The sequence below is a fragment of the Theropithecus gelada genome, chromosome 14, assembly GCF_003255815.1.
Source record: "Theropithecus gelada isolate Dixy chromosome 14, Tgel_1.0, whole genome shotgun sequence".
Lineage (NCBI taxonomy): Eukaryota > Metazoa > Chordata > Mammalia > Primates > Cercopithecidae > Theropithecus > Theropithecus gelada.
Genome location: NC_037682.1, coordinates 99,166,778 through 99,276,731, shown reverse-complemented (window position 1 = coordinate 99,276,731; position 109,954 = coordinate 99,166,778). Strand labels below are relative to the sequence as shown.

The window sequence follows — 109,954 nt, the reverse complement described above, 5'->3', positions numbered from 1 at the left end:
GCTGTAGGCCAAACAAATGACATGGACATGGATCTCTGCCAGTTTGTTGCTGAACCCATGACTTTTACTCCTTTCAGTTGATTCCCTCAGCTAAAACTTTCCTAAACTCAAGCCACTCAAGGTAGGTAGCTGCAATCCCGTATGATGAATGGAAAATGGTCGGGGAGGGCCAGAGAGTTTAACCTCCACAATAAATTATATCCTTTATCTAACCTTTAGGAATGGCATTTCTAAAATGTCCAGAATCAACCTGGATCTCCAGATCTCCTGCATCCCAAACATCTCTTCCAGGGTCTTGCATACCACTCCCAACCTCTCACTTTTTCACCATCTTTGGCCTCTATTTATGTCAATAGTTATTCTCTGTCATACATCATCTGTTTGAATCTACCTACCGTCTGAATGACAAGCTTTTCTCTCTGATTCTCTTGCTGTCTGAGTGTGAGGCAGCCTTGGTATCACTTAGAACTGACTTCTTCAAAGTGCGTTTGTACACATGTATTCCATAGCAGTTAGAGACAATCTTGCCACTGTTTAATGCGAGCAATTCAAGGGGAGGGTCTCATTCATCTTTGTATTACAGAACTTAGCAGATGACCAACATGTAATAGATCCTCAATGAAAAGTGTGAAAGGAATGAATGAATGTAAGCAGGTTCTTAACTCTCTGTGTCTCCTTAGACTATAGTTCTTTTCTAATTGGTTATCCTGCTAACCCTGGACTTGCTTCACCAGGATTTGGCCCAGTTTTTCTTTTCATAATTTCTCTTCCATCACAAATCCACAGATTTCTCCACTTCTGGGTCCTGCACATGAGGATTATACTATTTGACTTAATCTTTTGGCTATTTATCTCACAATAAACATAAACACTAAGGCTTATTTGTGTCTGTGAAACAGAAGTTTATTTTTATTTCAAAACTGAAGAATTCTGTCACTTTGTCACCCAGGCTGGAGTGCAATGGCACAATCTTGGCTCACTGCAACTTTTGCCTCCTGGGTTCAAGTGATTCTTGTGCCTCAACCTCCCAAGTAGCTGGGATTACAGGCATGCACCACCACGCCCAGCTGATTTTGTATTTTTCAGTAGAGACGGTTTTGCCATGTTGTCCAAGCTGGTCTTGAACTCCTGATCTCAAATGATCTCCCCACCTTGCCCTCCCAAAGTGCTGGGATTACAGGACTGAGCCACTGTGGCCAGCCCTCTTCAGAATCTGCCAGCTTGTGGTAAAAATATTTTAAAAAGTAAAAAAATGTGTTCTTTTCCTTGACAGTTATGCAGTAGAGAAGAATTTGATTTAGGTTTTTGTTTAAATTTTGAAAAAAGGTTTAAAATATTTTTACCAATTTTTATAAAATCCTATATTATATGGGCTGTTAGCAACACATTCTGTACTAAAGCAAAGAAAGGTAATCTTGCCACTTTGCAGTTACTTTAGTAAGTCTAAAGCAACACATTTCCTCCCTATTTTTGAAAATGTGAGTTGGTGGTGTCCTTTAAATAGGTCATGGATGAATGGATGGACGGATGGATGATGAGGGACAGATAGGAAAGTGAATGACTGGATAGATGGAGAGAGAAAGGGAAAAATAAGTGAGTAATGTAACTCGCACATGGATAGGGCATTCATCTGTTCAGAATTTTCTGAGACCATCTAGATTTCAAATATTTTCTCTCACTGTCAGATTGTGTTTCAGATGATGGGTCTTAATTTTTGGTTTGTAAAATATAATATACAAAATATATATGGAGACATTTCTCCTGCTTATTTACTATGGAAACTGAAAAAGATGAAGATTACTGTGACATCCTGTCTTCAAAAATGAACATTTGTTGAGTGCTGTGTGCTAGGTTCTGGTGAGCACTGGAGATATGAAGATAAATAACGTGAAGACTACCCTCAAGAAGCTCACAGCTTGACAGTAGAAGAAAGTGATGGAAGCAGATAAACAATGCAAAGGATTACATGGTGGACTGGAGATATGAACAGCTTTCTGACGGGAACCCATTGGAAGGAGTGTTTATGATCTATTTTTCTTTAGTAGGTCCCAGAATTTCCTACGCACAATAAAAATATTCCACCAAGGAGCATGCCTACTCTTAGCTCGGTGACACATCATGACAGTGCCCTGTTACTCATGCAGTACAGGTATGTAGGTCACATAAAAGTCTGTGGCTTTACATTTCATGGCATCATGTATTGAAGTGTATTAATCACAATATAGAGCAGCCTGGAGCGATGTGCCCATGAAAGTTTTGACTTTTCAGCTCTTGAAATTCCACATAAGAGCTGTGCTTAGAGCACCTGTTCTTTCCTTTGTTACTCTCAAAAGGACATTTCTTCTATGAAGCATCTCTGAAACTCGAAAACGTTATTTATGTATTCACCAGGATTATTTTCCTTTACTTCAATTCAATAAGATTTCTTGAGTGCCTACTATAAATAAGACACATATCTAGAGAGATTCCACATGTTTAGGTCCTAAAATTTGGTTGTAGCCCAAATATAATAATAAAATTACCTGAAGTTAATAAAAAGGGATAAAAATAACTAACATACATGCGCTTACTATGTGTCAGGCACCATCCTAAGCACTTTACATATTAACTCAATGGAAGTGACATAGGGGGCTCCCACAAGCCTCTGACTTGATTGTTCTTGATGGTCCCAGGAATAAAGGAGATGAGAGATTATGTTGAATGTACAGAGAAATAAAGTCCCCTTTTAAAATCCCTTTTTTACTTGCCAGATCACTTTACCTGGTAGTTCCTTAGAGCCAGTATAGAAGGGACTACTGTATATGGTAGAATTATCAATAATTTTTAAAGGCAGAGAAGCAGCCAGTGATAATAGGGAGAAGTTTGGAGGCTCAGGAGGCACCAGTAGGTGAACAAATATACCTTTTTTTTTTTTTTTTTTTACTTATAATGTCTATCCTTTTATGAAAATAAGAAGTGTGCTTTAGTTAAATATAATTCAATTATATTTTTCCTGTTCTCTATTTCACTCTTATCTCTAGATCAAAGTTCTGAGTTACTTGAGTCTCTTATATGTGAAAGTAGACAGGTATCCTAAAATAAGAAAGTAAGGGGATGAATACCCAAGAGAAAAACAGACATTGCAACAGCAATGCCATCATACTCTCAATATCCCAGTGCAGAGTCAGCTTCAAGTTAGAGAAGTAAGTTGCAAAATTATCCACAAAGGCTTTTGTTGTTGTTGTTGTTGTCATAAAAATGGCGGAAAAACTCACTGAACAGTGTCTAGTAGCTCAATCTTAATGAAACATAATTCATAATTCCATGGAATATTAGGGACATGAACTAAAGATATTTTCTTCTGTGAGTGGAGAATTTGGTAGAAAATTTCTAGCACACCTCGTTATGTGAGTGCTGTCAAAACTGTAGATAGTCTTTACATTCTAGTTGAAGCTGGTTTTTGCTGAATGGGAAGAAAAGGGCCAGAAATACTTGGAACAGTAGTTCTGTCTCAGAATCCCTTGGGTGAATGTTTTCCAAATAAACATGCCAGAACATCACCTAGACCTTGTGAATCAGAATCCCTGGGGAATGGGGCCCATACCTGTATGGGGGGGGGGGGGTTGAAAACTTCCCCAGGTGATTCTAATGCACAGAGCTGATTAAGAACCACACACTTAGCAGATGAGCCAAGTAAAAGCAACAATTGGAGTTCACTTGTTTTTTTCTTATTTTATTATAGTCTTGCAATAAAATAATAAAACATATATGTTGCCCCAGGCTGAATCTTCTCAACAGGCCTGTTGTGAATAGACTACAATGTGGTTAGTTCCTTTCTTTGACTAACTGAAATTACTGCATTACTAGCACAATAGAGCGTTTAATAAGCTCTCCACAGAGAGAAGCAAGAGCACTGAGTGCCCCAAAGCTTGCCATCCTTTACCATCAACATTTATTAGGCTGTGACAGGCATGGTAAGGCCAAACGGGACTGGGCCAGTTCATTTGCAAGGGAACATAATGTTGCACTCAAGGATGGAGGAAGAGACTTAAAGCAAACCGTTTTTTGTTTTTGTGGTTTTTTTTTTTAGAATAACAGCCAACATGTATAGCGCCTAGTGCCTTACTTTGTACCAGGTCTTATTCAGAACACTGTACCCATATCATCTAATTTCATCCTCATAATGACCTTAAAATATTATTACCCCCACTTTTCCTACAGATGAAGAACCTGAGGCATAACAAGGTCAAGGTCACAAAGTTAGCAATGACGGTGGCTGCCAAGATTCCAGGCAGTCTAACCAAGAGCCCACACTTTAACTTCGTGTGATATTATCTTGCAAAATCATACTAGTTGACGGCTATTTGATGAGAAGGAATGGAGAGTGCAAGTTTTATTCTGTTTTTGTTCTTTACTAGATTGTTAGTCATAAGCAGCCTCACACATAGCGGAAATTGGGATGTATTTTGGAGAAGGAGTGAGGAAGAGCGCATATCACCCATGCCAAGAGACACACACCTTCTTTCATTCCTCTTGCCTTCCTTATCTCCTTTTATCTTTTCTTTTTTTGTCTTTTTTTCTTCTCCATTGGTTAGGCTGTTAGTCTATAGATATCACCTACAACATTTTTTTAGTGTTCATGGGAATCCTTTTCAGCGATTACAGGCCAGGGCTGGAGTTTGGGTTGGGGAAGCCAAATACTATGCCAGGCAAAAGAGAAATACTAAGAAGCACAAGGTAAGAATGCAATGGAGAGCAATCGCGGAAAGAACAAGGAACGCAATCAAGCTGAGGGAAGGGAGGGAGGTGTCCCAGGTGGCTCTCCCAACAATTAGGACACCAATTAAGTTCACACGAAGGTTGGAGGGAAGGGAGGAGGTTACATGTTTGAGATGACTAAGATTAGGAGCACAAAAGAGGAATGCAGTTAGACACAAACAACATCCATGCAAAAGTGGGAGATGTCCCCAGAGGAAGGTGAGGGTATGGGGAAGCACAGTTCTTAGATTGGGATGGACCAATACCGGTTAAGACCACTATCATTTAAATGTCAATGAAACAACAAAATCAAAGGTTACAGTCAAAGGGACCTTTGAAATAATCAATTCGGGTTAAGATTTTACAATTTTAGCAACTGAACCCTTATAAATGACTTTCTACTGTGAACCCCAAAATGTTAAACTGACGAAAGCAGATCCACTCTCAATAAAGTTGGGGTGGACCAGTGCCCCAGTCCTCTGTGCTTGGTGGCTACTGAGGCATCTCTAAGAAGCTCTAATAAGGCTCAAAGGAGCAGAGTTTGAAAATCAATGGTTTCGTCCAACTACCCCATTTTACAGAGACACAATTGAGATGTGGGAAGGTGGCAGGACTTCCACCCCCATGCAGTGTGCTCTGTCCTATGACTCTGCTTTTAAACCAGCACACAAATACATATTGAGCACCACCTGTGTGCAGCACTGGGTCCTGGATGCTACAGTAGGATACAAAGGTCCTACTGTAAAGAAGGCCATTGTTTCTAGCTGGGTGCAGTGCTCACACCTGTAATCCCAGCACTTTGGGAGGCTGAGGCAGGTGGATCATGAGGTCAGGAGTTGGAGACCAGCCTGACCAATATGGTGAAACCCTGTCTCTACTAAAAATACAAAAATTAGCTGGGTGTGGTGGCGTGCACCTTGCACCTGTAATCCCAGCTACTCGGGAAGCTGAGGCAGAGGAATTGCTTGAACTTGGGAGGCGGAGGTTGCAGTGAGCCGAGATCATGCCACTGCACTCCAGCCTGGATGACAGAGCGGGACTCCATCTCAAAAAAATAAAAAATAAAAAAAATAAAAAATAAAGAATTTCTAGCCTAATTAGGGAAAACTGAATAATAATGTCAAAGTTAAATGGTTGTGAATAATAACGTAAAACTTAAATGGTTGAAAGAGCCCAGCTGGGTGCCGGAACTCATTCCTATAATCTCAGCACTGTGGAAGGCTGAGGTGGGAGGATCTCTTGAGCAGAGTTCGAGGCCAGCCTGGGCAACACAGGGAGACCCTGTGTCTACAAAAACATAAAAGATTAGCTGGGCATGGTGGTGCGCACCTATGGTCCCAGCTACTCGGGAGGCTGAGGTGGGAGGATTTTTTTTTTAATTTTTAATTTTTGTGGGTACATAGTAAGTGTATGTATTTATGGTTACATGAGATATTTTGACACAAGGGTGCAATGAGAAATAATCACATCATGGTAAATAGGGTACCTATCACCTCAAACATTTATGTTTTTATGTTTCAAACAACCCAATTATATGCTCTTTTATTTTAACATGAACACTTAATTTTTTTTTTTTTTTTTTTTTTTTACTATAGTCACCCTGTTTTGCTAGCAAATACTAGGTCTTATTTATTCCTTCTAATTATTTTTTTGTGCCCATTAACCACCTGCTCCCTACTACTCTTCCCTCTAACTCCATGAATTCAATTGTTTTAATTTTTAACTCCCACAAATAAGTGAGAACAGGTGATGTTTGTCTGTCTGTGCCTGACTTATTTCACTTAATATAATGACCTCCAGTTCCATCTATGTTGTTGCAAATGACAGAATCTCACCCTTTTTTATGGCTGCATAGTACTCCATAGTGTATATGTACCACATTTTCTTTGTTCCTTCATGTCTTGATCACACTTAGGTTGTTTCCAAATCTTGGCTATTGTAAACAGTACTGTAACAAACACGGGAGTGCAGATATCTCTTCGATATACTGATTGGAGTTTTGGAGTTTCGGTCTCCAGGTCTGCATAGGAACCTCGCCTGTAGGCACTTGCTTCTTGAATGTGCACACTTCTCTTAGTACTTCTTATTTGGTGTGGCATAGCCCAACTCTAACCTGGTACACCTGAGAGTTGGGCCTTCCTTTGAAGCCTGTCACCTCCATGGACTGTGGCTTTTCTATGTCCTTTGAAGGCTATTACTTCTATGGCTTTCAGTTTGGCAATCCGTCCCCGCTTCAGTGTTTTGAGAGCAAAAGGTGTTCTCATCATGTATTCCATGGCTGTAGGGCCTTCTGGGTGATCAAAGTCTGAAGCCCAAATCCTTCAGGAATTTCCATATATCAGACTTCCTTGGAGGCTTTCTTGTCCCATTTGTATAAGAAACAGAACTGGAGTACCCTGGTGTTGCTTGCCTATCATCCTCTACCTCAGGACCATCTCTGCTAAGCATTTGTTCCAAATCTTACCTCAACAGGAGAGTATGAGCTTGGATCCTGATATAAAAGAGGACTGTCTGGACCTAGCAGGGCTGCCCTGAGGCACTGCTGTGTATCTCATGCTGACCACCATCTCCCATAACTTAAAAGAAGGATGACTGAGTCTCGCTTGATCCTGGACTCTGGCCTAGATGGACAACCCAATACATTCTGATCTTAACCCTGCTTATGAAATCCAAAAAGTACAGCTAATGGAAGTAATGCTCCTGGAGCACATTTCCCCTCAGAAAATGCAAATAGATCTCTCAAATCTAAGTGTTTTTGTTTAGAAATGCAAACAAAAGTTCTCAGCTTTTTCTTCCACGAGTACAGTTTGACCTCATTTCTCCACTTTCACTATTCCTAGGTACTTAGGGCTCCAACCCCCATCCCTGGTATAGATTTGTCTAGAAGAACTACAGGCAGTTCTAGATAGTCTTGAGATCAAGCCATGTTTTTTTTTTTTTTTTTAAAAAAAAAAAAACACAACCAAGAGTGTAAGGCATCATATTAGAAGTGAATCTCTTACTGCAGTATCTCTCCCTCTTGTGGTGATGAAGTCTTTCCCAACTCTTCAAGATACTGGGAAGATCATTCTTGGGCCTAACTGACACCCCTGTTTCAGTCCTCATTACTATTTACTTAAACAGCTAATTGGCAAGGAAGGGGACATTTGCGAACAATACCATTAGATTTAAACTACTCCACAGACACCTTCGTATGGCCCAGGAAAGTAGACTACCCTCCAAATACCTGATGGTTTTCCATTGCTAGACCACTGGCACTACCCTTTGTATCAACACCTTTGGTTCCCAGTTAGATTTGCTTTTTTATCTGTTCTGTGACTTGTGGCTTAAATCCTAGTTCATCTTTCAGTTGTTATTATGGTGGTTCAGTGTCTCTGTTAGTTCTTGTTGATTTTTTTTTTGGTATCAACTGGGCTGACTTTTGAGAGATTCTTTGTTACTAAGGCTTAGTAACATCTGCTTAAAACTCCTAACCTTTGATTTTGGTACTTGGACTCCTCTTTTTGATGCTGAATGGGAGGAGCCTGGCATCACTTCAGGGAAGTGGCACCTTCTAAAGGCCTCCTTATCAGCCAAAAGCCTTTGGTGATTCAGGAGCTTTTGAGACAGTGTAACTATCCAATGGGTTCAACTTTTCCTCTGCCTAGGCAGAGCCGATTTACTAAGATAGGGGAATTGCAATGGAGAAAGAGTAATTCACCAGAGCCGGCTGTGCCGGAGACCAGAGTTTTATTACTACTCAAATCAGTCTCCATGAGCATTCAGGGATCAGAGTTTTTAAAGATAATTTGGTGGGTAAGGGCTTGGGAAGTGGGGAGTGCTGACTGGTCAAGGTGGAGATGGAATCACAGGGGGTTGAAGTGAGTTTTTCTTACTGTCTTCTGCTCTTGGGTGTGATGGCAGAACTGGTTGAGACAGATTACCAGTCTGGGTGGTGTCAGCTGATCCATCGAGTGCAGGGTCTGCAAAATGTCTCAAGCACTGAACTTAGGTTTTATAATAGTGATGTTACCCCCAGAAGCAATTTGGGGAGGTTCAGACGCTTGGAACCAGAGATTGTATGACCCCTAAACTGCAATTTCTAATCTTGTAGCTAAGTTAGTCCAGCAAAGGCCGACTGGTCTGCAGGCAAGAAGGCGGTCGAGTCAAACCTGAACTGAAATCCTTCTCAAAGTTAGTTTGGCTTGTGCCCAGGAATGAATACGGACAGCTTAAAGGTTAGAAGAAAGATAGAGATATTTAGGTCTGATTTCTTTCACTGTCATCATTTCCTCAGTTATAATTTTGCAAAGGTGGTTTCAGCAGTGTTGTTATTTGCCCCAAGATACTTTGTTTCTAGAAGTTCTTGCTTCCACTGCTGCCACCTCCTGGTCAAAGGTGCCTGCTACACTGAAAAGAACTTGTATTTATTTTGGGTCCTAGATTTTCGTCTTTAACAATTTGTCCCTAATTTTTTGTTTCCTGAATTCTTCGCCACGGCTTGTCTAACCACCTCACCTCACCTCACCCCAATTTCCTTGGGTTAGATTAAAACCAATTAATGTGAAATCACTGCTAACCACCTCACCTCACCTCATAATATTTATTTATATTCATTTGCCTGAAAGACTATCTAAAACTATGGAGGAATGGGTAACATGAGGGATAACATAAGAAATAAGTCATAAACTCACAAGCCCCAAATAACAATGACAGGCATGAAAAACATTTGTTAATATGAGATCATGGTCCACCTATATTACCAGGTCAAACAGTCAACTTCACTAAACTTTTTGTTTCAAGTAATCTTTTCAAAGCTTTTCTCGATGTGATATGTTTCTTAGTCCATTCCTGCTATTATGTCAAAATGCCTTATAAATTACCTAGTCTAAGCAACAGAAATGTATTTGAAACAGCTCTGGAGACTGGGAAGTCCTAGATCAGGGCAGAAGCAGATTCAGCATCTGGTAAAGATCTGTTCCTCATAGATGGCACCTTCTTGCTATATCTTTGCATGGCAGAAGGACAGAAGGAGCAAACATACTTCTTTCTCTCCTTCATAAGGGTACTAGTCCCATTCATGAGGGTGGAGACCTCGTGACTTAATCACTTCCAAAAGACCAACCTCCGTTTTTTTTTTTTGAGACAAAATATCTCTCTTGTCCCCCAGGCTAGAGTGCGATGGCGCGATCTTGGCTTACTGCAACCTCTGCCTCCCAGGTTCAAGCGATTCTCCTGCCTCAGCCTCCCAAGTAGCTGGCACTACAGGCGCCTGCCACCATGCCCGGCTGATTTTTGTACTTTTAGTAGAGACGGGGTTTCACCATGTTGGCCAGGCTGGTCTCGAATTTCTGACCTCAGGTGATCCGCCCGCCTTGGCCTCTCAAAGTGTTGGGATTACAGGCGTGAGCCACCAAGCCCAGTCAGACCCACCTCTTAATACTATTGCACTGGGAACTAAATTTAAGCTTATGAATTTTGTGGGGGAGTTGAGGACTCCAACATTCAGGACATAGCAATGTGTTGTTTTGTGAAGAGGGCCATAATCAATGCTAATTAATTACTAATTCATCATCCTGATTATGTCAACAGGCCTCCTAGAGATATTGAAAAGTAAATTCTAGGTCTGGTTAACTTTCCGTTGACCACATGGTCCCCTAAGCCATATTTTAAATAGGTGAGAAAATAATGATACGCAATCTTATTTCTGACTTTGAAAGCAGGGGCAAGAGAAGAAAACAAGACAATTAATGCTGTTTGTCCTTTAGAAATATTATCACATCTAAACTTTCAATTAAGACTCTGTATACACTATCGTTCTTAAAGATTTTAAAAGTTATACTATGTAAACTACCCTGTATGTGTTTGCGTAACAGATGCACCCACTTTAACAAAACATTTTTCACCTTTTTATGTCTATATTTTTGTCTCATTATACTTGGAATACTTCAAAATATAAAAAAGGACACGTCCTCTTTGCAATGGTGTCCTTCAGCAATAATGCATGCAGTTGGTAAGAAGAAACCTTTGGGTTAGACTCCTGGCTTCATCACTAACTATGTCATCTTGGGAAAGTTGCTTAAACTCTCTGAGCCTCAGAGCCCATTTGTAAAATTGGGAGAATAAAACTTGTACAGTTATTGAAGAATTCAGGAATAGTGTATGTTAAGCACTTTGTGCTTGTAAGTGTGCTTGTAATAAAAGGTGGATGTAAAGAGGTACATGTTTTAACATATAAAAGTTGGCCCTAGGCTGTGCATGGTGGCTCACACCTGTAATCCCAGTACTTTGGGAAGCCAAAGCGGGAGGATCACTTGAGGCCAGGAGTTAGAGACCAGCCTGGCCAACATGGTGAAACTCTGTCTCTACTAAAAATACAAAAATTAGCCTGGTATGGTGGCCGGCACCTGTAATCACAACTGCTTGGGAGACTGAGGCAGGAGAATTGCTTGAACCTGGGAGGCTGAGGTTGCAGTGAACTGAGATTGCGCCACTGCACCCCAGCCTGGGTGACAGAGTGAGACTCTGTCTCAAAAAATAAAAAGTAAAATAAAATAAAAGCTAGCTCTTTTACTAATGTGATAACAGACATGGATGTAAATCGCTCTTTAAAATATTTTATATTTAAATCCTAGCACTTCGGGAGGCCGAGGCAGGTGGATCATGAGGCCAGGAGATCAAGACCACCCTGGCCAATATGGTGAAACCCCGTCTCTACTAAAAATTACAAAAAAATTAGTTGGACGTGGTGGCGCACGCCTGTAGTCCCAGCTACTCGGGAGGCTGAGGTAGGAGAATCACTTGAACCTGGGAGGCAGAGGTTACAGTAAGCTGAGATCGCATCACTGCACTCCAGCCTGGCGACAGAGCAAGACTCCATCTCAAAAAAATAAAAATAAAATAAAAAATTTATATTTAAACAGCTCATAAATTTTGTCTTTAAGTCTCAGTTGTTACATTTGTAAAATGGGATATAAGAGATGCCAATCATTAGAGTTTTTATTTTTTATTAAAAAACTTTTTAAAAACTTTTGTCAAATTATAAAACATAATCTATTATTCTTTAATAATTTATTAATCTGAACTTTGAATCATCTGCTTCTTGGTCCTTTGTACCTTATAAAATTAAAATACTTCCCTTAAAATGAGAATTGCAAATATACGAAATCTGGCAGCTTCTCACTCTGGGGATGATTTTTAAAGAGGTCTATGTTGACAAATAAATACAATCTTTTTCCTCAGTGGTTGAACCGTTGCAAAAGTAGCAAAATTGCTTGTTAAACATGCAGGTTACTGGGTCCTGGCTCCAGAGATTTTGGAGCACACACTGTAACCCACTGGGGTTCAGAGAATTAAAATTTATATTTGCTTTTAGTTGACTCGTTATGTCTAGCGGGGTTGGAGACCACTTAACCAAGCACTTCAGTGATTCTGATGCGTGTAGTCTAAGAACCAGCCTTTGAGAAACATGCCCTGGTGCAGTGACCTCTAAGGTGAAATGTGTATGGCTTGTGGGATTTAGACGAATATTCTAGAAATTCCATTTATATATTTATCTAAAACAAATTAATCTCTATTCACATTTAATATCCTGGAAGCTTCATTAGGTGTGAATGTTTGATGTTACATGTCACAGACTTTATGAGAGGTACTTTAGAAGAGGAGAGGAGTGAGAGCTCACAGGCAGGGGAGCTGCCTCTGGCATCTTCCCTCTTTTAATTTAAGCGAGACATTGCTTTTTGGAATATATAATCCAAAAACTATTTTTTGCAAAATGGACAAGTGGGTTAGAAAACTAAATTTCCTACAGGGAAGATGAATAAAGACAAGAATTCAAGCACGAATAACCAACAGAAAATAGCAACATTAATGCTTCTAGTATGAGATCTCGGTCCCAACCTAACAGCTAAGACCATCTAACCAGATCTGACAAGAAGTCTACTCTCCAAATTAAAAGCAATCACAAATATAGTTAATAATGAAGCTTGCCCTCTCTGGGCAAATTATTTGGGTCTTTGAGAAATTAATGGTAGAATGAAGCCATCAAAGTGACAAGACATTTTTAAATGAAATGTTTATACATTTTTAAAAGATATTTTTCTCTTGTAGATTTAAGGAAAACATTTTTAAAAGATTCTGTTTTATTTTATCATAACCTTTTAAAATCCACAAATCCCACACCTCTTAGCTACCCCAAAGATTTTCCTGCACCCTGAGTTGCCTGCTAGTTCTTTATTCTCATCTATTTAAAAAATCTATGTAGAAAAGAAAATTATTCTGCAAAGGAAGCAGGCCTTTAGCCTCAAGAATAAATAGACCATTTGGGGGAGGTTAATGCTTCGTAGCTAAAGTCGTATGCTTTGCAAATGACCAAATAATAATAATAATAACAATAATAATAATAAGTGAATTCTCCAAATTGAGTTTTATGTTTTGTATTATAAATTAAAGGCTGACCCTTTTCCTTCTCCTCTGGTTTTTTTTTTTTTTTTCTTGGTTACCTTTTGCCTCTAATTATTGTACAGGGAATACTTTCACCATATGACTCATAAAACTGCAAACTTTTCATTGAATTTTTATCACCATAGCATGAATAATTTATTCAGTCCTGAAATGTCACAGTGAACATCAAATGGTTTTACATAATGCATTCTTGCTGAAGTTTCAAGAAGCCAGCAATCAGGGAAGCAGCAGAGAAGATACAAGTTTGGAAAGAAAACTTGATACAAATTTGTCATTTTTCCAAGAGGGATAAAATAAGTAGCAGAAGAGTAAATGAGAGGAAAGACTGAGAAATAAAAGGTTTTTTTAAAAAAACCATAAATAGAAAAACAAGCAAAAACTAGTAGTTGCCACTGGGGACAAGTGGAAGAAAAACTAGAAAGTAGCCAGAAACAGATGGTGGGGAAAGGGGGTGTAGGGAGAAGGGGAAGTTAGAAACCTCATAACCATAGGAATTGAGTTTGAAACTGCAGTAAAACAGTATCATGGTTGGGAACTACAGTAAAAATGTAATAATTTTCGAGGACCGTTGGGGCCTCTTTCAATTTTCTTCTGATTGAAGACTCTTGAAGTAGAATACAATAGCTGTAAGAATTCTACTTTCAGATGCTTTATTAGCTGGTGAGATTTCTCATTACTGTGTCTCCCAGGCTGGAGTTCAGTGGTGCAATCATAGCTCACTGTCACCTTGAACTCCTGGGCTCAAATGATCCTCCCATGTTAGCCTGTTGAGTAGCTAGGACTGTAGGTGCAGGTCACCATGCCTGGCTAATTGAAGAGTGGCCATCCTTTTAGCATCTTTTTCTCCTAGATTTGGGGAAAGCTCGTAATGTGACAATCTGGCCCAAAATAAGTGCTCCATCCCTTATGGAACACACTGTTAGTGGTCTACCCAATGAATGTCTCCCCTTTCTTTTGCTAATAGAAACATATTCCCCCCATTCCCTGCCCATAGTCTCTCGAGGTCTCGATCTCAGGGAGGACACACTCCACCCAAGCCCCACAGAGTGAATCATGATTGGCCTTATAGCAGTCATGGTAATTCTACTTCCATTAGCTACTGGTTAGTGTGGGGGTAACCGTCTGTAGTAGGTTTCTATTGCTGCTGTAACAAATTACCACAAATTTAGCAGTTCACAACAATGCAAATTTATTATTTCACAGTTCTGTAGGTCATAAGTTTGGGTTGGTTCAGTTGACTTCTCTGCTCTGAACTTCGTAAAGACAAAATCCCAAGAAACCAACTGGATGGGCTCTTATCAAGATACCCATGGAAGGATCTGCTTCCAAACTTATTCAGGTTGTTGGCAGAAGCCAGTTCCTTGTGGTTGCAGGATGAAGTCCCCACTTCCTTGTTGATTATCAGATGGGATGGTCCCTAGCTCATTAGAGGCCTCTCTCCATGTCCTTGCACATAGACCCTTACATCTCAGAGCCTGCTAGTGTTGGAGTCCACACTTGGAACCATTCTGACTTCCCCAGTTGGAATAGCTATAGTAAATGCTTAGCCTTTAAGGAATTGTGTGATTAGACTGGGCCCTTGGCAAATCTAGGATTATCTATTTTAAAGTCTGCAAACTTAACTACACCCATATATTCATAAATTCCAGGGATCAGAGTGTGAATGTTCATGAGGGTCCATTGTTCTGCCTACAATAGTATGAAACCTATGTGTGCTCAAAACAAAAACAAAAACAAAGAGAAGTCCACTGGGAGCTGTACTTCCTGGAAGAAAATACAGAGAAACTGCTTTTTCTTTTTTTTTTTTTTTTTTCCCAATTAGAGATGCCAGTATGGGGACAAGATGTCTGGAACTATGACAGCTACTTTGTAACAAGGAAACATCAGGAATGAGGATAACAAGTCAGTACATCAAGGATGGCAGAGCAGAAGAACAGAAGGCACCTGGGTTCTTTATAACATTTTTCAGCAGCAGAAACAGTACCAGTGATTGCCTTGTCTGGCTGGCTTGTCATTTGAGGATAGATAACTATTTGTTTAAGGAACAAGCTCAGTTTTCTGTTACTGGCAACTAAAAGCAATTCTAAATGACACTGATATGGAAGGGAGGCAGGGTAGGAGAAGGGCGGGTCCCTGGCGAGGGCTCCACCCCCAGGCCTGTGTCCAGGGAATCCACTCCTGCCTTCGCATCCAAATGTTTCATTTCCCAAGACCACCCTGGCCTGCCATCCTATGTCTATAAAAAACCCGAGACCCTAGCAGGCAGACACACAAGCGACTGGACGTCCAAAGGACACCGAGGAGAGCACGCCAGCAGAAGGGCACACCAACAGATACAGGCAGGTTGTCAGGCCTTCAACGGACAGAACAATGCGGGGTTTGGCCGGGGCGGTTGCAGGAGAGCCTGAGCCACTGAGCGCCTGACTCCAGGGGAATACCATCTCCCTCTGGCTCCCCCATCTGCTGAGAGCTACTTCCACTCAATAAAACCTTGCACTCATTCTCCAAGCTCAGTGTGATCTGATTCTTCTGGTACATACACCAAGGCAAGAAACCCTGGGATGCAGAAAGCCCTCCATCCTCGTAATAAGGAACGGGGTCTAACTGAGCTGACTAACACAAGCCACCGAATGGCCAGCTAAGCTGTAAGAACACCCTGTAACACAAACCCGCTGGGGCTTCAGGAGCTGTAAACGTTCACCCCTAGACACGGCCGTGGGGTCAGAGCCCCAGAGCCTGCCCGTCTGCATGCTCCCCTAGAGGCTGGAGCAGCAGGGCACCGAAGAAGCGAATCAGTCCTCCATTGCACGCCCTGCGAGGGGGACAAGGGAAGTTTTCCCATTTCAATGTGTTACTCCTAGCCTTAATTTCTGGAATTTTATTTTTCAAAGCTTTAAAATGCAGTGTTGGTTAATTGGATTAAATTCACTTGTATTTCATTTCTATCCTATTATAATTCATAATAAATGTCTTAAATGGTGGGCTGATCTCACCTTTACTTTGAGATGGTGCTCTCAATTCAGGGAGGATCCAGAGGGTAGAAAACTATAGCCCATGGCCAAATCCTGCCAGCATAAGCAGGGGGAACTGAGAAAGGTGTTTTTTTTTCTTTCTTTCTTTTTTTAAGGATTTTTAAAGAATTGTTAAAAATGAAAACAGGCTGGACGCGGTGACTCACGCCTATAATCCCAGCATTTTGGAAGGCCAAGGTGGGTGGATCACTTGAGGTGAGGAGTTCAAGATCCGCCTGGCCAACTTGGTGAAATCCTGTCTCTATTAAAAACACAAAAAATTATCTGGGCATGGTGGTGGGTGCCTGTAATTCCATCTACTCAGGAGGCTGAGTTAGGAGAATCGCTTGAATCCAGTGGGTGGAGGTTGAAGTGAGCTGAGATTGTGCCACTATACTCCAGCCTAGGCAACAGAGACTCCATCCCAAAAAATTAAAACAAAACAAAATAAAAAAATAAAAACAAAGAATATTTGGCCACAGAGCTGAAAATATTTATTATCTGGTCCTTTATAGTAAAATCTTGCTGACCCCAGTACTAGTCACAAAGAGGACCCACCTCTCATGAAGTTGAGACTAAGGTTTTACTAAGGAAACAGGTCAGCATTTCACACCTTTGAAAAATTATTATAGATCACCATGAAAGAGTTTGGCACAGGTGAAGATGAATTATATCTTCAAATAAAAATTCCTTTTCAGCTCAACATTTATTAAATTTCTAGTATTACAAGACTATGGAAGACATTATGGTTACATAAATAAAACAAGGTCTCAGTGTACCTGAAAATCTTTTGGGGAATCATCTTCCTTAGAAGAAATGGTCTATGCAATATTCCAAGAAAAGATAAGGGTCTGTATACAAAGGATGGCACACAAAATTTTATATGTATTCACCTTTTTCTGGAGATATTGAGACAGGGATGGACAGCAGGTAGTGGGAAATGTAGGCTTGTAAATCAGGAGCAGAAGATAAATGAATAATCGCTTAACAGCTCATCTCTGTTCAGTGTTTTATTAATTATCACATAAATCCCAACAAAATAAATGCTCTTGTTGTTTTGATTTCAGGTCATACTTCAATGCCCCCACATTCTTTTCACTAAACCACTCTAGTTTCTAAAGGGAAGTGTTAATCAAGTTTAGCCTAAAGCTGCCTCCTTACACATTTAAGTTCAGCCTAAAGGTTTTTCTGTACATTGTGAACAAGTGGAGGAGTAAACTGATCATAGCCCACACCTGTGCCAATCACTGAGTTTTGGCCAACCAAATGTAGCCAACTGTTTGAACAGTGTTCAAATAAGGCAAATGCCAACCTGTAACCAATGACAGCTATTTCTGTACCTCACTTCCGATTTCTGTACGTCATTTCCTCTTTTTTTTTTTTGGTCTATAAATCTTCTTCCACCACATGGCTGTGCTGGAGTCTCTCCAAATCTGCTGTGATTCTGGGGGCTGCCCAATTTGCAAATTGTTCATTGCTCAATTAAACTCCTTTAAATTTAATTTGGCTTCAGTCTTTCTTTTAACAGAAGCCAGTGCTGAAGATAAAGATTAGGGAATGATTCACAAATCTCTTTATAACTCTGGGGAGGGCAGACAGGAAGAGACTAGAATAACAGAAAAGAGTCAAACACAAAATCTGAGGGATTGCCTATATTTAATTACGGACAGAGGGAGAGAAGCTAGTGGAAAATTCTGAAAGTAAGTGATTAGATTGTATAAAGAGAATTAAAAGAGAGGCATAGAAAAAAAGCTTTAAAAGCTTCACCACCTTAAGGCATGACAAATACTGAGATGAAGTAACTGAATTTGACCAGTAAGAGATAAGAGGATATTTTACACTGTTATCTAGTTTGGTAAACACCAGCCACTTGTGGCTACTGAAGTTCAATTGAAACTAAAATTTAAACATTCAAAATTCCTTAGTCATACTAGCCACATTTGAAATGCTCAAAAGCCACACGTTAACTAGTGTCTATTATGTTGGACAGCTCAAACTATAAACTATTTCCATCATTGCAGAAAGCTCTCTGGGGATGTGTTTTTGAAAGCATCCAGTAATGCAGAAGCAGAACTGCAATGGGAAGATTTCCTGTGTGTCCTCTAACACCCATGTAGCTTGCAATGTCTGGTGGATTTGACCTCTCCAGCTTGCATTTGCCTCCTCATTTTTACTATTAAGTTTTAGTCTCACCCTTTCTTTCTTAGGCTATTGCCATGCTTGCCTATCTGCCTCTTCTGTTCTTTCATCCTTGTAACCTATTATCCACACAAATCATTCTGCCACTCAACAACACTCTTTTTTCACTGCCATTTTTCCTGGCCAGCCAGTTATTTCCTTGATAGTCCACTGTGGTGCCCTGCAGATAGGAGGCATTGTATCAACAACATGGCAAGGTGATTCCTCTCCCCCTACACCTTTCCCTTCCTGCACTCACATAGCTCATAAGCCAATGCAGGCACAATGATTATGGTATATTTATATAACAAATAACAGAGCAGGAACAACTGCTAATCATCACCCTCTCCTTCGTCTTTTACTTCTAATCTGTTACCAACTCTTTTTTCTTTCCCTCTGCCACTACTGGGCTTGTTAATATTTCGTTACTTTTCACTTCAACAGTCATCTTCTAGTCTCTCCTCCCACTTACCACAAGAAGGTCTGGTCATATCACTTCATTTCTCTAACCTTCCTCCCCGCAACTCCCACTCTGTAGGCCTACAGAATTCTGTCTTGCTTCCTTCATCATTTTTCCACACATCTTTCTATTACTCCGTGGCACTCACCATCACCCTGGCACATTCATGCATATTCACCTCCTTCCCTCCTGCCCATGCAATGTCATCTTTCAGACCCCAGAATCCTCTCCCATATCTCTGTGAACCCTGAATATCTGAGACAGGTCTCAGTCAATTTAGGAAGTTTATTTTGCCAAAGTTAAGGACGCCCTCCGTGACACAGCCTCGGGAAGTCCTGACGACATGTGTCCAAGGAGGTTGGAGCACAGCTTGGCCTTATTTTTTTAGGGAGACATGAGGCATCAATCAATATATGTAAGATGAAAGTTGGTTCGGTCCAGAAAGGAGGGACAAATCGAAGCAAAGGTGGGCCAACTTGAAGTGGGGAGGGGGCTTCCAGGTCATAGGTATTATAGCTAAGAGACAAATGGTTGCATTCTTTTGAGTTTCTGATGAGCCTTTCCAAAGGAGGCAATCAGATATGCATTTATCTCAGTGAGCAAAGGGATAAATCAGAGGGATGACTTTAAATAGAACGGGAGGCAGGTTTGCCCAAGCAGTTCCTAGCTTGACTTTTCCCTTTAGCTTAGTTATTTTGTGGAATCAAGATTTATTTTCCTTTCACACCTCTAATAAGATTCAGGAGGAAACACACACGAAGAATCCAAGGTGCCAGGGGTCATTATTGAAGGACCGAAGGGCCCAAACCTGTATGACCTTGTCCATTTGGAGAGCAACAGATATAAATATAGCTGCACTACCAATTATTACTAATCCCCCCAAAAAGACAACTGAATTTTCAGTGTAACAGAGAGCACTTTACAAACACACTTGGTCGAGAAACAGTCACTCCCCGGCTCTGGGAGGCGAAGAGGACTGTGGGAGCCTGTTCGTTGTCCCGCTGGCTCATGGGAAACGTAGTGCAGTTTTCTCCAACATGGCCGCGCCCAGGGGAGGTGGCGTGCAAATATCCGCTGCGGCGTTCTGGTGCTAGAGTGGAGGCTGGCAAAGAAGAAGGCACCCGCATGGTGAGAATCCGGCCTGAGCCGAAGCGGAGGTGTGTGGCACTTCTTGCTGGCGGGCATACGGGCTGCAAATCCTCGCTTCCTCTTTTCGGCCTCTTCCGGTCTTCTCTAGCTGCCTTGCCAGCTAGGGCTGAGAACCTAGGGAAAGGGGATGGATCCCAGAGGCGCCCTTGGTGCAGTGTGAGCAGTAGGGTATCTGCGTTGGGTGACTCTGTCAGTGTTTAGGGTGCACGTGTTTGTGTTTGGTTCGGGTGCTCACGTGGTGTCTGTGTCAATCTTCTGTTTTCTTTGGGGTTGGAGAGGACGGTTGCAACATGGGGCTTGTTAGTTTAGCGCTCTACGGCTTTTCTGACCCGTGACAATCTAGTGATGCAAAGGCAGTGCTGATGATCTGATCTTTTGCGCAGCTGAGTCTTCCCGTGCTCTTATTTGAGCAATCCCCGCGACTCCTGGGCCTCTGGTAGCGTCAGCCTGTTATTTTGATTGATTTCATTGAATATTTATTGTCAGTTGTATGTCAGGCACCAAGTCTGTACCCTCAAATAGATGACAGTTTTGTGGCAGAAGCCCAACACAAATAGGCAGTTATAATACAATGTGAGAACTCTAGAAATAGAGATCCATGCTAGGTGTTAATGAAAACGTTGAAGAAGGCCACCAAACTCGGAATTCTGGAGGAGGGGAGGTTTAGGAGCTAAGAGAGCAAAGTCGATTTAGGTTTATTTGACAAATGTTTATTGAGTGACTGCTAGGTGCTAAATCCTATTTAAGTGCTGGGTGCTACAGGGTGAACAATAGAGACAAAATCTCTACTTCATGGAGTGAGTGTGCTTTGTTAAGTTATGGGGAAAGACAGAATAAAATTAATGAGAGTGTAAGAAAATATGTAGTAAGTGTTAAAGAGTTAGAACGGGGTGCTGTGACAAGTGATGGGGTGAATTTTTTTCTAATCATTTTAAATCTTTATTTTCTTTTTAAACAGGTAATGCAGTTTAAATAGCTATTAACTTCAAAAGTCATGAAAGAAGAAAGCTCCCTTTCATTCCATTACTCATGGATCCATTTTCCTTCCCTGGAGGCAACCCATATCACCAATTTCTTGTGTGTTCTAAAGATTTATATGTAGACTGTGTATACCGGTGCCGTACTTTAAAATTGGGCCTCATTTGATAGGAAGTTAGATTCTAATCTTTGCTATTAATTATTAGGTTGGCGCAAAAGTAATCGCGGTTTTTGCATTTTTTTGTTTTTAACATACAAGTATAGGAACATTTGTCTATACTGCTTGGTTCATAATAGGCTCTCTATTATTCAAGGAGGGTATGATGTACATACTACTATTACCACGTAGGGCAATATCTAGTAGGATATATTGGCTTTAAACTCACTAACAAGCAAGTAGCAGAGCATGCATTATCTCCAAACTTTCATTATCCCACAGAGAGTACGCTTAGGCTGGAGCTGGCTGGACTGGACTCAGCATGGCTAGTATCATAGTTAATAGTAACTTCACTCCAATAACATCACAAGGAGCATCCAAGTTATCTGTGCATTAGTGGAAACTGGCCAGGGAAGTAGCTTTGTCAGAAGGCGGCACCTCCAGACCTCAGCAGCTGGTATCAGCCTATTCTTGTTGAGATGACTCAGATATGCTGGGCCAGCACATTGCCTAGCCACTGGAATAGAGGAAAACAGCCTCAAAGGCCATTTAGTGACTTTCTTCACGTGCAATAATATTGCATGACTGAGGGAGAGAGAAAGGAAAGGGGATGACAAAAATGTGGTTATGAGGCTCCACCTGCTGGTGCTGGACTCTTAGTGGCAGACATTTTAAAAAGATGTATTTAGCATCGTTTCTTTCTCATTCCTTCCACTTTGCAGTGTTTGCTCATGTGAAATATTAAAAATAATTCTGTAGTGCAGTCATCCCTTGTTCTCCATGACATACTGCAAAGTTGCTGTTCTACAGATGAAGATCTTGAAATGGAATGGCTCTAAAATAGCTCCTTTGAAGGCCCTCAGATTTTCTTTGTTGTGTTAAGCCATTTTGATCTGCTTCTTCTGAAAATCAATGGTAATAAATAAATAATAAATTAATTTAATTCTAAAAAAGCTATGGGATAGGCACTATTATTTTTATCCCTATTCCTAGATAAAGAAACTGGAACACAGAGGTATATAACCAACTCATCTAGGATTATACAGCTAATAATCAGTGGTTGAGCTGAGATTTGAACCTGGAACATGAACTCCTGAACACTGTATTATATTACCTCAGAGCACTGAATGAGGCTCTGTGGTAACTCAGAAAATTATTATTTAATCTCTGCCTTCAGAAAGCTCGCAGTTCAGTGGAAGGGGACAGATATTAAAACAAATAATTATAATTAATGCAATGTTAGAAATGTCCATTCACTTGTCCCCTTCCTGTCTTAATGATGACTGACTCCTAAACATTTTTAACCCCAGTTCCTTTCCTAGGAGCCACTTTATATTGTCACTTACCAGTCAGACATTCCAACGCTATATCTCACAATACCTTAAACATATTATATCCTAAATCTGACTCATTATCTCCTATACTGAGCAGCTCTTCCTGAACCTCCTCTTGACTTTCCAGTTTTGAAGTGGTAGCACTCATCTCTTAGTCACTCAGCCTCTAACTGGTTATTAAGTGATCTTTGATTCCTGTCTCCCTCATGTCTGGGGAGTCATCGAGGCCTCTCGATTCTGCCTGAACTTTTCTCTCACTGTTTCTCTTTCCCCTCTCCCCCTATTTCTCTTCTTTCTGTTGCCCCCAGCCTAGATCAGGCCAGCATTTCTGATTAACAAGGTGGATTGTTTTCTTACCTCTCATCCCTCTGCTATGGTGTCAGCCAACCTGCCTGCCTCACTGGCCTTACCTCCTGGTATGTACTCCCTATGCTAGGAAGCTGGACTGCTGGCATTTTAATAGACTTGGCATTTGTCTTCTATACTAAAGATTAGTAATTAGAATTTTGACTGTTTATGATTTTATGTGAAATAAGATAAATAAGATTTTATTTAACCCCCAAATTTATTTATTTGGTTGACTTTGAAGACTTTAAAGTCTGCAGAGAGTGGGACTGGAGGATCAGCAAACTCTCTCTGCTCTAAAAAAATTATGCGTACATCTTGGTGTCTTGACCAAATATGTCCATTTTGGTTTTAGCTTCTATTCTTTACTGCCTTACTGAATACCTTCCTTTTTGTTTGATTCTATAGTATTCCTATCCTTCAGTACATGGCACAAATCTCCTGTTTTGAGGCCTTTCCAGCTTTTCCAGTTTACATCCATCTTTTTTTTTTTTTTTGAGATGGAGTCTCACTCTGTTGTCCAGGCTGGAGTGTAGTGGCATGATCTTGGCTCACTACAGCCTCTGCCTCCCGGGTTCAAGTGATTCTCCTGCTTCAGCCTCCCAAGTAGCTGAAACTACAGGTGCCCACCACCACACCTGGCTAATTTTTTGTACTTTTAGTAGAGACAGAGTTTCACCATGTTGACCAGGCTGGTCTTGAACTCCTGAGCTCAAGTGATCTGCCTGCCTTGGCCTCCCAGATATTACAGGTGTGAGTCACTGCTCCCAGCCCACATCCATCTTATTTTTGTCTCTAATTCATGTCACACCTAAAGACTGTACTATCAGCATTAAATTATGTAAAGATGTGTCATAGTCTTATTGTTTAGTGTTTGTTTTCCACAACTAAGTTACAAACTTGTTGAAAGCATAAACTATGTACTTTATTATGGTTGCATGCTGCAGGGTGCTGAGACTGTGTATTCACTCATTTATTATTCATTTAGTCCTACCATCAAATATTTATTGAGCAACTACTATATGCTGGCATTCCTGCTCTCTTGGGATTTATATCATGATGGAGGAGTTACACTAACAGATGAATCTTCACAAATTACGTTACATTTTGTGAACAAAATAAAAGACTACTGTGATAAAGTGTGATAAAGCATGATACTGGGTGCTGATTTGGATGGTGTGATTATAGAGACCTCTTTGGGATTCTGTTATTTAAAAAATTATAGATATAAATATATGACACATAGTTTTTAAAATAGTAAAACAAACACCTACACCTACCATGTAGCTGAAGAAATACCTTTGATGCTCCTATGTGTCACTTTCATGTTAATTTCCTTTCCTCTCTCCCACAGAAATAGCCTCTCTCCTGAATTTTGTGTTTATAATTTCCTTGCTTTTCTTTTAGCTCTGCTATGTATGTATTTCTAAATAATATATGGCTTGCTTTTTGATTTTGACCTTTATGTAAATGGAATCATACTGTATATTCTGCTAATTTTTTTGTGTTATTTCTCCCCCCATTGCTCCCGTGCCTGCTCCTTGCCTTGCTTTACATTATAGTTGTGAAATTTGTGTATGGCCCATTTTACTTAGGGCTTCATAAGTAAAGGATTCATCACCCATGAGTAAAATAGCACACTTCATGGAGCTACCACATTGGAACGTTTTTTAGAACCATCAGAGATATCCTATTAGATGTTCTTAGATACTCCTCCATTTTTTGTGTATCTGTTTGTTCTCAATTCTCTTAGTTGGTACAAGGTAAAGAAAGCATTTTAAAAAATGATCACATAGAAATATTGATAAACTATGGAATGTATGAATAACATCATTATAATTGTTCCTTCAGGACTCTTGAGGTTGACATTTTTTACTGTTTATTTATTTATTTTTTACAGTTTGCTATGGACAGCAGCCATCAAAGTAATTACAAACTCAGTAAAACTGAGAAGAAGTTCTTAAGGAAACAGATTAAAGCCAGGCATACTTTGCTGAGACATGAAGGCATTGAGACAGTATCCTATGCCACTCAGGTGACCTAAAACTATTATTATTATTTGAATGTAAATGTATTGACATGTTAATGTATTATATTAATATTTGCTAATAATTGCCTAAGGCTGTAATTGTTACATCCATATTAGATGTACATATGATAGGACCTGCTAACTTTCTGGGTCCATAGCCTATAGTTTGCTTTTCTATTTGTTTTGTTGTTTGAACTAGAAGAGGTTGTGGTTATATATTAATAATAATACTGTACAAGTTTCTCAGTTTCCTAAGCATACTTATATTCATCATTATATTTAATTCCCTAGAAGTCCTTGTGAGATAGGTAAGAAAACTAAAGTTCTGAGAGGTTATGATATGTCTCCATTGATATAAGCTAGTAAGTAGCTAATAGAAACTTAAAGCTAGATCTTCCATATCCTACTACAGCTCTTGTTCTTCTCTTCTCAACCTTACCTCTTTTATAAAGCATTTTGATTATGTGCTATTAAACATTTTTATTTTTATTAGACCTTATTGACAAAGTCTTTTCATTATCTGTTGACAATAATTAAATGAGATGATAAACGTGAGGATCATGAGATTTCCCGGGTTATGAATTAGGAGAACTCAGTTTAACTCTTAGCTTTTCTGGACATGAGCAGTAGTATCCTCTGACGTTAGCTTTTCTGGACATGAGCAGTAGTATCCTCTGACGTCGGCTTTCTTCATTTTTAAGCAGGGCATAGTATTGCATACCTTTTTAACCCCATTAGATTGTTAGACTCTAGAGAATCTAGTTGTACTTACTGGGCATTAAACTACTACATGAATATCAGGAGTTCTTATCTTTTTGGCTCATAAAGTTATAGAATAAAAGTAGAAAGTAAGCTTTAGATATCATTTAATTGAGGGGCAGACATACAATTGAGAAGGTGAAGCTGGGATTAAAACTTAGGCCTCTTGACTCTGAGACCAATACTCTTGCCTTATGCTTACCATGCTGTCTTCTGTACATCATAGCTTAAGAATGAGCAGTCTGTTGAGGCACATTTGAATTTAGGAGGCAAAAGGCCCATACTTGGAATTAAATATTAATGTCTTCAGAGAATTTAAGCCACATTCCTATAGCAAGGATTAACTAGATAATAGATAATTAGAATTAATATGTTTACATACATACACTTTACTGTTTCAGTCAAGAGCCACTGAGGCTGTGAGACATTCAGAAGATTAAACTGACATACACCGCTCTCATCTCTTTCCAAGAGTGACTTGTGTTCCTTTCCTTACAGGGTTCATGAAGAGAAGTAGCAAGAAAAAAAAAAATAGGCTCCATTTCTTTGACCCCTTTGAAGCTTGTTTCTGGTTGGGTCTGCCTTTTCTTTAGGATCTCTAGAAGCTTTGATGTCCTTCATGGCTTCCCAAGTAGCATTTTATTAGGCTTTCTTTTTTCTCCATATTCTTAAAGGAAAAGAATAAAATTGTAGATGGACCTCTAATTATATTTTGTCTTTCCAGGGGGGAGCAAATATTGTTCTAATGATATTGTATTAGTCTATTCTCATGCTGCTGATAAAGACATACCCGAACTGGGTATGTTACACGTGGCTGGGGAGGCCTCACAATCATGGCAGAAGGTGAAAGGCCTGGCTTACATGGCGGCAGGCAAGAGAGAATGAGAGCCAAATGAAAGGGGAAACCCCTTATAAAACCGTCAGATCTCGTGAGACTTATTCACTACCACGAGAACGTTATAGGGGAAATGGCCCCCATGATTCAATTATTTCTCACCGGGGCCCTCCCACAAAATGTGGGAATTATGGGAGCTAAAATTCAAGATGAGATTTGGGTGGGGGCGCAGCCAAACCATATCAGATGTATTATAATTATAGGCTGCTTTGTACAAATTTATAGCATTATAGATTCTTCTAGAGCAGTGAACCTCAAATTATCAGGACCAAAGATAACGTAAAAAAATTCACATTCTCTACTTCGTACCATACTCCTCCTTATTTAGAAAATTGCTTGGATGAGCAATTATAAATAAAATAATGGTTCCATTTAATTATATTTAACTATTACATTTAATTATATTAATTATGTTACATTTAGTTATGACATTTAATTATATGCATCTCGTATTTAATGGGAAATAAGTTCCTCTCCTCTTCTACTGCACTTGTTTTTGTGTGGTTTACCTTTAGAGTTGCCCACAAAACACTCGGATGGCATCTTTGAGGACTTCTAGTATTCCTGAAGTCATACTTTATCATCTTCCATGCCTAGATGGGGTAGTGGACCCTCAACACCAATGAAACCTTTGTTCTTCCATAGATTTAGGAATATGGAAATGTTATTGCAACTATCACCACATATAACCAAGTTATTTTGGTATTTTAATTAATAAACCTCATTAAGTGAGGTCCAGGGCAAGCCACCTGAGACTCCGTTTTACTCCATATTATATAGTATTGTGTTAGTGGGCTTGTTTATTATGTGTGTTGTATATGCTTGCATACATACAAAGTAGTGACTGTCCCGTGACAAAACAGTTTTACTTTCCTTATTATCCAATTTCATAGTAATTCTTTTATATCCTTTTCAAACAAAGTTCTAGGTATTCTTATTTTGTGTAATAAACCAATACGCTATGTACTTTCATAAATAAATGTACTATCATAAATGAGCTTTATGTATGATCTTTTAGGCTTAATAAATAAATGTACTATACATAAATAAATGTACTACATAAATGATCTTTATGTGTGATAGTACATTATGTACTATCATAAATGAGCTTAGTATAAATTAGGGGTTGGCAAACTACTGTCCTTAGACCAAATCAGGCTCATGAGCAAAATAATGAGTTTTACATTCTTAAAGTGTTGTTAAAACAATACTAAGACTATCTGACAGAAACTTTTATGGCCTACCAAGCCTAAAATATTTACTATCTACCTCTTCTCAGAAAAACTTCATCAACACCTGGTATAAATGAAGAAATTGATGAGAGTAGGCCATCCATGGCTTTCTTTTGTTATATTGAAATGTTTTTAGAAGTCATAGAGCATACATTAAAAATATTTACACTGTATAGAATGGTTAAGTATAGAGACTATATGGGTGCTAGGCCATGAACATCAGAATGAAAATAAGAGACTCCCCCTTCATCCCTGCAAAATTTCCTTGAATAAAGTTTAGTGCAGGACTATGCAAATAGCGGGAAGTAATCGTGAAACTTACAAAGGAAAAAGTTTTCATTGTGAATTGACTGAATTACTTAGACTGAATTTCCTTAGGGGAAAATTTTTTCCTAAATATGTTCAATAGAAGCTATAATTGGTTTTTCTTTGAGCTAATAGTACCTTTTAATTTTTAGTGAACATTGTATAATGGTTATATTAAAAGTGTGGATCCTGGAAATGGACAGAAATAGGTTTAAACCCACCCCTAATCACCACTGTAACCTAATTTGTCAGATCTTCTTCTATGAAATAGGGCTGATATTACCCAAATAAATTCAATATGTTGTGAAGATTATGTTAATGAGGATTAAATAGATAAAAGCATATAGAACAGTCTTGCAAAAAAGCAAGTGTTATGTAACTGTGCTTTCTCCTCTGCTCCTTCTCTTTCATTATGTTAAATTTATATTTCTGAATAGTCATGTTTTAATTTGCATTTATGGTCATTTAGAAATGAATATTTTGTGAAATTGGCTATTTAAAAATCAGTATTATTTACAATATAGGAGTCCTTTTTATTCCCCAAATTTTTAGTAAATTGGTTTACATACTTTGTATGAGATCAGCAAACCAAACAACCAGTACAAGGAAACCTTTTTTTTTTTTCTTAATTACATCTTTGTAGAAATCTTATTTAAAAAATAATCTTTTTAAAATAAATGGGTTGATATCAGTTGCTCATGTTACTTTCTTTCTTTTTGTTTGTTTGTTTGTTTTTTAAGAGCCTGGTTGTTGCCAATGGTGGTTTGGGTAATGGTGTGAGTAGGAACCAGCTGCTCCCGGTTTTAGAGAAATGTGGACTGGTGGATGCTCTCTTAATGCCACCTAACAAACCCTACTCATTTGCAAGGTACAAAACTACGGAAGAATCTAAGAGAGCCTATGTCACCCTCAATGGAAAAGAAGTAGTGGATGATTTAGGACAAAAGATCATTCTGTATTTGAATTTTGTGGAAAAAGGTATTATCATACAGTTATCTTTTAAAAAATGATTCTTTTGTGTGTTTTCTTTTCATAGACTTAAGTTGGGAGGTTCAGTTATTGTGAAACAAAATGATGCAGGTTAGCAGCCCCTTTTACTTTAACAAACATTCTTTAAGCACCTATTTGTGCCAGGGATGGGATAAGCAGTTGACAGGACAGAGGTGAATAAGATACAACCTGCCTTTATGGAGCTGGTCCCACCAATCAACAATATATTTATTAGGCACATGGCTTATTTTGGAACCCTTCTGCCTAATTGTGTTTTTCAAAGTTTAATAATGAGGATTCGGATTACCAGTTTATTTCACCTGTCTACCCAGGAGCTTTGAATTAATCACTTAAGAATGAATTATGATCCAAATGATCATGTACCAATCTTCATATTTATAGCAGGGCACCTGTAGCTACCAAAGATTCCTAAAACTTTATGGTGGTGCTGTCCAGTAGAACTTTCTGTGATGGTAGAAATGTTCCTGTCTGTGCTGTCCAGTATAATAGCCACTGGATAGTCTGATTGAGGAACTGAATAATTCAGTTAAATAAGCACAGCTTTATATACTGGTGTACAGAATTGTACAGGAATTATTACTTCTGACCCATGGAAATGAGATGTATTGAGATGAACTTTGATTTCGACATCTAATCATATATTCATTTGCCACCTATTTAGGCAATAAAAGAGCCCTGTTTTAGATATCCTAGGAGTGGGTAGGTGACTGCAATCTGCTCAAATTTATGTTTTTGTAAAATTAGATCCAAAGGAAAACTTTTACAGACTCTTTTAAAGATTTATTTTAGAAACTGTATTTCTCAGTGCTCATATGCATTTAATTTTGAATCTGACTTAATCTTTACACATTTTGGAAACTAGATTATCCTCATATTTTACATGTTTCTGGTCAGTTTTTGAAAACTGAATGGCTGAGGAGTAAGTTTTTTTTTTTTTTTTTTTTTTTTGAGACGGAGTCTTGCTCAGTCGCCCAGGCTGGAGTGCGGTGGCTCAATCTCGGCTCACTGTAAGCTCCGCCTTCCGGGTTCACGCCATTCTCCTGCCTCAGCCTCCCGAGTAGCTGGGACTGCAGGCACTCGCCACCACGCCCGGCTAATTTTTTTGTGTGTTTTTAGTAGAGACGGGGTTTCAGCGTGTTAGCCAGGATGGCCTCCATCTCCTGACCTCGTGATCCGCTCGTCTCAGCCTCCCAAAGTGCTGGGATTACAGGCGTGAGCCACCGCGCCCGGCCGACGAGTAAGTTTTAATCAGAAAATAGTCATTGGATTTACCCCTGTCCCCCATGGTGAATACTCAATAAGAAATTGCACAAAGTAAGTTTTGGAGTGTTATTTATTTGAAATTCTTCATTAGATCCATATGTACTTTTAAGACTGTGGCAATCACATTTACAACCTTGAAAGTCATTTTTAGGCCGGGCGCGGTGGCTCAAGCCTGTAATCCCAGCACTTTGGGAGGCCGAGACGGGCGGATCACGAGGTCAGGAGATCGAGACCATCCTGGCTAACACAGTGAAACCCCGTCTCTACTAAAAATACAAAAACTTAGCCGGGCGAGGTGGCAGGCGCCTGTAGTCCCAGCTCCTCGGGAGGCTGAGGCAGGAGAATGGCGTGAACCCGGGAGGCGGAGCTTGCAGTGAGCTGAGATCCGGCCACTGCACTCCAGCCTGGGTGACAGAGCGAGACTCCGTCTCAAAAAAAAAAAAAAAAAAAAAAAAAAAAGAAAGTCATTTTTAACTGAGAACAGAATTGTGTCACAAATAGTTTATGCTTGTTTAGATATCTGCTACCAGGCAGCACTGAATAACAAATAGAAGATATATTTTTAATTCTTTTTAAAAAAACATATTTCAGAAACTAAATCCAAATTACTTAACACTGTAAATTACTTGTCTTTAAGGAATTCTTTCCAAAGTCTTCCTTATGTGATTTGAATAAATAATGTCTGGCACATAGTAGGCAATGGTATGTATTTAGCAAATGATTTACTATTCATGTTAAATGATTTACTATTCATGCACTTTTAATATGTTGTGTGCCTTTCAGCAATCTTATTTCCGAAAATGAGGATTTGAAGTTTTGTGAATTGATAAAGAGTTATTGGGCAGAATTATTTGTATATAGGAACTTTAAGTTTTGCATGTGACTATTTTAATTTGGTTTCCCATAGCACAATGGAAGGAGTTGAGGCCTCAAGCCTTACCACCAGGACTCATGGTAGTAGAAGGAATAATTTCTTCTTCTGAGGAGAAAATGCTTTTGGAAAGTGTGGACTGGACCGAAGATACAGACAATCAAAACTGTAAGTAAAGCTTTCAAAATCTGATATTTAAAAGTTTCTGCAAAACTCTTCTTCCTTTTCTCTGTCTTTCATGGTTTATTAATATTTCCTCAAAATTACTGAAACTAGCCTGGATCCAATGTTAGGCAAGTCATACCAACAATTATTAGGAACATTAATAATAAATAACATTTATATAGCTATCAAATTTTAACTCCAAACTGATTAATATTATCCGACATTTATATAGCTTTTATAAGCCTTTTCACTTATTTTATTCATTCCCTCCCATCTTAAGGCAAGTTTCCCTTGAGGAATTAGCAGTTCAGTACCATACTGTTATAATATAGTGAGAGCTTCCTGGAGATATTTGCAAATTGGAGTTTTTCTGACTCTTTCCGGCTCATTGGCAATGTTGTGAATGGTAGTGTACATGTTTAGTTTTCAGATTGATTGGGTGAAACTCTTGAAGAGTTTGTTACAATTTTAGACTTGAAGTAACAACAAATATAAGGCAAAATGGTTAATTTTGTTAAAGACTATAATTTACCAATTAACAGAAGTTGCCATTACTAAACTAATCCTTACTCAAAAAGTTGACTGAAATATGCAAAGGAATATAATTCTTTTCCTTCTTAATTATTTACTTTGTTCTCTTCACACAGCTCAAAAATCCTTAAAACACAGAAGAGTAAAGCATTTTGGTTATGAGTTCCACTATGAGAACAACAATGTAGATAAAGATAAACCATTACCTGGAGGTAAGTAATTGCTAATACATAATAAAGTCTGCCTCAAAAAATTTAATATAGTAGTAGAATATTATAGTTGGGGGATTATGTTTCGTTTGTCATTTGTAGGTAAACTTTTCAAACAGTTGATTTAAAACACTTTAACTAGATAAATTGTATAGTTTTGTTGTAAAAAAATTTCAAACTGCATAGAGCTGAAGTTCATCATTATTATCCTTATTCCCATACTGCTTCTCAGAAGTACATACTATTAACAGTTTAGTATATACTTTTCCAGTCCTTTAAAAAATGAGTTTACATTAAAATATGTACACCAATAAAAGTATCCAGTTGTTAATAAATGTAGTATTGTATGGTATTGCATATATTATATATTCCATATATTACATGTATTAACCCAACTTGTTCTTTTCCCTCCACTATATGTCTTGGAAATCTTATACAGATTTTCATTTTACTAAATGATCCATAATAGCTTATTCAAATAGTTCCCTATTGATAGCTATTTAGGTTGTTTCTGGTTTTTAGCTTTCATAAATAATGCTGCTGTGAATATCTTCGTACATGCCTCTTTATGCACTGTGCAAGAGTTTCTCAAGGGAGGCTACTAAGAAGTAGAATTGTCATGTTGAAGTTTATGTTCACTAAAAAAATGTTAATCGATCAAAAAATTAGCCGGACATGGTGGCGGGCGCCTGTAGTCCCAGCTGCTCGGGAGGCTGAGGCAGGACAATGGCATGAACCCGAGAGGCAGAGCTTGCAGTGAGCCGAGATCGCGGCACTGCACGCAAGCCTGGGCGACAGAGCGAGACTCCGTCTCAAAAAAAAAAAATTGTTAATCGATACTGGCAAATTGCCTCCTAAAACAGCTGTACCAGCATGTTCTCACCAAATGTGTACCCATTTCCCCCTGCCCCAACAACGTGTGTTGTAAAGCTTTTAAATTTATAATTTCTTGATTACTGATAAGGTTGGTCATTTGTATTTCCTTTCCTGTGAATTCCTTTTTATATTCTTTGCCAGTTTTTTTCCAAGGAAGTGTCTAATTGATTAAGAATTTACTGTATATTCTGGCTTTTAATCCTTTGATATAATTGATGTAATTCTTGGTTGGAGTTAAATTTATCTTTATTTTAATGACTTTGGTCTTACTTAATGCTTTTCTTCCATCATGAAACAACATTTATGACTCCAATAAAAGTAAGTTAGTTCCACTTTGGAAGGTGTGTTTTTTTAAGGGAAATAACTTAAAATAATTAAATTTAAAATAAATGGTATAATTTAAAATATAATTTAAAATAAAAAAAGTGGACAATTTCAATATATGGTGTATTTTTATAATTTTATTGCTGTTTTATAAAATACCAAAATTGTTGTGAGAATTGTTCTTTTAAACTTTTTATCTAAAAAAATCAATTAAATAACTTTAAAAGATTCTTAATTTTTTTTTATTTTTAAATTTTGTTTTGCTTGTGGGTTTATTATATTAATGGACCTGACTGCTAAATTAAAAGCTCAGTGATTTTTATCACAGTGACTTTTAAAATTCTTAAGTAAAACAAGCAAAGTAACTATTTTAATGTTTTATCTTCATGATTACTAACTTTAGGTCTTCCTGACATTTGTGACAGCTTTTTGGAGAAATGGTTGAGGGAAGGTTACATTAAACATAAACCTGATCAAATGACCATAAATCAGTATGAACCTGGGCAAGGTGAGTATTTCTTGTTTAAACATTTTAGTCACATATTTTGGAACTGAGTAGATGATGTAATTCTCTAAGAGCAAATATATTATTATTATTATTATTATTTTTTTTGAGATGGAGTTTCGCTCTTGTTGCTCATGCTGGAGTGCAGTGGTATGGTCTCGGCTCACTGCAACCTCTGCCTCCAGGGTTCAAGTGGTTCTCTTGCCTCAGCTTCCCAAGTAGCTGGGATTACAGGTGCCCACCAACACGCCCAGCTAATTTTTGTATTTTTGTAGAGATGGGGTTTCACCATGTTGGCCAGGCTAGTCTCAAACTCCTGACCTCAGGTGATCCACCCGCTTCAGCCTCCCAAAGTGCTGGGATTACAGGCGTGAGCCACTGTTCGCAGCCGAGCAAACATATTATTTTTAAGCTTAAATTAAGTGTCAGATTACCTTGCTTATGTTTGTTACTTGTGTTGACTTCAATCCTTGCAAATCTACACTTTAATCCCTTGAGGAACTTGCATTTTAAAGTGTAAACACACTGACACAAATCAGTTTGTGATTTTTTTTGTTTCCCTTTCAACATTTCCTTTAGAGAGGGAAGACATTGGTCTGGAAAACATAGGAGACGTGTGAAATAAAAAACAGGAGACGTGTAATGGAAGAAACCAAATAATTTATAGATAGACAAAGGTTACTTGGTTGGATGATCTTTCTCTTCCTAGTTATTGATTTCTTATACTTGTTAGCAGCATCTTCATCTGATATTTACAGTAATCAAATGATTTTAAGGATTTTATTTTTTACTTTTTTTGGCTTAAACAACAGAAATTTGTTTTCACAGTGTAGAGGCTGGAAGTTCAAGATCAAGGTGCCGGTTGATTGGGTTCCTGGTGAGGGCTCCCTTCTTGGCTTGTCATCGGCCACCTTCTCTCAATGTCCTCACATGTCCTTTTCTCTGTGTGTGCATGTGCATGGAGAGAGAGCTTCCACTTGGAAGATTAGGACCCCACCCACACTTAAGACCTCTTTCATTGTAAGAGTTTTATTAAGGCAGGAGTTATGGAGTTTTGTTTTCTTTTCTACATTTATTACAATGAAAATTGATGGCTTTAGATTTGTAGCCAAGTGGATTTGTGACTACTGCACCTCTGAATTAGAGAGACATGCTGACCTTGTCCCTGGCACAGCAAGACAACTGGAGCTGAAGCAGAGGCCGCTCCTGTAGAGCACAGAGGCTGGGGCCACTCTTAAAGATGCAGAGGCCTATAGGATGAAACGGGAAGGAGCATGCGTTAGCTTCTACAAACCAGTGGGCTCTGAAAATGAGAGGGAAGGGCTGAGCCAAGTGAGCTTGACCCCAGATTAACCAGTCAGCCAGGGCATTTCTTCTTTACCTTTCTTACCTAGCTGCCTTTCCCTTGGCTGGTAAGCTCTTTGAGGACAGGGACCCTCTTAGTGGCTTTGTATACCCTCACTGCGTAGCAACATTTCTTTTACTTAAGAGGTGCGCAATTAATGTAAATTGACAGATCGGTGGAGAAGTCCATATCGTAATTATTGATATGCCTAGTCTTTATACCTGGTTATTGCTTTTGTTCTGCAAGTACTTGGGAATCCAGTGTTTGAGGGTAAAAATGACTTTTGTATTTGTCTTTCACATTTTCCTCTTGGGCTGGAATTGGGTTAAGTGTCCTAGTTAATCAGTGATTCCTGAGCCTTAATTTTAGATCAAACCCCAATGGCACTTTAACTTGAAGTTAAGATATTTTTAGTTTATATTTATTTTAATATATTTTAGTCACATTCACCCTAAATGCTTCCTTTTAACCAAAATTATAGTACCTTCCTGATTACCAAGCAATATTGTCACCATAATAGCATAAGGCTATATTTACAGCCATCTTAAATCTACTAAAAGGAAAAATGAAGTGACGTGTTGTCCTGTTTTCCATCTCAGGAATTCCCGCTCATATTGACACACATTCTGCTTTTGAGGATGAGATCGTTTCTCTCAGTTTGGGGTCAGAGGTAAATGGTCATTTTTATTAGCTATCATCATATATCTTACCTTGTACAATGCCCTTTTCAAAGATCATCCACATTCTTAATGAATTAGGATTTAAAAATGAAAAATAAGAGCACCATTAGCACTTTGGTTTCTTTTGAATGTCTTCGTCTTTTAAATGTCGAAATTTTTTTCTGTCACCTCATCAGATGCCAGGAAAACAGCTTGAAATTTAATTTTTTACAGGAAACTTTTAGCAGTTAAATAAGATCTAGACTTTCCTTGGTGCAGTGTGGCCCATTTTTGACCTACTGGTGCAGCATTGCCATCTAGTGGCAAAAGATACTAGCTTCATGCCATAGAAAAAGGAAACAAATTAAAATGTGTATTCCGAGTTTTGGTGAACTTTTTCCATATATTACCTGATTCAATCCCTTCAAAAACTCTGAGCAGTAGAGGGTAATATCTTCATTTTTATAGATGAAGAATAAGAGGTTCATGTTTATTCATTGATTTGTTTCTGAAGCTGCACTTTGCTTAGAGCCACTAAAAGAAAATATTACATGTGAAGTAATCCACGCAACCTACAGGCAGATTTTTGGATAGAAATCAGAATTTTAGGTTGGGTGTGGTGGCTCATGCCTGTAATCCCAGCATTTTGGGAGGCTGAGACGAGCGAATCACGAGGTCAGGAGATCGAGACCATCGTTGCTAACACGGTGAAACCCCGTCTCTACTAAAAATTAAAAAAAAATTAGCTGGGCGTGGTGGTGTGCGCCTGTAGTCCCAGCTACTCAGGAGGCTGAGGCAGGAGAATCACTTGAACCTGGGAGGCAGAGGTTGCAGTGAGCCGAAACTGCGCCACTGCACTCCAACCTGGGCAACAGAGTGAGACTCTGACTCCAAAAAAATTGAAAATCAGAGTTTTAAATCTACCAGAGTCCTTAAAACATGAGGTCATCTAATCTAACTAGAGGCTGTATCAAATTCTGATCTTGTTCCTGGAGGCAAAAACTATTCATTTTTGTTTTCCCATATTTGTATAGTTTCCATCATTAGATCTTCCGTGTTTTGGCCTCTTAACCTTTCCCGAGCTTGTGTAGTCATGTTGATACTGTGACTTGACAATTAGTGGTGTTTGATATGACAGAACCATCTTATTAACTATGTGTGTAGATTCTTAATACAGGTGCTTCAAAAAAATAATGAGATCGGGGAGGAAAAAGCACTCTTCTCTCTCTGGTTTCTTTTTTGTTTTTACCCCCTATCCTTGCTTCTAGCTTTAGGGACCAGTAAAGGACATCTTCACGTTTTCCTTCCAACTGTGTAGCCAACTGAGAAATGAGACAAAAGATAATTGGAGATTAGCGTGTTAACTTTACTACTGAGAAAACTGATGGCAGAACATGACTTTAGATCTGTAGCCAAGTGAACTTGTTAATACTACACCTCTGAATTAAGGAGACATACTGACCTTGTCACTGGCATAGCTGGACAACTGGAGACCTTCCCCACGGAGGCAGAGGCTGTTCCTATAACAGGACACGAAGGAGCTCCTCTAACAGGATATGTGTTAGCTCATATGCTGTGTTAGCTCATAACCAGCTGGCCCTGAAAGGGCTGAGCCACGTGAGCTTGGCTTCAGAGTAACCAATAAGCAAAGGCATTCCCTGGAGAGTTGTCAGTGAAGGGGTGGGAAAAAACTAGGAGTGTTTCTACTTTTTATTCCTAGGGAAGTTCCCTCCCTTCCCAGGGAGATGTGACAAATGAGGACTCAATATCCCCCCCCAATGCCCTAGAAGATCATTGCAGAGTTTTTAATTAGAAATTGTGGAGAAGGGAAAATTTGGCCTTTAGTTGAACTGAAAATCTGCTGCATTCATTATCTCTATTTGGTGTCTCTGGAGGCATATAATTTTCAGCTGTCAATTTGAATGACTTTTGGTTAAAGCCATCTTTGTAATGGCTGGAAAGTGTGCGTAAGTTATGACAGGAACAGTAGATTTTCTTTTAAAAGATACCTTTGAGGGTAAGTGAATTGTAATTTTGAAAAAAAAGTTTATTTGTATGATTACTTGAACATATTCTTCTTAAAGCTCTTATAATTTTAAGTTTATAATGTTTGTTTCAGCTTGTAATACTATTTAAAACAGTCTACTAAATTGGGGCCTTTATTTCATCTATAAAATGGGATTAATAATATTTCTTTCCTGGCTGAAGGATTGTGATAGAAATAAAATGAGGTAATGTATGTGAAAGTGTTTTTCAAACTCAGAGCAGTTCATGCATGTAAAGGCTCCTTGAGGTGTATCTGCTCTAGGGCTCCTTACTTAAAGCCTTCACTTCTGTAACAGGAGGAAGCTCATGTTCCCATGGCCTAGAAGTAGACTTTCAAGTGGTCATGAAAGAGATGACTTTCCACTCTTGCAACTTGTTCCGTTCTGTTTTATTTATTGATTGATGCTGTGTAATTACTCGAATTTTCTCCTAGCACCTTGCTCCACACCTAGAATCTGAGTACTATACCTTCGGCCCTATTTCTTTATTTTCTCATGTTTGACATCCTCAGTTGTTTTAAGAACTTTCCTGTAATGCCTATCGTAGCTTCCATTTCATTGTAATAATTTTGTCAGTGGCATTATTGTTTTGGTTTTGTGTAATGCTTTTTTTGTTTTGTTTGACTTAAATATAACATCAAAGACTCAGCAAAAGTCATTGACGTTATATTTAATTCTTTACTTTCTCTCTTTCCCAGGAAATTTCTAAGATCTCTTTCAACTCTTAAATGTTCCAACTCATGGTGTTCCCGTGAGGTATTCTTAACTTTAATATAAGTCTTAAATGCTTTATATTTATGACTACTGGAGCATATTCTTAAAATTCTTATAGTATGTCTAAAAATAGTGTACATTTTATTTTAAGCAAAAACAGTCTTGATTTTTTTCAAACATTAATTTTCCCTCTACAACTAAGTTGTGATTTTCTTTAAGGCTTTTGTACCTTTGAAATATGTGTGATATGTGTATAAGTGAGGATGATTTTAGCTGCAAATAATAACAGAAAACCCAAATAAAAATGATTATGCAGCAAAACAAGTTAATATCTCATATAACAAGATGTCTCAAGGAAGGCTGGTTCCAAAAGTTTCAACTTGTTGGCCCAGGTCAGTGATTTCATCAAGGAACCAACCAGTTTCTTTCCATCTCAAATACTAACTGCTCCCCTAACTAAGGATGAGCTTAGGGAAATATCCAAGGAGTAGGCTGCATCAGGATATATGATAATAACGTACACCTGTGAAGTCTACTAGACTTTTGTTTTTAGGTAATCCCTCACTGATAAATTTGTCCTGCCGTAAATTGCAGCCTGCCTTTGCTGGCCAGGCATGTTTTGAGAGATGCCCTTGCTATAACCTTTTATGAAAATAAACTAGTAATGTTGTTGCGTAGACACTCAGTATCTGACATCCTCAGTTGTTTTAAGAACTTTCCTGTAATGCCTATCGTAGCTTCCATTTCATTGTAATAATTTTGTCAGTGGCATTATTGTTTTGGTTTTTTGTAATGCTTTTTTTGTTTTGTTTGACTTAAATATAACGTCAAAGACTCAGTTAAAGTCATTGACATCATATTTAATTCTTTACTTTTCTCTCTTTCCCAGGAAATTTCTAAGATCTCTTTCAACTCACCAAGTACCATAAGAGTTGGTCAACTGACAATGAAAATAACTGCTTAATGTGCATCTCCCTAAAACCAGTACCTAACTTCTATTATAAATAAGAAAGAGAACTTTTGATTAGGACTCACCTGGGAAAATGAAACTAAAATTTATGAAGTTGTTTTTAGAGAAAAATTTAACAATTTTTAGATTATATTACAACTATGTACTAATTTTTTAGAACAAAGAATGAGTCACATAAACTTTATTTTTGGTATTGTTTTTCTGATAAAATATGATAGCATGATAAAAATTCCTTTATTTGACTTTTATAGCTTGATTATAAAGAGTGCATCATTGTTGTGTTGTTTACATTATTTTTCTCTTCGTTGTGAAAGTCCTGACTCTCCCAGATTTTCAAATGTTTAATGGATTTGCATGTGATTTAAATGGCTCTCTGACATCCCTTTTATCAACTTTGGGAAGTCCCTCTTTTGTAAGAATTGCAATTTCAATTAGTTTTGTATTTGAATTACACTGGCTAATATTTATATAATCAGCATTCACTGAAAGACTGACCAAAGGGATTACCATAATGGGCAGAGATAGCTGCTGATATTGAAGAGAGAGAGAGAGATTTGGGCAAGTGCTAATTTTATGGAAGTCTTTTTATCAGTAAATATTTCTTATTATGATGACTTTTGCAACTCAGTGGATGGGGATAGTCGGATAGTTGGGTAGTAAAGACCCCATCTGCTGAATGTTTGCTATAGAGGGCCACATCTTTCAAGTATATTTCCTGCTCTCTTTCCAGGCTCTTGCTTTCAGCAAATACCTATTGAGTCCTGCCTGATCTCCTGTGATAGGGTACTGAGTAAAAATTATTTATGTAGTATCTTGAAATACCTAGCTGAATGGGTTTTTTTAGTCATTGTTTTTTGTTTTGTATTCTCAGTCTGGTCAATCAGAATGACTCACAGGGTACGTCTGTTCTAAGAGTTTCTTGTTTTAATGGACAAATGTTTCATTATTTTCAGATCTTTAGCACAAACTGGAAAAAACACCCAGACATTTTCTTTATACCACTTAAAACAACAATACAGTCTGGACCGCAGACATACTGGCTTCATCTCCAACCTCAAATTCAGCCCTCAATATTTGCCTGTATAAGCAATGTTTACAGCCTCAGAAGCCAAACAATCTCTTCTTTTAGTTTTTATCTTGATTCCAGGCCCCACACTTAATTCTTATCTGAGAGTCCTTGGAATATTTACATTTCCTGAAGTTCTGAAAAATGGATTGTCTCTGCCGTGTAGCGCCTCACTCCTTTCTCTCATTCTTTATAGCTTATTTGTGAATTTTTTACTCTGTCTCTGTAGTGCCCTTAGCATTAAAAAGAGTGATCTGCCATCGTGGTGGGTGTATATTTCTCCATCTTTGTGTTTGTGTGTGTGTGTGTGGTTTGTATCTAAAGCCATGGTGACTTTTGTATGGCTGTACATGTATTTTGATGTAGATGTGGAAAAAGAGCGTAACTCTCACATGGGTTCTTTAGTTGCGTTATAGTATAATTAAAGCGGCATTGGGCCAATCTTCATTTTCCCTTTTATCCTACGGGTCTCTAACATTCAAAACTTCTGGAGTAGACAAGTAGATCTGCTGGTTTGTGGGCCAGAAATAAATAAATGCTCTGCCTTGTTTGATCATGTCATTTTTTATACATTGAATTCTATTTTTCACTTTTAAGCACTTTCCTTCAGAACTTATGTTCTGAAGATTCAATTATTTTTGTGTTTATGTTTCAGGATCTCTTGGAAGTCAGCATTCTCTTTTGCATAAACTGGGCAAATAAGACTCAGTGCTGACAGTTCTTAACATGCACTCTTTATCTTTTTTCTGTGGAGTAGGAACTCCTTTATTCAAGCCCCTTCAATAAGGGTAATGGCAAAGAAATATACCTGTTTCAGCCAACAGGCTGCTAACAAAGTCTGTTTCACAGCATGACATCATAAAATCGAACGTGCTGCTGTATTTGGAGACTTTGGAGTACCGATTCTTCCATCTTTTCAGTTAGAACGATGTGCATTTACTTTGTAGCAAGAAACAGCATTATATCACTCCATCTAGATTGTAGAACTGGAATAAAATTTAGAAACATCAATGGAGTTCAGAAAACTACAGTAGAAGCCTGCTTAGGTGATATAGTTGAAACTACCAGTTGGCTGCACTTAAATTAGGGAATAGTAATAATAAAAGATACATACATACTGCAGCCATTTTAACTTAACACATATAAATTCACTCATCAATATTTTGTTGTTGGGCCAAGGTCTTTGCTTCTGTGAGGGGCCACAGTGTGCTTTGTCCTTCCAGTTTCATTTCTTTAAAGTGAAGCAAACATTTAAAGATGTGAAACCATCTGAGTGTGGGGTTTTACATTTGAGGTTTTTATTTCCAATATTTTATAATCCAATTTTCACATTTGTTGGAATATTATATTTATTTTTTGCCTTTATTGAGTGATTCTACAATATTCAACTTGGCTTCTTTGGAAAAATGCTGTCTTTTCTCACTTAATTTTCATTCATTTATGTAATATTAAATTAAGTTAAATAATTATAATGATAAGGGTAACCGGCACAGTGATTTGGGAACATACACAATTTGACTTGTTAAGCGTATAGCTCTACTGGTGAGAATAGAAGTGCATGAACATATTGGAGAGTTGTCTGTCATCAACAAATATTCCGGGCATGGGTATGCATTATAGAAGGAATGGAGCATGTTGGTTGGTTAAATGGATGTTGGTTAAAAGAACTTTTACTTGTATGACCAGCATTGTCCTGTGCATTCTAGGGGATGCAGAAATGCTTTCAACCTTGATTTTTTTTCCCCTCAGATATTAGCCCTGAATATCTAACATTCTTTTTTTTTTTTTTTTTGAGTTGCAGTCTCACTCTGTTGTCCAGGCTGGAATGCAGTGGCACGATCTTGGCTCACTGCAACCTCTGCCTCAGAGTTCAAGCAATTCTCTGCCTCAGCCTTCTGAGCAGCTGGGATTACAGGTGCCCGCCACCGCGCCTGGCTAATTTTTGTATTTTTAGTAGAGACAGGGTTTCACCATCTTGGCCAGGCTGGTCTTGAACTCTTGACCTTGTGACCCACCTGCCTCGGCTTATATCCAACATTCTAAAAGGGATTTTAACTTGTCTAAATCAAAGCTCATCATCTTTGTTTTCAGCCATTCACCGCCCACTGTCATTCTCCTATACAGAACAAAATCTTTGCCCTTTTTGGGTTTCCTGCTCTAGTTAATGAGCCCACTGTCATTAGAACATTCAGAACATGGCAAATATTCCTTTTTTTTTTTTTTTTTTTTGAGACAGGGTCTTGCTCTGTTGCCCAGGCTGGAGTGCAGTGGTGCACTCATGGCTCACTGCAGCCTCGACCTCCCAGGCTCAAACGACCCTCCCACCCTAGCCATCCTAGTGGCAGGGACTGCAGGCGCGAGCTACCATGCCCAGCTAATTTTTGTATTTTTTGTAGAGATGGGGTTTCGCCATGTTGCCCAAGCTGGTCTTGAATTCCTGGGCTCAAGCAGTCTGCCCTACCTTGGCCTCCCAAGGTGTTGGGATTACAGGCATGAGCCACTGCACCTGGCTGATGTCAAATATTCTTGACATGTATTTCTAGGATTATAAATTTTGCTTTTAAGTACTGCTTTATTGCATCCCATGTTTTCTGTTAAAAACTGCTTTGTGGAGATGTAATTGATGTACCAAGGGCTGCAATACTTAATAAATGCTCATGAAGCCTTCACCACACTCAAGATGATGAACATACCCATTATTCCCACAAGTTTCCTCATGCACTAAGTTTTCCTCATGCACTAAAGATTTCATTTAACTTTTTTGTAGCTTATGTTATTGTTCTTGTTACATTTGAGGGTGACTGTTGTTTATTTCTCTGGATTCTTTTAAGATTTTTCTTTTACCTTTTGTTTTATTTTTATGATCCTGCTTATTCTGCTTATTTTGATGGGCTTGTTTATTCTGCTTGGGAATTACCAGGTTTCTTGAATCTGTAGGTTGAGTTTTTCCATCAATTTTGGAAACTGCTTAGTCATTGCCTCTGTAGATTTTGCCCGTGCCCCATTCTTTCTTCATTTACCTTTTTTTCTACATTTTTTATTTTACTTATCCTGTCTTCTGTGTTTTCTGTCTTTTGTCTCTCCATGCTTTATTCCAAATAGTTTCTTCTGTCACTAGTTCTTTATTTTGCTGTATTGATGTGCTGTTAAGCTCATTCATTGATATCCTAATTTCAGTTATGGCATTTTTCTGTTTTAGAATGCCTGGTTTTTCTTTATATCTACAGGGTCTCTTTTTTTTTTATCATTTCTATTCCCTGCTGAAATGTTCAAGCTTAGCATTTATATCTTTAAACATGGCAAGCATCTTTGTTTTATAGCCTATTTCTGATATTTGAGTATTTGAGGTCCCTGTGATTTTTTTTTCTGTTTCCCCTACTAGGCTGTCTTTTTCCAGAGCAGGTACTGTGTCTTATTCTGATTCAGAATGTCTGATATGAAGGCTGGCTTTCTATATTTATAGAAAGCTCACAGGTGATTGTGTTATATAGCTAGGATTTTATACCATTGAGTTAGAAAATGCTGAAATGCTAAAGCTGTATAGTATCAACTCTAAGGGCAGTGGGACTTTAGGTTTATTCTTTAAGACAAAGGATAAATAGAAATGAATATAGGCCCCCACTGGCAGTTCTAATTATCATTCAATTAAATATTCCGGTGCAATACTAGAAACTGAAGAAGTTAAAGGCTATGTGTATTAGTTTCAGATCCTGGCATGTTTGTACCAGGGCTGAATTAAACACTGGACTAGTTGGGGGACTTGGGTTTTAGCTTATCCCAATTTAACTTTTAATTGACCATGGAGAAAATTTTGGTGCTTTCTGTTTTAAATTGAAGTCAACATGTATTATTTGCATTTTGATTGTCATCGGGAGTTGATATGCAGTTAGTAATATGAATAGTAGCTGCTATGACTTCTACTCCTTTGACCATCAGCACTACCATTACCATGATCATTACTGCCAATAGCCAACTATTCTATGCTAGAGACTGTGGCAGATGCTATATTAAGTGAACTTTTCCTCATGGGGAGCAATCTAGGGCCTCAGGAATAGATATACCCGTGACTGTTGTTCTTGTTACTCTAGCTGTCTCATTTTGGTTCTTTGTGAATCTGATGGTTTATTTTGCTTAAGGAGGAAAGCCCAGAGAACAAACAAATAGAATTTAGAAAGTCTTCTGTCCAAATATAAAATATACACCACCCTATTTGTAAAAATACATTATTTATGATGAATTCATTCATTCATTCAAAAATATTTGTTGAATATCATGTACTAGACAGACCCTAACAAGTAAACAAAGATACAATTTAAAATATTTTTAAGCTAAAATATTTTATTACCTCTATAACCTTTTCATATATAAAGTAAAACTTAATTTTATTGAAGTGGTTTGTGAACCCATTTTTGAATGGTGGTGGATTTCACTTCATGGTTCCTGCAAACAAATGAAGCCACGGTGCGATAAGTGAGAACTCAAAGCAAGTGGTCTCAGTGTAAACACATCAACATAAGCTTATTAGTTGTTAGGCATTTAAGATAAGCATTTATAATATTGAATATACAATGATGGTTAAAGTGTCTCCAATTTAGTATTTTCTTTTTTAGCTTATTTTCCAGTTATGCAACATATATTTTGTTCTCTATTGTGCCATTTGACGGTGTGTCTAGATCATTAGCTAAAAAGATGCCTTTTATTTTTATTTTACATTACACTTGAGCTTAGCTAGACAAAACAGTTCAAAGCCATTTGTTTTTGGGGGTGAAGAGGAAGAGAGGGCAGAATCTATTTGTTCAGCAGCTGAGACCTAGTTTTGGAGGTCAGAGTTGTATTTGAAAGGTGGAATTTGCTGACTTTTGCTATACAGTAGATCTTTTTGTGGTGTTTTCTTTTTAAATTTTTGCTGGATCTAATTTTGCCTATTTCACATATGCAGTACTGCAGGCACATTTCCAGATGTAAACCCTAAATGTGTGCATGGTACCTGATCAACTAGGAAAGTTTCCACGCCAGAAGCGTCAAACAATGTTCTGCCTCTCATTTTCTCTCAGTAGCAATGAGAAATAAGTGCTTTTGGACCACAGTGGTATTTAGCCGCTGCCCGTAATACTTCAGCGCCCACTCTTTGATGCCATAGGGCACCATCCTGTGCAGTTTTTCTCCTCGCATGACCAGGTTATTGAGGCTTGTACTTTATGAAATTGCTGCTGGCTGCAGGACAAGGGAATAGAACTTGTTTTCTTTTAGTCACTTTCAAATGGGAAGTCCTGTATGTTGGTTACAGGATGTGTTGGTGACATTGCCACTTTTCCTTCGAGTTTCATAAGACTTTGTAATTTGGGGATTCTAACTTTCAAGAAATTTAGCCAATGGATTTAAGTCTCCTGTGTGTGGGCGTTGTTTTCCATTTTTGCTTTTTGTTGTTGTTTTTTAAAAACATCCCTTACCAGTAGGAATCAGGGAAGGGAAACAGGTTTGTGGTGGGCCTTGATTTTTTTTTTTTTAAGGCAGAGTCTCCCTCTGTTGCCCAGGCTGGAGTGCAATGGCGCAATCTTGGCTCACTGCAACTTTCACTTCCTGGGTTCAAGCGATTCTCTTGCCTCAGCCTCCTAAGCAGCTGGGACTACAAGCACCTGCCACCACGCCTGGCTGTTTTTTGTATTTTTAGTAGAGATGGGGTTTCACCGTGTTGGCCAGACTCCTGACCTCAAGTAATCTGCCTGCCTTGGCCTCTCAAAGTGCTGGGATTACAGTCGTGAGCCACTGCGCCCAGCCAGTGGGCCTTCATTTTAACCTGTTCTAAAGGAGCAGGCCATATGGCATAGGTAGAAGGTTTAAAGGTCACTGGCATCAGCCATTAGTCTCCAAGGTGTCTCCAGGGCAAAATTACTGTCAATTACTCTGCCCTGGAAATACCAGCAAGCTTTTCTTCCAGTTACTCTTAGCAAAGTATACTTCTGGGCATATCACCTTTTGTGGAATTTCCTCTTTGCTATTTAAAATAAAAAGCAAACTCTTATTTCATTTGGGTCAAACGAAATTGTTAGCACAACTATAAAATATTTGTGTTTGGTAGGCTATGGGAAACAGGTGGACTTTCAGCTATGAAATATTTTCTCTAGTTAAATATAGTAAGTTCTACCCTCTTAGCTTTTATCATTCTCTATGAATCACACATCGTTTTTCACATCATATTGTCGCTTGTCCAGATATTCTTTTGGGATTTCTCTAAAAGGGTTAATGATCTCGGCCTCTTTCTAACCATTAAGGATCAGGATTAAATTTGTCTTCTTTCTCAGAAGTATTCTCAGTAGCAATATATTCTTCTTTATCCTATTTTGGCAACATGGAAATCTGTTTATTCCTTCATGTGCTTTTCTGTTACGAATGTTAACTTTTCTTGGTTGATAGATTGATAACTGTGTCTGGCATTTTTGTTCTGTTGTATTTTGGGTGTGTGAAAGTTGTATAAGATGAGAATGTCTAAGGTTTTTGTTTGCTTAGGACTGAACATTATCCTCGGTCATGCCCTGTAAGCTTGCTGGGCACTTGATCTTTATTGACTCTGCCATCTCAGAAAATAGAGAAAATAGGTAAAAACAAAAAGAATAATTGGAAAAGCTCCTGTGGAGCACAATTTTCACATGGCAGAATGATTCAGCAGTTTCAGGGGAACTTTATTGATTGAACAGTTTTTTAAAGTCTTTTTATTTTGTGGTATTTTAACAAGCATTTAGTTAAAGTACAGATACTTTAAATGTGATGATACTGAAAATACTTTATTTTGATGATGGAATGTGGTAAGAAAAATTTAATTTTCATAGGAAGCCTACATTTAATTTTATAAGTAAAATTATATCTAAATTTAAAAAAACTATACTGTCAAATTATATGCCAAAATAAGTTTCAGAGATATAAAGGCTAAAATGTGCCAGAAAATTTGTAATAAAATAGGAGAGAATATTTATCTGTTCAAGATGGGGGCTTTGTAAGCATATGAGGAAATTGTGTTTTTGTGTTTTGTAGTCATAAAATAGATTGACAACATTTAAAAAATGCAGACCTTCCAAGGCCAGCTATATAAATTGTGGGGCCCAGTTCCAAATGAAAATGTCGACTCCTTATTCAGAACGTAGGAAAATGGACCAGAAAGGCACTAAAGTATAAAGCTTTTCCTTCTGTGGTCTTTCTCATCTCGTCAAAGTGATTTGTGTTTTCTATTTAGTGCCATCAGTGTAAATAAATGTAAATTTTGATTTATTGGCATGAATTTTACTATTTTTCTTCATGCAATGGCATGCATTTTACTAGTTTTAAATGCAAATGTAAGAACATCTAACTCGTGTGGAATCACCAATTTTTTTTTTTTTTGTCTTCAACTTTTATTTTAAGTTCGGGGTGCATGTGCAGGATACGCAGGTTTGTTACATAGGTAAACATGTGCCATGGTGCTTTGCTGCACAGATCATCCCATCACATAGGTATTAAGCCCAGCATCAATTAACTATTCTTCCTGATGCCCTCCCTTCCTCCACCACCCCCCTCCAACAGGCTCCAGTGTGTGATGTTCCCCTCAATGTGTCCATGTGTTATGATGATTCAGGTACCGCTTATAAGTGAGAACACGTGGTATTTGGTTTTCTGTTCCTGTGTTAGTTTGCTGAAGATAATGGCTTCCAACTCCATCTGTGTCCCTGCAAAGGACATGATCTCATTCCTTTTTATGGCTGCATAGTATTCCATGCTGGTGTATATGTACCACATTTTCTTGTTCTAGTTTATCATTGATGGGCATTTACATTGATTCCATGTCTTTGCTATTGGGAATCACCAAACTTAAACAATTTATATTTTGTACTTGTACATTCATTTGTGATCATTTTTACCAGAATAGTGGAAACACTGCACAAAACTAACTCAACAATAGCCATTTTTGTTTCACTTCTTGATTTGAGCACCTTCTGCTAACATTGTCTATCTTCTGTTTGCTGAGTAAGGAAGGACTGGAAGGAAATGGAATTATGAATTTTGAGGAGTCTGGCTCCAGGCTGAAACCCCATGTGATTTTTCAGTCGTCACCATAGGCAATGACAAAGGCTTTACCTGGTGGCCTCATGGCGGGAAGCTGCCCTCCCCATAGTAGACTTGATGCACAGCCAATGCATTACAGTCTAAGTGAAGTTGTAATGAAGGGGTCAAACCTCCCTGGCTGATCATGCTCTTATGCCTATTTGCATTCCTAGCCCAGACACCTTCATTCCTCGATCTCTTTATCTGAGGTCTTTGGCTGAGGTCCTCTTCAGGCACCTCTGCCAAGGCCTTTTTGTGGAGGAAGGAGTTGGAAACCTCAACGACACCTTCCTTAGTCTGACTTAGTACTAGCTACTTTTCAATTCCTAGTCCTTCCCCCTCACCCTTCCCTGACCGTTGAGTTTATAACACTGCCAGAACCTTTCATTTCGGGCCCCCTCAGCAGTGAGACAATCCCCACATTCATGACGATCCACCTCACCCTCAAGTCATGCAGTGTACAGTGGAGAAAAATGGGGCTGGGGGGAGTTGGTGCTTCCTCAGGTTTTAAACCTTTGTTTATACTATTATATCACAATAAGTGATCAACTTTCATTTTTGGCTTGTTGCATTGATCCACTACTCTGAGCTCTTTCTTTCAGCCTTCAGGTTGTCCTGCCATTATGGGTTCTTCTACATTATCATTTTCACTGTTAAGCGGTTGGCTAACATAGGGAAGTAACATGAATAAGAAGGGATATGATGGTGGGGTTCCTTGTGTTAAAAGAAAAACTTTAGACAAGTTAAATTTAATCAAGTTAATTGCACAATGAATGATTCATAAATCGGGCAGCACCCTGAACCAGAATAGATTCAGAGAGACTCCAGTGCTGCTGAGTGGTTGGAGAGAATTTACGGACAGAAAAAGTAAAGTGACATACAGAAAATGGAAGTGAGGTACAGAAACACCTGGATTAGTTACAGCTTGGTGTTTGCCTTATTTGGACATGGTTTGAACAGATGGCCACCTTTATTGTGTGAAACTCAGTGACTGGTAAAAGAGTAGGCAGCAGTCTGTTTAGACATCCAGTTAGATTACAGTTCTATGTATGAAGTATGTGTGAAGAAACATTTAAGCTGAACTTACAAGGAGGCAACTTTGGGCTAAATTTAATTTAACACTTGATTGCTTGTGTTTCTTAGAACACCATTGTCTTCTTTCTACATTTGAATCAAGTTCTGGCGGACCCTCTAGGCTGTCAGTGTACCCACTCACTCAGTGGTAGACATAAAGTGCTTACTGTGTACTCTGAGTCTCGGTGAACCCTCACACTTTATGTGTTCATGGGACATTGTGGACGTATTATCCAAATGGGCCTCAAGGAACTGTGGACAAGCATATTGCATGTATCTCCTTGCTCAAGCCCATGCTCCATTGTTATGTCAGACTTCATTTAACACAAGTTCAAAGATAAAGTTAAGAACTTCAATCAGCAAGAAAAAAACAAACAATCCCATCAAGAAATGGGTTAAGGACATGAATAGACAATTTTTAAAAGAAAATATACAACTGGCCAACAAGCATGTGAAAAAATGCTCAACATCGCTAATTATCAGGGAAATGCAAATCAGAACCACAATGCAATGCCACCTTACTCCTGGGAGAATGGCCATTAAAAAAAAAAAAGATGTTAGCAGGGATGTGGTAAAAAGGGAACACTTTTACACTGTTGGTCAGAATGTAAACTAGTACAACCACTATGAAAAACAGTGTGGAGATTCTTTGAAGAACTAAAAGTAGATCTGCCAATTGATCCAGCAGTCCTACTCCCGGGTATCTAACCCAGAAGAAAGGAAGTTATTATACAAAAAAGATAATTGCATGCACATGTTTATAGCAGCACCATTTGTAATTGCAAAAATACAGAACCAGCCCAAATACCTATCAGTCAACGAGTGGATAAATAAAATGTGGTATATATGGACGATGGAATACTACTCGGCCATAAAAAGAAACAAAATAATGACATTCACAGCAACCTGGATGGAATTGGAGACCATTATTCTAAGTGAAATAACTCAGAAATGGAAAACCAAACATCGTATGTTCTCACTCATAAGTGGGAGCTAAGCTATGAGGATGCAAAGGCATAAGAATGATACAGTGGACTTTGGGGACTTGGGGGAAAGGGTCGGGGGTGGGTGAGGGATAAAAGACTACACATTGTGTACAATGTGCACTGCTTGGGTGACAGGTGCACTAAAATCTCAGAAATCACCACTAAAGAACTGATCCCTGTAACAAAACACCCCCTGTTCCCCTAAAACCTATTGGAGAAGAAAAAAAAAGATGAGGAATGGTCAGTTTGATACAGAAAAAGAAAAACATTTAGCTTATTTGGTTGTATATTTTTCCTCCTTGAAACTTGGCTTGTATATGCCAGGACAAGTGTTTCAAAATTAATTAATATCATGTTCTGATATCTCTTGTGATCTAATGACTTGTTTAAGCTGAAATTTTCCTATTTGGAAATCATTACTCTGTTGACGGGAGGGAATAAGTTTGAATTTCACAAATACATATGTATTGTGTCTTTGTAAAACATGTTGAATATTGGCCAAAAAGTGTAACTTCTAGGTGGACATAGAGCTTGTCTCTCTTCACTATTGTAGCCTTTGATGTCTCCCCCAATGATTAATAAATATTTGTTTAATGAATTAGAGTCTAGTCTTCTAGAATATTTTCCCATCATGACGGTTTTCATCTGAATATCTGGACATGGATTTCCTTTAAGCCACAGATAATTGTCTCTAATAATAAATATGCTCATTATTCTTTCCTAGGTGTGGGCCTTGGCTTCTATTAAGAAAATTGAAACCTTTATAAATTGATTTAACAAGGGGCCACTGTGGTTTTCCCATTTCCCCCCAACAATTTATTATGAATTTTTTTTTTTTTTTTTTCTTGTGAGGCAGTGTCTCACTCTGTTGCCCAGGCTGGAGTGCAGTGGCATGAACTCAGCTCACTGCAACCTCCGCCTCCCAGGTTCAAGCAATTCCCCTGCCTCAGCCTCCCGAGTAGCAGGATTACCCACCACTATGCCTGGCTAATTTTTTGTATTTTTAGTAGAGACAGGATTTCTGCATGTTGGCCAGGCTGGTCTCAAACTCCTGATCTCAAGTGATCTGCCCACCTCGGCCTCTCAAAGTGCTGGGATTACAGGCGTGAGCCAACACTCTCAGCCAATTATGAATATTTTCATACAGAAAAGTTGAAGAATTGTACAGTAAATACTTATATGTCTACCACCTAGATTCTACAATTACCATTTTAATATACTTGCTTTATCAAATAATCTAACCATCTTCTCATCCTTCTGTCTGTTTATTGGTCTATCTTTTATGTATACATTTTGAGAAAGTTGCAAGTATCGATACATTTCATCTCTAAAACTTCAGAATTAATCTCTGGTGTTTCGAATGCTTTCAGGGTATGACTATATGAAATTATATGTAGACATTTGGAACAGATAACTGTTAGGAAATTAAACTCCATCACTTTATTTTCCATACTTAGATTGGAAGGCTAGGTTAGAAAGGAAGAAAACTACTTTAGCTCTGTATACTTTTTAATAGTTTACAGAGAATTTTCATGTGTATTATCTCATTTGATCCAATATTACTATTAGTGGTAATAGTAGCTAGCATTTATGGAATGCTTACTTTGTACCGGGTACTGTGCAGGTTTACCTTTAAGGAAGGTACTATGCTAAATTATTTTCATCCCACTTACGGTTGGTTGTCATATCTATTTTTCAAATGGATTGATTTGTTCACTTAAAAGAATAGTTTTCAGCCCTGTAGTAAGCCTTTTTCATTCATATTTGTCAGCTGCTGCTATTTTTAGACTGAAGTCTTTGGTTTTTGATGGGTTCCTAGGACACAAGCATTTTCTTGGATATTTTATCCTTATAGGTTGCTATTCAGAATAATATTTGAGCATAACTTAGGAAAAGTTGCTGAAAATGTCCTTTTTTTTTTTGTCTCTTTATTAATCAACCTCTAATCCCAGTATGTTACATTACTTTAAAGTCACAAAATCTCATATAATCTAATGGATTATATAAGAGTGTGCATTTAATAGTTATTTCTTCTTGGATTATTAATTATTAATATTCTATGAATAGTAAAAAACAATAGCTACTTTTTGTGTATTTATTATACAGTGTGCCAGTTATTGTGATTATCTTTATAATTGTCTGTATAATTTATGTAAAATACTGTAAGAGTTGAGAAGCAGAGTGGGGTTAAACGGCTTGTCCTGTGACACGTGACTAATACATGGAAGAGCCAGAATATGAGTGTTTCAGCTCCAGAGTCCGTGTTTGACCTCTACTCTGCTGTTTTCCATGGTGTGATCCTGAGACCACCTGCTTCATAATTTCTTGGGGTGATTATTAGATATGTAGATTTCTGAGCCTTACTCCAGACCTTCTGATTCTGAATCTCTGTGGATGAAATACCTTTTTTTTTTTTTTGGTCATTCAGTTGATTCTCATGTACAGTAAAGTTTGAGAACCACTGTGCTATGCTTTTCTACAAGCCTTATTATGTTTTAATCTCTGTTAGCCTAGAAAAATAGCCAAACTCTATTAATCATTCTTATCCTTGGAGTATATGAAATTTTGGATTGATCATTATGCTTTTATCTTTGCTTCAAGATTGTCATGGATTTTAAGCACCCAGATGGTACTGCAGTGCCAGTTATGTTGCCTCGTCGGAGTTTGCTGGTGATGACAGGAGAATCTAGATACCTTTGGACCCATGGGTATGTATTGAAATATGACAGGGTTCTTTTTACTTTATGAGACTTATCATTCTTCTGTGTCTGAGCCACAGGGACCATGCCCTGTGCCTGCAGATTGAGACTTCTGGGTTCAAAACTCCTAGGGGCATCTGTCTAGTTTTGTTTTTGTTAAACATTACCTTTTCACTTGGAAAAAAAATTTTAATTTATAGCAAACTTGCAAGCATAGTACAGTGAACTCCCTTCACCTTTCACCTGCATTTACTAATTTTGAATGTTTGGAACATTTTTTATTTCTCTCTCACATATGTTATCATTATCATTTTTACTGAATCATTTTAGAGTAAGTTATAGACATTATGGCTTACTCTTCCATGCTTCATTGTGTATTTCCTAAGAACAAGGACATAGCGTATGTCAGGGATTGGTAAGCTATGGCTAGTGGGCCACATTCAACTCTCAGGCTGTTTTTGTACAGCTCTTGAGCTGTGAATGGTTTTTACATTTTTAAAGGCTGTAAAACAAAAAAACAATGAAGAATGTTTGACAGAGACTACATGTGGCCCTCAGTGCCTAAAATATTCACTCTCTGGCCCTTTACAGAAAAAGTTGGCCAACCTCTGTTCTATAAAACCACAGTGCAGTGCTCAAATTCAGGAAATTCAACATTGATAAAATACTCTTATTGTACTCTTATACAATCCATATTCAAATATTGCTAGTTGTACGTCATAGTGCTTTAAGCATTCTTTCTGATCCAGGATTCAGTCTGTGATCCCACGTTATGTTTAAATCTTGTTAATTCTGTTTAGTCTTTTATTTGAAACAGTTTCTCAACTTTTCTTTGTTCTTAATGACATTGACTCTTTTAAGGAGGCCAATTGTGTTGTAGAATACCCTACAATTTGAGTTTGTTTGATTTAATCAAAATCTAAAGAGATGAGTATGTGCTTCTGTTAGGGATACATCTTTAGCCTTTTGAGGAGAGACCATTACACTGCTGAAATTTACATATATTGTCCCTTAAAATACTGCTGAGTTCTGTACTTATTAATTCTGTTCTGCTTTGGAGCTTTTAGCTGACATATTTTTATAAAAATTCAAGGAAATGAACATGTAAATGAATTTGTAACCTGTCCTAAATGTGAGCCATTAAAAAATGATGACCTGATTTTGTGCACTGGGGCTTAAATTTATGTGATTTTTTTTTCATGGCCATTAAAATATTTGCACTTAAAATGAAAAAAAAAAATGATGATATGATCCGTTAATTTCAGGTCTTCTTAGAATTCTGAGAATGATGACATTTTCTCTTCTGGGTTCAAGCATTTTTGCTATCACTAATGTTTAAACTTCTTAAGAGTAATATTATAACGACAGCAAATACAAAATTAGAAAATTACTTTTCATGTATATATTGTGAAAATATTTTAATCTGTTCTGGTAATAGTACAGGTTAATTTTCCTGAAACAACATTTGATCACATTATTGTCCTACTGAAAGCATGTTATGCTATTAAATGTTAATAGAGTTGTCTCTGGAAAGTTAGATTATAGGTAATATTTATTTTTAATCTTTGCTCTGGAATCAGAATTCTCTACAGTATTTTTAGGGAAAAAAACCTCAGTATTATTTTTGAGGCTGCCATTGATACACATTGCCTGTAATGTCACTGTATGTGTGTGTGTGTGTGTGTGTGTGTGTGTGTGTGTTAGGAAGAGAGAGAGATGGGGAAATGGGGGAGAGAGGGAGAGAGGGAGGCAAGGAGACCAGAGGCAAGAAAGAGAGAGAGAGGTAAATGATATACCAACCATTGACATGTTATCAGAATCTTTGGGTGGAAAGGAGAATAGATTGGAAAAGCATATTTAATACACTTACAACATGGTAAGTGTATTGACTTGATAAAACTTGATAAAACTTTTTGATTTCTATGCTGAAAAACAAAAGCACTAGAAAGCATTGTAGAGGGACATGGATTGAAAAAAGTTAACACTGCCCTGTAATTTTAATTCCAGATACCTCACTCTAACTTTAATTTGTTCAAGTTCAAATTTACCATTCTAGCCGTCACACCTTAAATCAAAGGTGGAAGACCGGTAGCACAGGGGTACACTTACTAGTCAGGTATTTTCTGTTCAGCTGATGCAATAGTTGTCCACATGGTGGCAGTTTATTTTTTTCAGTTTTCTACGTATAAAAATTAGGAGTTTTCACATAAAAATTTGAATTTTCAGCCTCTCTTGAAAATTGAGAGGATCTGACAACACTGAACCTTAGTATTGCTTGGCAGCAGTACCTGAAACTATGTATCACTAGCATTCTTTAGGTGGGGGCCTACTTCTCTAGTTCCCTACAGTTCCTACCCCTTTCTGTTACTCCGTGATCTAAGACTGAGCATCAGTTGTCATTTAACACTGTGCTTGTACTACTGTTTTTATCTTATTCAATGAAAATTGAATATTTCTTGAACTTATGTCTGTATTAAAAGTAGGAGACAGGGCTGGGTGCGGTGGCTCACACCTGTAATCCTAGCACTTTGGGAGGCCAAGGTGCGCGGATCACAACGTCAGGAGTTCGAGACCAGCCTGGCCAATATGGTGAAACCCCATCTCTACTAAAAATACAAAAATTAGCTGAGTATAGTGGCGTGTACCTGTAGTTCCAGCTACTTGGGAGGCTGAGGCAGGAGAATCACTTGAACCCAGGAGGCGGAGGTTGCAGTGAGCCAAGATCATATCACTGCACTCCAGCCTGGGTGACAGAGTGAGACTCAGTCTCAAAAAAAAAAAAAAAAAAAAAAAAGGAGATGGAAAGCTAGCCTGAATGAGAATTTATGTTTCAAGAAAAATGGCATAGAACACTGCTTTTTTGAAATGAAGATTAATCCTATGTGTTTAATGATAAACAATATATTTCTAAACAGGTTCACCTGTTTCCTTTATTTATGCCATCTGACTGGCCCCAGGAAGCATTATTTCATGAAGTTATGTGAATGCTCCTTTTAACTTATTTCTGGAGCATTTTCCTTGTGCCAGGAATTGTTCTAAAAACTTTACATATATCAACTCATTTAATTTACACAATCATAGTGGGAAGTTTGTTCCATGGTTTTGTCCTTATTTTTGAAGGAAATTGGAGCATAAACAACTTAAGTAACTTGTCACAAAGTTACTAAGTTAAGTAACAAAGTCACAAAGCAGTAAGTCTCAGAGCCAAGATCAGAAGCCTGGCAGTCTGGTTTCAGAATCTGTGCTCTTACCAATGACATTATGGCTAAATTTGCTTGCTCCCTTTTCTCTGAACTTACACTGTGCCTTCTAACCTTCACACCTTTGCCAGCCCTGTATCTGTTAACATATAGCTCTTTTACTTCCTTCATAATTTATCAAGCTTTCCTGACTACATAAACTTGAAATAATGTATTCCTTATCTTAACTTTTAAAGTCTGTATTGTTTCCTACTACCTTGAGATGTCTCTAATATTATATTGAACTATTATTTAAATCTATAAAACTCTTTTTATATTCTTAGTGAATATTGTCCCAATTTGATTATAATTTGAGTGCAAAGGGAAAAAGATGTTTAGCAATGTTTACATAAATCATTACTTTAACACATGCATCACCTGTTCTTAAATATTTGAGATTGTTGGAAAAGCAGTTAGAAACTCCTTGGCCTTTGCCTGAAGTTACACTTTAGGCAAGTGAAGTAATTGATTTAAAAGAGCCATAACAGAGAATGACTTAACTCTTCAGAAGAGAATTAGTTTGCTAACAAGAGCTTCAAGATACTTATTCCTCTAAAATATGTTGACTTTGTTCAATACCGTAGTTTTAATCATTTGTAGCTATTAAAACAAAAGTAATACAAATTTGGGCAATGATTGCTTTCTTTTTTTCCCTCTAAAAAGTTGCCTTTAGCACAAGATTTTTAAAAAGAGCCATTCTCCTACCTTGTTTTATGAGGCTAGCATTAATTACCCTTGACATCAAAACATATGAAAGACATTAAATAAAAGAAAATTACAAACCCACATCTCTCATAACAGAGGTGAGAAAATCCATAACAGAACATTAGAAAGTCAAATCTTGCAATATATATATAAAAAGAAAATATAACCTAGCGGAGTTTATACCAGTATTTCACAGTTGGTTTAGCATTTCAAAAATCAATGTAATTCATCACATTAAAGGAATAAAGGAGAAAAGGCATAATCATCTTGATTGATGCAAAAAAGTATATTTGACAAAATTTAGTACCCATTCATGATAAAAACCCAGCAAACTAGGACAAGAAGGGAACTTCTTCAGTGCAACAAAGGGTATTTATGAAAAACAAACAGCTGATATCATACTTAATGGTATTTTATTGAACAAGTCAGGGATGTCCGCTCATACTTCTTCTATTTAATGTTATATTGGATATCTCAGACAGTATGAGAAGTCAAGAAAAAGAACTAAAAATCATAAATATTTGAAAGGAAGGAGTAAAATTCTTTATTTGTAGATTACGTTATTGTGGATGTAGAAAATCCTAGAGAATCTACAAAACAAGTTCCAGAACTAATAAATGAATTTAGTGTCATACAAGGTCAATATTTAGAAATTAATTTTTAGAAGATGAAATAAAAATGCTATTTAAAATAGCATCAAGACTCATAAATGTTTCCTTTCCAGTACTCAGAATTAATTTATTGGGGTGTTGTTTAAAAAGCAATTAGCCTGAGAATTCTGTTTCTTACAACAGATGGGGTGAAATATAGCAATGACAAAATGAAAGTTGAGAATTGGAATACATTATATTTTTCATTTTAGGATCAAATCCATTTTAGGTCGACATTTCTCTTTCCAGATCACCTGGCTGTTATTACAGTAAAGAGGTATCAACAACTTAAGTAAACAATTACAATTTTATATATTTTGCTGAGATCCTTCAGGATTAGCACATTCTCTGTGAATATGAAGCCTATTTCCATAGAGAGATAACCTTGCCTAGAGTAAATCAAGAAGATCTGAGTCTTAGGAATAAGTTTTTAAAAGATATGTAACACACATAGACTGAAAATTCTAGGAAAATTATTGCTATCCCTAGGAAACTTAATATAGTTAATACATCAGTTGTCCCCCAAATCTATGGAGACAGTGTAATTCCAATCAAAACTCCAGAAAGCTTTTTTTTTTTTTTTTTTTTGTCAAAATTGACAAACTGATTCTAAAATTTATAAGGAAATGTGATTGTCAAAACAATCTTGAAACAATGTTAGGGGATTTATTCTGCTTGATTTTTAAGACTTACTATACGGCTATATAGTCAAAATAGTATTGTTGTACAGATAGACAGACAGATCAGGGTGACAGTATAGTCCAGAGATAACTCCACATATACAAGGTCAGTTGATTTTTGCCAAAGATACCAATGTAATTAAATGTGGAAAGGAAATTTTTCATCAGATGGTGCTGGAACAACTGAATATCCGTGTGGAAATAAAATGAACCTGAATCTATCTCATACCATTCACAAAAATTAATTTGAGGTAGATCATAGATTTAAATGTAAAAGCAAAAACTATGAAATGGTCTAAAAGAAACTTTGTAAAAAGCTATTTTTGTAAGCTTGAGGTAGCCAAAGTTTTTTTAAAGAGAGATTTCATAACACACTATTAAGAAATAATAAATTGGAACTCATCAAAATTGAAAACTTCTGCTCATCTAAAGATACCATTGAGACAATGAGAAGGCAGCCACACATGGGGAGAAAATACCTGCTATGTATTTACGCTTACATCTATATCTTTATCATTCTGTATCTAACAAGCAATTGGGCAAAAGGGTGGGACAGATCCTTCATCAAAAAATGATCTATGCATGTCTAATAAGCACATGAAGAGATGTATAACATCATTAGTCATTAGATAAATAATAAAACTGCAAATTTATACCACATGCTACTCACTAAAATGACTAAAATTTAAAACTCAGAAAATACCAAGTGTTGGTGAGAATGTTAACCAGCCTGGAACTCTCATATGTTGCTGGTTGCAGTGTAACATTGTACAACTACCTTGGACAACCAGAAGTTTCTTACCTTATGACCCACCAGTTTCACTCCTTATTACCTGTTAAAACCCACCAATTTGACTCCTAGGTATTTTCCCAAGAGTAATAAATCTATAAATCCAAAAATGATATGTATAAGAATGTTCACAGAAGCTTTATTTATAATAATCCCAAACTATGGACTTGTAATTACCAGGTAGTTGTTTTTAATTTTTAAAAATCCAGTCCAGTAATCTTTGTTTTTAATTGGAGTTTTTAATACTTTTACATTTAATATATTACTGATAATGAATTTAAATTTACCATCTATTTGTTTCCTCTTGGCATCAGCTGTCCTTTTTTTTTCTTTAGAATTGGTGTTAGTTAAATGTTTATTTAATTTCCCCCTGGAATAATTTGTTGTACATTCTTTTAATATTAGTGTCTTGAAGATAATTTCCTTAAATACTTTTATTTCCTTGTTTTTCCGCAATGTCTAACAATTCAGAGAATCCATTAGATATTTGTAATAAATTATTCTAGATTTTCTCTATTCACTTAACATTTTTAAAGGCCTGAAATATTTTTAATACAATGTTAAGTAAATTTTTTTGACTATTGCTTTTAGAATCACATGCAGAAAATTTGATACTGTTCAAGCATCTGAGAATCCTAAAAGTGGAATTATCACCAGTGATGTTGGAGACTTAACTTTAAGCAAGAGGGGACTACGAACATCATTTACATTTAGGAAAGTGAGGCAAACACCCTGTAACTGTAGTAAGTATATACTCTTATCTCTTCTGTAAAATGGAGTCAATTTAATATAAAAGTCCTTTAAGGTCCTGTCAACACCTAGGAGAGCTTTTTCTGAATCTCTCTAATTGCATTTCCTGTATTTCGCCTTGTATTGCACTTTCATGCATTTTTTTTTCCTTTATCAAATTTATTTATTTACTTATTATTATACTTTAAGTTCTAGGGTACATGTGCACAACGTGCAGGTTTGTTACATATGTATACATGTGCCATGTTGGTGTAGTTTCTTTTGCTGTGCAGTAGCTCTTTAGTTTAATTAGCTCCTATTTGTCAATTTAGGCTTTCGTTGCCATTGCTTTTGGTGTTTTAGTCATGAAGTCCTTGCCCATGCCTATGTCCTGAATGGTACTGCCTAGGTTTTCCTCAAGGGTTTTTATGGTTTTAGGTCTAACATTTAAGTCTTTAATACATCTTGAATTAATTTTTGTATAAGGTGTAAGGAAGGGATGCAGTTTCAGCTTTCTATACATGGCTAGCCAGTTTTCCCAGCACCATTTTTTAAATAGGGAATCCTTTCCCAATTGCTTGTTTTTGTCAGGTTTGTCAAAGATCAGATGGTTGTAGATATGTGGTATTATTTCTGAGGGCTCTGTTCTGTTCCATTGGTCTAGATCTCTGTTTTGGTACCGGGATCATGCTGTTTTGGTTACTGTATCCTTGTAGTATAGTTTAAAGTCAGGTAGCGTGATGCCTCCAGCTTTGTTCTTTTGACTTAGGATTGTCTTGGCAATGTGGTCTCTTTTTTGGTTCCATATGAACTTTAAAGCAGTTTTTTCCAATTCTGTGAAGAAAGTCATTGGTGGCTTAATGGAGATGGCATTGAATCTATAAATTATCTTGGGCAGTATGGCCATTTTCACGATATTGTTTCTTCCTATCCAGAGCATGGAATGTTTTTCCATTTGTTTGTGTCCTCTTTTATTTCGTTGAGCAGTGGTTTGTAGTTCTCCTTGAAGAGGTCCTTCACATCCCTTGTAAGTTGGATTCCTAGGTATTTTATTCTCTTTGAAGCAATTGTGAATGGGAGTTCACTCATGATTTGGCTCTCTGTTTGTCTGTTATTTGTGTATAGGAATGCTTGTGATTTTTTGCACATTGATTTTGTATCCTGAGACTTTGCTGAAGTTGCTTATCAGCTTAAGGAGATTTTGGGTTGAGACAATGGGATTTTCTAAATATACAATCATGTCATCTGCAAACAGGGACAATTTGACTTCCTCTTTTCCTAATTGAATACCTTTTATTTCTTTCTCCTGCCTGATTGCCCTGGCCAGAACTTCCAACACTATGTTGAATAGGAGTGGTGAGAGAGGGCATCCCTGTCTTGTGCCAGGTTTCAAAGGGAATGCCTCCAGTTTTTGCCCATTCAGTATGATATTGGCTGTGGGTTTGTCATAAATAGCTCTTATTATTTTGAGATACGTCCCATCAATACCGAATTTTTTGAGAGTTTTTAGCATGAAGGGGTGTTGAATTTTATTGAAGGCCTTTTCTGCATCTATTGAGATAATCATATGGTCTTTGTCTTTGGTGCTGTTTATATGATGGATTATGTTTATTGATATGCGTATGTTGAACCAGCCTTGCCTCCCAGGGATGAAGCCAACTTGATCGTGGTGCATAAGGTTTGTGATGTGCTGCCGGATTCGGTTTGCCCGTATTTTGTTGAGGATTTTTGCGTCAATGTTCATCAGGGATATTGGTCTAAAATTCTCTTTTTTGTGTGTGTGTCTGTGCCAGGCTTTGGTATCAGGATGATGCTGGCCTCATAAGATGAGTTAGGGAGGATTCCCTCCTTTTCTATTGATTGGAATAGTTTCAGAAGGAATGGTACCAGCTCCTCTTTGTACCTCTGATAGAATTCAGCTGTGAATCTGTCTGGTCCTAGACTTTTTTGGTTTGTAGGCTATTAATTATTGCCTCAATTTCAGAGCCTGTTATTGGTCAGATTCATAAAGTAAGTCCTTAGAGACCAACAAAGAGACTTAGACTCCCACACAATAATAATGGGAGACTTCAACACCCCACTGTCAACATTAGACAGAACATTGAGACAGAAAGTTAACAGGGATATCCAGGAATTGAACTCAGCTGTGCACCAAGCAGACCTAATAGACATCTACAGAACTCTCCACCCCAAATCAAGAGAATATACATTCTTCTCAGCACCACGTCGCACTTATTCCAAAACTGACCACATAGTTGGAAGTAAAGCACTCCTCAGCAAATGTAAAAAACAGAAATTATAACAATCTGTCCCCCAGACCACAGTGCAATCAAACTAGAAGTCAGTATTGAGAAACTCCCTCAAAACCACTCAACTACATGGAAACTGAACAACCTGCTCCTGAATGACTACTGGGTACATAACGAAATGAAGGCAGAAATAAAGATGTTCTTTGAAACCAATGAGAACAAAGACAAAACATACCAGAATCTCTGGGACACATTTAAAGCAGTGTGTAGAGGGAAATTTATAGCACTAAATGCCCACAGGAGAAAGTAGGAAAGATCTAAAATTGACAGCCTAACATCACAATTAAAAGAACTAGAGAAGCAAGAGCAAACACATTCAAAAGCTAGCAGAAGGCAAGAAATAACTAAAATCAGAGCAGAACTGAAGGAGATAGAGACACATAAAACCCTTGAAAAAAATCAATGAATCCAGGAGCCGGTTTTTTTGAAAAGATCAACAAAATTGATAGACTGCTAGCAAGACTAATACAGCAGAAAAGAGAGAAGAATCAAATAGACGCAATAAAAAATGATAAAGGAGAGACATGGGAACACTTTTACACTGTTGGTGGGACTGTAAACTAATTCAATCATTGTGGAAGACAGTGTGGCAATTCCTCAAATATGTAGAACTAGAAATACCATTTGACCCAGCCATCCCATTACTGGGTATATACCCAAAGGATTACAAATCATGCTGCTATAAAGACACATGCACACGTATGTTTATTGTGGCACTATTCACACTAGCAAAGACTTGGAAACAACCCAAATGTCCATCCATGATAGACTGGGTTAAGAAATTGTGGCACATATACACCATGGAATACTATGCAGCCATAAAAAAGGAATGAGTTCATGTCCTTTGTAGGGACATGGATGAAGCTGGAAACCATCATTCTGAGCAAACTATTGCAAGGAAAAAAAACCAAACACTGCATGTTGTCACTCATAGGTGGGAATTGAACCACGAGAACACTTGGACACCAGGTAGGGAACATCACACACCAGGGCCTGTCATGGGGTTGGGGGCGGGGGGAGGGATAGCATTAGGAGATATACCTAATGTAAATGATGAGTTAATGGGTGCAGCACACCAACATGACACATGTGTACATATGTAACAAACCTGCACGTTGTGCACATGTACCCTAGAACTTAAAGTAAAATTAAAAAATATATATATAAAAGTAAAAAAAAAAAATGATAAAGGGAGATATCACCATCAATCCCACAGAAACACAAACTACCATCGGAGAATACTATAAATACCTCTACGCAAAAAAACTAGAAAATCTAGAAGAGATGGATAAATTCCTGGACACATGCACCCTCCCAAGACTAACCCAGGAAGAAGTTGAATCCCTCAATAGATCATGCACTTTTCTTTCTTTCTTTCTTTTTTTTTTTGAGATGGAATCTCGCTGTGTCGCCCAGGCTGGAGCGCAGTGGTGCGATCTCGGCTCACTGCAAATTCCACCTCCCGGGTTCACGCCATTCTCTTGCCTCAGCCTCCCGAGTAGCTGGGACTACAGGCACCCGCCACCATGCCCAGCTAAGTTTTTTGTGTTTTTTAGTAGAGACGGGGTTTCACCGTGTTAGTCAGGATGGTCTCGATCTCTTGACCTCGTGATCCACCCGCCTCGGCCTCCCAAAGTGCTGGGATTACAGGCTTGAGCCACCACGCCTGGCCATCATGCACTTTTCTTAACCACCCTCATTAGAGTTTACATTCTTTGAAGGGAGGGTCTGCATCTTATCATTTTCATTTTTTCCAAATTTTGTACTTGAGTTGGGTGCCCAATAAATATTTTCCTTATTGAAGTAACAGTTAAGAGTGCTACAATTGGAGGCCAACAAAATATTACTTGTTTAAAAATAGGTATTGTTGGGAATGGTTTGTCAGGATTCTAAATTATTTCTTATTAATCCAACAGGGAAATTGGAGATGACAAATTGTCCTATAGTACATAACTCTAGGGAGATAAGCAATAGTTTATGTTTTAGTCAATTTGAAAACTCAGAAGGGAATAAAAACTGTTCAAAAACTTGTCAAGAGGATGCTATTTTGAATTGTCTATACAAGTACGTCATGTTCTGGATTTCTTTGACTCAATTAACAGACACCTCTTGCATTTTGTAAATACTGTTTTGTAATGATCAGGATAATAAAATCCTTTTTATATCTTTGGGGGTTTTAATTATGGGTGGTATCTACCAATAGCTTTTGGATTTAGTCATAATCTTAAAAATTTACTTCAAAAGTCTTACAGTATCTACAAAATGTTATCCTTTTAAAAATCTTGAAATTTCTATATTTTATATCTTGATGTTAGTGAAGCTCAAAATAACTTTTTATTTTACTAAAGGTGTCCTTGAAGGCTTAAAAATCAAATTTTAAAAGTTAAATTTTAAATGTTCATTTATTTGATGAATATCGAACATTGCAGATAGTGAGTTACATGGTATAGAAAAATAAAGCATGACTCCTGTTCTTAAGGAACTTAAAGTGTAGTTGGAGACACAAGCTAGTTTTCTTATGCAAATGTCTGTCATGGGCGTTTATTAAATGTAAGAAAGTATTATTGGGGATTCAGTTTACAGATTTTTTTTTTTTTTAAGATGAAAAATAATTGTGGCCGGCATAGTGGCTCATGCCTGTAATCCCAGCACTTTGGGAGGCTGAGGCAGGAGAATTGCTTGAGGCCAGGAGTTCAAAATCAGCTTGGACAACATAGCAAGACCCACTCTCTACAAAAAAATGAAATCAAAATTTAGACAGGCATGGTGGTGTGTGCCTGTGGTCCTACCTACTAGGAAAGCTGAGGCGGGAGGATTGTGTGAGTCTAGGAGTTCGAGGCTGCAGTGAGCTATGATCACGCCACATCACTGCAGCCTGGGTGACAGAGCAAGACCCTGTCTCAAAACAAAAAAACAGCAACGAAAACCCCCCAAATTATACATGTTTATCATGTACAACATGATGTTTTAAAATATATAAAACGTATATATTGTAGAATGGCTCAATTGAGCTAATTAACATGTATTACTTCACATACTTATACTTTTTTGTGATGAGAACACTTAAAAATTTATTCTCGGCTGGGCGTGATGGCTCACGCCTGTAATCCCAGCACTTTGGGAGGCCGAAGCGGGCGGATTACCTGAGGTCAGGAGTTCCAGACCAGCCTGGCCAACATGGTGAAACCCTGTCGGTACTAAAAATACAAAAATTAGCCAGGCTTGGTGGCACACACTTGTAATCCCAGCTACTCGGGAGGCTGAGGCAGGAGAATCGCTTGAACCCGGGAGGCGGAGGTTGCAGTGAGCTGATATCATGCCACTGCACTCCAGCCTGGGTGACAGAGCGAGACTCTGTCTCAAAAAAAAAAAACAAAAAAAACACAAGGTATTCTCATAGTGATTTTCAAGAATACAATATATTATTATTAACTGTAGTCACCATGTTTTACACTAGATCCCTGGGACTTATTCTATCTAACTGAAATTTTGTATCCTTTTATTAGCATCTTCCCAGCTCCCACCCCCAAATGCCCCAGCCCCTGGTAACCACCATTCTACCACTCTCTATTCTGTGAGATCAGCTTTTTTTAGATTCCATGTATGAGTGAGATTGTGTAGTATTTGTCTTCTCTGTATGACTTATTTCACTTAACATAATATCCTCCAGGTTTATCCGTGTTGTGAATGGCAAGATTTCCTTCTGTTTGTGGCAGAATAGTATTCTGTTGTGTATATGTACCATATTTTCTTTTTCCATTCATTCACTGATAGGCACTTTGAGTCCATGCCTTGGCTGTTGTGAGTAATGTTGCAGTAAACATGTGAGTGCAGATGTCTTTCTGACACACTAATTTCATTTTCTTTGGCTATATAACCCATACTGGGATTACTGGTTTATAAGATAGTACTTATTTTTTATTTTTTTTGAGCAAGGCAGAGAAGGGTTTTATTGAGTGACAGAACAGCTCTAATACAAGGGGGGATTGAACCTGAAGTGGGTTCTACATGAGAGGGGGCCTGCAGGTGGGTAGTCCCCTATTTCTAATTTTTTGAAGAACCTCTGTTCTTACTATAGCATGGAACAAGCAAAGATTTAAAGTGAGTGTTAGACATTATTACAGAGAATAGGGAACAACTTCAAAATTAATTTGAGACAATGTATTCTAAATTTCCTCTGTCATCAGCTCTGCTTGGTGGTGTTCTCCCTGGGATTTGCTTATTCTACTGAAGCAAGCAACATAGTGTAGTCATTGAGAATGTGGGCTCTGGAGTCTACACTGCCTGGGTTCAATTCGTGGCTGTATGACTTAGTATCTCTGTCTTTAGGAATGGTCTTAGCTTCTTTGTGCTTCAGTTTTGTCATCTGTAAGTGGATGTCATGGTACCTATCTCATTGCATTACTGTGAGAATTGAGGCAATGCTTAAAAACCGCTTCAAATGGTGTTCAGTAAATGCTTGTGGTTATTACCAAATGACACTTTGCCTCCAGGTCTTGTTCTTCTGAGAGCTCTACGGTGCCCATAACTCCTATCTCCTTTACCTACCAAGGTTACTTTAGCTAAATTTTTCCCAGTTAGGCCAGACCTATTAAGATGCTTTTCTGAATAAGAGGACTTTTAATCTCAAAATTAAATCTATATATAACTGTATTTAATCTAGAGATTAAATAGGCATAATCACTAAGGCAGATGCAGAATTGTAGTCATGTATTGTTGTAAATGGATTTTCCCCATTCTTTTTATATTAGACTTATTAGGGAAGAACTTTTCCTTTTAACGGATAAATCGGAGTCTATCTACCCACCAAATTTGCACTGATTTTTTTTTCATTTACGAAAACTTGATACCGTATGAGTGATTCTGATAAAAAGGAAAGGTGTGTATTGCTTTGTTTTTCATTAAGGTTACCCTTTGGTCTGTGACAGCCAGAGGAAAGAGGCTCCTCCCTCATTTCCAGAGAGTGATAAAGAAGCCTCACGGCTGGAGCAAGAGTACGTCCATCAAGTTTATGAAGAGATTGCTGGACACTTCAGCAGCACGAGACATACCCCTTGGCCGCACATTGTGGAGTTTTTGAAGGCTTTGCCAAGTGGTTCGATAGTGGCCGATATTGGATGTGGTAATGGAAAGTATCTTGGCGTCAATAAGGAGTTATATATGGCAAGTAATGTTGCTTTTGACTTTCTTTTTGCTTAATTTGCAGTGGTTATCATATCTTTCTTCCTCATGATATAATGCTGTTTTTTTAGATCATTGCCAGAAAATTATAACCAATAGATTGAATATTAATGAACACTGCCTCATTCTTTCTTATTCCTCTAGGAATTTATGGGCACACCATCATTATATACATTTTTTTTCCCATTAGTTTTTGCTTTCTACCACTATTATTTTATCAGTAAAACTATCTTATAGCTGTAAAACTCTTTACAGAGTAGAAAGGATTTTTATAGAAATCTTTTTTTGACTTGGATGCCCCTAAGTATGAAGAAGATAAAGCTGATATTTTCATCCATCTTTTGCAAATGAAGAAATTGGGGCTCACAGTCATCATGTTAATTTCCTGGTGTCATATAATTAGGGGACGTAACTGGAAATTGAACCTATGTCTTCTACTCCAAACTTCACTCATAGTAGAAAAACATTTCTATTTATTGGCATCTTACTGTTGAGGAAACTAAGGCTCAAATAGATTAAAAACTTGACCAAGGTTGCAAGGGCTAGACTGTCTGATTCCAGAGTGTCTGTTTTCAGTTGCTATCATTTTTTTTTTCTATGAGCCATTTTTTTTTTCCCGCTGTGCTAAGAAGTAGGATGTTCTTGTTTTGGTGTATTGTTGTAAGTAATCTTATTTTAACCCTTGCTCTGTGAGGACTGGAGCTTCCCTTTCTCTAGATTAGGGGATTTAGGATGAGAGTAAGGGAGTAAGAAAAAAGAAGAGAGCGCAGCCAACATTCCTGGGTTATTGGGGTATGTCAGATCACTTCTTATCTTTATTTTTACTCCATCCTAGATATTGTACACCTACATGAAAAAAGTTACTACAATTGTCCCTTGGTATATAAAATTGAAGCCAAATCAAATAATAAATAAAATGCATATTTAATGATCATAAAAAATGTAGCATAAAAGAGAAAAGTGATATATCATTCTTCTAAGAGATTACATTTTTATCACCCCTACATGAGCAGCAGTGGCTGTTCTTTGTAGGGCCATACACCTCAAATGCCTCTGGTTACAGTCACCTAGGATTCTTCCGAGGAAGTACAAACAATACATTGAAAAAAGTATATTAGTCCCTTGGTATCTGTGGGGAATTATTTCCAGGGCCCTGTGGATACCAAAATCTGTAGAAGCTCAAGTCTCTGATACAAAATTATGTAGTATTTGCAAATAACCTATGCACATCCTCCTGTATATTTAAAATTGTCTGTAGATTACTTATGATATGTAATACAATGTAAATGCTATGTAAATAGTTGTTAGACAGTATTGCTTAGGGACTAATGACAAGAAAAAAGTCTGTAGTTACTTGAATCCCTGGATGTGGAACTCATAGATATGGAGGGCTGGTTGTATTACAGCTTAGGAAATGTAGAGTTTGTACATTAGCAGGTGGATAAAAGAATAGAGTTTCATCAAGATAAGACAATGATATTCATATATTGTTACCCTGTTTACAATTAAATTTTAATTTATAAAGAATAAGGCCTAGTGAATTAATTTTGTTCATGTTGAAGAGGAAATAGATCTTTGATGTGTCACTTAAAATCACAGCTAACCACAGTTCAAAACAAGGTGATATTTTCTAGTGTTTTAATCTAAAGATACGTCCAAAAATATTTCTCAGTAGGCTCTGCTTTTGCACTTCCTTGTTGATAATCCATGGTTTTATCTAGTCAGGTATGATTCATGACAGTGAAACTAGGTTGAAGTCAAATACACTGATTTAGTCATAGTGATAACATTCTGTTACAATTGAGAAGAATGATTTCTTGAATTATTTTTTGAATAATTTGAATAATTCAAATATATAATTCAAATTGTGTTCAGGAAACGAACACAATCTGCAGCTGATTCCAGAGGGAATATATTTGGAAGGATTAGAAAATCATAAGTATATTCACTCAGTTTATCAGCAGCAGTCTGTACATAATTCTTTCCTGTCTGTTGTTCCCCGGAGCTTACTGCATTGCCTGATTTCCAGGCATACAGTACTTGGCATGTGGTGGAAGCTTACTAATTAATGGTTTGTTCAATGGTGAGGAGCAAACCTGTGAATTTACCTTCAGCTTCTTACATGAAAACCAAAATATATACAGTGCTGTGTTTGTCAGCCTTGAAGGCATGTTACAACCTCAAAATGGGTGGGACTTACCACAGGATAAAATTACCTAGATCTAGGATCTAGATTTCTCTTTTTATGTAGAATCCAGGGCACTCCTTATTCCATATGTTTTAATAACTAACATTTACATAGCACTTCAATGGTTAATTAAATATTTAGTATAGATCATTTCATTTGATTCTCATATTAACCCTGATAAATAGGTATTTTTCTCTTTATTTTTTAGATTAGGAAACAGAGGCTTTGAGATAGTAAGTAGCTCTCCTAGGTTATTCAGCTAGTTATTGCTGAAACCAGAATTCAAATTCAGAGTTTACAGGTTGAGCATGCCTAATATGAAAATTTGAAATCTTAAATTCTACAAAATCTGAACCTTTTTGAGTAGCAACATGACACTCAAAGGAAATGTTCATTGGAGGATTTCAGATTTTGGATTTTCAGATTAGGGACTCTCAGCCGGTATGTATTCTGCAGATATTCCAAAATCCAAAAAATTCTGAAATCTAAAACAGTTCTGGTCCCAAGCATTTGAAATAAGGGATATTCAACCTGTAGTATGCTCTTTTCACTGTACTTTATTGCCTCTGTTTATTTCTTTGCAGTTTAAATTGTATATCACCAGTCTAATTTTCCTACAGTTGCATATTTTCTTAATAGTTTTTTAAATGTTGTATATTTTTAAAAGTAAAAATAATAGGCCGGGCACAATGGCTTATGCCTGTAATCCCAACACTTTGGGAGGCCAAGGTGGGCAGATCGCCTGAGGTTGGGAGTTCAAGACCAGCCTGACCAACATGGAGAAACCCATCTCTACTAAAAATACAAAATTAGCCAGGAATGGTGATGCAGGCCTCTAATCCTAGCTACTCGGGAGGCTGAGGCAGGAGAATCACTTGAGCCTGGGAGGCGGAGGTTGCAGGGAGCCGAGATCCCGCCATTGCACTCCAGCCTGGGCGACAAGAGCAAGACTCCATCTCAAAAAACAAAACAAAACAAAAAATATAACCAGCAGGGTACAGTGGCTTATGCCTATAATCCCAGTGATGAGGGAGGATCACTTGAGGCCAAAAATTCAAGACCAGCCTGGGCAACATATCAAGATCACATCTCCTAAAAAACAAAAAACGTAGCCAGGCATGGTGGTGTACGCCTGTAGTCCCAGCTACCCAGGAGACTTGAGGCAGGAGTTCAAGGCTGCAGTGAACATAATCGCACACTGCACTTCAGCCTGGGTGACAGAGTGAGACGCTGAGTCTAAAAATACATACATATATAAATAACCATCATTCAGAAAATTGATAAAAAGAGGTATTTGCCTAATCCTATTGCCTTATTGTGATGAGTATCCTTCTTGTGTTTTTCCTATTAATGTTTTATATAGTAATGAATGTGCATATAATTTGATAACTCATTTGTCTTATTTCCATTCTGATATATAATCTTAAAATGTTTCTGAATTTTATAATACAGTATTTTTTCTCTATTTTATTTTTAAATTCAAGTTATTAAAAATATTTTTAAAGGACAGATGAAATTATGTGTATTTATTGTATATGATATGATGTTTTGAAGTATGTATACATTGTGGATTGACAAAATTTAGCAAATTAACATATATATTACCTCACAAAGTTACCATTTTGTGGGGAGAACATTTACCATCCATTCTCTTAGCATTTTTCAAGAATACAATACGTTGTTGTTAACTACAGTCACCATGTTGTACAGTAGATCTCCAGAATTTATTCCTCCTAACTGAAATTTTATATCTTTTGATCATCATCTCCCCAGCTTCCCACCCCTCAGCTGTCTCCCTCCCTGGTAGCTATTGTTCTACTCTAGTTCTGTGAGGTCAACATTTTTGGATTCCAAGTATGAGTGAGATCATGTAATACTTGCCTTCTGTGTCTGGCTTATTTCACTTAACCTAATGTCCTCCAGGTTTATCCATATTGTTATAAATGGCAGGATTTTCTTCTTTGTTGTAGCCAAATAGTATTCCATTGTGTATATATACCATGTTTACTGTATTCATCCATTGATGAATATTTAGATTGATTCTATATCTTGGCTATTGTATATAATGTTGCAGTAAACATGGGAGTGCAGATATCTCTTTGACCTACTGATTTCATTTCCTTTGGATATATACTTAGCAGTGGGATTGCTGGATCATATGGTAGTTGTATTTTTAATTTTTTGGTGAAGCTTCCATACTCTTTTCCCTAGTGGCTGTCCTAATTTACATTCCCACCAACAGTGTGCCAGGGTTCCCTTTTCCCCACATCCTCAACACTATTTGTTGTCCTTTGTCTCTTTGATGATGGCCAGAAACAAGTGTGAGGTAATATCTCATTGTTTTAATTTGCATTTTCATGATGGTTAGTGATATTGAGCATTGTTTCATGTACTTGGCCATTTGTATGTCTTTTTTAAAGAAATACATATTCAGGACCTTTGCTCATTTTTAAATCAGATTATTTGTTTTCTTGCAATAGAGTTGTTTGAGTTCTTTATATATTTTTGTTTTTGGTTTTGGTTTTGTTTTGTTTTGTTTTGTTTTTGAGACAAGGTCTTGCTCTGTTGCCTAGGCTGGAGTGCAGTGGTATGACTACAGCTCACAGCCTCCTTGACCTTGCGGGCTCAATTGCTCCTCCCACCTTAGCCTCTAGTAGCTGGGACTACAGGCACACACCACCACACTCAGCTAATTTTTGTATTTTTTGTAGAGACAGGGTTTTGCCATGTTGCCCAGGCTGGTCTCAAGTGATCTAGGCCTGGGCTTAAGTGATTCACCCACCTTTGTCTGGCAAAGTGTTGGGATCACAGGTGTGAGCCTCTGTGCCCAGCCTGTTGATATATTTTGGATATTAATTCCTTGTCAGATGTATAGTTTGCAAATATTTTCTCCCATTCTGTAGGTTGTCTCTTTCCTCTGATGATTGTTTCCTCAAGTTAAAGCTTTTTAGTTTGATCTAATCCGTCTATTTTTGCTTTAGTTAACTTTGTTTTTGGGGTCATATCCAAAAAATTATTGCCCAAGCCAAGATCATGGAGCTTTTCTTGTATGTTTTCTTCTAGTAGTTTCATAATTTTGGGTCTTACATATAAGCCTTTCATCCATTTTGAGTTGATTTTTGTAGATGGTGTGAGATAAGCATTTAATTTCATTCTTCTGCATGTGAATATTCAGTTTCCCTAACACCATTTATTGAAAAGACTTGGACTTTATTAATATTCTATTAGGTAGAAGTTACTGGAAATTTGGTTGTGTTCTGTTTGGAAGTATTCTAAATAGCACCATAATGAACATGTATATTGAGAGTCAATGTGACAAGAAGGAAGAACATGGATTTTGGAATGACAAATACCAGGCTTTAAATTTTTGTTTCACCATTTAACAACGTTCAACTTTGAGCAAATTACTTATTTTCTTTGAGACGAAGTTTTCTCATCTGCAGTGTGGTGAAAATAGTACCTAACTCAAAGTGTGTTATGTGGATTAAGTGCATTGCTACAAAGAATCTGCTTTAATCTATATGTGTACTCAGGAAAAGGCAGTTATTAGCCTGGTTAGTGTTTTCCCTATTTTGAATTGTTTTCTTAGGATAAATTTTTAGAAAGGTAATTATTGGGTCAAAAGTTATAAACATTATTTTCTTCCTTAAAAAATGGTTTGCCTAATTGCTCTTTTATATGGTTGAGCCAATTTGTATTTTATATGAGAGGAAGTTCTATCATACTGACATTGCCATGATATATTTTAGTTTTAAAATATTTTTGATAGTTTAATGGAAGAAAAATGGAACCTTGTTTTAGTTTGCACCTTTGCTTATCAGGTTGAATTTTTTTTTATGTTTACTTGTACTTCCACAATTACATATTTAATGTTTGTTGAGGATTTTTAAAATTATATAAAAGTATAGGCTGCGTACCATGGCTCGTACCTGTAATCCTAGCACTTTGAGAGGCCGAGGTAGGAAGACTGCCTGAGACCAGGAGTTGGAGACAAGCTTGAGCAACATGGTGAGACCTTGACTTTACAAAGAAATTTTAAAATTAGCCAGGCATGATGGCATGCACCTGTAGTCTCAGCTACTCAGGAGGCTGAGGTAGGAGGATCATTTGACTCCAGGAGGCCAAGGCTACAGTGAGCTGTGTTCGTGCCACTGTACTCCAGCCTGGATGACAGAGTGAGACCATGTCTCCAAAAAAAAAAAAAAAAAAGTATACATTTTAAGCCCAGTATATGTTTTAATGTCATTGATCTTCACCCATCACACAGAAATATGTAGCTTTACACAAGTCCTTAAATATATGTGGGTTTTTATCAAGCCATTTTCTGTCCTGTTGACATGATGCAACATTATTGGGGAGATTTTTCAAACACTTTACTATTCTTGGTTTAAAAAATTTTAAAATGGAAAAAGGGAAGAGGAGAAAAAAATAGTGACTATATGACTATAATATATGAAAGACAGGCAAAAAAAGTAAAAGATGAAAGTACTAAGCCAGGCATGAGTCAGGTCGTTGGTCAGTGGGGAATCTATATCAGACCTGGTGCTTTATTGCTAAAATTGGCCTTGCTCTTTCTTGTTGGTGAAAAGGAGTGCTGTGTACAAATAGCCGTAAGAGCCGGGCAAGGAGAGAGAAATGTTCTCTTATTTTGTTTGGCTGCTGTTCTCCATGTTTTGTCTTATCTGTAGTTCTCAGGTAATAACTTTCCTCCTCTGAATAACTACCACGCCCTATCCCTGAGAATTTTTTTTTTTTTTTAATAGGCAGGTTTGATTTCTTTCTGTTGACTTCTAGCAAGGTATGGCTATCTGTCAGAGTTGGGCATACTTGAAACTTCCAGTTCTATGAACTGAATTTAAATGTAACAAAAAAGGAGGCAAGCACCAAAATATAATGTTCAGATTATTTGAGTAGTATTGTCATCTTGATATTGTGATTGTTGGCTGATGGCATAGAATATGAATGAAAATAAATAATAAGTAATAATCCAGGCATGTATCTTACACAGGTAAAGGGAGCAATTCATTGGGATTCATGTCACTATTGTTATTAATAAGCCCTTAGTACTTTTTATCTTAAAATACATTAAAGATAAATTGCTGTACTTTTCCTCTAGCTTGATATATTTTATTTCACTTTAAAATTAAAGCAGCTCCAGGATAAAATATAGAAGCTCTTTAATACCAATTACAAATTGAGCAAACTCATTAAGTGTGACTAGCATGGCAATGTGATTTCACTCAGTAAGAATTTTTTATTTGCATTCTTTTATTGTGCATTTGTAACATAAACTCTGTAATGTAATGTTTCATTTTAAGATCTTTTTCTTCTTCTAGGGAATTAATAACATAGCATTTTAAGGAACTTTTATAAAAATACTACTTTTTTTGGTAAATTGAATGTCACTACTTAGTATCAGAGACAATATTACATTCTTCACTGCATACTCATGAAAATTTTAAAAGCCTGCCTAAAATCTGTATATACTTGGTCGTCTAAAAGCCAGATTAAAAATTTTTTTGACTTTTATTTTAGGTTCAAGGGTACATGTGCAGGTTTGTTATATAGGTAAATTGCATGTCACAGGGATTCAGTGTACAGATTATTTCATCACCCAGGTAGTAAGCATAGTACCTGATAGGTAGTTTTTTAATCCTCACCCCCCTCCCTCCTTTGACTCTTAAGTAGGCCCTGGTGTCTGTTGTTCCCTTCTTTGTGTCCATGTCCATTTAGCTCTTACTTATACCTGAAAACGTGCAGTATTTGGTTTTCTGTACCTACATCAGTTTGCTTAGGGTAATGACCTCCAGCTCCATCCATGTTGCATGCAGCAAAAGACATGATCTCATTCTTTTTTATGGTTGTATAGTATTCCATGGTGTGTAACACATTTGTTTACCCAGTCTAGGTTGATTCCATGTCATTACTATTGTGAATAGTGCTGCAGTGAACATATGAGTGCATATGTCTTTATGGTAGAACAATTTATATTCCTTTGGATATATACCCAATAATGGAATTGCTGGGTTGAATGGTAATTCTCTTTTAAGTTCTTTGAGAAATCGCCAGACTGCTTTCCACAGTGGGCGAACCTATTCCCACTAGCAGTGTATAAGAATTCTCTTTTCTCTGCAACCTCACCAGCATGTTATTTTTTGACTTTTTAAAAATAGCCATTCTGACTGGTCTGAGATGATATCTCATTGTGGTTTTGATTTACATTTCTCTAATGATTAGTGATGTTGAGCTTTTTTTTCATATGCTTGTCGGCCATGTGTATGTCTTTTGTAAAGTATCTGTTCTTGTCTTTTGCTCTGTTCTTAATGGGGCCGTTTCATTTTTGCGTGTTAATTTGTTTTCGTTCCTTATAGATTCTTCATATTAGACCTTTGTCAGATACATAGATTGCAAATATTTTCTCCCATCCTGTAGGTTGTCTGTTCAGTCTGTTGATAGTTGCTTTTGCTGTGCAGAAATTCTTTAGTTTAATTAGGTCCCATTTGTCAATTTTTGTTTTTGTGGCAGTTGTTTTGTTGTCTTTGTAATGAAATCTTTGCCAGAGCCTGTGTCCAGAATGGTATTTCCTAGGTTATCTTCCGGAGTTTTTGTAGTTTTAGGTTTTACATTTAATCAGTCTTGTGTTGATTTTTATATATAGTGTAAGGAAGGTGTACAGTTTCAATCTTCTACACATGGCTGGCCAGTTATTCTAGCATGTTTTGATATGAGCATTCATATTGTTTATTCTCAGAAGGGCTGAGGGAACCCTAGGATCAGTGCTCATTATATCAAAAAATTAAATGAGTAAATATGCACTTTAGGTGGCCACTTCTGTTTGACTAAATCTGCTTGTATAATTCTTTTCTCTATTATAGAATTTGGGTTAAGAAAAAATTTTCCAGGAATAATTATTAATCAGTGACTTAACATTTCTTGTGGCCTGGTGCAGTGGCTCATGCCTATAATCCCAGCACTTTGGGAGGCCAAGATGGGTGGTGACTTGAGCCCAGGAATCTGAGGCCAGCCTAGGCAACATGGCAAAACCCCATCTCTACAAAAAATAAAACAAATGCTAGGCATGGTGGTATGTACCTATAGCCCCAGCTACTTGGAAAGCTGAGGCAAGAGGATCACGTGGGCTTGGGAGGTGGAGGCTGCCATGGGCTGTGATTGCACCACTGCACTCGAGCTTAGGTAATAGAGTGAGACCCTGTCTCCAAAAAAGAAACCTTAAAAAAAAGTCTTAAGCCCCTCCCACTTATTCCCCAATTTATGTGGGCACATTGCAAAATGTGTATTTGTGTGTGTGTCTATATATTACATACATATATGATATTCTTAGAACTAAGCAGCAAAACTGTGTACAACAACAAAACTAGAGAGGAAGAAGATGGGAAATCCCAGCTCCTAAACACTTCTCACAGAACCAGATGCATGCATAAGGCATGCTAGGTCTTACCTGTTGAGGGAGAGAAAAGCATGTTGCTAGCTGCCCGCCATGCCATCAGTCCTATAGGATTGTTCGGGTATATGAAAAGATTTAATTAAATATCATTTTATAAATTTTGAATTCAGCACTTTATTCTTGAAAAGTTTTTGGCATTTAGCAGAAAAAGAGTAGCTTAAAAAAAAAAATTGACTGGGCGCGGTGGCTCACGCCTGTAATCCCAGCACTTTGGGAGGCTGAGGCAGGCAGATCACCTGAGGTTGGGAGTTGAGACCAACCTGACCAACATGGAGAAACCCCATCTCTACTAAAAACACAAAATTAGCCAGGCATGTTGGCTCATGCCTGTAATCCCAGATACCTGGGAGGCTGAGGTAGGAGAATCGCTTGAACCCAGGAGGTGGAGGTTGCCGTGAGCTGAGATTACGCCATTGCACTCCAGCCTGGACAACAAGAGCGAAACTCTGTCTCAAAAAAAAAAAAAAAATTAATTTTTTTTGTTTGTTTTGGGATTTTATTTTCTGATTGTAAAAGTAATCCATGTTGTAAAGTATATAGAAGCAGAAAAAAAATTGCCCATCCTTCTGCTACCTGGGTCATCACAATATAGTATATATGGTAATGAGAGATATCTGAGAACATCTTATTTGCAGCTCCCCCCAAAGGACTATGTTTGTGGGATACTTTCCAGTTTTAAATGTGTGATATTACAGAAACATCCAGATTCTGAATGATCATCAATTAGGTGTATATTTGGGCCTCCCATTTCCACCACCATCATTTTTATTCTAGTCATTTTGTTTCACTAATTGGAGTTCTGGTTGGTATCTGTTAAGGTAATAAATCCTGCCCTGTACAATTATATATTCTGATTTTGTACTGGCTGTAAGAACTGATAATATCATGGTCTCAGACCATTTCACAATGAATATGAGATCTGTCTAATGACTTTAAGGTATGGAATAAGTTCAAAGTTCTTAACTTCATGTGAAATGTAAACAAAATGTTATGGAATTCCTTCTCTGTTACAGGTTGGTTGTGATCGTAGCCAAAACCTTGTGGACATTTGTAGAGAGAGGCAATTTCAGGCTTTTGTCTGTGATGCATTGGCAGTACCAGTCCGCAGTGGGTCTTGTGATGCCTGCATCTCCATTGCTGTTATTCATCACTTTGCAACAGCAGTAAGTATGGTCTTTCTTTCTCTTAAGAACTTGTAGCTAAAGCAGCAGGAAGAGTTCATGAATTTTGCTGATTTTGGACCCTGTTTTAGCTTTTCAGTTCTTTCCATTCTCTTTTCTTGTCAGTTTGCCCTCTTTGTAAGAGCGCATGCAGAATGAAGATGGGCGACCGTTTAAGTATCTTCTACTTAAACAGAGAGCGGATGGGACTCTATGCTTTTATGGCTGCATGCTTTTGCCCCTTTCCTACCCCAAGTCTCATTCACTTCTAAATGCCTTCCTTCAAACCCAGAGTCACAGAATTTTCGCTGGAAGAGACTTTGAGATCATCAGCTCCAGTCCTCTTGAGTATTCTCTCTCCTCAGACTCTGAGTCCCTTCTCTATTTCTTTCTCAGCTCTTCTTTCTCAACCCATAGTTTTATCCCTGACATGTGAGTGTTGCTTCTTTCCCATTCTGTTTTTCTTCCTTTCCTATTCTTTTTTTTCCAGAACTCTGTCTTTTTTAGCTGGTAGTAGTATGTTGACTCTTTTAGTATGTTCTTAGTTTTAAAATAAATAATATTTAATATTTTCTTTTTTTCTTTAAAGAACAAAAGCCCACTTATTTTTCTTGGGTGTCAGCAGTCGTTCCCCTGATCTAAGCAATAGCTTTATAGCTCACATTATGGGTCACCAGCAGTTTCAGTAGACCTTATGACCTTAACTGAGTTCAAAACAAATCAAAACAAATCAGAAAACTGTCTGTGTCAGTAGTCTCTTTACTTTTAATAGTAACCAAGAGATTCTGCTGGGCTGCAGCAAACAATATTAGGTTCTTTACAGCAAAAGCCACTAGGCTTCAGTACACTTAGAGGCATTATTGCAAATAGAGAAAGGCTTGAAAGGAGGAGCTATACCAGTAAATTTAAAAATCCACTTCATTTGGAAGAAATGTTTGGCACACGTTGGTGGCTTCAGCTACAACTCAGTTGTTGTATTATAACTTATTACTATGACTTATTTTCGAGTTATAAAAGACAATAATGTACACAAATATATCTATATCCATTTTTTGCAATTGCAGATATATGTTGGATACCCTCCCCTGTATGAAGTTCTATATAAACGTTTTAGAAATCTGTCATGTACAACTTTCTCTCCATATCTATTGTCATTTATTTAAAAAATAATTTATTGACCACATGGAAAGGAGTGAAGTTGGATCCTTACGTTACACCATATGCAAAAAAAACCTCAAAGTGGATCAAAGACTTATATAGAAGAACTAAAACTATAAAATTCTAAGAAGAAAATAGGAGAAAAGCTTCATGACATTGTATTTGGCAGTGATTTCTTGGATATGATAACTAAAAGCACAGGCACCAAAACAAAAAATAGATAAATTGGACTTCATCAGAATTAAAAACTTGTACATCAGACAACACTATCTGCAGAGTGAAAAGGCAGTCCACAAAATGGGAGAATATATTTGCAACTTGGTATATCTGATAAGGAATTAATATCCACAATATATAAAGAGCAACAAAAATACAACAATAACAAAACAATTAAAAAACAGACCAAGGACTTAAATAGACATTTTTCCAAAGAAGATATACAAATGGCCAACGAGCACATGAAAAGATACTCAGCATCACTAATCATTAGGGAATGCAAATCAAAGCCATAATGAGATACCACTTCACACACATTAGGATGGCTATTATCGGAAGCATAGAAAATAACAAGTGTTGGCAAGGATGTGGAGAAATTGGAACTCTTGTGCATTGCTGGTGGGAATGTAAAATGGATCAGCCACTGTGGAAAACAGTACACTGGTTCCTCAAAAAATTGAACATAGAATTACCATATGATTCAGCAATTCCACTTCTAGGTATATACCCAAAAGAATTGAAAGCAGAGACCTGAACAGATGTTTAGACACATATGTTCATAGCAGCATTATTCACAACAACAAAAAGGTGGAAACAACTCACATGTTTGTTGATGGATGAATAGATAAGCAAATTATGGTATATACCTATAAGGGAATATTATCAAGCCTTAGGAAGGAAATTCTGACACATGCTACAACATGGATGAACCTTGAGGATATTATGCTAAGTGAAATAAACCAGACACAAAAGGACAAATATTATATCATTCTACTTATAAGAACTACTTAGAATAGTTAAATTCATAGACAAAAAGTGGAATAGTTTTTACCAGAGGCTGTGGGAGGGAGGCATAGGAGTTGTTATGATTTAATTGATACAGAGAGTCAGTTTGGGATGATGAAAAAATTCTGGAGAGGGATAATAGTGATGGTTGCACAACCATTAAGTATGAATGTACTTAATGTCACTGAGTTGTACACTTAAAAATGGTTAAAATAGCAAATTTTGTTACATATATTTATCACAGTAAAAATAAGTCATTGAGGCTGGTTGTGGTGGCTTAATGCCTGTAATCGCAGCACCTTGGAAGGCCAAAGTGAGTGGATCACTTGAAGTCAGGAGTTTGAGACCAGCCTGGCCAACAATGCAAAACCCCGTCTCTACTAAAAACAGAAAAGTTATCTGGGTGTGGTGGCGCACGCCTGTAATCCCATCTACTCAGGAGACTGAGACACGAGAATCACTTGAACCCAGAGGTTGCAGTGAGCCGAGATCATGCCACTGCCCTCCAGCCTGGGTGACACAGAGAGACTCTATCTGAAAAAAAAAAAAAAAAAGTCATTGAAAATCAGTTACACACTGCTATTAAGCAAATAGCTGGGCACAAGATGGAGAAGACTCAGTCCCTGCTTCGTAGAACTCATGGTTTAGTGGAGGAGGCGGCATTTATTTATTTATTTATAATTTGTTGGATTTGTGTGTTGTTGGCTGAATGCCATAGTTATGAGTGGGACTTAGAGAGTCATAGAAAAGTCTAACACGTGGGAGTACCTTGATGGGGTAAATGGCCTGATAGAGATCATTTTTATGGCACTGTGAAAGATGATATAGGATAGAAGATAAGATTTTATATGGAAAATCTCATCCAAGTATCTGGAGACAACGAGGTAAGGGAATTAAAAGAGTCTACTGACCTGTGTCACATCCCTTCACTACTACAGTGTTCTTTTCAACTGATCCCAGGTTATCTCTATTTTAATCCAGTTTACACTCTGGTGCCAGTCTCTTCTTCCCTGACGCCACTGCTTCTACTATTTGACATTCTTTTTACTTTCGTGACCTTGAACAAACATTTTTAGTGATTTCTGAATACTTAGGTTGCTCAACTGTAAAATAATGATGACAATAGCCTATCTCACAGGCCTGTCAGGATGAATGAGACAATAAATAAAGTACTTATTATAGTGTCTTATACATAGTAAGAGCTCAGAAAAGATTAATTATTATTTTAACAATCATTTTTTTCAACCATTTTTATAAAATGGTCTCGTCTTATTTTTTAGCTTAATTTCCCGATATTTCCCAGCTCCTTAAACCCAACTTGGAAAAATCCTCACAAAGTTTCCTCCTATTAATTCACTTCTCTGTGTATCAGTCATGCTGAAGATGCTTTCTCCTATTTTAACATATAGCCTGAGATTAGTTCCTGGGCTTTTTGGCCATTTTGAATGGGCTACTTGGGCGTACAAAACAATGTATGTTACTTTGACAATTGAGGAAGGCATTATCTGAGGCTAAGAGAGCTGTGGAACTGGAAATACTAATTTCTGTTTATCAAATATTGTGTGTATCTTAGTTCTCTTTCATTGCCAGCCTTATTTCCATAATGTAGTTTATTATTACATTTTTTCCTCTTTTGTTAGCTTGCTGTTTACATATTATTTTATTGTTTTTTAAATGGTTACCCTAGACATGACAACATATATCTCTGACATTATAATCTACCTTAAATTGGCATGATTACCCCTTCCTGACAATGTAAGACTTCATTAATAACATTTAACCCCTCTGCCTTTTATTGTATTATTATTATATGTTATTATTTGTTTTAAGCTCTCAACCTTCATTTATATTTCTTCACGTTATTTACCCTTTCTGGTATTCTTCCTTTTTTCCTGCATCTTCAGAGTTTCAGAGGAAGTAGGTTTCTTTTGCTCGGAGAGTTCTCTGTCCTATTTTCTTTAGTGTAAGTATACTGGTGACACATTCTCTCAGCTTGTGTGTATCTGAAATCTCTTTATGTTGCCTTCATCGTACAAATGATATTTTTATTAGGTATTGAATTCTTGATTGACATTGTTTTCTGTATTTTCCCTTCTTTTTCATCTCTGTGCTTCAATCTGGGTAATTTATGCTGACCTGAACTATAGTTTAATACTTATCTTTGTAAATGTATCTAATTTGCTAAAAATTTAAATTCATCTTGTTTTCTAGAATTTCCAATTTCTTAATATATTTTATCATGACTGGAATTCTTGATCTTTTCCTCTGGTGTTTTGAACACACTAACCATAGTTATTAAAAAGGCTTTGTCTGGGGATTTATTTCTGTGATATGATATTTCTTTTTTTCTCTCTGTTTTTCGGTCCTTTGATCATCAGTATTTTTAGCATACTTCATGATTTTTCATTGTTTGCTAGGCATTTTATGTTAAAAGATTTGGGAACTTTTTCTCTGAAGGAGGTTAAATTTTTCTAAGGACAAGCAGATAAAGTATAAGCAGATCACTTTCATTCTGCAGAGAACTGGTTTTATGCTTTTATTGGGGATGATTTGTATCTATTTTGTTTTTGTTCCTACTTCTGTAATGTAGCCCTTCTGGGTCTCAAGTGAAAGCCTGGAATGTACTCCAAGGCTATTACACCATGGCAGATCTTAAATTCCAATGTCTATCTCTCTACCATTGGCTGCTAACATTTCTGTTTAGCATTTTAACTTCCCAGCTGCTAATCTGCTAAGTTTCTTGGAATTTCACCCTATCTACATGCAGCTTAGAAACTGGCAAATGCTTCAAAGGGTGTTTGTGTATAGATTTTTGAAATAATTTTCCTGCAGTTTCTCCTTTATCCATGACTCTGTCCCTCAGCTGCTTTGACCTCCCTATACTCAGAGCCCTACCTGTTCAGGCCACTAAGACTTCTGCATTCTGCTCATATTCTGTTATCCCACATTATGAATTAGCAGATAATTTCAGGGAAAAGCTGGAGTGAATCTAGAGCTCACCTTGGCTTAACTTCCCTTCGCTCAGGGATTATAGCCCTTCAAAGGCCTGCCTGCAGTGTTACTCTCCAGTGCCTTAAGCAGCTGTTTTATGTATTTCACCCAGCCTTTCTGGTTGTTTTCAGTGGGAGAATTAATACCAACAACTTCATCAAGGCTCTAAGTAGAAGTCTCCACAGTATAGTTGACACAATTCCTTTGTAAAAGCATTATATAAACATCGAAGTGCTTCATATTACCGCTTATGGCCCTGTAAGAAGTCATCAGTTGTTTCATGTATCCCAGCCAGACGGTTAAGGAAAATGTCACAGGGAAGATTAACAGAAATAAACTTTGCTTTTCTCTACTTCCTCCTTCCTGAACACTTTTTTCTTAATCGCAGAACAGAATGCCCTTTCCTCTTTTCTCTTTTTTGTTTTATATAAGACATTTCGTTAGATTTTCTTATTAGTCATCCTAATTGAAAACAGTCCTATGGTCAGTTTTATTTTCTAATTTCCTATCTCTTCCAGGTTGCTCATGTGTTTTGGTTTTTTTCATTAGGAACGTAGAGTGGCAGCTCTACAAGAAATTGTTCGACTCCTGAGGCCAGGTGGGAAGGCACTCATTTATGTCTGGGCAGTGGAACAAGAATATAATAAGCAGAAGTCCAAGTATCTTAAAGGAAATAGAAATAGCCAAGGAAAGAAAGAGGAGATGAACAGCGATACCTCAGTGCAGAGGTCACTTGTGGAGCAAATGCCTGACATGAGCAGTCGAGACTCAGCATCTTCTGTCCCCCGCATTAATGACTCTCAGGAAGGAGGATGTAATTCAAGGCAAGTTTCTAATTCCAAGCTGCCTATTCATGTTAACAGGACTTCTTTTTATTCTCAAGATGTGCTGGTTCCCTGGCACCTTAAGGGAAATCCTGATAAAGGCAAACCTGTTGAGTCATTTGGTCCCATAGGATCCCAGGACCCAAGTCCTGTGTTTCATCGTTACTACCATGTGTTCCGTGAGGGAGAATTGGAAGCTCTCTGCCGGACTGTGAGTGATGTCAGAATTCTGCAAAGCTACTACGATCAGGGAAACTGGTGTGTGATTCTTCAAAAGGCCTGATGATTTACCTGAACACATCATATAGAAAGAAGAAATGCTCACTTAAAAAAAAAAAGAGAGAGACTAAATTAATTACCCTTTTAATTAAAGAGAAAACTTGTGGGAAAGTACCAAAGGAAAGCTGAGAAAAATTCGGAAGTAGGGATTCATTAGGAGACATTCAAATGGCTATTGTTGGCTGACATCACAGATGTGGTGTTGGCTCCTCCTGCTTCCCTACGAGAGGTGGTTTCTCAAAGTGATTGAAGTAGTTTGTGCAGTGTTTGTAATTCTTGGGTAAGAGTCCAGGATTTTGAAGATAACAATATTTTAGTAAAGTGCTACTAAATGTACTAAATCATGTAGGATTTTAGGGAGGTAATTATATGTTAATACAGAAAATATTCCTGGTCAATAGAAAACTGTCTGAAGTTTTACCTATGGTTTTTAGCTCTGTAAAATCATAGACAATAACCATTCTGTTTCCATGCCTGACTAGCCCAGGGCTGGACATATAGCAGGTGTCCAATAACATTTAGTCAATCAGATAATACCCAGAACTTAGCAGGAGTTTCATTTAAAAACTTCTTTTTGAACCCGACCATATACCAGTTACTATTTTAAGTGCTGGTAATGAAGCAGTGAATAAGAAAGAGCAAAGCTCTTACTCTTATGTCGCTTACATTCTAGAAGGGGAGACAGACAACAGGCAAATAAATAAATAGTTACTATGTGCCAGATAGTGATAAATGCCATGAAAAACATGAAATGAGAGAGGATTTACCTTGGAGCAAAAGATTACTTTTAAATGTCTGGAATAACTACCAATCCTGACTAATTTATTATCAAGAGTTAATTAGCATTCCAAATTCATTGATTAGGGTGCTAAAAACAACCCAAATGTGCTCCTTTAACTCCTTTGTTTAAATAACAAAAGTTAGAAGGTGGTCACTCAGACCTAACTATGCCCTTAGAGTCAAAGCTGTGGTGTCCTTATTGGTTATTTCTAGTTGATTCATAATTTGTCCCAGTCCTGGTTCAATCAGGGGTTATTTTTTAAAATCTGTACAATATTGCATAATAGTAACCCAGTTAACTTACCACTTAGGTCAGGTTTCCAGGAGGAACAAAGGTAGAAAGTCAACTATAGGTCAAATTATCACATAGAAGGAAAAGCCTTTTTTTAAAAGAAAAAATTTTTTGAAAACTTTACTCCCAGTATGCATTACTTTTGTAGTAGTAATGCTTAAGACTGTTTTAAAGAAAAATTGCTTTCTGTGGATTATAGCTGCCTATATAATTAATATATCTTGTTTTTAATGCTAGTGATACTTAATCTTGAAGCATCAAGTTTTCAGAAACCCGTAGTGATTGATAATGGGTCTTAGACGAGAGAATGATTATCTTTGTCATGGAATTTCAGTACAACATCCAGATGTACTGGTCCCTCTGGGATGAATTTATAAGGCTCATGATATAGGAAAAGGAATATAGGGCTAAAACCAGTTTTATTTCTGATATAAATTCTGGTACTTTGCACCAAAATTTGAAGTCAAGTCATGCCAATAAATTTTAAGATCCAAATAAAATAGATGATTTTCTCTGAAGATGAAAAATACCAAAATTGACTCAAGAAGAGAGGGAAAATGGAAGATGTTGAAAAATAGCATAGGAATTCAGAACTTGGCTCTAGAATCAGGTTTCCTGAAAGTTGAATTCTAGTTCTGTCATTTAGTAGCTGTGGGATTTTGGGCAAATTTCTTAACTTTTCTGTGCTTCAGTTTTCTTAGCTGTAAAATTGGAAGAGTTGTTATGAAGATTCACTGAAAGTATACTTGTATAGATCATAGAAGAGTATAAGAATATAGTATGCATTTGAGAAATATTCATGATTATTACTCCCAGAGGAGTTTTAGGTATTGAGTGATGCCAAATCTAATTTGTTAATTGTATAATAAAAATCTATATTCTTACTGACTTTTTTGGTCTGCTCATTCTTATAAGTTGAGACAGATGTTTTAAAATCTGCCACTATGATGATGGATTTCTCTGTTTTTCTCTATAGGGTTGTTAGTAGCAATAGTACAAATCTGGAAAAAGTCCAAATGTCCATCAACAGTAGAGTGAGTAAATTATAGTCAGTTCATACAGTACATTACTACACAAGCAATTAAAGTGAATATACTTACAAGCTGTAATATAAATGAATTTCAGAAACAATGCTGAGTAAAAGAAGCCATATACAAAATAATACCATATGATTTCTGCAGAGTTTAGGAGTCCTCAAGACCACCCTTCTAACACCAACTACAAAGTTCAGGGTCCCTGAAAGAACACCCACACTTCTGATGCCAGCTGCAAGTTTGGGGTTCCTAAGACAACCCTCAGGTTTGATAATTTGCTAGAAGGGCTCACAGAACTCTGTGAAACTGTTATACTTGGGGTTATAGTTTATTACAATGAAAGGATACAAATTAAAATCAGCTAAGGGAAAAGGTACAGGGGCACAGTCCAGGAGGGTTCCATGCATGGAGCTTTCAGTTGTCCTCTCCCAGTGGCATTGTGGACAAAACTTACTTCTCCCAGCAACAATACAGGTGCAGTGTTGCCAACCAGGGAAGCTCACCCAAGCCTCAGTGTTCAGAGTTTTTATTGAGGCTCAATCACACAGACATGGTTGCCCACACATGTGGCTGACTTTTAGTCTTCAGTCCTTCTGGAAGTCAAGCTGATACTGCTTGGCCCAGAGTCCCCAGGTAAACAGACTTGCTTATCAGGCACCATGTTCCAAGGGCTACAGATCAACTCCCAGGAACCCAGGGCAAAGGCCCAACCTCTCTTGGATAAGGTTAACTCTACTACACAATTTCCTTTAGGTAAAAGTTCAAAAACCAGTAACATCGAAGCATATTTCTACAAGACTAAGTAGTGCTTTTGGTTAGAGGGAATGAGTGGTCTTCTTGGATGTTTACAACGTTCTCTATTTTCCCTGGATGGTGTTTCAAATGGATGTTTGCTTTGTGATACACCACTGAGTTGTACACTTATGATTTTTATACTTTTTGTATCTATATTAGAAGCTTCAAAATTTAAAACAACTTGTAACAAAGTTCTAAATTAATACAGTTGAAATGTTTAAAAATATTTTTATATCAGCTTGATGAGGTATAATTTACATATAACATTAACAATTTTAACTGTACAATTTGATGAGTTTTGACAAATATAGTTATGTAATCATCACCACAGCCAAGATGGAGAACATTTTCATCACCCCAAAAAGTTTCCTCCTGCCCCTTTCAATCAGTCCCCTCCTTCTGTGGCAAAGACTGGTCTGCCTTCTATTGCTATACTTTTGCCTCTTCTAGAATATCATATAAATGGAAGAATATACTTAGTAGACAGTTGTGTCTGGCTTTTTTCACATTGGACAATGCTTTTGAGATTCATACATGTTTTTGCATATACCATTAGTTTGTTCCTTTTTATTGCTGAATAGTGTTCTATTATAAGATATATCACAACTTATTTATCCATTTTCTAGTCTGGATTGCTTCCAGTTTAGAACTAATAGTTTTTTAAAAACTGCTATGAACATTTGAGAACACACTTTTATATGGACATAGGTTTTCATTTCTCTTGAGTAAATACCTCAGGGTTGACTTCCTGGGTCATATGGTAAGTCTATGTTTAACTTTATAAGATATAGCCAAACTATATTCCTAAGTGGCTCTACCAGTTTGTGTTCTCGTCAGCAATGTTTGAGAATTCAATTACCCCACATCCTTGTCAACACTTGATGTCATCAGTCTTTAATTTTAGTCATTTTAGTTGGTGTGTAATGGTCCTTTTATGCTTTTACTTTGCATTTCCGTAAAGACCAGTGATTTGGGATATTTTTACATATGCTTATTTTGCCATTTGTATATCTTGTTTGGTGAAGTGCCTGGTCAAATATTTTATCATTTTGTAAAAATTGAGTTGTCTCCTTTTTAGGGAGTTATTAAGTTATAAGTATTCTGGATACAAGTGTGCTTTATTATATATACATTTTATAAGTATTCTCTCCTAGTTTGTGGCTTGCCTTTTTATTTTTCTAGCAATGCCTTTTGAAGAGCCAACATTTTAAATTTTGATGAAGTCCAGTTTATCAATTTTTAAAGTTGTATAGATTGAGCTTTTTGTGTCCTATTTAAAAAATATTCACCTAACCCAAATTCCTATTTTGATTAGGAATATGAGATTTTCTAACCAAATATAACTAAAAAATATACAATTTTCTCTTGTATTCTCATCTCTGAGTTTTATAGTTTTAGCCCTTACATTTAGGTCTGTCATCCATTTCAAATTAATTTTTGTTTGTGATGTGTGGTGGGAATTAGCTCATTTTTTTTTTCTATGTATGACTATCTAGTTGTTGCAGCATCATTTAGAAAATATTATTTTTTCCTCAATGAATTGCTTTGACACCTTGGTGGAAAATCAGTTGACCATGTATATGTGGGTATATTTCTGGACTCTATTTTTTGATCTATGTATCTATTAATATTTTTAATGCTAGTACCATACTGCTTTCATTACTGTAGCTTAAAAATAAGTCTTGGAACTGGGTAGTATAAGGCTTCTAGCTTTGTTCTTTTATGCACTTAATAACAGGGTTTCAAAATATATGTAGCAAAACCTGATATAACTGCAAGAAAAATAGACAAATCCATAAATGACAAAACCATGGTAGATATGGTGAACATCTACTTTCCTTCTAGAAATTTCAGTAGTCTATAGAAGTAGTACATAGAAAGTAAGGATACAGGCTGGTTGCGGTGGCTCATGCCTGTAATCCCAGCACTTTGGGAGGCTGAGGTGGGCAGATCACAAGGTCAGGAGATTGAGACCATCCTGGGTAAAATGGTGAAACCCCATCTCTACTAAAAATAAAAATAAAAATAAATAAAAATAAAAATAAAAAATTAGCCAGGTGCAGTGGCAGGTGCCTGTAGTCCTAGCTACTCCGGAGGCTGAGGCAGGAGAATGGTGTGAATCCGGGAGGCGGAGCTTGCAGTGAGCCAAGATCACGCCACTGCACTCCAGCCTGGACAACAGAGTGAGACACCGTCTCAAAAAAAAAAAAAAGAAAGTAAGAAAGTAAGGATATAGCAGACTTGAACAACATAACCAACTTCATTGGCCCTTATAGGATGTTCAGCCAACAACAGCAGCATACACATTATTCTGAAGTGCATAAGGAACATTTACTGAGGAAAACCATATTCTGGGCCATAAACATGTGGAGACAAAAGTGACTTCATCTTGAATGCTAATCCACCATGTTGACTTCTGAGTAGCCCCAGTACTGTACTTTATTTACTGTCCCTAGTGTAAGAACATATCAACCTCAAAGCTACCACACAAATTATAGGCTATGACGCATATAGCAGTCTTGCCTGTTCTAGAGGGTTACCTTTCATTGTCTTGCTGGAGCACATATACGCTTGTCTTGTGGCTGCCCAAGACCATGCCTCTGTTTGTAAATTCCCCCAATAAAACATCCTTTCTTGAGAAACTAAATCTGTCTCCCTTCTTTGGCTTCTTGGCTCTTTTGGCATTTGGGGGCCACTTTGCATATATAGCCCTTTCACAGAACTAAACAAGACTCAGTACATTTAAAAGGATTCAGGTCATATCAAATCTGCTCTCTGACCACAATAGAATTAGAAAATTTTCTGTGATCTGAGTCATAAGAAAAAAGGAAAAGAAATAAAAGAGAATTAAGTTAAAAATTAATACAAAAAGATCTCTGGAAAAATCCTCAAGTACTTTGAATCTGTATAACCCATGGATTAAGGAATAGCTCAAAAGAGAATTTAGAAAGTATTTTGAACACAATTAAAATGAAAGCACAACATATGAAAATTTTCAGGATACCCTTTGGGCAGAAAAGAGAAACAGGCCTGCAGGAGAACCACCAGAGGCCAGTGTGACTGGAGCAGAGTCACCGAGAGTGGTTGGCGACAAGGTCAGGGAGTCATTCAGGAGGTGAGGCAGACCAGGCAGGACCTGCCCAAAAGCTTTTGGTTTTCACTCTGAGATGGCAAACTGTTTGGAGTTTTGAATGCATAAGTCACATACTCCAAGTTCCATTTTAAAGGGATACTCTGGCTGCTGTGTGGAGATGAGACAGTGAGAGGACAAGGCAGCAACAAAGGAGCCAGGTAGAAGGCGTTTGCCATAATCCATAAACCAGATGACAGATCGTGATTGGTTTGCAACAGTGTGACAGTAGTGAGGCAGTGAGAAATAGTAGGTTTTTGGATGTGAAATTGAAAAGTAGAACCATCAAAATTTCTAATGAGTTGGATGTTCGGTGTTGGGGAGTAGAAGGTGTAAGCGATGTCTCCACACTCATGAGTATGGAACTTTTTTATACCTCTTAGTCTGTCCTGTGGCTGCCATCCTTTAGTTCAAATACAATTTTGGTTTGTCCTTTTCTTCTCTTTATTTTCAGGCATGGGTCTACCACGGTGCTTCACTGAGCAGGTCTCCCTGGTAATATATCTGCAAACAAACCCGGCAGTTACTTTGAGTTCAGCTATTCCATGTGCTGCTGAGCAGCAAGATGTGCAGCCAGTATGTGAAAATAAACAGAATGCAGTGCGATGATTGTGATCATAAATTCCTTTAGAGACCATTAGACCAAGACAAACAAACACATCCAGCAATTCCAAATCATTGTATGCAATAGAAAGGCAAGTGATGGATGGCACTTTATTTTCAGTAAATTGCTAAAAAGAAAATGCTTCCCCTAGAAGAGCTAGGCATAGATGAGCATAACCTTCAAATACCATTTGCAGAAGCAAGGGGGGAATAAGTGAGATGAAAAGAGAAGAGTTAAGAGTTTGATTGCTGCCTTACCTTCCATGTGGCTCCATTTATAAGTCCCCAAATCCCTGAAGCGTGAAAGAAAAAAAAAAAAAGACTCCAAGATGTTCTATCAGAGTGCGAAGTCTCTTTGTCTTCAATCTTGTAAGAATGATTGGAATTTGTTATTGATTAATAAGAAATAATGACTTAGCATCTAATACAATGTTTTATAATGTCCACTCTGGCTTTTGTAGATTCCAACAAGGATAATAGGGCACTTATGGAAATAAAAGCCTTTAAAATCTGTTTTAAAGAATCAGCATGAAGAACTAAGAGAGCTTTGTTGAGTCAAGGAAGGTGTTCTTAACCTGGTCCATGACTGCATTTCAGAGGGTTTGTCAATGACTCACAGTTGTGTACAAATTCTGTGTGCAGGTGCATGTGTCCATCTTCCTTGCAAGAGGGTCCGTATTTCTGTCAGCCTTTGACACATAGTTAAAAATCACAAATTATGACTCCAGGAGTGACTTTCCTTTGTTGATGCTCATGAGATTCAAAGGCAGCCCCAAAGTCTAGGCACCAGAGGCACTGATGGCCTAGGATGTAAAGGCGTCCTTTGGATTTGTGCAGCATACAAACCTTCAAACATGTGGCTGGTGTGTGTGTATGTGTGTGTGTGTGTGCATGTGTAGAGGGCCTATCTCTGCATGATTATTATCTGAATCAGTCCAAGACCCAGCCCTTTGGATCCTAACTGGAGAAAAAGGCCTATAAGTGAAAATGAAAAGAGCATGTGGTATATTACTTAAAATTTTATTTATGATTAGCCTTGGGGCAGGAATAGGAAAGATAAGACAGGTCTTAACCAGGATACTGAGTATTTTCCTACAGAAAACTTCTCCCTGATTTTTTTCTTCTTAGACAATAAAACAAACAAAAAAAGCCATACTAATAAGTATCCCTGTAAAATAGAGAGGAATGGACACCTACACTTTCAGGTCAATCAGAAAAAACAATAAACCATTTATTTTTTAAATCTCATTTCATAGATTGTCACTGATTAACTGGATTGTATAATAGATCAGAGATAATCCCATACTACCACTTGTAATACTACCTGTGTAACTATGTAAGTTATTTGTTGTAACTTATTAACTATGTAACTTAATTATATAAGTTATGTAGATTATTAATTAACCTATTAATTATAACTATGTAAGTTATAGTACCGTTGCACTATCACCATGGCTAGGGGGAATGGAGTGCTGATTGACTCAGGCCTGGGCTTTGTGTGCTTCTCTTCACTTAACTATGGCCAGTGGAATAGGATACCTTGCCCGGCTTCAGCCTATCAGGACCCTCTTGTCTGTCTTTGGGTTGCATTAATCTCACACAAATAATGGGATTAAGAGTGGGAGAGGGCCGGGTGCAATGGCTCATGCCTGTAATCCCAGTACTTTGGGAGGCCAAGGTGGGCAATCACCTGAGGTCAGGAGTTCGAGACCAGCCTGACCAACATGGAGACATCCTGTCTCTACTAAAAATACAAAAAATTAGCCAGCATGGTGGCACATGCCTGTAATCCCAGCTACTCAGGAGGCTGAGGCAGGAGAATCGCTTGAACCTGGGAGGCAGAGGTTGTGGTGAACTGAGATCATACCATTGCACTCCAGCCTGGGCAACAAGAGCACAAACTCCATCCCCCCCCCCCCCCCCCCCCCCCCAAAAAAAAAGAATGGTGAGAAAGTTTTCCAAAGGAAATTTGGGCTATACTGACTACAACAGCAATGGATGCTGGGCTCCAACAAGAATTTCACTGTTGTTCTAAATTTCTTCTAAAAAGGAGTTTAAATGAACCTACACCACACAGGCTTGCAGCACTGGCACCATGGTGCTTTCTGGCCAGGTAGAAATTATATAGAAGCATCTTCTGGTCAGGACCACTATACCCATAGCAGTAAGAGCAATGCCTACAATGATGGGCAGAACAGGGGCTACTTTGATTCCAAGTAGCAGCCAGAGAGACTTTAGCGCCACACAAAACAGTGACGGCAGCAGGCAGAGGGCCGAAGGCATGATATAGCCAAGGAGATCTCAAATTTGTGAGGACGCTCCAGCATCCCTGAAGAGCTCTGTGGTCACTGTTCTGTGAAATTACACTTGGAAATTGCTGCCAAAAACTATTAGTATTTCCCTAAATGCGATGGGGATAATTGGATCCTTGGGTGGCAGGGGCTAATTGGTGGCACTGAAATCACTAAAGGCAAAGTGGGTGTGGTTACCATAGTAGATAGTGGTGTCAAAGCAGAAATCAGAATAGTCTGAATCCCAGAGACCCATGATATTGGCTAGCTGATTATGGAGTCCCTAGAAGAGAATTAGATGATAATCTATTAAATTCTTACTCGATCTGTATAAGTAGAAGAGTTCTAGGTCAAGCCTAACTTGAACCATCAAAACATGGAGTTATAGTTTCATAGTTTCCCAATCAATTCCCAGACCTGAGCCAGTTTACAGACCCAGAACCCTTTGAATGAAGGGGAAGTCTGGTCCTCTTGAGGACGGACCCTGCTACGCTGCCAAAAATTTATGCCGTTAGTCTTTCTCCCAGCCTTTCCCAAAGGGACCTATGACTTTCAACCAGAGTGACTGTGCATTGGAAAAAAAGGAATAACCAGACTTTTGAGGAATACTGAACACTGGCTCTTATCCAAAACAAATTCTAGGAAACCCAAAGTGTCACTGTGGCCCTTGTTAGAGTAGGGGCTTATGGAGGTCAGGTGATCAATGGAGTTTTAGCTCAGGTCCTTCAAACAGTGGGTCCAGTGTGTTCCCAAAACTGTACCATGGTTATCTCCCCAGTTCCAAAATGAAAATTAGAATAGACATACTCAGCAACTGGCAGAATCCCTGCATTGGTTCTCTAACCTGTGGCGTGTCGGCTCTTACTGTGGGAAAGGCCAAGAGGAAGCCACTAGAATGCCTTTCTGGTGAAAACAGTAAGCCAAAAGCAGTACCACATTCCTGGAGGGATTGTAGAGATTAGGGCCACCTTTGAAGAGGAAGGGGTGGTAATTCTCACCATATCCCATTGCAACTCATTTTCTTCGTGGGTGTAGAGAACAGATGGATATTGGAGAATAACAGTGGGTTATTGTAAACTTAACCAGGTGGTGACTCCAATTGCAGCTGCTGTTTCAGATGTGGTTTAATTGCTTGAGCAAATTAACACATTCTCTGTTACCTTACTTATAGCTAAATTGACTACAAAAATACATTTCTGGAAGGACGTGGTGACACATGCCTGTAATCCCAGCTACTTGTGAGGCCGAGGCATGAGAATCACTTGAACCCGGGAGGCAGAGGTTGCAGTGAGCTGAGATTGCACCACTGCACTCTAGCCTGGGTGACAGAACAAGACTCTGTCTCAAAAAAAAAAAAAAAAAAAAAAAATCAATCGTTTTGCTTTTTCTTAGATCACTCTAACTAAACACTATATTATTTGAGGAGTTAAAACTGTGTAATTACTTAGTCGTTTTACTAACAAGGAACAAGCCGGGTTTTGGAGTCCTGATCTGTACTTGAATACAAAGCATAGCTCTTTAACAACACTAGAATTGTGGTTTAGGCAGCAGCCGTGGGAGCTCCCTGAAGACTTACAGAAGGCACGCCCTCATAACTAGGTAATCAAAGGTCTTCCCAGGCCTCGCCAGCCCTTATTTTGATTTCTCCCTTCCCTGAACTCCATACCACGTACAGTCTATATCTCAGAATTTAGGAGGGTGAATTGATTGTCTTGCCCTGCTGTCTCCTACTCCTAAATATTTCATGTATTGATTTTTCCCTTGCCTCAAGCCTCACCTTTCTGATTTTCTCTACACTGGTGCACAAATGAGCTTTATAAAATCTGAAGATGTTTCTCCTTAACTGAACTCTCTCAGTGACTTCTAATACTTAGTAATGAAATTCAAAATCCTGTAAATAAAACGCAAAGTGTAAATAACGCTTTGTAACTGTCATCTGCTATGTCTCCAGTCTGAATTCTCTCTGCTCCCCACCTCACACCCAGGGTTCCCTTATCCCAAATTATTTGCCTCTTCCCATGCATGCCTCACACTTTCCCTGTATCATTTAGTGAATTTTGTTCTCTTTGCTCCTAGGATGTCCTTTTCTGTTATTTTCCCAACCTCGAATCTTACCCACTGTTTAAGACCCACTTTAAATGTTGTCTCCTTCCTAAAGCATTTTCTCATTCCTTCCAGATGGAAACAATTTCTTTCTCTTCTGATTTCCAAAGAATTTTATTAGAATGCTCTTATTTATTCATGTGTTCCTTATTATATTTATTTGTGCATCATACGAATATCTTCTTTAGTTTGTAATTTAGGCTCCCTGAGAATAGGGTTACTGTTAATACCTAGTAGGGGATCAATAATTACACATCATAAGAATGTCATAATTAAACAGATTAGAGCTAAAACTTGAGGAGGTCATATTAATACATTGGATATCTATTATATTTCTTATATCAAGTTTAATCATCTCCCAAAAAGATCATAGGTATGTAAAATACATCAAAATCTGGTATGATAGAGGTACAATGACAGGACAACAAGTATCTCGTGCTATCTGGATTTTAAAAGAGGATACATTTTCACTCTTATTGCTTGCATCCTTCATTGGTTTGTTCAATATGCAACAAGTAATTACTGAATGCCCACTGTGTGCCAGGCACTGTGCCTGTACTGGATAATACATTGATGAATGAAACAGACCTGGCCCTTGTCTTCCTGAAGCTTAAAGTATTGTGAGAGGGACAAACAATAAACAAATTAATATTGCAAACAATTATATACTTGCAAAGTCTGATAAGTGCTCCAAATAAATAAATGAGATTTGCCGGAAGAGAATAAAAGTCAGAGAATTCCTGCAGAATAATAAGGCTACACCAAAAATAGACGCATTTTAATTTAAAAATTTTATTAAGTAATATATTTACATGGTTCAAACTTTTTAAAATACAAAAAGATATTTAATGCCTTCAACACTGAGTAGATTTTCACTGAAGATCTTTTCATTATTTTATAACTTTTGAACCACATAAGTGAATTACCTCTTCAATACCCATCACCTATATGGCCTGTTTCCAACATGTTGCTGTCTCCAACTGTGATAGGAAATGGCTCCCAGTAATCTCTGCCTTCTAGTATTTCTGCCTTTGTGTAATTCCTCTCCTTTTAATTTGGGCTACATCTACAGACCTGCTTCTGATAAACACAATACAGTAACAGTGATGGGATGTCATTTCCATGATGAGATTACAAAAGATTGACTTCTGTCTTGCTAGCCAACTCTCTATTTCCTTCTTGGCTTGCATGTTTGATAGTGCCAGCTGTCACCTAGGAGAGGCTACATGGAAAGGACCTGAAGGCAACCTCTTGCCAACAGTCAGTGAGGCACTGAGACCCTTAGTGTAATAGCCCTTGAGGAAATGAATGCTGCCAATAACCACTGAATGAGCTTGGGAGCAGATTCTTCCCCATTCGAGGTTTCAGATGAGACTGCAGACCTGGATTTGATACCTTGATGGCAGCCTTGTGAGGGACAGTGAAGCAGAGAAACCAGTTAATTTGTGCCCAGATTCTTGACCCACAGAGACTGAGATAATACATATATATTGTTTTAAGTTGCTAAGTTTTGGAGTAATTTGTTATGCAGCAGTAACAAACACACCAATCTTTAGCTATTACAAAAAAAGTATATACATTAAAAATGTGTATATACATCAATAGTATATCTGTAGGAAAAACTCTAATGCGTGGGATTGCTGGGTCAAAGAAAATGTGCACTTGTAAATTGGTTTATTGTTTTCATATTGCTCATCAAAAAATTAACAATTTATAATCCTGCTAGCAATATATGAAAATACTTTCCCATATGAAGTTGCTATTACAATTTTGGATTTTTTTTGCCAATTTAAAAGGTGGAAAATCATAGCTCAGAGTATATTAATTTGCATTTCTCTTATGAGTAAGGTTGAACATATTTTCATGTATTAAGCTATTTATAAAACCTCTTCTGTGAATTGTTTATTTGCACCTTTGACTGTTTTTCTATGATTTGTTTTTTCTCTGTTGGTTTTTAGGGGTTAGTCTTTTGTGAGATGACTTACAAATATTTTTTTCCAGCTTCTTCTTTTCCCTTTTTTCTTTGGTTATGATATAATTAGCCACACATGTGACTTTGATGTCAATCTTTTCTTTAATGCTTCTAGATTTTTGATCAAATTTAGATCTTTCCCACTGTAAGATAATAAGGAATTGCCTTGTGTCTTCTCCCATGCTCCCACCTCATGCTAGTAATTTTTTGGCTTTCTTTTTAATATTTAAATATTTGAGCCATTTGGAATGTGCCTTAGTTTATAGTATAATGTAAGAATCAAATTTATTCATTTCTCCTAGATGGCTACTTAGTTGACTCAATACCATTTGTTAAAAAGCCTATATTTGTCTCACTGATTTAAAATGCTGTACTTACCATATATTAATCTTCTATATATATTTGGAATATTTCTATGCTTTCTAATTTCTTTCATTATTTTTCTGTCTACTCATGTACCAGTTCCATAATGTTTTAATTGGTAAAGATTTATAGTATCTGCCAAGCCTAGTCACATCCGTCTCTTCCCCCCAATTACTCTTACTCAGTTTTCTGTCTGTCTGTTTTGGGTTGTTTCAGATGTGAACTTTTGAATCATCTTGTGTAATTTAAAAACTCTGTTGGTATTTTAATTAGGATTATAGTAAATTATTTACTAATTTAGGAAAAATTGATATTTTTATGATGTTGAGTCCTCCAATGCAAGGACACAGTATATATTTTAACTAGTCATTTTTTTGTGTATTTATATGTGTTCATCTTTGTGTGAACTCTAACCCTGAACCTAACAGTCTTTAATTTCTATGTACCAATTTTGTATCTTCCAACTGTAATTTCCAATGAGTTCTTTTGATATTTGCACACACTCAGTCACATCCTATGCAAATAGGATAGCTTTAACTCCTCATTTACTGTTTCTATGACCACTTTCTCTTGCCTATTTGTGTTAGCCAATACCCCCAGTACAATGTAAATAATAGTGGACACAGTGATTATTTTTGTCTTATTTCTACTCGAGTGGAAATAATTGTAGTGATTTTCATGAAGCATGCTGCTGGTTTTGGGACAGAAATGACTAAAATTTTATTATAACATCTAGTCTATTTCTATTTTATTGAGTTTTTTAAAGAAGTATCTTATTAAATTTTTTTTAAATGCTATTTGAGCACCTGAGGACATAAGTGTAATTATTTTCCTTGTATCTGTAATCTGATAAATTATATTAATAGATATTTTAATGAGTCATTTAAAAATTTTTCAGGCAAACTCCACCTGCAGTGATGTGCTTTTTCTTTTCATAGGCTAATATTTTAATCAGGATTTTTGCACAGGTATTCATAAATGAAAAGTGTTTGTAGTTTTCTTTTATCTGCAGTCTTTGTGAGGTTTTGGTGTCAACGTTATACTCTTTTTGTAAATAATTTGGAAGTTTTTCTCTCCACCCATCTACTTCCCTCCACTCCACTCCTTGAGCTCTAAGATAACTGGCCTTAGAATGGTCTGCTCCTTAAATGGAATTGTTAGAATTCTTTCAAGAAGCAATTTGAGGACGGGTGCAATGGCTCACACCTATAATTCTAGCACTTTGGGAGGCCGAGGTGGGCAATCACTGGAGGCCAGGAGTTGGAGACCAGCCTGGCTAACATGGTGAAACCCCATCTCTACTAAAAATAAAAAATTAGCCAGGCGTGGTGTGTCTGCCTGTAATCCCAGGTATTCGGGAGGCTGGGGCAGCAGAATTACTTGAACCTGGGAGGCGGAGGTTGCAGTGAGCCAAGATGGTGCCATTGCACTCCAGCCTGGTCAACAGAGTGAGATTCTATCTCAAAAAAAAAAAAAAGAAAAGAAAAGAAAAAGAAGAAGCAATTTGAATCTGTTTTTATTAAAACCATTTTTTTCCCCATTGGGTGGGGGTTAGCTCTTTGATCAATTCTCTATTTCTTCTGTGGAAATACAATTATACTTTCTGCCTCTTCTGGGGCCAGATACTACATCTTGAATATTATTCCTTTTACCCAGATTTATATAATTATTTGCACAGAGTTGAGCAAAGTGGCCTATGGATCGTTTAGGTTTCTTTTCCTGTTGTTACTTTTTCTTATCATTTCTTATTTTGTGTTCCTGTGCTTTCTCTCATTATCACTTGATTCAGTTAGTAGTTTTTCTAACTTTCTGCCAACAAATGAGCTATTAGATTTATTTCTTAATACGTTTTTCTATTTTCTAACTCATTGATATCTTTCCTACTGCTTTCCTTTTTAAGCTTAATTTATTTACTTTTATTTTTCCTTTATATAGATGTAAGTATTCAATTTTCCTCCAAGTTCTTCTTTAGGTTCTGATAATGTTTTGTTTTCATCATGACTGATTTTTAAAAATTTGGCAACTTCCTTTTATGTTTTAGAGATGCTCTAAACACACAGCAAAAGGTAACTTACCACTATACCATTTATGTTTCAGAGATGGATCTCACTCAGTCACCCAGGCTGGAGTGCAGTAGTGTGATCATAGCTCACCGCAGCCTTGATCTCCTGCACTTAAGCAATCCTCCTGCCTCAGCCTCAAGAGTAGCTAGTATTACAGGTTCTTTGGAATCCAAAGTTAAGTAGTGATCAAGAGAAAAGAGAGCATCTACTCTATTTTAAAATTCAATTCAGCTAGACTGAAGGGCTTGTTCAATGCAGTGTTCTCCCCTCTCTCTACATAATGTGACATAGGCAGTAAAGATTCCCTTAAGGAATGAAAAATCTATGTACTTCCAGTTACAGAACAGCCTTTTTTTTTTTTTTTTTTTTTTTGAGACGGAGTCTAGTTCTGTGGCCCAGGCTGGAGTGCAGTGGCGCCATCTCGGCTCACTGCAAGCTCCACCTCCCGGGTTCAGGCCATTCTCCTGGCTCAGCCTCCCGAGTAGCTGGGACGACAGGCGCCCACCACCGCGCCCGGCTAATTTTTTGTATTTTTAGTAGAGATGGGGTTTCACTGTGATCTCGATCTCCTGACCTCGTGATCCGCCCGCCTCGGCCTCCCAAAGAACAGCCTTTTAAACATATTCTGCTTGAGAAATGAATGAATCTGAATAGTCTTCTTGGACTACACAAAGTTCCCCCATATAAGCCAGGATATTGTGAACAGATTTGACTTGCAGAAGAAAATTCATGCCAAATGGAAAACGGCAGTTTTTATCCTGGGTGGCACTATAATGATATCTTCTTCAGTGTCAAGGTTGTAAAATTGTGGATAATTTCAAGTTCTTCAACCTCTTCCCATGGAGACAAATGGTACTTCTCTAATCTGGGCGGAGATTTTTTTCCAGGTAGCCTTAGATCATTGCCCTCGTCAACGGAATACAAAGTCAGCAGAGTCTCTTATGAGGCATATTTGGTTTGAAAACTCTGAGCCAAATGAGTTCCTCCAAAAGCCTCCTGAAATGAGAAGTGCTACAAGTGACCTCTCTGCTTCCCAGAGGAGAAATACAAAGCAAGTGCACCTGCCACAATTCAGAAGGAGGAGGTTTGCAGTGACCACTGAGCATACTTCTGGTCAACCTGCTACCTGCTCATCTGGAAAACCAACAGATGTGGTTTTAAAGAAGCAACTTTCACAATTAAAAAGAAAGTGCCCTGGGCACAAGTCTGTGATCTATACCGGCCAAAAAATGTTTTTCCCACCATTAATTCTTAATTATTTTTGAATTATCATTATACATGGGCAAAATGGCCCTTTGGAGGTTTTCCTACAATCTCCATATGGTGTGTAATCACCTAGCATAGTATTTCTCAAAATCACCTGCATGAGAATTACTTGGCAGTGCCTGATGAAAATCAGGCATCTAGGCCTGTTTGGCTAGAGTGAATAGAAGAATCGTTGAGGCTGCCACCCAGGTGTATGCATTTGACAGGCTTCCTAGGTGATTTTTATGAGCTCTAACGGTGGTGAAAGGGGATTTGTTTTTGTTTTAAGTATTTCCAACAACAAGCTGGAGGGGTCAGGAGCCCCAGGCTCAGTTTGCTTCTTTGTAATTTACTAACTGCGTGGGCTTGGAAGAGAAACCCACATACACTCTTTGAGGCAGAGTTTCCTCATTTTAACTTGGGAGTGATAAAGTCTCCATTGCACAGAAAATAAAGATTAAAAACAGATTTATGGAAAAGCTTTGAACACTGTAAATATCTAAGTAAATGATAATTAATTGCTTTAACAATAAGAGATTATGTGTGTGAAACAAATTGATGTAGGAATTTAGAGAAAGACTGTGAAAACATTTGGCTAATCAGAGAAGACTTCATAGAAGGGGTGGCATGTGCTGGACTTTGAAGAATCGTTAAGGATTTCAATAGGCGTAAATGGTGAGGGAATTACAAAGAGGTGAAAGCAAAGTCTGGTTTGACTAGAACAGTGGTTCGCCATGTTGCATCACCTGGGAAGACTTTTAAAAATACAGAGCAGTCTGTCACACGTATTGAAACATCACACTGTACCCCATAAATATGTACAGTTATTTTGTGTCTAAATAAATCAATAGGCTGGGTGTGGTGGCTCACTTCTGTAATCCCAAGCACTTTGGGAGGCCGAGGTGGTGGATCACTTGAAGTCAGGAGTTCGAGAGCATCCTGGCCAACATGGTGAAACCCCGTCTCTACTAAAAATACAAAAATTATCTGGGTGTGGTGGTGGGCACCTGTAATCCCAGTTACTTGGGAGGCTGAGGCAGGAGAATCACTTGAACCTGGCAGGTGGAGGTTGCAGTGAGCCAACACCGCACCATTGCACCCCAGCCTGGGCAACAAGAGTGAAACTGTCTCTAAATAAATAAATACAAAAATACAGAGGCTGGGCCACACACCAGGCCAATTTAAATTAAATCAGCAATACAGGCAGATTAATCTGGTAGTGCTATATGGAATGATTTGGGGTAGAAGGACAGAAGACAAAACTGGGTTCCAGGAGACCATTTAGGAGGCTGGCAGAGTAGCCCACGAATGATGTGAAGGAAACACATATAAGCCTCTCTTAAGAAAAAATAAGATCAGAGGCCGGCTGTGGTGGCTCACGCCTGTAATTCCAGAACTTTGGGAGGCCGAGGCAGGCAGATCACGAGGTTAGGAGATTGAGACCATCTTGGCTAACATGGTGAAACCCTGTCTCTACTAAAAATACAAAAAATTAGCCAGGCGTGGTGGCGGGCACCTGTAGTCCCAGCTACTCGGGGGGCTGAGGCAGGAGAATGGTGTGAACCTGGGAGGCAGAGCTTGCAGTGAGCTGAAATCGCGCCACTGCATTCCAGACATTTGGTGCCTTTTAATTGTTTCAAATCCTTCTTAAACATTGCTCAGATAATTATACTTCAGAAAATAATTTTTACTGTGCAAATTAAAGGTGATTTTAAGATTGCATTAGTTGATTTAAAAAATGTAAAAACATACTAAGCTTTTCTTAAAGAGGCAGAGTAATCACAATTTATGAGTTCCATCTGTCTTTGTGGTGTTAAATGAACAACTTATCATAGTAGATATGAAAAGTGATTTGAGAAGTTTTCTGGAATCTTAAACACTCCAGAAGAGTTTTGTTTGCTTAACTGACTTTAACAACGAGATGATAAGACACTGACATTTGTCAGGGTATCAGTGGGAAGAAAGAGAAAGCAGTGGTTATGAAAATTCTGTAAAAAAAAGCTTTAACAACTAAGAGCAAGGGCAGAAGATAATAGTTGGTGTCCTCGAGAGAAGTCTAGATATTTGAAGGAGACATTGGCTATTGGGAAGTTAAATCCAGTATCAGTTTCTCCTGAGTTCGAGGTACCACCCTCTCCTCCTTTCCACCTCTGTCTCTTCTTGCTTCATGGGTCTAGTAGGAAAGATAACCCCAAAAGTTACAACTGTATTGCCCTGTAGGAAACTAACCAACGTACATCTAATTTAGGAATCTTATTTCAGTATTTCTTTGCTAACAGACTATAAATCTTTGTTCACATACTCCAGGAACTAGAGATCTTGTCTTTTGGATGGCTCTCCCATTAATGGGTTGAATAAAATTGTGATATGTGCAAAAAGGGAATTTTGTCTCAGTATTTTACTTGTAGAATATCTAACCGTTAGTAATCCCAATGTGTAAATACAATAACATTTCGGTGGCCCATTTTATGTAAGCCAATCCTTTGTTTATGAAACAGTATCCCTGGGTCATAAACATACCTAGGTCTTTGCAGTTGTTGGTTTCCCACAGTTCACTGAATGACAGAAAGAAGTCGCAAACTATTTTTGTTCCCTGGTTTGGATCACCATGAGTGGTATTATCATTGGCTTTCAGTGACGAGTGCTATGGAAGCAGGGAGAAGACTTTTTATTAGCTCTTTAGCATAGACAATTTCTTAAACTTTTCTTTCTTCTGGGGCAGCATTGTCCAGTATGGTAGCCACTAGCCACATGTAGCGATTTAAATTTAAATTAATTAAAATTAAACTTAAAAATTCAGTTTCTCACTTGTTCCAGTTATATTTCAAGTGCTCAATAGCCACATGTGACTAGTGGCTACCATATTGGATACTGCAGATATAGAACATTTACATCATTGCAGAAAGTGCTATTGGACAGCACTGGTGTAGGAAACTTCAACCTTTAGGGAAAATGTATAATAAACCAGGCCACCATAATCCCAGAAATACTGCTCTGGAAATCTGACTTGTGGGATGAAAATACAAAGAAGACATCATTCAACACCAGGCCATGTGGTCATGTTGTACTTTTCACGTTCCCCCTGCTTTGGTAAGGGCTATTGTTTTGCAATGAAACTTGTTCATGAAAGCAAGAGGATGTGATTAGACAAATCCTCATTGCAACATGAGCTTTCACTTTGCATTTTAGTTACTCCATGTGAGCTGAGGCACTTTGAAGGGAAAATGTGCTATATCCTAGCAAACAGGATGAGGTTTCCAGGCAAAGAATCTCACAATAATCAATATGATTTTTCTTACTGGATTTATTCTACTTATTTTCTAGGGACACATTGTCACTGAATTGTACAGGTTTTTGTGGTCTGTGGAAAATAGTCCCATAAGAAATTAGGTAAAAAGGAAATAAGGAAGATTATTCAGATCTTTGCATTTTCTTTAAGAAGATTGTTCATGATGAAAAATAAGCTAGAAATTAAGGAAATAAGAAGAAATCATAGAGAAGTGGTAGTACTCAAACTTCTGCATTACAAGCCTTCTGGCATCTGATCATATGTGCACCAGTAATATCCTGTTCCCTGGAGAGCTGGCTCTTTAGATTCCATACTAACTGCAGAATGACAACATTTACTTTGTGAGATATATAGCACCTATTCATTTATAATACACAATATAAACTAACAGAAATTATGGAGTTATAAAAGTAGTTGCTCTATAAATGTTTATATTGTATTAGTTTATATTGTATTTAGTTTATATTGTATATAATATAATATAAACTAATATAATATAAACTAAATATAAACTAAACTCCCAAAGACCCTGCCTTTCTGTAACACCATTTTTCCTCAGATGTAGTACACTTCAGTCCCAAGCAGGGACACTTTTTAAAAACACAATCTGCTTTGATACATGGTTGTAAGTACAGAGGCCTGGACTAACATGGAGAGAGAACTATAAATATGTTATTCACAATCTATATATCAAATCCAAGGCTGACTGGCCTCTGCCACCAAACAGGACTTCATGATGTCTCCTCCTAGAATCATAAGCACAGTGCTCAGAGAAAGTGACTCGTTTTAATAAAATTACAAGCACAGCATAACTAGCAAAGTAAATGTGCTTCTGGGGAAAATGATTATGCTCTAAAGCATATGTGATTTAGGACAATGCTGTATAGAAATATGCCATTACCCCTCCTATTACTGTGGATAATTAAGAGTTGATTGGTACTAAAAACATAATGAACTTTCAGTGTGAGAAATGGTACTAAAAACATAATGAACTTCCAGTGTGAGAAATTAGAAATTCATAGTTTGTCATTTCCTACTTTCCTTGCTTAGAGGACTAAAAATCTGCTAATTATAGGCTCAACCAACCCAGGTCCCAGACCAGTGAAAGCCTCACCTGGCAAAACAGTAGGAGTTTCAGACCACACTGAGATGGGTGGAATGAATTGTCTTGAGCCACACAGCACACCAGTGTTCCCACTGAGTGGGAAGAACAGGTCAATACCACCACCGTGGAGAAACAACACTCCTAAGTCACCAAGATCAAGGAAGTTTAACCAGTTCTGTTCTGATTAGGGAAGGTGTCAATATCCAAATGCCAAGGGGCATTCCTAAGAATCTGGTAGCGATCAGAATCAGACTTGAACCGTGTAGGTTGGGCAATCCATTCAAAAGAATATGAAAGATCACAAAAGCAGGAGCCAGCCCCAGGAAAGAGGAAAGGGAGTCCCCAAAGTTCTTTTCTGACTGAGCTGAGGCTCAGGACTGGGTTCCAGTTCCAGAATCCAGTGCCAGTTCTACCTCAGTGAGGGAAAACCGGAAATCCAGAGACTCATCAGGCAGGTGTACCACACAGAGTGGGGATGCGAAATGAAAGCACCCATTGGGCCAGATTTGTCAGAGGTGTTTGAACCAGAGCAACTCCATCTTGAATAGGGGCTGGGTAAAATAAGGCTGAGACTTATTGGGCTGCATTCCCAGGAGGTTAAGGCATTCTTAGTCACAGGATGAGATAGGAGGTCAGCACAAGACACAGGTCATAAAGACTGTTGATGAAAAGAGCCAAACTCTGTAAAATTAATAAGATTTGTTCTGAGCCAAATATGAGTGACCATGGCCCATGACACAGCCCTCAGGAGGTCCTAGGAACATGTGCCCAAGGAGGTTGGGGAACAGTTTGGTTTTATGTATTTTAGGGAGGCATGAGACATCAATCAAATACATTTAAGAAATACATTGGTTTGGTTCAGAAAGGCGGGACAACTCAAAGTGGGGGCTTCCAGGCTACAGGTAAATGTAAACATTTTCTGGTTGACAATTGGTTGAGTTTATCTGAAAACCTAGGATCAATAGAAAGGAAATGTTCACGTTAAAATAAAGGATTGTGGAGACCAAGTTTTATTGTGCAGAGGAAGCTCTCAGATAGCAGACTTTAGAGAGACAGCAGATTGTAAAATGCTTCTTACGGGACCTGAAAGGGTGCCTGACTCTTAGTTGATTATCTCCTGGATCTGGAAAGGAAGGAAGGAAAACAAAGGGAGAAGGGGATTCTCTGTAGAATGTGGATTTTTCCCACAGAAGACTTTGCAGGGCAATTTCAAGGTATGGCAAGGAAATATCTTTTGGGATAAAACATTTTGATTTTCTTCCTTGTTATGCCAGAGTCATAATGGAAAATAAGTCACTATATACAGGGTTACGTAAAACCCATGTGATGAGAATTTATGGTTTGTAGGGCATGACTCCCCAGACCCTTTAGGTAGGAATGTGGGCAACATAAAAAATCAGAGTTTAGTCCTCAAGATCTTGCTGATAAGCTTGCAGTAAAGAAGCCGGAAAAAACACACCAAAACCAAGATGGCAATGAGAGTGACCTCTGGTTGTCCTCACTGCTACACTCCCATTAGTGCCATGACAGTTTACGAATGCCATGGCAACATCAGGAATTTACCCTATATGGTCTAAAAAAGGCAGGCAAGAGTAATCCACTCCTTGTTTGGCGTATCATCAAGAAATAACCATTAAAATGGGTAACCAGCAGCCCTTGGGTCTGCTCTGTTTACAGAGTAGCCATTCTTTTACTCCTCTACTTTCTTAATAAACTTTCACTTTACTGGATGGATTAATTAATACCTCTTAAAGTAGTACTCTAGTCACTGGAAAACAGGGACTTTTAAATCTGTGCTACTGACTTCAGCACATTGTGAGAGAAGGCTCTTGGCCTTTCCTTGAACTCCACCTTCACCTAAAGATAGGCACCCTTATGCTGAAGAGGAAAAAAGGTCAGCAGCTTAATAATAGAGTGGACATTTGACTTATCCAAACTGGAACTCTTTCAAAAGTTAAAAGGATTAGAATAGAGATTTCTAAGAATAAATTTTAAACATTTTTTTTTTTAAAAGAAACAAAGAAAACAAATAAAAAAACAAACCCCAAAAGCTCATTTTTCCTTAAGCTTGGCGTCTTCAGTGAGGAATAGGACTGAACAATGTCAGAATCTGGAATCAGGCCTCACAGGTCTGCATATGTCTTTACATGGTGGTGGTGGTGGTAATAGTGAGGGGATAGGGCTGAGAAGACCCTGTAAGATGAATGCAGACACAGGCAACTTGTCATTGTAAGCCAGGGCTCAGCTGGCAGCTCTGACCTTAGCTGTACCAATGTCGGCATGATCTCTCCTCTACATTGCCTGATAGGTGGGGGACAGGGAAGGGAAGGGAAAAGGTATCAAAATCTAGCCTTTAGATTTTTGATGTGCTCATTTCCTGTGATTCTTTTCAGTAAAAGGGCTCAAGGGTGTTTCTTCTGAACAATAAAATTGCCTTTTAAAGATAAAGACACAAGGTCGCTGTGTAAACCATACCAGAGTGGTTAGACAATATTTCATGGCATGCTCTCTTGAATGCCTGTGGTACTGGGTGAGCAGGTGCCGCAGCCCCTCTAATCAATCCTGCCTTGGCTGGTTATCCTCGCCTGAGATGCACCAGCTGTGCGATGTGCAGCCTCCCTAATAAAATAAATCAAATCAGACAGTCTCCAAGAGGCCACCGCTTCTTTTGGTTATAACCTGATCTGGAATTTAAAAGATGAGGTTCCAAGTCCAGAGAAGTGCAAAGTTTATGGCTTCTTACAAATTGTTACCCTAGACACATAAATCCAGTTACTTATCAGACCACTCCCTTTGGATATTGAGATGGTTAATATTAAGGGTCAACTTCATTGGATTGAAGCATGCAAAGTATTGTTCCTAAATGTATCTTTGAGGGTCTTGCCAAAATAGATTAACATTTGAGTCAGTGGACTGGGAGAGGCAGACCCACGTTCAATGTGGGCGGGCACCATGTAATCAACTGCCAGTGAGGCTAGAATAAAGTAGGTGGAAGAAGGTGGAAAGAGCGGACTTGCTGAGTCTTCCGGCCTTCATCTTTCTCCCAGGCTGGGTGCTTCCTGCCCTTGAACATCAGACTCCAAGGTCTTCAGCTTTTGGACTCAGCCTTACACCAGTTGTTTGCCAGGGGCTCTCAGGCCTTTGGCCATTGACTGAAGGCTGCACTGTTGGCTTCCCTACTTTTGAAGTTTTGGGACTCACACTGGCTTCCTTGCTCCTCAGCTTGCAGATGGCCTATTGTGGGACTTCACCTTGTGATCACGTGAGTCAGTACTCCTTAATAAACTCCCCTTCATATATACATCTATCCTATTAGTTCTGTCTCTCTAGAGAACCCTGATTAATACAAATATACATGTTCCAGATATCTCTGAGTTAGCCTGAGGCAAAAAGGAAAGGGAAATGGCATATTCCAATCTTCCTTTACTTACTATTTCAGTTAACCGAATGAATCACTTATAATGCCCAGCCTCTTGATACAGAGACCTATTTATTGGGAACGTAAAGAAGACAAAGAAGGACCTCCTTTGGTCCCTTGGTGGGAGATAATCTCACAACTGGAGCATTTTTCCTTAGGGTGATGCAAATGCCTCTTGTACCTGGGTTAAGCAGCACTAGTTCTCAACCGCTGTAGATTTTTCAAGGAAGAAACCCAGGAGAGGAGTCAGGTGTTGAGTGACATTCAAAGAAGCAAGATTCTTCCCAAGTTGTTACATCAGAGGAAGAGATCATTCTAATTCACTCCTAGCTGATTTGTTAGATATAGTGGTAGTCAATTTACCTGATTCCATGCCCTGAATGTACCATGTTTTCTCGTGCCTCTGTCCATTTGGTCATTCTGTGCTGTCTGCCCAGAAGGCACTTGCCCCTCTTCCCCCATACCTTTATCTTGCTACCTGTTACAGGTTTTTCAGGATGCAGTTTAGTATTACTGCCTGTGGGAAACCTTTTCAGAAGTTTCAACCCTGAAACTTAGTCCTGACCTAAAAGGATCCTTCACCCTCCATCCTGCAATCATCCCAAGGATTTTTGTATCAGAGCCACTACATGCCTTGAAATTCATTCAATCAATATATATTTACGGTAGGCACTGTCTTAGGCACTGAAGCAAAAATAGCCTAAAATCTCTACCTTAATAGAA

General features: G+C 37.8%; 1 protein-coding gene across 2 annotated transcripts; it reads left to right on the top strand.

Moving 5' to 3' along the window:
* Positions 1 to 19,841: 19,841 nt before the first annotated feature.
* On the top strand, positions 19,842 to 86,708 carry ALKBH8 (alkB homolog 8, tRNA methyltransferase). 2 transcript variants are annotated; one of them, XM_025356717.1, is made up of 12 exons: positions 19,842 to 19,985; positions 24,692 to 24,826; positions 28,753 to 28,990; positions 31,194 to 31,325; positions 31,970 to 32,065; positions 33,666 to 33,770; positions 35,712 to 35,782; positions 53,301 to 53,407; positions 60,054 to 60,205; positions 67,407 to 67,663; positions 78,348 to 78,497; positions 84,195 to 86,708. In XM_025356717.1, exons 2-12 carry the CDS (start codon positions 24,698 to 24,700, stop codon positions 84,750 to 84,752), a joined length of 1,995 nt encoding a protein of 664 aa, XP_025212502.1. In that variant the 5' UTR covers positions 19,842 to 19,985; positions 24,692 to 24,697; the 3' UTR covers positions 84,753 to 86,708. The 2 variants fall into 2 exon arrangements, with proteins under 2 accessions (XP_025212502.1, XP_025212501.1); XM_025356716.1 differs by having other exon boundaries at positions 19,852 to 19,956.
* The last annotated feature ends 23,246 nt before the right edge of the window (positions 86,709 to 109,954 follow it).

What these genes read in the sequence shown, in the direction of transcription:
- ALKBH8 (XM_025356716.1), top strand. An exon ending in AGATAAACCATTACCTGGAG is followed by an intron (nt 32,066 to 33,665) that starts GTAAGTAATTGC and finishes TACTAACTTTAG; the next exon opens with GTCTTCCTGACATTTGTGAC. An exon ending in CTCTCAGTTTGGGGTCAGAG is followed by an intron (nt 35,783 to 53,300) that starts GTAAATGGTCAT and finishes CTTTGCTTCAAG; the next exon opens with ATTGTCATGGATTTTAAGCA.